This window comes from Bos indicus x Bos taurus, chromosome 2, assembly GCF_003369695.1.
Source record: "Bos indicus x Bos taurus breed Angus x Brahman F1 hybrid chromosome 2, Bos_hybrid_MaternalHap_v2.0, whole genome shotgun sequence".
Classification (NCBI taxonomy): domain Eukaryota; kingdom Metazoa; phylum Chordata; class Mammalia; order Artiodactyla; family Bovidae; genus Bos; species Bos indicus x Bos taurus.
In genome coordinates, this window is record NC_040077.1 from 24,823,086 (window position 1) to 24,967,264 (window position 144,179).

At 38.2% G+C, this 144,179-nt stretch overlaps 2 protein-coding genes across 5 annotated transcripts; one reads left to right on the forward strand and one right to left on the reverse strand.

Moving 5' to 3' along the window:
* Window positions 1-8,278: 8,278 nt before the first annotated feature.
* Window positions 8,279-35,799, reverse strand: DCAF17 (DDB1 and CUL4 associated factor 17). Its single transcript, XM_027557844.1, has 14 exons — window positions 35,325-35,799; window positions 34,521-34,624; window positions 31,711-31,801; window positions 29,024-29,160; window positions 28,200-28,278; window positions 26,869-26,958; window positions 25,345-25,449; window positions 24,936-25,041; window positions 19,299-19,441; window positions 15,617-15,726; window positions 12,944-13,034; window positions 12,161-12,244; window positions 11,318-11,473; window positions 8,279-10,561 (listed from the first exon to the last, which is right to left on the reverse strand). Exons 1-14 carry the CDS (start codon window positions 35,448-35,450, stop codon window positions 10,394-10,396), a joined length of 1,590 nt encoding a protein of 529 aa, XP_027413645.1. The 5' UTR covers window positions 35,451-35,799; the 3' UTR covers window positions 8,279-10,393.
* Window positions 35,800-35,945: 146 nt separating this feature from the next.
* Window positions 35,946-120,863, forward strand: METTL8 (methyltransferase like 8). Of its 4 annotated transcripts, XM_027557867.1 has the most exons (12): window positions 35,946-36,197; window positions 79,318-79,464; window positions 82,629-82,783; window positions 94,729-94,820; window positions 100,388-100,477; window positions 105,489-105,859; window positions 107,118-107,167; window positions 112,736-112,799; window positions 114,637-114,776; window positions 118,476-118,582; window positions 118,717-118,782; window positions 119,540-120,863. In XM_027557867.1, exons 3-12 carry the CDS (start codon window positions 82,641-82,643, stop codon window positions 119,728-119,730), a joined length of 1,314 nt encoding a protein of 437 aa, XP_027413668.1. In that variant the 5' UTR covers window positions 35,946-36,197; window positions 79,318-79,464; window positions 82,629-82,640; the 3' UTR covers window positions 119,731-120,863. The 4 variants fall into 4 exon arrangements, with proteins under 4 accessions (XP_027413668.1, XP_027413658.1, XP_027413679.1 ...); XM_027557857.1 differs by lacking the exon at window positions 79,318-79,464; XM_027557878.1 differs by lacking the exons at window positions 79,318-79,464; window positions 100,388-100,477 and having other exon boundaries at window positions 35,991-36,197; window positions 119,540-120,855.
* Window positions 120,864-144,179: the final 23,316 nt, after the last annotated feature.

Genomic DNA, 144,179 nt, shown 5'->3' on the forward strand with positions numbered 1-144,179 from the left:
TGTGCTGAGTGTGAGCTTTGAAGAATAGCAGATGATAAGAATTGGGAGGATAAATTATTATCCATTTCCCCCCATCTTGTCCCTCACTTACTGCCTCAGGGGTTTCTGTGACTTCTCAGAAGTTGATTCATGAGATTAAGCATTTAGTCACTCTTAGCCAGCTTGATATTAGGTTTCTTTCTGTGTCTCCTTCATTCCTCCTACCCCTCATTCCTGCAGGGATGTCACTCCTTATCACAGAAGCAGCACATAAGCTTTGTTTCAAGTTCTGTTTTTTAAAGCATTTATTTAGTTATTTTTGGCTGAGCTGGGTCTTCGTCACTGTGTCTTTTCTCCAGTTGCGGTGATAGGCTTCTCACTGCAGTGCTTTCCCTGTTGTGGTACATGGGCTCCAGAGCATGGGCTTCAGTAGTTGTGATGCACAGACTTAGTTGTTCTGTGGCGTGTGGGAACTTCCCTGATCAGGGATTGAACCTGTCTCCTGCACTGGCAGGCAAATTTTTATCACTGAGCCACCTGGGAAGCCCCAGGCTCTATTTTTGAGGGAACCCAAGGCTAAGACATCCCTCAATCTTTCACAGCTACGTTACCCACTCCTTATTTGACAGTAATTTTTAGTGACCTGATTATAGCAAGTCTTTTGAAAGTATATAACCTTTTTAATAGTAAAATCGAACTTTCCTTTTTAATTCTGTTTCATGGATTAATTTAATAAATAAATTATGTAATGACAGTAACACACATAGCTGACAAAATGAGGTTTAGAAAGAGCTGGCCCTTGGTAGGTATACCCATGAATATGCTGGAAAGCAGTCATGAGTCTGCAGATTAATTTTTTTCATTTTTGTCTACAGAAATTACATTTTTAAAAACTATAGTTGATTTATAATATTGTGTTAGTTTCAGGTGGTGGTGTTCAGTCACTAAGTTGTGTCTGACTCTTTGTGACCCCCATGGATTGCACATACCAGCTTCCTCTGTCCTTCACTATCTCCCAGAATTTGCTCAAATTCATGTCCATTGAGTCAGTAATGCTATATAACTATCTCATCCTCTGCCACCCCTTTCTCCTTTTGCCTTCAATCTTTTCCAGCATGAGGGCTTTTCCAATGAGTCAGCTCTTCACATCAGGTGGCCAAAATATTGGAGCTTCAGCATCAGCATCAGTCCCTCCAATGAATATTCAGGGTTGATTTCCTTTAGGATTGACTGGTTGGATCTCCTTGCAGTCCAAGGGACTCTCAAGAATCTTCTCCAGCACCACAGTTCAAAAGCATCAATTCTTTAGCACTCAGTCTTTCTTATGGTCCAACTCTCACATCCGTGCATGACTACTGGGAAAAAACCACAGCTTTGACTACACAGATCTTTGTCAGCAAAATGATGTCTCTATTTTCTAATACACTGTCTAGTTTTGTCATAACTTTCCTTCTAAGAAGCAACTGTCTTTTAATGGTTTCAATCAGTGTCAAGCAGTGATTTTGGAACCCAAGAAAATAAAACCTGTCACTGCTTCCACTTTTTCCCTTCTATTTGCCATGAAGTGATGGGACAAGATGCCATGATCTTAGTTTTTTGAATGTTGAGTTTCAAGCCAACATTTTCACTCTCCTCTTTCACTTTCATCAAGAGGCTCTTCAGTTCCTCTTTGCTTTCTTCAATTAGAGTGGTATCATCTGCATATTTGATTTTGTTGATATTTCTTCCAGCAATCTTTATTCTAGCCTGTGATTCATCCAGTCTAGCATTTCACATGATGTGTTCTGCGTATAGGGCTTCCCTAGTGGCTCAGACAGTAAAGAATCTGCCTGCAGTGCAGGAGATCTGAGTTCAATCCCTGGGTCAGGAAGATCCCCTGGAGAAGAGGATGGCAATTCACTCCAGTATTCTTGCCTGGAGAATCCCATGGACAGAGGAGCCTGGCAGGCTACATTCCAGAGGGTCACACCAAGCCAGATGCGACTGAAGCAACTTAGCATGCACATGCATTCTGGATATAAGTTAAATAAGCAAGGTGACAATATATAGCCTCGTCATACTCCTTGCCCAATTTTAAACCAGTCAGTTGTTCCATGTCCGGTTCAGGTGTCTGGTTTCAGGTGTACAACAATGTGATTCAGTTATAGATCTATTTTTTTCAGATTATTTTCCATCATATATTATTCCAAGATTTTGAATATAGTTCCCTGTGTTGTACAATAAATCCTTGTTGTTTATTGATTTTATGTGTAGTAGTTTGTATGTTGGAGAAGGCAACAGCAACCACTCCAGTACTCTTGCCTAGAAAATCCCATGGACAGAGGAGCCTGGTGGGCTGCAGTCCATGGGGTCGCTAAGTCGGACACGACTAAGCGACTTCACTTTCACTTTCATGCATTGGAGAAGGAAATGGCAACCCACTCCAGTGTTCTTGCTTGGAGAATCCCAGGGACGGGGAGCCTGGTGGGCTGCCGTCTATGGGGTTGCACAGAGTCGTACAAGACTGAAGTGACTTAGCAGCAGCAGCAGCAGCAGTTTGTATGTATTAATCCCATACTCCTAATCCTCCTCTTCCTTTTGGTAACCATAAGCTTGTTTGTAAGTCTATGTGTTTTGTTTATAGATTCATTTGTATTTTTTTTAGATTCCACATATAAGGGATATTACATATTTGTCTTTCTCTGTTGGAGCTGTACTTAGTATGATATCCTCTAGGTCTATCCATGTTGCTGCAAAAGGCAGTATTCCATTCTTTTTTATGGCTGAGTACTATCCCATTGTATGTTTCTTATATCTTCTTAAACCAACTGTCTGTTGATGTCTTGTTATTGTAAATAGTGCTGCTATGAACACTGGGATACTCTTCACAAATTAAGAGTTTTCATCTTTTCCAGGTATAAGCCCAGGAGCGAGACTGCTGAATCATATGGTAACTCTATTTTAGTTTTTTAAGGAACCTCTATATTGCTTTCCATAGTGGCTACACCAGTCTACATTCTCACCAACAGTATAGGAGAGCTAACTTTTCTTCACTCTCTCCAGCATTTATTTGTAGGCTTTTTAATAATAGCCATTATGACAAGTGTGAGGTGATACCTCATTGTGGTTTTGATTTGCATTTCTCAAATAACTAGGGATGTTAAGCATCTATTCATGTGCCTATTGGCCATCTGGATGTCTTCTTTGGAGAAATGTCTATTTAGGTCTTCTGCCCATGTTTTGATTGGGTTTTCTGATACAGACTTGTATGAGCTGTGTGTATTTTGAATATTAACCCATCAGTTGCATCATTGCAAATATTTTCTCCATTCCATAGGTTGCCTTTTCATTTTTTTGATGGTTTCCTTCACTGTGCAAAAGCTTTTAAATTGATTAGGTCCCACTTGTTTATTTTTGCATTTATTTCTATTGTCTTAGGACAATATTGCTACGAATTATGTCTGAGAATGTTTTGTCTATGTTTTTCTGAGTTCTATGGTGTCACATCTTATATTTAGGTCTTTAAACCAGGTTGAATTTATTTTTGTAGATGGTGTGAGGAAGTTTTCTAATTTCATTGATTTATGTGTAGCTGTCCAGCTCTGCCAACACCACTTGCTGGAGACCTTTTTCTACCTTGCATTTTCTTGCCTCCTTTGTTGTAGATTAACTGGCCATAGGTGTGTGGGTTTATTTCTGGGTTGTTTATTCTGTTCCATTACTCCCTATATCTAGAATGCTGTTTTGATAACCGTAGCTTTGTAGTATAATGTGAAGTCTGAGAGTTAGTTATGCCTCTAGCTTTCTTCTTTGGGATTACTCTGGCAATTCTGGGTCTTTTGTGGTTCCATATTATTTTAGGATTATTTTCTCTGTGTGAAATATGTCCCAGATATTTTGATAGGGATCACATAAAATCTGTAGAGTGTTTTGGGTAGCATGGTCATTTTACTATATTAATTCTCCCAATCTGAGAGCATGGGATACCTTTCCATTCCTTTGAATCATCTTACATTTCTCTGATCAATGTTTTATAGTTTTCAGTGTACAGGTCTTTCATCGCCTTGGTTTAGTCGCTATGTTCAACTCCTGTGACCCCATGGACTGTAGCCCACCAGGCTCCTGTCTATGGGATTCTCCAGGCAAGAATACTGGAGTGGGTTGCCATTTCCTTCTCCAAGGGATCTTCCCAACCCAGGAATCAAACCCGGGTCTCCTACACTGCAGATTCTTTACCGACTAAGCTACAAGGGAAGCCTGTCATTTCCTTGGATATTCTTTTTTTTTCTTGATGCAATTTTAAACAGAATTTTTTTGAAACTTCCTCTTTCTGATATTTCATTGTTAGTATAAAGAAATATAACAGATTTCTGTATATTATCCTTGTATCCTGCTACTTTTCTGAATTCATTTATTATTTGTAATAGTGTTGTGTGCTGGAGTTTTTAGGGTTCTCTAGATGGCAACGGTACCCCACTCCAGTACTCTTGCCTGGAGAATCCCACGGACGGAGGAGCCTGGTAGGGTACAGTCACGGGGTCGTGAAGAGTCGTGAAACGACTGAGTGACTTCACTTTCACTTTTCACTTTCACGCATTGGATTAGGAAATGGCAACCCATTCCAGTGTTCTTGCCTGGAGAATCCCAGGGACGGAGGAGCCTGGTGGGCTGCTGTCTATGGGGTCGCACAGTTGGACACGACTGAAGCGACTTAGCAGCAGCAGCAACAGATAGAGTATTTATCATATCATGCAGAATAATTTTGTCTGGCCATTTAGGAAAAAGTCTGGAAGCTTCTTAAAAAGTTAAGCATATACCTAATATATGACTCAGCCATTCCTTCCTTAGTATTTAGCAAACAGAAATAACACATATGTCCATACAAATTTGTCTGCAAATGCTCATAGTAGCTTTATTTGTAGTAGCCAAAAAAAGGTAACAACTCAAATGTACATTAGCAGGTAAATATATTAACAAGTTTTGATTATGTAAGTATAATGAAGTGCTACTTAGCAACAAAAAAAAATCAACTATTGCTACATGCAACACAAATGGATATCAAAATAATACTGAGTGAAAGCAGCAGGAAAAAAAAAGTACTTACAATGTAACTTCTAAATAAAATTCTAAAAATTCAAACTAATCTCAAGTGACAGAAATAGATTAGTGGTTGCCTTGGAAGGGAGAGGGGGCCCAGAGAAGCAGGAGGGAAGGATTACAAAGAAGCAAGAGGAGACTTTTTGAGGTGATAGATGTATTCATTATCTTGATTGTGGTGATGGTTTCATATACATTATACCTCAATAAACTTGTTTAGAAAATAAAAAATTTACACATGGGCAAACACATGAAAATGTGCTTACTGCCATTAGTTAATAAGGAAATATGAATTAAACCACACCAAATATAGCTGTTGGGGAAAGCATACAGCTTGTTTAATATGCTTTCATGTTAGCGTCAAAAATTCACCTGACTTAGAAATAACATGAACTGGTAACTGTTACAGGAAAAGCTCATATTCTGTTTTATTACAGTGTTTTGGTGCCATCCTGACCAGTACCAGCAGTCATGTGGAAGTCTAAAACATCTCTTCAACAACTCAGGTTTTTTCTCAGACGTTGGTCTTCATTATAGGAAAAAGAGTTCCTTGGTGAGTGATGTATTCCATGTTTGAGAAAGAATAACTCAAGCTGAGTTTTGGGTTTCTTAACTATTATCACAGAGAAAAAATGTTTTCAGCAGTTCCTAGCAGGAGGTGGTATTAAAAAGGATAAAGGGGTAGATCCGACAAGAGGGCTACTAGGCACAAGTAGAAATAGTCAAAGTATCGACTGGAAATAATACACCCACCACAAATACTAAGATGAAAAAGACTGACAAGCACAAAGGTTGGAGAACATGTGGAGCGATTGGAAATCCCCATGGTTGCAGGTATGTAAATGGTACAATCCTTTGGAAAAAAGGTCTGGCAGTTTTTTATGAAACTATACACCTAATCAAGGACCCAATGATTTCATACTTAGATGTTTACTCAAGATGAATAAAGACATGTATTTACACACACACGTACAATTTGAATAAGAATGTTCATGGTAGCTTTATTCATAATATCAAAAAAAAAAAAATTGTAAACAGCCCAGGTATCCATCAACAGGAAAGTGGAAAAAAAGACAATACTCAGCAATGAAAAGAAATGAACCACTGATACAGGCAACATGAATTAATCTTAAAAACATGCTAAGTGAAAGAAGCATTATACTTTGTATGATTTCATTTATATGAAGTTTTAGAACAGGCAAATTTAATCTGTGAGGCAAAATAATCAGAACAGTAGTTTTATCTGAGAGGTAGGTGGGGACTGCCTCGGTAGGGGCATGAGGAAACTCTCTGGCATGATTGTACTGTTCTAAATTTTGAATAGGGTTTGGGTTACACGAGGTATATGGATTTGTGAAAAAAATCATCAAATTTATATACATTTGTGCGTTATGTTGCATGTAAATATACACTGAAAAAATTAAAAGCTAAACTATAATAAACTATATAATAAATATAAATGAAGTATTAGGGGGATGTATACTGATGTCTGCAATTTATTTTAAAGAAAGTGAAAGTGAAGCCCAGTCATGTCCGACTCTCTGCGACCCCATGGATTGCAGCCTAAGAGGCTCCTCTGTTCATGGGATTTTCCAGGCAAGAATACTGGAGTGGGTTGCCATTTCCTTCTCCAGGAGATCTTCCTGACCCGGAGATCAAACCCGGGTCTCCCGCATTGCAGACAGATGCTTTACCGTCTGAGCCACCAGAGAAGTCACAATTTATTTTAAATGCACCATAAAAATAACATGGATGGATAAATAATAAAACATGTAGAATAAAACGAATAATCCATGTGGTTGGTTATTTGGGTATTTACTATAAAATTTTGTCAATTTTGTTATATGTTTGAACATTTTTATAATAAAATGATGGGGGAAGATTCCCAGGTCTTATCTTCCTATTATATACCCTTGGCCTGGAATAAATTATTCTTTCCATAGGATAGAAACTCTATAGAAACTTAGGGACCAGAAATTAGCCCCTGCATACTTTCTGGGACTCTAAAAGGTAAGTCATACATGTAAACATTTTAAGAAAGGTAAGAAAATATAATAATTATTGAAAAGGAAGGCAAGTTACATTAAGAGTAATTACCAATACTGGTGTTTATTATTACCACAAAATCAGATGAGAGGATTACTTTTTGTACTTTTTAAAAAACTGACTTTTTCAACCATTGCAGAAAGAGCTATCTTTTATGTCAAGTTATATATATGAATTTCCTAAAGGAAATCAACCCTGAATATTCATTGGAAGGACTGATGCTGAAGCTTGGCCACCTGATGCAAAGAGCTGACTCATCAGAAAAGACCCTGATGCTGGGAAAGATTGAAGGCGGGAAGAGAAGGGGAAGACAGAGGACGAGATAGGTGGATGGCATCACTGACTCAATGGACATGAGTTTGAGCAAGCTCTGGAAGATGGTGCAGGACAGGGAAACCTGGCGTGCTGCAATCCATGGGGTCGCAAAGAATAAGACATGACTGAGCATCTGAACAACAATATATGAATAGGCCAATGTGACCAACTTTGCCCAAAATTTGGATATCTAATCATCATTTTCCTGTGGCGGATTCATTTTGATATTTGGCAAAACTAATACAATTATGTAAAGTTTAAAAATAAAATAAAATTAGAAAAAAAAAATAAATAAAAAAATAAAAAAGACTTTTGAGCGTTTTTCTATATACCTAATATTATCATTGTTAACATGCTATATATGGGATAATATTACATCCTTTGCCTTTGGAGAGCTTTAGAGGAAATTTGGCGTAAGGTTGCACCAAACAAATCTGAATGCATTTCCCATCTCTACAGGACCTTGGGCAAATTAACTTCTGTGAGCCTCAGTTTCCTCATTTGTAACATGAGGAAGGATAATACAGGTCATACCTCATATGGTTAATCTGAATCTTAAGCGAGACACTTCATTTTACATGTATCACAGTGACTGACAGAAAGTGAAAGTCCCTCAGTCGTGTCTGACTCTTTGGGACCCCACGGACTGTACAGGTCATGGAACTCTCCAGGCCAGAATATTGGAGTGGGTAGCCTTTCCCTTCTCCAGGGATCTTCCCAACCCAGGGAGAGAATCCAGGTCTCCCGCATTGCAGGTGGATTCTTTACGAGCTGACCCACAAGGGAAGCCCAACTGACAGAAAACACCCAGTAAATATGTCATCATTAAGAATAACGTATCACAAGAAACAAAACATTCAGCTGATGGAAAATGTAGAATACTTTAATTTGTTTAAACACAGCGGTATCATCTTAAGATAGTTCTCAGATGCCTTTGCGAACAGACGAGTTTCTATCACTTCCTCAAAAGAAGGCACTGACTTAAGCAAAGGGGAAACTCAACAAACCTCTTTTTAAAAAAATCTGATAGGACTGAAGTCTTAAGACATCCTTTTCTGAAATACTTCTGGAAATGGAGAGCAGGCTTTCTGCTTTTACATAGCACCGCGCCTGCTTTAAAACCCACACATACTGGTTTTTCTTTTCTCTGATTTTTTTAATCTATTTCCTCTTATCGGACTTGTTTTTGAAGATATACATTCACTGGACAGGACTGTTTAGATATAGCTCATGTTTTAGTTGGAAGGTTGGGGCAATGTTCTAGCACATTATAACTATCCAACTTCTTTGTAATCACAACTGTATCTCCAAAAGACTCTGAAAGCCTCAAATATTAAATAGTACTACTATGTATGCTATTGAGAATGGATTTTTCAACTAGTAGATATAAAATGATCAGAATTTAATAGATGAAGATAGTTTTATTATCTTGCTCATGAGGTAATCACTTCTACTTTCCCAAATGATTATACACAGGAGCAGATTCAGCAAGATTTATTTTTAGCCAACATATAAATACTTACCCCTATTCTAAAATGTTGGCAATCTTCTCTTCTATTGCACAAATGACACTTTTAAGTTTGCTCCCTTTATTTCTTTTAAATTTATGGACTCTTTTACTAATATCTTGACTTTTTGAATAGCTAACACCTTTCTCTCAGCAGCCCTGTTGAGCACAATAAGCTTAAAATTTATCCGCAAACTTCAAGGGCAGGGCAGAATTCATATTATTCTTAACATACCAAGCCAAAACTGAAGGAAGAACTGGATAATTTTAATATAAATCATCCAAGCTAAAATCCCATATTTTAACTTTACATTTGAATCAGCAATGATTTTTACTGCTGTTTTCTCCCCTTCTATTTTTACTTTTTTTTTTTTTTTTGAGTCTGAATCAGAGAATGTGCTAAACATGTGGCTTGCAGGCAGCTGGATTTCTCAAGTAGGAAGCACAAAGAAACATTTTCTCCCTTTACTTACTTGGGTTGCTTTTATTTACCATTCTTAAGAATGATTATCTGAGTTCAAGAATCATATTTCCATTGGTTCTAACAAAGAAGAAAAAAAATACTCATTTCACAATTAAGAGAGAACCAAAAGCTTTTTCTAGCTGTCAGTCAGTTTCCAAACTAATAAAAACTCCTGGGACTTTATCCATTCTTCCTACAGGGAGCAGAGCTGGTATAACCTGGGATACCTTTATCTTACTGCTTAGGTATAAAAATATTGCCTAAGCAGAACTGGCAGATTCACCAAATAAATAGAACGGTGAAATGAGTACAATATTCTTAGATGTATTAACAGCTAAACAGGCTATGTATGAGAAAAAAAAATCACTTAAAGCTTGCTTGAAATCTTTTAGATTAGTCTAACAGAAACACAAAAAACCAATGGGAACATCAAAGAGAAAAAAAACATGGAAAAGTCAACTTCTGCTACTACATATAATATCAAACACGTATACATATATCTATATTTTAAAAACCATGATGACACAGTTTTGTTTCCAAGTATGCTTTCATATTATAGATCTCATCTTCCATCCTTCAAGTCTGGTTGACAGGATACAGGATCTCCTTCTGTACGTTTTGTATCCTTCTGTCTATTCCTCCTAGTTTCACCAGTCAAAATTCCATGCCATCCTTTAATAACCATGCAAAACACCCCCTAATCAATGACCTCCAAATAATTAGAATTAACTTTCCTTCTCTGACCTTTAGTATTTTATATTTGCATCACCACCCACCTAAAAAACTGCAAAATGCTAGGCTTCTTGGGATGTTATTGTAAAAACCTTTATATAAAGTGAAGTCCTCACCACCTTGTATGGCCAGAGTTTAAAAAAGAAGTCACAAATGTCTGAAGTCAACACAAGACCTTTTCTGGAAAACACTGGAGAATATACTATGCAGATGATAAAAAAGAGGACTGGCCATGGCTCCTGGGGTGTTTGGCTAGAAGTCTCATAAGTTACATCTCAAAATGTAAAATTATTGTGATCTGTTTTATTCCTTTTGTCTGTGGTTTCTTCTTCTTCCCCAGGGTCACATACCATTTGGTAAACATAGCAGCTGAAGACCCTGCTGGGCTTCTGCTCTATGTGGAGCACCAAGTCTCTGTCAAAGTAGACTTCATGGCTATATGTCTGCAATGAAAACACAGGCAAATGGGATTTCCTCTTCACATAACCATGTTCAATACTGTTTCATTAAGACGTCACAGCATCTTTAGAGATGCTCAAATATATACTTGAAGGCAAAATAGTTGCCAGAAATAGTTTATTTTTCATTATTTATGGATATGCAGATGATTTATGAGAGAAGCATTACACAAAATATTAAGAATGAAGAGTTCTGGACTTAAGTGTCTGAACACCCAGATTTTACTGTCAACATTGCTACTGTGACTATGGGCAAGTTCATAATCTTTCACATTCTCCACTGACAAAACAATGACTGGATAAAGTAACATCTACTGTTCCTTACAACTTTTATATTCCATATTACTCAAAAGAGACAAATTTTCAAGAGTGCTTGAAAACTCTACATGATCAGAAGTCTCTATTAAGTAACTGTGGGGATTCAATACAGAAAACAGAATTTTTATTTTTCAAAACATTACCAAACTTATAAAATGGGAGAAAATCAGACTGTGGTCAGATAGCATGTCTCAGGAGAAAACATGAAGCTTCATCTTTAAGACCATTGGTAAGCAGGCATCCTCTACTTTCTAGGGGAGAAAGGCTAAAGAACTCATTTTGTCATGCGTGTAGGAAAATCTCTTTCACATGGTCATTGGTATAAGTGAACCTGGACTGATATGAACACAGTGGCATCTGTTCCAATAAAAGTCAGCTATAAAGAAAACTCTTACAACTTTGTATTCTGTGGACTCTACTCACCACATCCCATGACTCCATGAGTGGAATACTTTTAAGTAAAGTTCCATATTCATTACAGTGGAAATCCAGGTGAGCTTTTCCTTCAGCATCTATTTGAGTAACAGCTACCACAGAAAGCAAATCCAACTCATCTTCATAGTCGACAATTTTGAAAGTCTTAGGGAACAGAAGACAAAGTAAAATAAAAGAGGGGCAAAATCCAGTTTTGATTATTTCTACAGTTGTGGCTTAACTATTCTAACATTATAAAACTATGTAGAAAGAAAAAGAATGGGTGGGAGCATAGGCAGAAATGTATCTCCAAAGGCTGAGCTGATTTACCACACCCTCGCACCTTCTTCTTCTGGGCCATGAACACTGACAAACACATCTAAGTCTAGCAAGTGAAACATAAGGCAAAAGTCACAATCATCAGAATATAACTCAATAATTTTCTTAGAAGAGATTTCCCTAGGAAGCGTACACATCAACACAACAAAAAAATAAACTAATAATTGTTTTTTCAAATTATTTTGGTCCTATGAACACTTCTACAAGCAAAATCTCATGAATAATTTCAGCATGAAAGGAGAGGATGATGGGGGTGCCCTGGTTCAAACAGCTTGTACAATTCTACTGACTAAGGTTGCATGGAGCTTCCTGACCTCTATCCCAGGGCAAGTTCATGCTAGTTTGGTTTATTATTTCTGGTTAAAGTCATACCGACTCGATGGACATGGGTTTGGGTGAACTCCGGGAGTTGGTGATGGACAAGGAGGCCCGGTGTGCTGCAATTCAGGGGGTCGCAAAGAGTCAGACATGACTGAGCGACTAAACTGAACTGAACTGAACTGCAAGTCATACCTCTTGTTCTGGGTCATCATCCAGAATGGTAAAACTTCTTTTTACCACCCGTCCAGAAGCTGTAACAGTGGGTAGGTTTTCATTCTATCACATGGAGAGAAATAAAAAGCTATGACAAGTACCGTTATATGTAGTTGATGGCAAGACTAAACAAATTTGTTAAAGCTAACCAATCCTTCTCCAACACCCGTAAGTCTTTCCTCAGTTGAGAAAATTCTGAATCAGGTTCCACATCCTCCAATTAGTAAAAATACTTTATTACAATAAAATCTCTAAAGAATAAAATACCAAAATAGGCAAAAATAAACGCAGAGGTTACAGATTTAGTATGTGACTTGCCCTTCTGATTTCTGCCTTAGTATAGTATACCAAATAAAAGAGTGGATCTGCTTTTTTCTCTGCATGATTTTCTTCATGCTCTTAATTTGTATGCTAAAGAAAAAGAATCATTTGGAATTAAAGAATGGTGTGTGATTTTTTAACCCAATTTACCCTAGGTTTGCATAATTAATTGAACCTAGAGGTCAATAACTTATCCAAAAAATTTAAAGAGAAACCCAGAAAGGAAACAGAAATAAGCAAAAGATAAAGTCAATATAATTGACTCTTTTCAAATCTCATAGGTATGTGGGGCTAAGACTGGCTACTCATATAGACAAAATGAACAGACTTTTACAGGACTGTGTTGTTCTTTTCAGCCACACTAAAAGGCAAACACATTTGCACATTATATTCTCCTATAGACAGTGATATACAAAGGATTTTAAAGTACTGCTGACTTACTTTGTTCCTCTCTCTGTTGGCCAAAATGACAAAATCTTCAGAGATCTGATGCTGGGCACTATTATTTTCTACTTCACTTAGCTTTAAAACTCTGAAAAGGTAAAAAGGATTCTAAGAACCTAAGACATCAACACAGCATCAAAGTGTCAAAGCTGATCTACTGAAAAGAAACTGAACAAATGAAACTTATACTAACAATCCTGAGTCAGTTCTCTTCTCATTACTCCAAAATATTAATATCTGATAACTTAAGTGTCCACAACTTTCTTCAAATTTAGAGATTTTATTAAACCAAAAAAACCACTGGACTTGTGGTGACAGGTGCCACTGAAGCAGCTTGCTGAGGCTTACACTAGCTTCCATGCTGAAAGTCATTCTAAAGAACCTCCTCTCTGCATCCTGCAGTAGGTCTTTAATGTTTCAGCTTTAACAGTGGCATTATAGTAGATACTTCATTTTTATTTCTGAAGATAGAATTAGTTATCAATGAACAACACTAAACGTTAAATATAATATAGACTGCATTAGCAACTTAGTCTAAGTTTTCATGATAGAGTAATATTTTAAAACTGCAAATGACTTAATACTTTTTTTGTCTTAGCATTATATTTAAAGACTTGGGTTTTCTGAGTGTAAATGGCCTCACAGATCAAGCTTGTTAAGCAAGTGAAAATAAAATAATTTTCTCACCACCCACACAAATCTTTTCACAGCATTAACAAGCATCAAAAGCACAATGTCCTCAAATCTTAGTCTCAAGTGCAAGTGAAGAGAGAACAGGGAGGAGCAGCCCCTGTGGCCAAGGAGAGCTGAAGGCCTTTGAGTTTTGCCGGAGACAAAGAAATCAGATTACATTTAAACTTCTTAATTAGTTATCTTAATTAGTGCCGATATTTAAGAGTGCCTATTTTTTAAAACCTGGCAAAAGGACAACACTCTTTGTGAAACTTATTTTCTTAAACTCAAACTAATATCAAAGATGGGTGGTAAAAAACAGGAAGAGTAAGATTTACTAAAGCTGAACTATACTTTTTATGACATTCTGTTAAAAGTCAGTAATTTTTTTTCATTAAGTTCCTTCATCCTCCTATAAACTGACCCAGAGTAGACTAATTATCATGAGGCATACGAAATAAAGAATACAGACATTGCCCTTCTTATTCAATGGATACTCAGTGAGCACCTACTCTGCACTAAGACCTGTGCTCCATGCCAGAGTTACAGGTGTCAGCAAGACAGACCCTTTCCCTGTTACGGAGTTCATGATTCCAAAGTAAGATGTTTAAACAGAAAGCCAAACAAATAATTAGTTTAAATTTCTGTAAGTACTACAGAAGACTACATAGTGGACACAGTGAAAATATGATGGGGGAGCTAATCTAATGAAGGGCACCAGGGAAGGCCTCTTTGAAAAAGGGACATTTAAAGGGCCATAAAAGATGAACAGAAATTAGGCAGATAAGGGAAGCAGACTCCAAGCAGAGTGTACAGGTCCTCAGCTTTCTGAAAAGACTGCACAACTGAAGTAAACTGAGTGGGAGGAATCTTTCAGATTGGCTCACTATGTTGGTCTTTTATCTTAAGTGCAACAGGAAGCCATAAAAAGGTTAAACCAGAATTCACACGGTTAGGTTTCTGTGTTTGTTAATGTTTCTAAAAATCATTCTAGCTGCTAAGAAGAAAACAGACTTAAAGAGTAAAAAGTAGATTCTTGGAGTCTGGTAAAGAAGGCTATTACTAGTCTAGGCTAGGGATGACAGTGGTCTAGCCAAGATGGTGACAGTGGCCAAGGGTAGAAAGAGGCAGATTTAAGAAATGTTAGCATAATAAATGTTAGTAGCAAAATAAACTGGATTGATGGGATACACGGGGTGTGTGTGGTATGTGTGTGTGAGAGAGAAGAGTATACAGGCAAATGCAACTGAGTGTTTAAGTACATGTAAACTGATGAAAAACAATAAGGTAAGAAAGTGTTAAGAATGAGTCCGGACTTATGACATAAGCTCAGATGAGAGGTTTAGGCAAACATAAAAATTTTTTGGAGTTTTGGTGTATACATGATCTTTGAAGCCAAGGGAATAAACAGAAGAATCAAGCAGAAAGGGAACAAAAAAGAGGGGAAAGAGGGTCTAATCTTGAGGACATCTAGCAACTAAAGTCTGGGTTAGAAGAGGAAGAACATGAAAGGATATTAAGAAAGATCAAAGAGGGAGGGAAATATTCAGGAGCACCGTGGTGTCAGGGAAGCTAAATGAAGAGTGTTTTGATTATATGAAAGATGTGCGTAAACTAAATAAAATAAGGTTTACTTCAAACAACCTGCTACTTCTCCAGCAGTAAGACTGTCTTTTAGAACAAAGATAAATCATCTCTCATTAATCTTGGAGAAATGAATTAAGACCTGATGTGAAGGAACCAATCTGTGATCTCCTTTCCTTCATATGTCATCCCTTATCCATCAAAGAACTTACTCAAACGTAGTATTTATAGACAGTAAGGACAAGGTTGAAAGTATAAAGTAACATTTTCTAAATTGCATTCTCTGAGGAAGCACCCTACAAGCAGCTAATAATTCCCACAGTTGGCTCAGTAGTTAGCTGGCAAAAATAAAGTTGCCAATAAATACTACCAAAAGCTACTTTTAACTTTAAAGTAACTAAGGAAAATACTCACTTGACCTGATTTGGGCCAACATGTATTATTCTGCCAGAAGCATCAGGGTGGAAGTAGATCCAATCAGATTCTAAAGAACAACATTCCATTTCTTGGATCCCATTTTTTGCCTGAAGTTGGGACAAAATATTGAAAATAAAAATTAAAGGAAAATAAAATAATTTTCAAAACCAGTATCAGTGATAGTGCAGTAAGTTAAAGGTAAGGGAAGAGAAAATATTAACCAGCTGAACTGGGATGTATATTAGGGATAAATTAGAGGATACTCAAGCTTGAGAAATCCACAACATTTAAATACAGAAATTTCACAGGTGTACCATGCACCATGCCTCACAAATAATAACTTAAGTTACCATATTTCAAGCATCTAATTTGTGTCTGGCACTGGATTACATGTTTTCTACTTGTTATTTCTTTTGATCTCAGCAATTCTTGAAGCATATATTGCTATCCTCATCGTATGCATGAGGAAACCGATGCACAAAGAAGAAAAATCATTTGCATAATGTTCTGCACCTACTATTAATAAACAGCAGATTAGCCTTCAAGGTACATGCATTTTCCCTTGTTTAACTGTCATAATTATGTACTTGCAGTCTCCCTCAACTTTCTCCCTTTCCTATCCTCAACAGATTGTCAATCAGAAGAGTAGACAGCACAAAAATAAACATGCAATGAAACAGGTCGGACAGCCTCCCTGCGAAAGTCAGATATTAAACTAATGCTAAGGAAATGGTCTACTACTACCTAGCACTTAAGGTAAGTAGAGAGACTTATTTCATACTAGTATATTTAAACATTAAAATAAAGAAAACGATACTGCCATATGGATCACATATGTAACAAAAGTTTTACGTTACACGCAGGAGCACTAGGGACTAATACCATCATGGATACATTAACTTTACTGGCTTTATCCAAGTCATTCAATTTCTCCAATGTAAAATGAAACGACACCTTCTTTTTTATTAGATACTCAAAGCTTTCGACATATAAAAGTATTAATTCCACAGCATATACTGACAGGACACCATGTTCAAGGTACAACACTGGCTGTTCATACCTGACACGCACTGAACATAATCTCTATTATCCAGAAGCTCATATTCAAGAATGGAGACTGAAACAGAGTAAGGCCGTGGAGAAAACACAGTAGTCAAGCCATACACAGGTTATTATCAAGCATCCAAACCAGGTAAACAGAATTTCAGGAGCTGAACTCTGCCTTAAAATGAGAAAGTGGCTTGAAAGAAGAGATAGCACAATCAAAAGCACGGATATGTTCGTCCATATAGCATGCATGTGCAAAAACATGAGTAGCAGACAAAATTAAACTGAGAAGCAGAGTGTCCAGTCATGAGACTGGAGAGGCAGGCGAAGGCTACATCGCAAGCGCTTTGTATGCTGTGTTTTTTTAATAATCGGAATTTAGCACATTTTATGTATCAAATTAGCACAGGTATTTTAATTTTTCAAGAACCTAATGATTTCTAAGAGAAATGGTTGTATTATTGCATTTTACATATAAGAACGTCAATGAAATTAAACATCTTGGTCACTTTCACTGCAGGGGGTGTGAGTTTGACCCCTGGTTGTGGAACTAAGATCTTGCCTGTGTTATGCAATGTAGCCAAAAAAAAAAAGTTAATGTGTCCATTTTGGCATTATCTCCAAATGCTCCTTCATGTAACATAAAACTTTTTAATGTTTTTTAAAAATAAAACACACACATAAACATGCACACATAACCCATATCTTTCTTTAGGAGACCATTCTCTTTATTATAATATCTAAACACAACATGTGAAAGAAACATTATCTCTCTTTGTGTTAAATACTAGGCAGCATTATTATCAACTTCTGGAGTTATTATTTGCTCGAATGCTAGTTTAAGGCTCAGTTTAATAGAAAGTTACAGGTCATTTTCTGAATTCTTCAGTTACCCTGCACATATGTTTTTGGGTTGCCAACTTTTCTGCCTGACAGGTGCGGAAGTAACGCACATACACATCATTAAGGTAACGTCACTGCAATGAAGTTGTCCAGCAAAGTACTGAAAACTCCCCTGGATTCAGCAATTATTTATGAACATGCTAAAATACAGATCTGACTAAATGTTACAATTAGTAATTATACAAAGAGAGTACCAGATAGGCATGCCTGATGTAGATATTGAAGGCCATTTTATACACACACATAAGAGAATATATTACCAGTTCTTATTTGGGAAGAATATGAACTATGCAGGGTTTGACTGGATAGAAATTTCAACGAAAAAGCAATGTGACAGAGTCCTTGGTGGCTAAAGCAGTCCACTGCTGGGAGGTGAATAACCAAACCACAAACTCGTGGTAAACAGTCCCCAGAATCCACTGGAAAAGTGGATGTCACTGGGCTGAGCCAAACAGGAGGTGCCACACGTGACAGGCTGATGAGAAAACCAAAGGGAAGAATGCTTCTGCAAAAAAAATCCAAAGATACTACACACGATGTTTCCCGGTGGCCATGATCTATAGGGAAGTAGGTAAACAGACCCAAGACTGTGCCAATCTTTAGGGTGGTGAAAGGTGACCGACTGGTCACTCTCAAAGCCACTGGGTCCAACAGAGACTGACTGAGGAAGATTCTGGAAGAGAAGGGTGTGGAATAAGCTGAGTCTGTCTCACAAAAAGTTAATTTGATGTATCAAGAGGTTCCAGAACTAAAGTAAATCAACAATATAAAACAAGGATATATAAACAATATAAACCCCCCTCCTCTGTGCACTCCTTCTTCTGCACTCATCTCAACCACTGTACTGAATGGACTGCATTTTATTTAATCTACGTATCGGCTTTGTTTTGAACTTGTGAGAAGGGACTGTCTCCAGCCAAGTCTGGCATATAGTAGGTCCTCAATAATGTTTACTAAATGATAAATCAATGCCTAAATCATTTCTAAAAAGAAAATAAAGAAATTAATTCAAAGGGTAAAAATTTCTATTGTCTTGCTATACATCCTTTCTTCCCATTCTGCCATATATAACTTTAAAATATCCTTGAAAACTTGGTGTTTCAATGCTTATACTGTGACCAACAAAATACTACCTAATTCTGCTTGGAAAAACCAAGAGCAACAAACTGTGAAGAAGCAGAACCAACAACACATTCCACCAGTAATTTCAGGGGCAGCCTGAACACAATCCACCAATGATTCCCACTATGGAGCTTCTGAGATGCTTTACATGAGGTCAAGGAGATGGTAAGAAGAAAAACTAATACATCTTTGGTGCCCTGAAAATTTTCGAATGTTAATAATGTTTTAAATTCTGGGTAGTACACACAAGTGTTTGCTATATTCTTTGTGTTCTCCCGTACTTTACACTGTCTACAAATTACTGATACAAATTGAAAAGTAATTCCTGGGAATGTGGACCAATTAGAGAAAGTGAAAAGTGAAGTCACTCAGTCATGTCTGACTCTTTGCAACCCCATAGACTGTAGCCTACAGGCTTCTCCATCCATGGGATTTTCCAGGTAAGAGTACTGGAGTGGGGTGCCATTTCCTTCTCCAGGGGATCTTCCTGGCCCAGGGATCGAACCGGGGTCTTCCGCATTGCAGGCTGATGCTTTACCCTCTGAGCCACAAGAATAAAGAATTTCTGATATTAATTTACTACTAAAGCCTGACCACCATGATTTACCAAGGAATTGTCCTTTAAGGCACAAATATGGAAAACTCCTTTCTGTTTCTTCTTATTAGGTGTAATGATGTAGTGCCAAGGATGGCCTCCAATCTGAAAAGCATTCTCCAGCGAGGACACCTCAAAGAGCAGTGGCGGTGTATCTGCAGAGATGGGCGAGAGGAATTTGTTAGCTTCTTTGTTCTGGTAGCTTTGGAACATTCATTAACTGAATTCAACCTTTCTTTGCATGTATCATCTATTAATTTCTACCAATGAAAAATGACTATGTTCAAGGAAATAAAATACAATCTGGAAAGAGGCTTACTGATAAGAAAAGGCAAGTGGCAAACAGCTGTTACGTTATCAGTCAACTTTCTAGACACCCATTTTCAGGATATGTGTGACATGCAGCTGGAGGGCAATAAAGTGGGCTGAAGGTGCCTATGATGGCAAAAAAATGACAAGGTACACGTAATAAAAGCAGTTGCCATTTAATGAGTACCTTGGTTAGATACTATTTACAACTCTCATAAAAATCCAACCAGGTATTAGGTCTAGTAATTTCTTCAAATGTGAGGAAGAGATCTTTCATATTCTAGACTAACAGGTTATATTTAGCAAACTTTACAAGAGAAGTATTGCTTAAGTTTATGCAGTAGAAGTGATATGAGTCATAATGAAAGTAACCACTTAGGATGGGTCTTGTGCAGTGGAAGTTTCATCAAAGGAGAGCCACTACTACTAGTATTAGACAAGTTAATTTTAAGGTTAAAGTACCTTATATATCTTGTCAGCAACTGTCTTTTGGAGGTTGACACCACAAAAGGACTATCTGTTAGTGCTTCCTAGTCCTCTTCTTTGATGATACTTAATTTTATACGGAGTGTAACAGACTTACTTTTGGAGACAAGCATAAACAGAAGGTGCTGCTGCTTCTGAAGACCAGAATTCTTTGGGGAGAGCCCTTATGAGGATACCGCTTAGCCTGTTTGGGAAGGTGGCTATTCTGAGTCCTTTGTTTCTAACTTAAGAGTCTAATCTTTGGTTTATGAGGCCACCACCATCTGTAAAGGGACTTGTCTTAGGAAGAGCATTCACTACAGAGTCACATGTTACATATAGAAGTGTGTGCCTGGTTAGTCCTCTGCATAAGGGCCACTTACTACTTAAAGCTACATAAAGGAGAAAAACAAATAATGAAATTTGAGTTCACAAACTGCAGTCTTCAGGAGAAAGAACAGACAGATACAAACAAATCAGGTACATTTAAAATACCCTTGAAGAAACCTTTCAAGAAAAGGGTGATATTCTTAATATATAAAAAGGATTTTTTTAAGCAATAAGAAAACTATTGACACCCCAATAAGATGAATGGGCAAAGTACATCAGCCAGTAAATTATGAAAGACATATAAACATCATATGTGATAACATGGTGGCTACCAAATGGTGGTGGATGAGGAAAAGAATTATGAAGAGAAAAAAGTATAATTAGTTTGAATTGGGGGTTAAAAATTTAAATAGGGAAGTTGTAGAGAATATAAAATAGGAACTCATAATGGAAAAAAATTAATGCAAAAAGATGTATTTAGGAAGAAATACTTTTCCCAGAAGTTGCTAAAAATGGCCCCAAAGTAGCATTAAGACTTGGCTTACTACAACTCTGGTGTGTCACCGTTAGCCCCAAGATCCCAAATTTTGATCTCTAATTCTATTCTCAATTGAAAGGGCTAGGAGTTTGCAAAGAATGGCTGATTTCACACCCTGTGATGAGGAAATCTCAGTATTATTAGTAATTACAGGAATATTCTTGTACTTTTTTATAAGCACAGAAAATTTTAAAAACCTAAATGTCCATGCTGCTGCTAAGTCACTTCAGTCATGTCCGACTCTGTGCGACCCAACCAGGGGTCCCAGCGGCAGCCCACCAGGTCCCCCGTCCCTGGGATTCTCCAGGTAAGAACACTGGAGTGGGTTGCCACTTCCTTCTCCAATGCATGAAAGTGAATGTCCATAGTAAACTGGTTAAATAAATTTACAGTTTATGCATATGAAAGTGAAAGTCACTCAGTCGTGTCTGACTCTTTGTGATCCCATGGACTATTCATTCTATAGAATTCTCTAGGCCAGAATACTGGAGTGGGTAGCTTTTCCCTTCTCCAGGGGATCTTCCCAATCCAGGGATCGAACCCAGGTCTCCAGCACTGCAGGCAGATTCTTTACCAGGTGAGCCACAGGGGAAAGTTACACATATAATGGTTCATAAATTAAGTTCTTAAAACCTTGAGGGGCTTAATTAGCATGTGCACACATATACAGACGACTACTCTTTGGCAAAGATAATATGAGCACTGCATTCAAAAAGTATCAGAAAAAAATATAATGAAAACTAAGTTTTCCTTCCATGTGATTCCCTCAGAAGTAACTATCATTTATCATTTTTTCTGTGTGTCCTTCCAGATACTTCAAGCAATCCTCAAAGCATGTGCTCACATCTATATTTTTAACATATGCATATGAATACAACACAGATGAGGCTTTTTACACACATAGTTTTGCACTCCTTTTTTCACTTATTAATATATATTGGAAACTTCTCTATAAAGGAGCAAAAGTAATTCCTATTTCTTTTTAATAATTAAGTTTATGACACAGCCAAACAATGAAAGAATACCAATGTCACCTATCAATATATACAGTGTTTCCAATCTTTTGTTGTTAGAAAAATGTTATAGTTATATGTTTGTCATTTTGTACACATGTGAATATATCTGGGATAAATTTTAAAAAAGGAATTGCTCAAGGAATACATGTATTTAAATTTTTGAAATATATTAACAAATTGTCCTCCACACGGGACTCCAACAATAAACAACCGTGTCTCTTCTATACTTTCACCAATCCTGTTACCTAACTTTTTGATATTTGAGAATCTAAATAGAAGTATCTCATGGTAGTGCTAACTTGCACTTCTCTTATCAGTGACATTGGGCTTTGTGCTCTCCTAATTAAAAGTCACTTATATTCCTCTTCTTCTGCACAATATCCTTTGCTCATTTTGTTGTTGTTGCTACGTTGTCATTTTTTCTTATTGGCCTGCAGAACTCATATACAGTGAGGCAATTACTCCTTTATAGTGTATGTTGCAATATGTCCCCTATTTGTTGTTTGAATTTTGGTTGGTTTGTGTGTGTGCTTTTATTTACTTTTGTTTTTAAACAAAAACATGAAGCACTTTATCTTTATGTAGCCAAATTTAGCAATCTCTTCTTTAATGGCTCTGTGCTTGGGTCAGAAAGGTCTTCTCAACTCTGCGATAAAAGGATTCTCTAAGTTTTCTCACAGAACTTTAAAATCTTTGATCCACCTATTGTTTCTTTAGATGTAAAGAGACAGGAGCCTAATTTTATTGTTTTCATAAGACCATCTATTAAATAATCCCAATGGAAATTAATATTTGTAATATATTAACATTTAAAAGTGGGTTAGGCTACAGATAACTATATGCAATGAATCTAAAAAATTATATGGTGAGTGAAAGATGCCAGACAAAAATTACATATCATATACTTCCACTTATACAAACTCTAGAAATCTAGAGTGAAAGAAAGTACATTCACTGGTTGCTGAAGGCTGGGGATGGAAGGAAATTGACTGGAAAGGGCGCTGGGGAACATTTTGGAGTGATTAAAGTATTCTAAATCTTGATTGTAGGAGTGGTTTCATGGATATAAATATTTGGCAAAACTCAAATTGTACAGTTTAAATGGCTGCATTTAAGTGCATGTAAATTACACTTCAGAAGAGTTGATTTTTGAAAAAGCAAGTTATGAAACAGTGTTCACAGTATGATTCTTTTTGGGTTTTAGGCATATATACATTTTAAGATTATCCAAAAAACACAGAGGTGATAGCAACTAATGCCATGCAGGATGCCTGTGAGTGTTTTAAACTTTCTCTATTTTTTTCATTAATTCCTAATTCTTCTATAATGAAAATGAACTGCTTTGCCTTAAAAAAGTTACTTAAAGTTAAAATAAGTATTTTGTATAGGTTTTACTGATCCTGAAAAACAAATCTAGAGAAATAAACTGGATTTCAGTCAACAGAGTCTGAAAAAATACACAAAGTTTCCAATATAATATGTTACTCCTCTAAGCTAAATGTCTAACAATTACTGTATTGTTTTACAATGGCACATGATTTCACAGATCATATTTTCAAATGTTATTATTTTAAAGCTGATAAAGTGAGGCCCATAGAGGTTCAGTAATTGCTCACTACCATACCACCAATTAGTAGTGGAATTTCATTCTCATAGGAGCAGACCAAGACTATGATCCCAAGTCCAGTCTTCTCTCTGTAAACAGGGACCAAAATCACAGCACAATCAGAGGCTCCATGAGCTTTCTTTATCACCCTGTTCTTTGTTTTACTTGCTTATTATCTGCATTCCAAAGAGAACAATGCTACCATTTAGGGAAACTCTCTTCAAAATAATACATATTAGTTATCACTGGAGTCTGTAGTTTTCAGATTCCTGCCTTCTGTATTTGTATCAAATATAGTAGGAAACGGCAATCCACTCTAGTATTCTTGCCTGGGAAATCCCATGGACAAAGGAACCTGGTGGGCTGCAGTCCATGGGGTCACATGAGAGTCAGACATCACTGAGTGACTGAGCACACACACAGGAGGCATTGCGAAGGCTGAGTTTTTACAAAACTGCCTAATTCAGCTCGCCCAAGATGCCTCAAAATTTGAGTAATTTTTAAAATTTTATTTTGAGCTTCTTGGATAATTGGCTATACTCAACTCTCTCAGTCCTCATACTTTGTTATTTACTAATAAAAAGAACATTTCCTTTCTCACAATTAAGTCTTTCATTTGTTTCTTGATCTGTTGATGATGTAATATTGTATAACAATAGAAGAAAGTTGTATTTTGACCCATATTAGAAAAACCTTTGGAGTTTTACCTAAATATGTTTATTGGTTAGAAGTAAATGTCCGCAATATGATAAAAAATAATTTTTAATGAACTAAGAATAAAGATAAACAAATATTAGGATAACAAAATATATTTTCTTTTTAAATTTACTCATGATTTTTATATCTATCTGCATTAAGTAATCCTTGTATTGATGAGATGAACTCTGGTCAGTTATGGTTTATCTGACATACATTGCTCATTTTATAGCAGTATTCTTTTCAACAAACTGCTGAATTTGATAAGCTAATTAAATACAGAACACATTTTTATATTTATAAAATTGTATATAATTTTCTTTACTGTGCCTTAATGATCTTTAAGTTGGATAAATGTCACTGAATTGTAAAACTTCAAGTTCTAAAGGAGCTAAGGTATTATCATTTGCTGCAACTTATTATTCTGTAGATAAGGAAATCAAGACCAGAAAGGTAAAGTCACTTGCCAAAGGTTACAGATCTCTGGCCAAGCAAGGCCCAGCATCCCCAGGCCTTTATTTCAGTGAATAACAGATTTCTGTGAACACTTAGACAAAAGCAAGGAATACTCTGCATAGGAGCAAAATGAACTGAATTTAGGAAAAAAACATTTGGATGATTACAATTAATCACTATCAATACGACCACTTAATTTTTAAGGTGAAAAAAGTACTATATTGTAGCCATACCTGTGATTTTAATATTACAAGGAATGCCAAAGGGAGCCTCTCCTACAGTTCCAGTAGTCCCACCCCATCTGCATGCACACCCTAAGTCAAGTTTCTGTTGCATGAACTAAAAACAAAACAAAACAAAAACGGTGGCTTTAGCACCTACTTATTTGCTGTCTGGAGAGAGAAAAAAAAAATCAAATTTACATGTATATGACAGAGAAAATGTCTTTATTTATTTAAGGGCTTTTCTATTTATCTTCCCACCCCTCTTTTAAAGGTTACTTTGTCTTTCTGCATTTGTACAGTTTTGTAGAGCTGAAATCTATACTAGAGCCTTATGTTAAAAATATCTCATTAAAAAAAAATCATACCTCCATCCAAATCTCAAGTTAATCTGAATATGGCAAATTTGAGTTTTCTCTACCTGCTTGGTGATGGCTTGGAAGCTATAAAGTCTGACCAGTCCCGAGCTGTACATCACAATCAGTATTCCATGAGACAAGGTGGCATCCGTGACGTTCCCAAAAATCTGAGGGGAAAGGTAGACATCACCTGAGAAAAGACCAGAAGGCCAATCCTCTGAGTTTTCACCGTGGTATGTGTATCTGTTTAATATTCAGTTTACCATTACAATACTGCTGCCTAACATTCCAACTTCATTATAATTTAGGAACTTGCAGCTAATGTATTATTAGGGTGAGTGGTAACCTCCAGGGTCTCAAACTGAAGTACTAATGGGAATTTAATATATATCCTTCAAAATGATGCAGCAGCTTTCATTTACTTCCGTTTTGTAAAATCTTTTAATAACAAATCCCTTTCCTAATGGACATAGGTGTAAACTGAGCCCATTTAATTCTACCATGCAATATTTACATGGCTGAATAAGTACCGGGACCTTTTCTTTATAAAATATCGTTTATAAAGGGACCTTTTTCAGCTAGTGGTGAAAAGATTTGATCTAAGAAAGTAATTCTAATAAAAAACAGCCAACTCGAGAATTTTATCATTACCTTGTTCTTTAAACATCTACTACTATTTGATTTTTTAGTAAAAACCAAACATGTTAGAGACCAGATACACACAGAGACATTTAACCTAGCTGATCTTGATAAGGCTTTGGCTCCTTGTTCCCTGTCTCTGTTCTGTGTACTGGATCCTGTTGTGATGCTCCACAGAGCTCTGATAAAGAACTTGATTCTGTGCCTCTTTTAATATTTAACAAAAGCCAACCAACACAGACAAATACTCATAGCAAGGAAAGAACAAGTAGAAATTAAGTGAAAATCTGTTTCTGTTTCCACTCAAGATAAATCACTTAGTAAAGGTTTACTACCCCGGCAAAGAAAGAGCTTCAAGTACATTCTGAACCTGGCCCCTGGGTAGTCTTATTATGCATGGTAATTGAAAGATGTACTTTAGTTTCAAATAACTACAATCAAAATCAAATCCCTCAGATGATTATCTTGAACATGTAAGAATAAATAGAAACACTTTATGACTACATTCCTGTTGTAGACTGTAATAAGTATATACAATTACTTAATCCACAAGCACAAAGAGAACAATTAAATTCATGAGTTGTGTTTTTTTGTCATCTTTTAAAAGGATAATTATGGTTTGCTTTGTTTTTGACTAGCCCATGACTTTCTATTCCCTGATCCTTGTTCCCCACTTTGAAAAGAAGGATTTGTGTAATTCAAATGTATTTTCAAATAATGAATGCTAAAATAAAGTAGTCACTTTATTTTAAAATTTGGTTTAATCTCTGGAGTCAAATATAAGTTCAAATTCCAGTTTCTCCATTTACTGCCTTTAGATTTGGGCAGCTGCTTTTAACTTCTTAATTAAAAACTTTACCAAATACCTAATGAACAATTAAATAATAATATCACATCTTAATGTCAAAAAAATTAATATTATAATTAAATCAGAAATGAGTTCTTACCTTTTTGTTGATCTCCAGAATCCCTATGAGTGAAAAAGGTAGCACATGGAACACTGCAAGATACAGCAAAACAGGCTGTTGAATGCCTGCCTAAAAGGAAAGACTAAAATCACAGACCGCTCTCAAGAATATATTAACACCACTATTTTCCCAGTGGTTACCAGTGGGTAAAGAGAACAGGCAAGGGATAATACAAGAATTAGGGCATTAAGAAGCACAAACTACTATGTATAAAACAAGCTACAAGGATATACTGTACAACACAGGGAATAACCCAGTATTTTATAATAACTATAGTTGGAGTATGGGCTTCCCAGGTGGCGCTAGGGTAAAGAATCTGCCTGCCTATGCAGGAGACATAAGAGACGCGGATTCAATCCCTGGCGGGGGAAGATCCCCTGCAGGAGGAAATGGCAACCCATTCCAGTATTCTTGCCAGGAGAATCCCATAGACAGAGGCCCCTGCAGGGCTAAACAATCTATGGGATCACAAACAATCGGACACAACTGAGTGTCTGAGCACATAAATGGAGTATAACCTTGAAAAATCATGCATCATTACATTGTACACCTGTAATGTACACAATGCAGTACAACAACTATACTTCTATGAAAAATTTTTATAAAAAACTTTTAATTAAAAAAATAAAAACACTCTATTTTCATGAATTGAAAACCACCCTCTATCAAACTGAAAAGTTACTTAAACAGGAAAGCCTACATGTTCAAAATATGTCCACTAAACCTTTAGCCTTTCAGACACTACAAAATACACACACACACACAAAAATCTATTAAAACAAGCATAACAGTAAGCATTTCTTAACAACACATTTTGTAAAAAACATACTTTATAACAAAATGTATGTATGTACTATGTAATAGATCATGTTATAATATAAATTAATACATTGGATTATAAATATATTATAACACAATTTAATTTATATTATAAATTGGAATTCTAATCATCAAGAGCCTAATCAAAAGACACAGCATTATCATGGTCATATCATTTAGCATTACACTAACATGGCTAAATGAAATAGAAAAAATATCAACAGTTATAACTTGAGTGATTTCTCTGCTTGAAGAAGGTAGCTTCTTTACTTTGAAGAATAAGGTTTAGTAACTATTTTTCTGCTATGGAATGGAAAGTAATCTGTTGTACTTCCCCAGAGTGGCTTGAAGAGAATATTTTAAGTTCGTGGTAAACAATTTTGATAGCATGCTCCAGAAACCAAAGATCATTAGTTCTCTCATAACTAATTTTCAGACAAGTTCCTCTGGAAACAAATTCTTTATTTTACTGAATTTTTAAAGATGTCTACCTGTCGGGCCAATGTTGAACCTTTGTTCTGAGCTGACTTGACAGCAATGACTTCTTGAGGAGTGTCCCAGCTCAAATACCTTTTAAAAGAATAAAGAGAAGTTTACTCGTTTAGGTCAGGTCCTTATACTTCAAATCAAAATATAATAGATATTTTATAAGTGAACAGTTTTCCAGTTACTTAAATTATAAAAGTAACTTATTTTAAAAAATAAACAATTAAAAGAATTCCCTGAAGATCCTCATATGCATTTATTTGTTTATATATATATATAATTTTAATCCTTCTGGAGTCTCAATGAATGAAAATTGTATTTGATCTGTCAATATTCAAAACTTAGAAAACGAAAAACCATTCCTGATGTAAAAAAGAAGTTACAAAAAACATTAAAAATATTACATTCACATTTTGCATGCTTATATTCATTCCAAAAATTTACATCTAATTTATAAAACTCTGAGTTTATAAGTAACAGTTCTTAGATTATACTAGGCAGGTAACTTAACTGCAACAGACTAGCTTTCAGAAAAATCTACCAAAAAAATACATCCCACATAAAAAATACTATTTGTAAAAAGTAAATTTTTTTAAAAAGGGTATCTGACAACTACTAGAGGTTAGTTACTTATGAGGAATACAAAGATAAATGACAAAGGGTCTCCATCCTTAGATCTTCAAAAGCAGTCATGAGGAGAGATAAATAGATTTATAACTGAGATCCACATATACAATGGAAAACTTAAAAAAAAAATCTTGAAATATCCTAGGCCATAAGTCTCAATTTTTCATAATCAAATTTTAAACAACAGAGTCACAGTTAATACCTGAATTTGCAATATGAAGCAAGATATATTTTCTCAAGGACTTTTCCTGTAGTTGCTGATATACGAAGCAGCCAATTATGAGCAGTCAGTGCTATGAGTGAAGATTTATAATCTGATGGACTGGGAAGCATTTCTCCCTTAAAAGAGATAAAACTGAAACTGCTTGATCATGAACAATCTACAGTAATCCATATCCAAAGAAAACAGCTAAACAGTCAAACAAGTAAATTTTAAAAAGAAATATTAGTGAGAAAATAAATAAGATGAGGAAAGATTAAAATTGTGAGAAATGATTTTCATTATTAATTTATTAAGTCAGCTTATTCACACAGAATGCTTAAGCAGTACCTGAAATAATTATTTTTTCATTTAGTCGCCAAAATTGTGCCTCTTTTGTGACCCCATGGACCGTAGCCTGCCAGGCTCCTCTTTCCATGGGATTTTCCTGGCAAGAATACTGGATGGGTCGCCATTTCCTTCTCCAGAAATAATTATTACTTATTAATTATTAATCATTAAGTATTCAACAAATGTTAGCCAATCATCATCATAATAACAACAGTAATACAAGTAATACTAATGATGCTGCTATGATAACAATAACAGTTCTTAAAACCAAGTATAACATTAGATAGCATAAGCAATTAAGAGTCATTTCCTAGAACAGATGTTTCTTTATTCCAAGACTTGTTTTCCTATTGATAGAAGTTAAAATGGGAAAAAAGCAATTTATCCCACTAGTCACTGTGGCTCTACTCTAACTCCAAATGGAAAGCTAACATCCAGAATCAAAGCAGCCAAAGAACAGAGATGGACCTACTTTTAAAGATAATCCTTGACTCCAATGAACTACCCTCCAAAAGGGCACATCTGCCACTTCCACCTCTAGGGCAGGAAGAGAAAGAGAAGCTAAGGGTTCTACTTTGATTTGCAGAATAAAAAGGAAGTTCAAAGATGAAAGTTAAGAATAGAGAAGTTAAAATTAATCTAATATTGCTTCGGCTGAAAAGGGAATAGAAAAGAATGCAGGCACATTTATTTTACTTACGTGCCTTAAGATTTGTCTCCTGTTTCAAATGTTAGGGAAAGAAACTAGGTTTTTGTGTGTGTTTGTTTCTTGGTTGTATGAGTGTGTTTTAACTTATTAGCTACTTAAGTCCTACACTAAAATCACAGGCAATGATGTAATTTTTTTTATTCTTTGATGTCTTACATAAGTATTACCTCAAGGAATTTTTAAAGTTTTAAAAAATGTATCACCTATATCTTGCCTATTAAAAAAAATTAGGTAGCAAACGTAATAGGTTTGAGCTATTTTCCTAAACTAAAAGTTGTATTTCACACACTGTCTCAGAAGAGAAGTTTAAAGAAGAGAAGAGAAGTTTAAATTTAGTTTCACAATGAGTATATTAACAACAATACTATATGCTTTGTTGTTTTTCTCAATGGAAAATCTTGGTTCACTTCAAATAAGACGAGCAAAATGTTCAAAGAGAAGTGAGATTAGGAATTAGGTTACTAGAAACTTTATTTTTATAAAGATTGCTCTAAATTTTTGTTGCTTTGCATTGACATCTTTCAAAATTTTTCTCAATTAAGCAATCTGTCATCCTCTTCCCCTCATCAATGAAAGTGGATTAGAAGGCTTTAGATGTTGGGGGCAAAATAGTTATTTTTAACTTTCAATAAGGAGTTGGGGAAGAAAATGTAGATTTAAAGCTTCTTATTTTTAAAAAGGAAACTTCAATGAAAAGAGAGTAACTGTCCAGGAAAAATTACAATTTTATGTACAAACAAGTCTTTTTTATTCCTTTTAAAGAATTATAATAATAAATGCAAAGCATAGGCTATTAACTTTAAACATTATTTTTGGTGATATATCCTATTTTTCCTAAAAAACAAAACAGCCAGATTAAAAGACTGGATTAACTTGCTGCAGTACTCCTTAAATGTTTCTTACAACACTGATCCCATGGAAAATTAATATTTAGAAATATAACTCAAAATAGGAAGTTCTATGATCAAAAGAGTTAGGAAAATGGTTTGACAATAACCATCCACATTAGTATTATTATAAGTATTAATAGTATTAAAGGCTCTGTGAAGTAATTCTACAAATAAATTTGTTTCCCAACTCCTCTAACAAGGATAAGATGTTAATATCTTATGAAAAAAGTGTTCTGAAAAATACACACAGGGGCAATATGGATCTGATGGAATGAGCTTATCTGTTATTTTATTTTTCATTTTTATCTTATTATTTCCTAAGAAGATTAATAGAGGAAACCCATAAGAATCCACTCTCAGAGTCATGAAACATAACTCCTGCCCTAAATACTTATTGTCTCAATATATTAAGTAGAATAATCTCTTAAACATTGAGAATAACTGCAAACTAGCTTATATTGCTTATGAAACCTTTAATCAGTTCATAACATTTTCTAGTTTTCAAGATTAAAAAATGGTATTAAAAGTATATTCACAGTATTAACATATAATTTTTTAAGACAGAAGTTACTTCATGAGGAAAAATAAAAATAAAAAATATGCTCTCTTTTTGCTTCCTTTCAAGGTTTAAGAATCACTATGATACTTAAACGTTTTATTTCTTTATACAATATATTAACAATAAGCAGTTCTTCTAGACTACAAATGCTTTAGAAACATGCTACGAAAGCAAATCTTACCACTGGGCATTCCCATAATAAAGCATCTTCTATTTTTTCTGATTTGGAACATCTTGGCATTTCATAAAGTTTTCGTGGCTCTGATGCAACACTGGGGGGAAAAAAGATTATTCTTCTTCATAAATAAGATAGTGTTTGCTTGGATTTCAGCGATTTTTTTAATTCAGAGATTTGGAACACCAAAAATACAACCTGCTGCTTTGCTTTCCTCTTCTTAACTAAATGTCAACATTACTTTTTAATCACAAAATTCATAATACACAATCATAGAAAAAATATCAAATATGTAATAAATTATAATAGCACAAAACTATCCAATATTAATATTTTGGTTCAGTTATTAATATTTTGGCTCATTTCACTCTACTTTTTCTTTATACACTTATACCCACCTGCAGATCATTTTCCAAAATTAGAGCATATTGAATTGTTTCTTTTCCTTTTAACATTTACTACCAATATCTCTGTTGAATTTCACCTTCATAATCTGTTATTCCAACATTGTGAAATGAAAATTAAAGAGTTCCTTTCTTTCAACTAGTAGTAGAAAACCAGTAGATGAAAAAGATAAAAAAGGAAACTTCCCAAACCAGAAAGAAAAAAGAATTAAAAAAAAAAAGAACAGAACATCTTAGGACTGTGGGATAATTAGAAAACGTGTAATGTACACATAATGAGAATACCAAAAGAAGAAGAAAGAGAACAAAACAAATGTGGGAGGTATCAAACCAATTATATCAATGATCACTTTAAATGTGAATGGTCTAAAATATACCTGTCAGAAGACAAACTGATAGAGTGAATAAAAAACAAGACTTGAATATGTTATATACAAGTAACCCACTTTAAATATAAAGACACAGATATAAAAGCAAAGGGATGGAGAAAGATATACCATGCAAATACTAACTTAAAAAAAAAAAGCAAGCAAGCTGGAGTAACCATATTAATATCAGACAAAGTAGACTTCCATACTGAAAATTATCAGGGATAAAGAGTAGAATTATATAATGTGAATGCATCTAACAACACAATGTCAAAATACTGAGACAAAAATGGTGGAATACAAGGAGAAACAGACAAATCCACCATTATACTTAGAGACTTCAAAACAATCCATCAGTACCTGACAGATCCAACAAATAGAGTAGGTAAGAATATAGTTGAACTGACCAGTACCGACAATCAGCTGGCTCAAACTGACATCTTTAGACTACTTCAGCAACAATACATTCTCCTCAAGCCCATGTGAAGAGTTCACCATGACAGACTACACTCTGGGTCATAAAATACTAGAATTTAAAAGACTAGAAAAAAATATAAAATATGGTCTCAGACCATAATGGATTTAGGTTAGATACCAATAACAGATAGCTGTAAAATCTCCAAATACTTGGAGCTTAAATGACACATTTCTAATTAACACAGGGGTCTGGCTTAGTGGTAAAGAATCCACCTGCCAGTGAAGGAGACTCAGGTTTGATCCCTGGGTAGGGAAGATCCCCTGGAGTAGGAAATGGCAACCCACTCCAGTATTCTTGCATAGTCGGACATGGCTGAGCAGACTGAGCACAACTGAGGGAATGAGCTCGCACAAAGAAAAAAGTAGAAAAAAGTCCAGAGAACTTTTAAATCGAATATACAATGTTTCAACATTTGTGAGATACAGGAAAAAACCGTGCTTAGAGGAAAATGTATGGCATTTAATATATACTTTAGAAAAGGAGAAATGCTTCTGGGCTGGTGAACACATGAAGATTCAGGAAGAGTGATATGCTCAGAGGGCATAGAATTTCTGTGCTCCTTCCCACATACCTTGCCCTATGCATCTCTTCCATCTGGCTGTTCTTGTGTTATAAAGTTTTATAATAAACTGGTAATCTACTAAGAAGCCAGTCACCAAAAACAAGTCACACACACACAAAAGTCAAGTATTACATGATTCAATTTTTTTGAAATGCCCACAATGGGTGAACCTACGGAAACAAAGTAGTCTAGCAGGTGCATAGGGCTGAGGGTGGAGAAGGTACGCTGGTGACAGCCAAAGGGTAGGGTTTGGGGGTTTTGTGAGGTAAAGAAGTTGTTTTAAAATTAATTGTAGTGATGGTTGCCTATATGAACCATCAATGGTTCATCAAACCATTTTCACTGAATATGAATTTCAAGGATGCAAAAATTGAATTGTATGCTTTAAATGGGTGAATTATTAAGCTGTTAAATAAGAAAATAACCCTATTTTTTAGAGGAGCAAACTTAAGTGTGGCATGTTTGGAATATGTTTTAAAATATTTAGCAAAGGTATAAAGGAAAAGGATATGGGGACAGATAAGCAAATGTGGCAAAAATCTTGATCCTTTCTGAGTCTAGGTAATGAATGTATGGGGGCTCACTATACTATTTATATATATACACTATATAGACTACATTAGCAAGTCTGACATTTTTCTTTTAAAACAAAGGCAAGTACTTTCAAACCAAAATACAGAAATTCTTCCCTAAAACAGCATCTAATTAGTAGGTACTTGGATCTCCTGACATCTGGTATCCCTTAGGCAGAATAAAATACTACACTGTACTCAGCAATCTGTCATTTTGCCTACATTATAAATTCTCTTTAAATTGGTATTTACACAGATGAAACCTCAGCCTTTAGGTTTAACAAGATGTTAAATTACATGCATTTTATACCCTACCCTTATTTTGAACCCATTTTTCCATTGTTACACTAAGCACTAATGTAGACATGTGTTTCTATAAAAATTAAAGGTCAACAGTCAAATGAATTACATCAAAAATTTTCACCAAGATACCTGCTGATACAGCACCGATAATTGTTAAAGTATATTCTTCCTCTCTCATAGGCTATAGGTGATTTGGAATGAGTTGTCCAAACATTCTTAAATTTAGTACTTTCCTGAAAAACACAAGGAATTTCGGTTTAGGAAATAACTCATACGTTTCTACTGTGCACCAATCTTAAATTGGATATTTAAATTTACAGTTTTCAAAATAACTTCAAGTACGTTCTTAAAAAATAGTATGTTCAATTATTCTTCACTCTGCCCTCACATTTCGGCTTAAGTGGGGTAATTAATTTTTAGAAAAATTGTTTGCAAGATATAAGAAAGTTAAAACTAAAAGCATGTGCTGCTGCTAAGTCGCTTCAGTCGTGTCCGACTCTGTACGACCCCACAGACGGCAGCCCACCAGGTTCCTCCGTCCCTGGGATTCTCCAGGCAAGAATACTGGAGTGGGTTGCCGCTTCCTTCTCCAACGCATGCATGCATGCTAAGTCGCTTCAGTCGGGTCCGACTCTATGCGACCCGTTAGACAGCAGCCCACCAGGCTCCTCTGTCCACAAGGCTCTCCAGGCAAGAACACTGGAGTGGGTTGCCATTTCCTTCTCCATAAAGCATGTGACGGTTCTGCTAATGGCTATTTACTAACCCCCAGTTTCAAGGCCGTGATCACCCTGCCCATCACTTGCGATCTTCTTAAAAGGGAATTATACTGCGTAAAAACTGCAGCCCAGCAGCAAGTCTGCCTCTCCCCTACGCCCGCGACCCCCGTCGCCCCGCTGCTCTTCGTTCCCCTCCCGGCCGGCAGGCGGTCACCTGGCACACCAGCGCCCGCAGGATGCCCAGGTTCGTCCTCTGCACCATGCCCGCGTCGCGCGAGAAAAAGCCCAGCGCCCGGCGACTGAGCCGACCGCACACGTTGGGCTTCTGGCTTGGGCCCATGGAGGCGCGGGCCCGGCAGAGCGGAAGAGGGGCGCGCCCCTTACTCCCGCGCCGGGAAGCGGCCACTATCTCCGAACCTCCTGGCCCCAACTCCTCGAGGAGCCCAGAAAAACTGACACCGGGAGCTGGGCCCGGAAGGGCACAGCTGTGGGGCGAGGGACGACAGAGCCGGCGCCGCCTGAGAGCCGAGATTGGGCAAGGGAAAAAACCCCCTTCCGGGCTGGCCCGGCAAACGCTATACAGCTCCGGACCCAGCGGCAGACACTGCAACGTGCTTAACGCGCAGTCAGCCGAAGCCGTTCACTTGCCGGAAAACGTAGTTCCCAGTGTCCGCAGAGGGATCCTGGCTTGTACCCAGAACTACAATCCCCATCAGGCAGCGGGCAATGAGCCCTTGCCCAGGCCCCGCCTCCAACCCGCCTCGGCCCCGCCTCCAACCCACCGCGGCCCCACCTTACCCCCCCTCTTCTGGCCGGCCGGAGGCTGCGCCGTAGGGTTGGCGTGGCTTTCCGGCTCTGTTCGCGACGCCTGGGGAGGATTGTGGGGGCGCTGTGCTGCCGCCTCTTGGTCTGTGTTCCGTGTTCGCTCCGTGCACTCAGGGGTCCGTCCCTTGCCGCCCCTGTGCCCCCACGCTTGTCAGTCCCCGACTTTCGCTCTGGGAGCCCTGGCTGGGTGTCGAGAGGGGGTCTGTGTCGTGTGCGACCGCCCCTCCCCTCCCCACAAGGCAGCGTCTTGTGAAAAAGAAAGGTACGCCCTCGGCTTTCCCCTCAGTCTTAACGTTGGATGTTGTGGATGGTTAAACATTTTGGGTCCTCGAACACTGTGCTTTGTAATTATGAGTTAGTGGTGAAAATACTGACATTACTACCGAAGTAGAGTTGAATTACTCTTCTAGAGGCCCGCCCCTCCGTGGCCCGTGGAGACTCAGGCTGGTTTTGCGATAATTGCTGCATTTTCCTTCCTCTCGCCTTTTTCCCCTCCTCTTTATTGAGGAATGAAATATGAAATATTTACATTGTTTTTAGACTGCCTAAGATGTTCCATGTTGATTCCTCTGAGATAACTGTGAGTGGCCCTCCCGGTCGGGTCAATTTTCCTGTCATATCTTCAGGGGCTGTGTCACTGAGGATATGCCATTCCTACCACACTAAGTTTTCAGTAAGCATGTCCCAGACGAGACCCATTGCTTTGCCTGTAAGTCCCTTGAGCATGGTGCCTTTGCGTCTCCCACGTGGCCTCTTGTTCACACATGGGCTAGGGTGTGATTGCATCGGACTGACAAGGCAAAAAGTACAGTAACTCTGTGAGTGTGCTGTTTTTAAGCGTTTAGGATGAAACTTTTTAACCCTGCTAAATTTCCATCCTGCTAAATTTCCTTTGGGGCCTGGGCTTTTGCTGATTTTTCATGACTTATTTACAGCATACTGTGGAGTGCTTTGTATATTTTTAGAGAGCGCTATAATAGTTAATTTGGTAATTCATGAATGCAGCTGTCACTGAGAAAACAGACCCAGAAAAGATAACTGGATTTTCTTTGGCTGAAATGAAATTCAAATCACTGCTGAATTGAATTCATCTTTTTTTTTCTCCTTTCCCTTCACCCCCATTTGCTTGTCTTTCAGTGGTCTCACAAACAAGTCACCCAAAGGACAGTCGTGCTAGCTGCCCTCTTTTCCATCACCTTCAACCAAGTACTTTTGATTCTGTTATCCATCTCCTCTTCATATCCCCCCTACCCCAAGTAATTTAGGGCCTCACCATTTTTTCACATTATTATGTTATGTAGCCTCCTCTCTGCCTTACTTAAATACTTCCAATTCCAACCCTCCACACTGCTGCCAGAGTGATTTTTCTAAAGCACAAATCTGTCATTTCCCTATTAAGTCTTTCAGTGGCTTCCAGTCACCCGGAGCAGAATTTCTCAAACCTACGTAGATACCTAGGATTTTCTATGGTGAACTTAAAATATGTTCAGTACATTAGATATATGCAAATATAAAACTGTATATAAACTCCTTATTGTTGTATCTTTTGAACAACTATAACGCTCAAACAGTTGTACATTAAATGAACTATGAAACAAACTCTGATGAATGCTTATTCACTGATACCAGTGAGACTGTTTGCCAGACCTGTCATGCTTCACTGTTCTTGGGGGCGTGAATTCCTTACAGAAAGACCTGTCCTTACTGCCCTTGCTGCTGCTACTGCTAAGTCGCTTCAGTTGTGTCTGACTCTGTGCGACCCCATAGATGCAGCCCACCAGGCTCCCCCATCCTTGGGATTCTCTAGACAAGAATACTGGAATGGGTTGCCATTTCCTTCTCCAATGCATGGAAGTGAAAAGTCAAAGTGAAGTCGCTCAGTCGTGTCCGACTCTTAGTGACCCCATGGACTGCAGCCTACCAGGCTCCTCCGTCCATGGGATTTTTCAGGCAAGAGTACTGGAGTGGGGTGCCGTTGCTTTACCCAGTGACTTCACCTCTTTTCTTTATTTAAACCACTGTAAAAACCTTCCTTTGTTCCTTGTGTAAAGATTTCATTTGACCTTCACTTGACAAACACCATTTACATAAAATAGTCTCCATGTCTCTCATTAACCTGTGCCAATGACAAATAGTCCCACTTGTTAGCCAGTGCAGTTCTAAACGCAAACGTGATTTGAAATCAATCAAATTTGATTGTGACAATGATTAATCAAAGGGATGATCCAGAGTATCCTTTTGTTCAAAAAAATTTTGTTTAGATTTTTATCAAATTGAAAATAAAAAGTATCCCTAGGGAAGTCTCATCATCTTGAGACTACATGTACCAATCCCTCATGGTCTGTATAGGTGCTTTATAGGACAAAGTCTGTAAGTCTCAGTGTAGTATACAGGGCACTTGTTATCTGCATCTTGCCCACATTTTCAGCCTCATCTTTGCCCATCCTTCACATTCGCTCCTGTGGTTCTGACACGTTTCCTCCTTGCTCAAGCCAGGGTCCCTTTACATTAAAATTTTTCTTTATCTGGATCTCCCTTCCTCTCCTCTTATCCATTTATCTCAAGACTCATGTCAGGTATCTCAGCTCCTCTCACTTGTCCTGACCCTTTGGTCTTAGTGATAACCTTGCCTCTTCTCTTGTGTTACTCTGCATTCACTGGCTGTAGCACTATATTAGAATTGTTTGTCTTTCCAACGTTTGTTTAGAGAGGTCCATTCATTCATTCAACATCCATATGCATTAGCCACATTTTAGGCACTGTGCTCTGGATGCATATGTATGTTGGATGAATGTTAGTCACTCAGTCATGTCCAACTCTTTGTGACCCCATGGACTGTAGTCCATCAGGCTCTGTCCATGGGATTCTCTAGGCAAGAATACTGGAGTGGGTTGCCATTTCCTTCACCAGGGGACTTTCCCAACCCAGGGATCGAACCCAGATCTTCTACACTGCAGGCAGTTTCTTTACCGTCTGAGCTACCAGGGAAGCCATGTTGAATGAATGGGCTCTTCTAAAAACAATGTATGTATAGATTCTATTATCATTAACTAAATACTTTTAACATAGAACTATATTTAGTCTTTATTCTTTAAATGTAGGAAACCACAGAATTAATAAGAAGAAATGTTGTTTTATTTGCTGAATTGTGTCTGACTTTTGCAACCCCATGGACTGGCCTACCAGGCTCCTTTGTCTATGGGATTTCCCAGGCAAGAATACTGGAGTGGATTGCCATTTCCTTCTCCAAGGGATCTTCCTGACCCAGGGATCGAACCTGTGTCTCCTGCGTTGCAGACAGATTCTTTACACTGAGCCAACAGAGAAACCCAGCCAATAAGAAGAAATAACTTAAAAAAAAACTTTTATCCCTAACAGTTCTCCCTATAAAGTAGATATTTTCTTGTTGAAGGTAAAATGGCATAAACCCCTAGCTTAAGATTTGGAAATGACTTCTCTGGGAGGCCTGGCGTGCTGCAATTCATGGGGTCGCAAAGAGTCAGACACGACTGAGCGACTGATCTGATCTGATCTGATCTCTTAATTTGGGGCATAGAACAAACATTAATTCTTTTTTTTCATTCTGTGTCTATATGATGCTTTGAGAATACTTAACCATCCTTGCCACGATACTTTCAAGATGAAGAAGAGATAAGAGTTCAGAAGTTAATAAAATGCTTTTTGTTCATATATTTTGTTTAAAGAGGGCTAACGAATAAATATATAAAGCACTCTGATTATTAAACCTAAACATTTACTCAGAGACAAAAAAAAATTTGAACCAAGGCCACAAGAGGTCATTCATTCAACATGTAATTATTTTCATCTACAATGTGCTGGGAACTATTTTGGCATAGGGTTTAACTGATCAGGGAACAAGATCCTCACATGTCCAGGGAGATAGACAGTAAATAGATTTTTAAAATATTTTCAGGTAGTGATAAAGTACTGTGAAGAAGATAAAACAGGGGGATGTGCTTGATAGTGAGTGGTTGGGAGCCCTGCTGTACCCAGAATGGTCAAGAAAGGCCTTTCTGAAGAGTGGAGTTTTGAACTGAGCCTTGAATGAGGATGAGCCAATCTACACAGAACTAAAGTTAGAGTAGTTCAGGCAGAGGGATGTTCCAATACAGGGTCCCCAGGGCAATAACAACGTTGGATTATTCTAAAACTATCAGAAGGCTAGTACGCCTTGTCAGGAGTAAGGAATTTTGGATTTTATTCTGTGGTGAAGGGAAGCCATGGGACACTCTGGAGAAGGAAAGTAACATGATCTGATTTGTTTTGATGAGATCATTGTGGCTATAGTGTAGAGAATAAACTGCAGGGGCACGAGAATGGAAACAAGGACATGGTGGCTGTGGTACTGGCCCAGATAAGCGATGGTAAATGAGCTAGAGTGGCAGGGGGAGAGGGAAAGAAGGTAACCGATTCAGGATATATTTATATTAAAAGCAGAATTGACAGGACTTCTGATGATTTGAATATTAAAGGTATTAAAAAATATTAAAGATACTAAATAAAAAGTGTCAGTTCAGTTCAGTCACTCATTCGTGTCCGAGTCTTTGCAACCCCATGGACTGCAGCACACCAGGCTTCCCTGTCCATCACCAACTCCCAGAGCTTGCTCAAACTCATGTCCATTGAGTTGGTGATGCCATCCAACCATCTCATTCTCTGTTGTCCCCTTCTCCTCCTGCCCTCAGTATTTCCCAGCATCAGGGTCTTTTCCAGTGAGTCAGTTCTTCACATCAAGTGGCCAGAGTATTGGAGTTTCAGCTTCAGCAAGCAGAACCACAAATAAACATCCCAAACTCGGCCCCCCCCGCAAAAAAAAAAAAAAAATGGAAAGCAGGGAAATAGTAGATGTGCTGTCAATGAAGGAAACAAAGATTTTATTAAATTAACACATTAACATTGTAGACATTAATGCTGGAGAATGTTAGGATCTGTTCTATGGCTGGGGCATGTGGGAAGAGAGGAGTAAAATCAGGCCAGAAATAGGCAGGGGTCAGAGCTTGTTGGTCCATGGCAGTGTGATGGAAAAAAATTTCTATAGAGTGATGTGACATTCCCTTTAAGAGATAGTTGCATACAGCATCAGGGCAAGAGTGAAGCAGACCAGTTAGCAGGTTAATTGTGTAGTTTGGGTGAGAGTTTTTTTTTGGAAATTTCTTTTGAAATTAATTGAGGCTTTTTTAACTGTAAATTTGGTTCTTTTATTTTTCTCTGTATATTTTAATGATATGTAGTATCATTAAATGTACATTTAATGATGTACTACATTGTAGTACAAATATGTAGTATATTCATTCATATGCAAAATCCAGAAAGATTTAGGTTTAAAGGATTGGTAGTAAAGTTTGCAAGCTATTTATTTTAAAAATTTTACTTATTAAAAAGAATATGTATAGCTAACATGGCATAACATATAAATAATAAATAAAATGAATACCTAGATAGCTATCATTAACCTTAATAAAACAGAACGTTACCTAAAATTTTGACATGTATGTGCCAATCCTGGTTGTTGGATCCCTCTTTTCTCTTAATATAAATAAAACATTAAGGTTTGAATGTTTTTGAGCATCATGTAAATTGAATCATAGTGCATATATGTACTCTTATACAGGTTGTCTTTTTTTTTCTTCAACATTATACTTGACAAAGTACCTGTGGGTTAATTTCATTTATTTTTACTACTATATAGTAGTTAATTGTGTGAATTTTCTACAGTTTATTTATCCATTTTCTACTGACTGGGCTTTTGTTTCTTTTGGGCTTTTTGTTCCAGAAAAGTGCTGCTGTAGACCTTAAACCTGTCTTTTGGTCCACTCATTAAAGGTGTTCATTTTCTATTGCTACGTAGCAAATTACCCCAAACTAAGCACCTTAACTAACACCCATTTATTGTCTGTTTTTTTTTTTAATAACACTGATAACTACTTGTCAGTATCATTTATCGAAGGGGGTCCTCATTTCTTTACAAATCTGTAGTGCTAACTCTGTTTATCAGGTTTACATTCATAGTCAATTTCTAGGCTCTATTTTCTGGTCTGTTTTTCTAACCCCAGGTTAATGAATACCTGACCACTTTTATAATAAGGCTTTCAAGCTAGTAGAGCAAGACCTCTATTGCTTTTCTTTAGGAGGGTGTTACTTTTCTTTCTTTTTTTTTTTTTTAACCATTTGCACTTGCCCTTTCATATACATTTTTAAATCCATTTAAGTTCTACGGAAACCTTATTGAAATTTTGGTTGGGATGATATTAAATCCACCTGTCAATTTGAGGAGAACTGACATCTTTACCATATATCAAATTATCCTATCTCTAAAAACAGTATATCTCTCCATTTATTTGGATCTTTTTTAGTGTCTTAGCTCACTTCGTAAAGAATCCACCTGCAGTGCAGGATACCCCTGTTTGATTCCTGGGTCGGGAGGATCCCCTGGATGAAGGGGTGGGCTACCCACTCCAACATTTTTGGGCTTCCCTTGTGGCTTAGCTGGTAAAGAATCTGCCCACGATGTGGGAGACCTGGGTTTGATCCCTGGGTTGGGAAGATCCCCTGGAGAAGGGAAAGGCTACCTACTCCAGTATTCTGGCCTGGAGAATTGCTTGGACTGTATAGTCCATGGGGTCACAAAGAGTTGGACACCACTGAGTGACTTTCACTAATGAAATTTTATAATATTTTTTTACTGAATTGCATAATTTGCAACTTTCTAAGTACAGTGTATTTTTGGTCAGTGTTATAAATGGTATATTTTTAAGTTTAGATTTTCTAACTAAATTTTTGATAGTATATAAACATGCAGTTGTCTGTATATTGATCTTATATTTAGCAACATTGTTCTTCTATATTGATCTTTTGCTTGCCAATATTTATCTTTAATAGCAATAATTGTCATTTGTAAGGTTTGGGGGATTTTTCTACATAGCCAATCATGTCTTCTGGAAACTGTGACAGTTTTGTTACTTCCTTCTCAAGTCTTTTACCTTCTTTCCTCTTTTTTTTCTTTTTTTTTGCTGTGTTGGCCAGGACCTACAGTGCAGTGTTGAGTAGAACCAGTGATAGTGGACCTCCTTGTCTTATTCATGTTTATAAATGGAATACTTCTAATATTTCACCATTAAGGATGACATCATACGGTTTTGATAGGTGCCTTTTGTTAGGTTAATGAAATTCTCATCCATTCCATATTTGCTAAAAGTCTTGTTCATTTTTTAAAAATATGAATGCGTATTGAATTTTGTCAAAAACTTTCTCTGTAACTGCTGAGGTGATATAGTTTTTTCCTTTAGTCTGATAATGTGATAATTACATGAATATATTTTCTAATGTCAAACCAAACTTGGGTTTAGATAAGTGTTTGTGATGTATTTTGTTTTTTAAAAACTGTGGGAGTTGGGCAACTACTGGCTTCATTACTCGCTCGGCTCCTTGGACCTTTGCTGGCTCTGAGGGTTTCTCTTTCTATCTAGCTGGTTTACTGGTGTATTTAAAGTACTTGTCCAGCCTTTTAGGAATATTTTATAGCAGAAAGATTTTGGAGGTATCAGGTTCACCAAATTACCAGAACTAGAATTCCACTTCCTCATATTTTTAGTGTAAAAAGCTTCCATTAATGTGAAATGTGATCACCTACCACCGTTTCAGTCTTCTCTTCTTGTCTCTGTGCATAATCATGCCCTCCTTGCTGAAAACAAGGACGTAGAGTTGTACGGTAGAAAGCCTCACAGAAGGGTCAGAAGGCACGAGTTGCAGCACCAGCAGCATCAGTTGCTGAAAGCTTGACCAAGCCACTTACTCTCTCTGAATTTCCTTCAATCATCTGCTAAGTGGAAACAGGATTGGAATGAGAATCGCATAAATTTATAAATATGAACACATTGTTATGGAGAGTTTAGGGAGGAGAAAGTTTTGATTAAGTAGCACAGAGGATTTTTTTAGGGTGGAGATTTCGTATGGTACTGTAATGGTGGATACATAACACTATGTATTTCTTTTTTTCCAGTTGTGCTGCACATGGCTGGCAGGATCTTAGTTCCTCGACTAGGAATTGAACCTGTGCCCCCTGCAGTGGGAGTGTGGAGTCTCAACTAGTGGACTGCCGGGAAGTCCCACACTATGCATTTAGTAAAACTCATATAGCTTAACAGTGGGCTTCCCTGGTAGCTCAGCATTACTGAATACACCTGCCACTGCAGGAGATGCAGGTTCGATCCCTGGGTTGGAAAGATCTCTTAGAGAGGGAAATGGCTACCCACTCCAGTGTTCTTGCCTGGAGAATTCCACGGACAGAGGAGCCTGGCAGGCTACAGTCCACAGAATCACAAAAGAGTCAGACATGACTTAGCAATTAAACAGCAACAACAACATAGTTTTACAGCACAAAGAGTAAAGTTTAATGTATGCAAAATTTTAAAAACAAGAGGAAGAGGGGGTTCCAGGATATAATGCAGATTGAGACAAAATAATCTAACTGTATTACAAAAGTATGCAGTGGCCTACTGAAAGGGGTCCGGGAAAGGTGCTGACCTAAGTTAACTTTGATACTGTGAGACTAAAAGCAGTAGGAACTGTCCTCTAGTAGTACTGTCCTCTAGTCGATAAAAGTTTCCCACCGATATGGGTTAATAATTCTGTTCATATGTGTACTGGAATTGAACAATTAATAATTGGTGGATGATGGCTGCCGGATTTCTTACTGTTGGTGTGGGCGATTAGAGACAACCAAGAGTGGAAGGCTAGTATGGTCAGGTGGTAATGGATTAGAGTCGGAGACATAAGTATAAGCTCTAGTTTAGCTTAACTGTAGATACAGATGGATATCTATGGAAACATTTGTAGATAAAGATATTTGCATATGCATGGTGTGGTATACACACATATATTTCCTTGCTTTGTCAGTTGAGAGGGCCCAGAAGTGAGGACAGCTTAAGAGCAAAGGGCACACCCAGCGCCCAGACCATTCTCCGATAAAAGGAACAAACACTCTGTAGAGAAAGGGCTGATTCTAGGCCTGGGTCAAGGAGTATGCAGGAGTCTGCAGCATCTTGTAGTGCCAGAAAGTAAGGAGATGCTCAAAAACACATTGATGAGAATGTGTCAAAAGGATATAGGAGGCGATTGAAAGAGGTTTTTAATGGCCACAGCAGGAAAGTTTGAACAACAAAATTAAATAGTATTGGGTTATAACCCAAAGTTTAAAAGTAAATATCTGTGAGTCCATACTGATATAAACAAGTGGTTGAATTAAATAAATGGGGAAGAAGAAACAAATCTGTGCAAAACATTTCCAAATAACTTATGTAGACACTCCACCCTTAAGAAGGTGGAGCATAACTCTCTCCTCCTTAAAGGTTGGCTGTGCATAGTAACTTCCTGCCTAAGAGTATGGTATGGAAAGTGGGGGAAGTAACTTTACAGTAGAAACCTGCCAGTCACTAACTCACCACTTTATCAAGGTTAACATCAGCAGTGGTAAGTCATGTTCATATCATGCACCCTTGATATGATGTGATAAGAATGACACTTTTTCCTCCCTAAAGCCTGTGCTGCTGCTGCTGTCACTTCAGTCATGTCCGACTCTGTGCGACCCTGTAGACGGCAGCCTACCCGGCTTCTCTGTCCCTGGGATTCTCCAGGCAAGAACAGAGGAGTGGGTTGCCATTTCCTTCTCCAATGCATGAAAGTGAAAGTGAAGTTGCTCAGTAAGTGTCCCGCTCTTCGTGCCCATAACCTCAGTCTAATCATGAGGAAAAATATCTGATGATGTTTTTCTAAAGATAACTGGGAGGCATTCTAAAGATAAATTGATCAATACTTCTCAAAACTGTCAAGGTTTTCAAAAACAAAGAAAGTGTGAGAAACTTTTAGAGCCAAAGAGGGGACTAAGGAGACCAGCTGACAAAGTGTCACGTGGTGTCGTGGATGGTAACCTGGAAGGGAAAAAGGGCTTTAGGGTGAAATGAAGGAAATCTGAATACGTTATGAACTTAAGTTCATAATTATGTATTAATATTGACTTGTTAATGGTAACAAATATACTGTACTAATTTAAGATTTTAATAATAGGGGAAACTATGTCAGCTATATGGGAATTCTTTGTACTATCTGAAACTTTTCTATAAATCGAAAACCGTTCTAAAATTGAAAGTTTACTTTAAAAATGCAACAGGACTATGGTAGATACCACTGAATAGAGGCAGCATTGCTTTAGTGATTAAGAAGATGAGCTCAGGTACCAGTCTGCCTGGGTTCACATCTGAACCTGGTTACCCTAATTAACTAGAATTACTTAATCTCTATGTGCCTCAGTTTACTCATCTGTTAGATTCTTCAGAGGACTAAATGAGTTAATGTATGTAAAGCACTTAGAATAATACCATACACATTCAGCACTATATAATTGTTTGAGTACATTTATTAATATCATTACTTCTTTACTTTCCAGTTTGGGGGATTTCTGATTATAGCTGAATTTCACTGAGTATCCATCAGCATACTGAGTTTTAGCTTGGCATTCTGACAAAACAGTATTCATAGTTTTGTTTGTAAGGGGGAAATCATCAAGATGGTAAGATTCCTTATTAAAATATCCATTTCCCTTGTTAAACTGGTGTTCTTTACAAAGCACTGCCCACAGCACAAACCCCTTAGATTTAGGCTTTGGCACCTAAAATTTTGGTAATATTTGAAACAAAATGGAATGAACGTATTATAGAAACATGTTTTTAGGCCTTTTACTTCTCTGCGTAGAATACATACCAACTCTTTAGAAAACCCCTTGTAGATCAGCAGTTCAGGTAGAATAGAATTTTGAGTAGAACATAGAATTTGGAATCAGGAGACCAACTTGGAGTGTGGGTTCTTGTAGCTGTGTAATCAAGGCAGCTCATTAATCCCTTTGAGCCTCTCGTCCCATCTGTAAAACAGTGATAACAGGAATGCGTCCTGCCTTCCTCCGTAGCTTATAGAATTGTTGTAAGGATTAGGTGTGAAAATGAATGTGAGAGCTTCTGTAAGTTGTAAAACCTGTACAAGTATTATTTGTTATAATAATCTCAGGTTTTCAACCAGAGTTCAACTCTAATGGAGTTTGATAGTCATATTAAGTGTTGGCGGTCATCTATATACCTTTACTTATTATGTAATAAACTGAAATCATTTGATTTTAAAATGCTTTAGATGGTATATTTTCTCACAGGACTTTAGTTTTTATGATGTTTTTCTTTGGTCTAACAAAGGAAGGCATTATTTTAATCTGGAGTTGTCTCTTTAAGGTGGCAGTTTGAGGATATGATTTCCAAACTCTTTGCTGAAATTGGCTATGTAGAGAACACAAAAGTGTGTCCCTGTGATTTAGGAAGTCTTCTCCTACAGACACCTTCTTGTCCTGATGTGGAGCTGACCAGCAGAGGGTGCACAAGCTTTCCCAGAAGCTAGGCTGGGCAGACCTGACTGGAGCCATCTGTGTGATGATTAACAAGCACTACAAATGAAGAGGTTCTAGCACATCAGAAACACAGTTACCGAATGGAAAGAGACAGCCGCCATAATGTCACACAGCAATGTAGGAAGTACCTGCCCTAGTTGGTGAATAGGAAGTTTCTGGATAATTGGAATTTGACATTCTAAGTGGGTTATTTGTTTGATTGGCACCTCCTCCTGCTACTGTTTGTCATTTCAAAACTTCTCTTTCCAGGTTCTTTGCCTCACCTTCTCAGCATCTGTAATTATCTGCCTCACCCTGTCTAACAAGTTGGGGTTTTTAAAAAGTAACCTTTCCCTGGACTCCTTTGACCCTAAGGTATTTGGGTCCTGAATCCAGTCAGCTACAGCATCCTGTCAGGGTCCCTCTAACCAAACTCTTACAGAGTCCGTGGCATCTTTTTTTCCTCCATGGAAATGGGTGACCATCAGAAAATTTGTTAACTTTTTAGTGTTACCTCACTGCCCATATCATCTTTTCTCCTCTTCCTTCCCAAGAGTGGATAGTACATAGAATGTATATACTTGAAAGTGAAAGTTGCTCAGTTGTGTACGACTTTTTGCAACCCCATGGACTGTATAGTCCATGGAATTCTCCAGGCCAGAATAATGGAGTGGGTAGCCTTTCCCTTCTCCTAGGGATCTTCCCAGCCCAGGGATCGAACCCAGGTCTCCCGCATTGCAGGCGATTCTTTACCAGCTGAGCCCAAGAATACTGGAGTGGGTAGCCTATCCCTTCTCCAGGGGATCGTCCCGACCCAGGAAACTTACTGGGGTCTCCTGCATTGCAGGCGGATTCTTTACCAACTGAACTATGAGAGAAACCCATATATATACTTAATGGTTTTAAAAATATTTTTTTATTCTGATTATAAAAGTACTTTGAGTTTTCTTGAAAAGAATATTTAGAGACATTAGGAAAATGTAAGGATATCCTTGAGCCTTTCAATCAGAGGGAACTCCTGTTAACCCTTCCAGACTTTTTCTGTGCATACATATGTGTATGTATTGGGGGGTGTGTGTGTGTATACATATATATACACACACACATTGATTAACATATATATATTAATTTTTAAAGAGATATACCATAGGTACTCTTTTGTACCTTTTTAGCCCTACCTAATAAGTCATGTACTTCTTTCTATATCAACAAATTTAGGTTTTTACCAACATTTTAAGTACATAGGTCAGCCCTCTAAAGATGAGTATTTGGATTGTTTGCAACTTTGCACTATAATGCTGTGATAAATCCTTAATATATTCTTCTGATTATATTCTTAAGAATTATATTAAAAAATATATTTCTAGAAGTAGAGTGTCTATTAGATTTCTTATTTAAAAATGTTCACGTGTTGCCACAGTTCCCTCAGGAAAGGTCTCTTGGTGCAGTCTCCCTGACAGTGTTTGAGGATGCTTTTTACTGCACACTACTTATCACAACATTTCACCTTTTCCAGAATGATAGTGAATAACCCATTGCACCATTTTTAAAAAATTGGTGGACTTAAATTAATCTAAGGCAGTAGTTCTCAAGTTTTTTGGTCACAGGACCCCTTGACACTCTGAAAAATTACAGAGGACCTCCAAGAGCTTTTGTTTATGTGGATCATGGTTATCATTATTTACTGTATTAGAAATTAAACCTAAGAAAAATGTGAACATTTAAGTCATTTTAAAATAGCAATAATAAGCCTGTTACACATTAGCATGAATACCCTTTTTATTAAAAGTACCTATATTTTTCAAAAGAAAAAAATTAGAAGAGTAGCATGGTTTTATATTTTTGCAAATCTTAACGTATGGCTTAAAAGAAGATGATTAGATTCTTATATTTGCTTTTGCATTAAGTCTGTTATGATATGTTGTTCTGGTTGATATATATGAAGAAAATCTGATCTCACACAGATCTATAATTTTCTAGTTAAGAAAGGAGTGCTTGAATAGTCTATTCAGATAAGTGTGAAGAATCTCCCTTGATCCTATACTGATCCCAGTAAGTGGTAGTTTCTTAAATGTTAATTTCAATATAATATTTGAAATCATACCCATGCATTTTTTTAATACTCTGTTACATTAAAATCCATGGTCTACCTTGCACTTTGGATCTGCATGTTTTTGTGACATCATATGTTGGCCATCTGGAAAATACTGGTTCACTGTGTTGTGCAGGTCTTCCAAATGTTGACATGTTTCATTATACAATATCAAAAATACTTTATTCTCATAAGAACAGTGTTTTAAGTGTCAGTAAGCTCTTAAGCTCACAGTGGTGGACATAGGGTTTACAAAATTCTAATTTTTGCTTGGAAGTTTGAATTTTATCAGTGGCAACAAATGCTGTCCATTGTTTTCTTGACAGGTTACTTTGTTTCTGAGAAAATGCCAAAGTAAAAATGGTGTTCCATGAAAACAGTCTTTATTGCTTCATCAAGGATACGCTTAAGTAAAATTGGCCTTTTGGGTTTTTTTCTTCAAATGTATGGTTGGTGAAGAAGGCATGAAAGTGAAAGTGAAGTCGCTCAGTCGTGTCCGACTCTTTTCGACCCCATGAATTGTAGCCCACCAGGCTCCTCCATCCATGGGATTTTCCAGGCAAGAGTACTGGAGTGGGTTGCCATTTCTGTCTCCAGGGGATCTTCCCAACCCAGGGATGCCCTCCCCTAAAGTTTGGTGCTATTCCCTTGACTCTGACCAAGGTACTAGAAGTTTTATCTCATTGCCTATACACCATTAGTGCAAATGTCACCACAGTAAAAAGTGCAAATAACATGTTGATGGTATTATGAAAATATTTCCGACTTTTTGCAGACCCCCTTAAAGTGTCTTGGGAGTCCCTAGGGATCTGAGGACCACATTCTGAGAACCTCTCGTCTAAGATACCAGTCATAGTATCTTACCTGAGACTGGTTTAGAGATAGTCTGTGACCCAGTTCTGGCCAGTGAAATCTGAGAGCAAGTCTGTCTAAGAGCTTGTGAAAAAGTTTCTTCATTGCTAAAAAGAGACATAAGAAAGAGATGGTCCTTTTCTTCCTGTGGATATTGCCATGCCAGTGTGATGCCTGGAACCACTGCAACTATTTTGTAATTGACAAAGCCAACCAGCCTTAGAATGAAGGTGATGCTGTTTAGAGCAAGATGGAGAAATGAGATGAGCCTGGGTCCTTGATGATATTATAGAACTGAAGCCATACCTAGAACTTGCCGAACCTCTGGACTTACAGTTAAGAGAGAGAATATTCTCTTATTATCTGAGCCAGTTTGAATAGTGTCTTCTGTTACTTGCAGTCAAAAGCATCCCCAGAAGGTATTAATATTTATTAGTGATGAACATTTTTAAGTGTCAAAAATTAACATTTTTAGTGGCCATTTGCATTTCTTTTGTGAATACTTATTGATGGTATTAGCACATTTTCTACAGAGGTCATTTTTAATTATTTTCTAAACATTCCTTACATATTAATCATATTAACACATTGTAACATTTTATATTTATATCCACAAATGTCTTGCATAGTATGTTATTCTTATAAGCAATCAATTAGTCTTTTTTCTTTTACACTTTATGTTGGCTTTGGTGTCATGTTTAAAAGAGTCTTTTCTACCCTACTTTTTAGTAAGTATTCACATATATTTTTTCTAGGTCTATTAAAAAGTATTTTTACATTGAACACTCTAATTCATCTGGAATTGATTTTGGTATTGATGGAGTAAGGATATAACTTTATTTTTTCTAAATGTGTGGGTGTGTGTGTTAGTCACTCAGTTGTGTCTGACTTTTTGTGATCCCATGGACTGTAGCCCACCAGTCTCCTCTGTCCATGGGGTTTCCTAGGCAAGGATACTGAAGTAGGTAGCCATTTGCTTCTCCAAAGGATCTTCCTGCTTCAGTCCCTTAGTCTCCTGAATTGCAAGCAGATTCTTTACCATCTGAGTCACCAGGGAAGCCCAGGTAGCCCCTTTTCTTAATGTACTTTTTTGAATAGTCCAACCTTAACCTACTGATTTGAAATACTAGCTTTATTAGAAATGGAATTCTTGTATATAGGGAGAGGGAAGCCTGGCGTTCTGCAGTCCGTGGGGTCTCAAAGAGTCAGATGTGACTTGGCAACTGAACAACAAATTCTGACTAATTTTTGGACTTTCTGTTCTCTTCCAGTGCTTTGACTGTGTATCCTGGCACTATAGACATGGCCAGGACATTTTGCTTTGTAGAGTTTTGTAATGTCTGAAAGGACAAGGACTCCTCCCATCCTCCCTAACCCTACCCCACTACAATCAACAACACTCATTTTCCCTCCAGTATTTTCCTGATTCTTCCTATGTGTCTGTTCTTCGAGATGAAGTTTAAATTGTTTGTTCAGGTTCCCCAAACATTTTTGGAACGTTGATTGGAATTACTTTAATTTTGACCAGAATTTACATTTTTCACAATATTGAGTATTCAGTTCCAAAACCCACTGTCTTCCTTTTAATTATCTTCCATGCCCCTCTGTAGAGTTGTATAACTTTCTTCTTATCAGTCCTGTACATTTCTGGATAAATTTATTCCTAGATATTTCATATTTTTTTGTTACAATCGGAAGAAGGATCTTTTCCCCTGTATATTTTGTTTTGATTATCAATTTTAAAAAACCCTAAATCTAGCTCAACATTTCCAGATAGTTTTGGCTTCTCAAAACAGAATAAACAGAAAGGATACTATCATTTGTGGTAGTATAGTGTGGACTATGTGATTTATGAGGTATGACTGTTGAAGACTGTTTAAGGGAACAGAACTTCCCAGAAACTATATGCTAATGAATATGATCCTTCCAAGCTGGTTATGGTGGAAATCTATACATTTATGACAACAAGAACAATTTACTCTAAAGACAACAAAGGATATATATTCTTTAAAAAAAAATTACCACCACTGAAAAGATGAAAAAGAATTAATTAGCTTGCTATGAGGACGTTATCTGAAAATAATGTTTCAAAGATATTTTACTGTTATTGGAATAAATAGTAATCTCTTAACATGATTTATTTGAAAGGACAACCTTTATTTTGATGTAGAGGTGTAATTTTTAGTTAAGCAACATAACTTTGTAGATATGCCTTATGTTATCAGGTGTCAAAGAGATGGTTGACAGGTTTTATGTGTTTGCTGTTGTCGTTGTTGTAAAAGAATCATTTAATCAGTTTTTCTGTATTAAATAAGATTCCGTTGCCCCAGGCATTATGGATTGGCAATGTTTCAGCTGTTTGGGAAAATGGAATTTGGAATTTGCCAGTTTCCTAAGATCATTTAAAATAAACAAATTTCTTTTCATCTACATTATGGATTTCAGAAGCATGTGTAGTCTAACCTAGTATCTTAATCATCAATTAAAATGCTTCTGTAGAAAATGTGATTCTGAGCTCATAACACCTGACTTGTAGATGGTCTAAGAAATAAGACCTTTTGTATATTGAAGATTACTGAGGTTTCTCTACATGTTGTGGTCCTTGAAAGTTAAGACCATAATTAACATTCTCAATTATTCTTAAGCAACTTGCTGTGGCATTATTATTCATGGGCTATTTGTTTTAATAATTCTTAAGTGTATTGTTTTTTTTGTTTTTTTTGTTTTTGGCTGCACCCTGCTGGCATGTGGGATCTTACTTCCCTGACCAGGGATCAAACCCACACCCCCTGCATTGACAGCATGGAATCTTAATCATTGACCTGCCAGAGAAGTCCCTGTATTGATGTTTTTGTTTATATGTAATTTCTTGGAATAAGTTTATTATATGTTAAGTAAAGAATGCCTGTATTCTTTTTTTTTGCCTTTGGGTGGGTGAGGAGTCTGGCTCTAGGTTGGAATTGGATGTGTGATCTTTCAGACCTGACTGTAAGCAATTATAAGTCTTTTCCTGCAAGGCCTCATTGAAAGAATTGGTACATACCAGTGTGCACACCAGAATCAGTACACAACCAGTGCATTGCCATTTTCTGGAGGGATTTCAGTCAAGACCTCCTTCCCTCTGTCCCGGGACTCACCTCCTGTGTGTGGCCATTGTCTTACGTACATCTGCATTCTGATAAAGTTGATTCATATATGGGGACTCACGAAATGGATGTTGCTTCAGTGGCCTAGTTAAGGTCACGTTTCTAAACCTTAGTCAGCCAGCACTTATAGGAAACACCTGTTGAGGAAACTTAACATACTCCAATCACAATCCTCCAACCTAATTTTAGCTTGCCGACAAAGGTCCCTTGAGTCAAAGCTATGGTTTTTCCAGTAGTCATGTATGGATGTGAGAGCTGGACTATAAAGAAAGCTGAAAGCCAAAGAATTGATGCTTTTGAACTGTAGTGTTGGAGAAGACTCTTGAGAGTCCCTTGGACAGCACGGAGATCAAACCAGTCAATCCTAAAAGAAATCAGTCCTGAATATTGTTTGGAAGGACTAATGCTGAAGCTGAATACTTTGGCCACCTGATTGAAAGAACGGATTCATTGGAAAAGACCCTGATGCTGGGCAAGGTTGAAGGCAGGAGGAGAAGGGGACGACAGAGGATGAGATGGTTGGATGGCATCACCAACTCGCTGGACATGAGTTTGAGCAAGCTCCAGGAGTTGGTGATGGACAGGGAAGCCTGATGTGCTGCAGTCCATGGGGTCGCAAAGAGACAGACACGGCTGAGTGAACTGAACTGAATTGAATTTTAGCTAGCTTGCTGTACACTAGAAAACAGGCCCTGCTAGCCTTATAACAAAATCCCTGACCTCCTGGGCAGTCATGCCCTGTTTCCATATTGCCTCTTCTAATGTACTATAAAACCAGCCCTTCCCCAGAACAACTTGGGAAGAGTGCTCCACTGCTTGTGAGACACCGTACCCCCCAATCCATGTATGATTTTCCCTTGAAAAAAGACATCAATCTCATTACTGAATTGTTTTAGTTTTTTTCATTTGACAATTCCTAGACCAGATGCCTGCATTCAGAGGACTCCTTAGTGGGAGCCTCAGAGGAGACACTTTGGCTCTTTCCCTCTTCCTAACCCACCCCCTCACTGTCCATGGGCCCATAAAAAGGCATTAGTCTGTTTTTCAGGGGTCCTGGGTGGTGAGACAGTTTTTCCCATCGTGTTACATCCACTTGATCCTTCCCTAATGCCATTCCACTAGGAGAATGGAACACTGGGAAGGAAGCTAGGGCCTCTTTTTCCTCTTGCTTGCATTGTTATGGTAAGTAAAAGGCTTGATTGCTACTTTCCGTTGGTCTTTTTGTCCTAATGGATCACCTCAATACCTTGACTGCTTCACAGTGGGAAGTGGGAATGGTGTTCGTAATTCGTTAATTTGTTATTTTTTCTTTCCTTTTCAGGCTTTAAGGGTTGCCCATTAGAAATGTTTCTGGAATTCACTGAATAGTAATTTGACTTTACATTTGTGAAACACATTGTAGTTTTTACTGTTCTTTGTATAAACTTTGTGACTTAGGAATTGTCTCCATCTTACAAATGAGCCTTAGGCAAAGTATGTGACTTTCCCCAAAATCATAATTAATGGATTCACTGGACCATAGTTTAAATTTGAGGCTTATTCTTTTCTCAGTTCAGCACTTTCTACTCTACTACCCCACTTCCCTATGGCTAGCTTCCCTCATAGCTCAGTTGGTAAAGAATCTGCCTGGAATGCAGGAGACCTGGGGGTTCGATTCCTGGGTCGGGAAGCCCCTGGAGAAGGAACTGGCAACCCACTCCAGTATTCTTGCTTAGAGAATCCCAATAGACAGAGGAGGCTGGCAGGCTACAGTCCACGGGGTCGCAAGAGTCGGACACGACTTAGCGACTAAACCACCACCACCACCACCCCACTTCACTGGTAAATTAGTCTTTCACTTTCTTAGGAAGTTGGGAATACTTTAGGGCTGTATAGTAAGCATAGTGGAAGACTTGACCCTCTAGTATTCATAAAGCTGTATGGAGATTGTAAGAAGAGCCAGACTAATGGTAGCAACAGCAATATCAACTATTGAGCACTTACCATGCACCCAGCAGTGTGCTACATAAATGCTAGATACATCACCTCCTATGTTGTTATTTAGTTGCTAAGTCGTGTGCAACTCTTTCCCGACCCCATGGACTGTAGCCTGCCAGGCTCCTCTGTCCATGGGATTTCCCAGGCAAGAATACTGGAATGGGTTGCCATTTACTTTTCCAATTGATTAACCTTCTCGTATTTTGCAGTAAACTTATTAGTCACATGTTACTGAGGAAATTGAGGTTAACAAAATTAAGTATCCTGTCAGAGGTTATGTGGTAGTAAGTGTCAGAGCCTGGATTCAACTTAATCCAAACCCTTTTTCTCATCATCTGAAATTGTTTTCAAAGGAGAATTGAGGTGATTCTGCCCGACTTGGAGCATTTCTGTGGTTAAGGAGAAGTGGGAGAAGAATTTTCTGGAACAGAATCTTCTAATACTATATTACTCCGTGTTGAAAATACATAAACCTCCATTTAAAGGAAAAATATTCTCCCTGAGTTGAGGTCTTGCATAAATCTGGATATAAGTTCCTTGTGCAGAGCTCGTATTCAACTATAAAGTCAAAATAAGCACAGATACAACCACAAAGCCAATAAAATTCAAATTAGCAACATTTTAATGTGACTGCTGATGTTTTACAGAACTAAATTGCAGCTCTCATTATAAACAAGGTACTGACCACCACCACATAGGCTCTCTTGACTTCAGCCTGTCTGTACGGTGTGCGCTCTGTATCTTCTTAATTCCCTTACCACTTGTCTCAATTCTGAATACTGTAGAATCTTTTTACAGTGTGCCGTGTACTCAGATGCATCATTTCCATCTGTGTTGCTTGTTGCAACAAGATCATAAATGCACATATAGGCCCTGAAATCAAGTAGCTTTTACACATTTGCTTGTATTGATTTTATTTTTGGGTTATCATAATACACAATTAAAAAAATTGTCATAGCATCTTAGATGTGTCTAGTGGGGATTGATCTTGAGGAGCAAAGGATGGAGATTTGTTATAATGACCTGCTAAATATTAAAATGAGGTAGTGGATGGGGGTCTGTATTTCAGCTTTTTGTCCATGCTAAAAAGTTTTTTTTTCCCCTAGGTGTTCATGACCTTGTGGTTCTCCCACACTATAAGAATCTCTCATTCAAAGCAATATTTCCATCTCCTCATTACAGTGTTACTGTTTTTGTTACTAGGTGATATCGGTTAACAGACTCAGAAGGCCTAATTACTAACCAGGACCTTCTGTCTGTCTTTGCTTCCCCTTGTTTCCCGTTCAACCCAGACTTAAGCCACATCTAGTCCTTCTTCCTCTCTCCTCTTTATTTTTAAATTTCCAGTCATTTTGGACTTACTTTATGGTCCTCAGTTATAATCTCCCTCAATTCCACATCCTAAATCACCACTGCTTTCTGTACTACCAGCTTAGACAGGCCATAATATAGGTAAAACTGAATATTTTCCCTCAGACCACCTGGTGGTAGAGGAAATCACAACTGCTCTATTATTTCGGTTACTTTTGGTTGGAGATAACAGAAAATTCAGACTGCCCTAAACAATTAAGGGAATATATTGGCTCAATAACTGAAAAAGCCAGATGTGGGACTGGCTTCAAATGAAACTTACTCTAACTAACAGTGGGACCTAACTTTTTTCAATTTTCCCAGTTTTCCTTCTTCAGAGTTGGCTTCATCCTAAATTTGTACCATGCCATCATCGTTAGGCCACATAGCTTCAAGATAGCTTTTGTTATCTACTGAATTGTGTCCCCTCGCCCCAAAATCAGATGTTGAAGATCCACACCCGCCATGTGACTCTATTTGGAGAAAGGGCCTTTACAGAGGAAATAAAAGTTGAGGTCATAAGGGTAGAGCCCTAATCCAATAGAACCCTGTCCTTGTAAGAAGACTCGAGATATCTGAAATCTCTCCACAAGTGTGCAAAATGGAAGGCCATGTAAGGACACGGCAAAAAAACAGCAAGACACAGGATCGCACCAGAAATCAACCCTGATGCCACCTTGATCTTGGACTTCTAGCTTCTAGAACTGTGAGAAAGTGAATTTCTGTTGTTTAAACCAATCAGTCTGGTATTTTTTTAAGGCAGCCTGAGCTGACTAATACAGCTTTCAAGAGCTCCAGGGCTTCATGCTTCCTCTTTTATGTGTAATAGGTATGAGAAATCATCTTTGTCCCAAAAGCTCTAGAACTAGACCTAAAAGATGCACTCTGTTGGCCAGACTTAGTCTACATCTGAACCAGCCTCAATGCCCCCAAATTTGGAATGTACTGATTGGCTTAGTGTAGGTTGTGCAGTGCATCTCTGGCTTTGATAGGTCCACTGTGGCTTCTCTGCAAACTCATAGATCCAGGTCCGTGAGCTCTTGCCAAGTCCATGAGCTCTTGGAATTGGGGAGTGAGTACTCAGGAGGCAGACAATAAATCATCATAATTTGAGTGGAGACTTCATATGGCCCAGTTATGTTGCTGACATCCTTTACTCGAGTGTTGTTAGTTTCCTTTCTCTCTTTTTTTTTTTTCCTGTTCCTTCTTTTCTCAAGTCCCATACCTTGTAGCCTCTTACTTCACAGAGAAGAGAGCTTTGGGAAAGGGCACTCTTAACAATCTGCCTTTCCACTACAAACACCTGTTCTCACTCATCAGAAGATGAGAATGTGCTTGACACCTTACATGGGTAGCTTGTTTTCTGTGTACTTCCCCTCCCTGCCTCCCGCTTCTAGAAACTTGTTTGTTAGCAATTCATCTCTTTCCAGTATCTTCCAGTCTGTTTTATTTCAAACATTGGATAATTTTTCTCTCATCCTACTAAGATACTTGGGATTCTTTGTGTCTTAACAGATATTCTTCTATCTGCTTCCATTGTTTATTCAGGTTTTTAAAAACTTTTTACCTAATATCCTTCTTTGTCATAGGATCCCATTGAAGATACATTACATTTAGTCATCATGTCTCTTCAGACACCTTGTGGCTCTGGCAGTTTCTCAGATTCAACTTGTTTTCGATGACCGTGACAGCTTGGGGGAATATGGTCAGGTATTTGGTACAGTGTTCCTCAATTGAGCTTTGTCTGATGTTTTTCTCAGATTAGATTGGAGGCAAAGTGCTGTTCTCATCATATAATGTGAAGAATGTGTGTGTGCTAAGTCACTTCAATCACGTCTGACTCTTTGAGACGCTATGGCCTGTAGCCTGCCAGGCTCCTTCCTCTGCCCATGGCATTCTCCAGGCAAGAATACTGAAGTGGGTTGCCATGCCCTTTCCCAGGGGATCTTCCCAACCCAGAGATCAAACTTCTGCATTGGCAGGCGGGTTCTTTCCCACTAGCGCCACCGGGGAAGCCCCATATGAAGAATATGTGTGTATATATATATATATATACACACACACACACACACTATCAACCTGACTTATTGTTGATGTTAACTTTGATCACCTGACTGAGGTCGTGGTTGTCAAGTTTCTCCACTGCAGAGTTATTCCCCCACATCCCACACTGTGCTTTTTAGAGGAGGTAACTATGCATAGCCCACATTTAAGGAATGAGGAGTTACGTTCCACCTCCTTGAGAGTGGAATGTCTACATCAATTATTTTGAAAGTCTTGGAAGGTTTTTCTCTTCTTCCCCATTTACTTATTTATTCAACCATTTCTATCAATATGAACACATGGGTATTTATTTTAAACCTTGGGTTATAAGCCAAAATTATTTCATTGCTCAAAAATATTTCAGCTTTGGCCGTTGGGAGCACCTTCAGGTGGCTTGTGTGTCCCTTTGACACATCCTTTTTGTTGTGGGTTGTTTTTTTGTTTGTGTTTGAGCACTTCATTACTTTCTGGCACCATGCTACAGGCTCATTTTATATATTCCCTGCCCCAATCCCAGCATCAGCTATTTTCTCCAAGGAGCTCTGATTCCTTTTATTAGAGAATGGTATTAGAAACCAAGATCTGGGTCCCTGGTGTGCTTGTTGCTTCAGAACTAGCAGAATAAGGAAATATATGTGCTAACCCATGTTTATACACAAATCTCCAAATAGTTCTGTATGTAACATCTGTATTTAGATTAACCTAAATATGAATTCATACTGATGACTCCCAATTCTAATTCATCTCCATGTGAATTATTCTAGTTTTTTCCCCTCACTTATCTGTAACCTTTCACTCCTGGTGAGAAACCTGGTTCCTACCATCTATTTCTTAATAGTTCAGTTCCAGTATATTTGTATTGTAGCTTCTTCATACTGCCCTTAGTGTAACAGGTTCAACTCATTTCCAGACTGACTTAGCATCTTTTTTCAAATTATTTTGATTCCCTAAATATGTAATACTGTTGCAGGAAGGGGGACCCCTTCCAGGGCCCGAAACTGGGCTCTTGTCTAACACTCGGAAGTGAATTGTCTGAGGAGACACATGTGCTGACAAAGCAAGAGATTTTACCGGGAAAGGGCACCCGGGTGGAGAACAGTAGAGTCAGGGAACCCAGGAGAACTGCTCTGCCGCGTGGCTCGCAGTCTCGGGTTTTTTGGTGATGGGATTAGTTTCTGGGTGGTCTTTGGTCAATCATTCTAATTCAGAGTCTTTCCTGGTGGTGCACGCATCACTCAGCCAAGAGGATGCTAGCGAGAGGGATTCTGGGAAGTGGACAGACACACGGTGTCTCCTTTTGACCTTTCCCGAACTCTTCCGGTTGGTGGTGGCTTATTAGTTCCGTATTCCTGATCAGGCTCTCCTGTCATAAAACAACTCATGCAAATGGATACTATGGTGCCTGGCCAGGGTGGGCGGTTTCAGTCAGTGTGCTTCCCCTAACAACTCCCCCCTGAGAGGCTTTATATTTAAGATATTTTTTGGGAATTGGGGCGGAAGTCTCTTTTTCCTGTAACTTTTTTCTGCTGTGTATGGGCGTAGGCCTGTCTAGCAGAGCAGAAGTCTTTCTCTACCTGATCTAAGTTGGGGTGTTCTACATTTGAAACCAGCTTTTACCCTTGTAGTAAGAGCAATTTAGTTTGAAGCTGTTGGCTCTTCTCAGAGATGAAATAGAAAGGGGCCAAACAGGAAACCTAACAGGATGCTCATCACTGGTCCCCAGAAAGAGGAGGCAACATTTGGGGTGAGGGCTGCAGGGTTTGTGATTTTTTTTTTTTTTTTTTTGATTGGTTGGTGGTGAAGCAACAGAGCTATGTTCTAGGAATCTTGTGTTCAGTCTGAGGTTACCATCTTTCACGTGGGTGGGGGCTCTAGTTTTGTAGAACTCAAAGACATTGTTATGTATATTTTTTTGTGTAGGAACCAGGACCCTGTCTCAAGGCTGTACCACCATTTGATTGTTTTTCTTCTGTTTTTGTATCCCCTCTCTTCTCTGATTAGCAATTGTTTGAATCCACCCTTTGGAACTCAGGGAAGGTGAAGGAGGCTGAATGTAGTCTATATCTTATAGATAAGAAATGGAGAACACAGAACAGATCTCTACTCCAGAGCCCCACAGAGTCTTGTTCAGTTTTAATTTAGGGAACTAGGCAACTATGACTGTGATAACTTCCTGTCAAAATGGGGCATAGGACTGCCTCAGCTTGGAGAATAGACACTGAATTGGAAGTGTTTTTGAGTTCCAAGTCGTAGATCTGAGCCTTGTATGATTAAAATCTCAATCTCTTGGTCTGCCATTTTGTTGTAACAGACCCAATTAGAAGTAGCTGGAGGAGGGATAACTGGAATTTTAATAGACAAAATAAATTTAATTTTTTTTTAGAAGAATAGGCCTGAAACCCAGTCTGGACCTGGCACTTCGGGGAGACTTGTAGCCAGGTAGCCAGTTACCTAGTTTTATAAAAAGGTTGTTCAAAAAAAAAAAAAAGGTTCAGTTCAGTTCAGTCGCTCAGTTGTGTCTGACTCTTTGCAACCCCATGAATCGCAGCATGCCAGGCCTCCCTGTCCATCACCAACTCCCGGAGTTCACTCAGACTCACGTCCATCGAGTCAGTGATGCCATCCAGCCATCTCATCCTCTGTCATCCCCTTCTCCTCCTGCCCCCAATCCCTCCCAGCATCAGAGTCTTTTCCAGTGAGTCAACTCTTCGCATGAGGTGGCCAAAGTACTGGAGTTTCAGCTTTAGAATCACTGCTTCCAAAGAACACCCAGGACTGATCTCCTTTAGAATAGGAAAAGGTTGTAGTTACTAGCTTTTAGCAGACATTGTTTTGAGAATGGTGGCATCTAAGCCTGACAAAACTCAGAAAACTCAAGTGTTTAGCAATATAACGTCTAATCTGAAATTACACCCATAGTGTCACCTAGTTATTTCTCAGGATGTCTGAACCATAGCTATTTTATTTTGACTTTTAATTAAAAAAATTTTTTAATAGCCAAAGCAGATGTCACCATTAATGACGTCAGTGTTTTTTTAGGTATGAGAAGATATAAGAATTGGAACTCGTAAAATCTTTTCCTGAAAAGATCTAACTATCTGAAGGCCTATTGTGCCAGTTTTTTCCAGAGCACAGAGTGCCTCATTTTTTATTTTTACCCTGAACTCTTTTTAGGGGCATTGAAAGTCACCAGTTGTAGTGGCCATGATTTAATCTTTGTAGATGTAGATGGAAAGTGTCAGTCTTTAGTTGGCAGAGCCCCCTTTTGTTCATAAACTTGACCATGATTTTGAGGGGGGCATTTTATGACCATTTTATCTCATGGTGTTGAGAATGTCCATCCTCAGGTTTGGCAGAGATTTTGTTGACAGGCCACTCAGTGTGTTACTAGACTAGGCCATACAACAGTATCCAAAATTTTATGGACTACCTGTCTTATTAGCCTCTTGGTCCAGGAAAATATTCCTGCTTGTTGTTTTTTTTTCATATCTAGAGTTACACTGTTACCATTATCGATCTCATATGGGACTATATATTATTTTATTAGAGGCCTCAGACACACATTTGGCAGTGTAAGAAACAGCAATTTTGTAAAACAGGTGAAATATAAATAACATAGCCAGCAGTATTAGTAAAGTCACAAGTAAGACTTAAGAACTTTTATTAGATGTAGCCCAGTATATCTCAGCTCATCTGACTTAGTCTACTCTGTAGCATCTTTATCTTTCAGGGAAATTATATATTGGCACCACCATCTATAAGGCACATAGACCAGTTTTTTAGTGTTACTAGCTGGTAGGCTGCAGTCCATGGGGTCGCTGTGGGTTGGACACGTCTGAGCGACTTCACTTTCACTTTTCACTTTCCTGCATTGGAGAAGGAAATGGCAACCCACTCCAGTATTCTTTCCTGGAGAATCCCAGGGACGGGGGAGCCTGGTAGGCTGCCGTCTATGGGGTCGCACAGAGTTGGACACGACTGAAGTGACTTAGCAGCAGCAGCAGCAGCAGACTGATTATCTTTAGTATGATTTAATTGTTTTTAACACAGAGGAGATTTTAAACCTAAATTACCATAGCTTGGTGTTATCTATATAAATCCATCTCATAATTGTGGGAGATTTTTTTTCTTTTGTTGAAACTTTTTTTTGTTGTTTTCGTTGAGTTTGAGTAATAGATAAAAGCTCAAATTTATGGCCAGAGTCAGAGCAGGCATTATTAATTGGCCTGGTGAGGGGATCTCATCTAGTAATATCACAGTGACCTGAATATGACTATAATTGTTTTTTAAGTAAATTTTTTCAGGGCTAACCAGTTAGAGTCTTGTAGTAGAGAAATTTACCAAGGTAACCCAGAACTAGACACAGGTAATTGGCCACAAACCCAACAATTGGATTGATTTTTAAAACTAGCACAGGATCAGGCCTATGATAGAAAAGTATTTGATTTATACGTAAAGGTCTAAGCAGTCAAGAAAACATTATAAATGATCATATGAATCAGGTCCAGCATCTTGGGCAAGTTGTCTACCTCTGATGTTGTCGTCCTCTCATCCTGGTGTAGTGTAGTTTTTTCTGATAAAAAAGTCTTTCTATCCAGGTTGGAGATAGTCCCTTAAATTATGTCTTTTTTTAGTCCTGGTTGCAGGTCATGAGGCATCTGATCTTTATCCAAAGATAGATTACTGAGATAAGCTTTAGAAATAAACTTAGGGTGTTCTTTAAGAATTTAATTAAATTTTACATTAATATTACATAACAGCAAAGAACTATCTAAGAAATGATTCTTATTACATACAGACCTCTATTAACAAACTGGGATTTAACATTTATTGAAACTTTTTTTTCTCTAAAATTATTTTTATTTTTATTAAATATAACCAAATTAAGGCTAGTTTGTTTGCAAAATAGGTCTGTTCTCACTAATTTTGATCTGATGGTTTATATAACCATAACTGATCATAGACTTTTTATTTTGTTGAAACATTTATAGAGTCTCAGACTGAACTTTTAAAATAAAACAGGGCTGGGAAACTCACACCAAAGGCTTATCAAAGATTTTGCCTAACAAATCTAAGTGAATTTTTTTTTTTTTTAAGGTCTTAAAAATTTCTTGAGATTTTTGTATCTGTTAGTGAGATAACCTTTTTAATTTATTTGATAAACTTACTGGAAACCTAAGAGTTTTTAATTTCTGGAGGAGTAAGAGAGAAAATATAATTGTTTTGTTTGTAATGTATAATTTTACCAAAGTATTGTCATAATTAGTTTGAGAGGAAGGTTTTCCCCACTCCTGGAAAACAGAAGATTTAAACCCGTAATTTTTTTAGACAGAAACCATAAAAGTTATAAATATATTTGCTGGTTCATTCAGTCCTTTTGTTAACTTTTGTGAAGTCATCAGGTTTTTCGTTAGAATATCAGGACATATCAGAATGTTAAGAACTCCATATAATTTTTAGGATATCTGTATTAGTAATTTTACTATATATTATGAGAGGATTTATTACTCATTTGATAATCTTTTTTATGTAATTTAACCAACCAAATAAACACAGTTTAATATCTCTCTTTGGGATGTTTTAGGGGCCCTCTGAAGCACCCCAAAGTTAGCTAGAGGTCAAAGGAACTTCAAAAGAATTCGATTCGAAGTTTTATCGAAAAGATCAATTAAAAGCATTTAGAACATTTGGTCAGATTTAGTCAGTGTTGATGGGTATATCATTTAGCTTGTTGATATGTCACAATGGGCGTAAATACTAGGCTCAAGGTCTAGTGAAAGTCAGCTCCGCCATCTTGGACCTAGTTGGCTCTAACCAGTTTTTTTATGGCTGTGTCATTTCTAATAAAAATTAGATCTGATCTGATCTAATTACTCTAAGACATGTCTATATTAGATAGACATGTCTATCTAATATTCAGTATCAGGTATTTAATACTGAATATTTTTTAGTTTACATAACCTGGAATTTATTGTTTAACTGTTTAATTTAGAATTATTTGATTTGTAAGCGCTTACCTTTTTTTTAAGCCAATTAAATAGAGCTCCTTTACAAATTAACCTCAAAAATATTAACCAGAGATGAAGACATGCCAAGACATACTTAGACAGACACAGTGCAAGATCTAGCTTCATTTTTTTAAGTTTCAGATCAGATCAGATCAGTTGCTCAGTTGTGTCCGACTCTTTGCGACCCCATGAATCCCAGCACGCCAGGCCTCCCTGTCCATCACCAACTCCCAGAGTTCACTGAGACTCACGTCCATCCAGTCAGTGATGCCATCCAGCCATCTCATCCTCTGTCGTCCCCTTCTCCTCCTGCCCCCAATCCCTCCCAGCATCAGAGTCTTTTCCAATGAGTCAACACTTCGCATGAGGTGGCCAAAGTACTGGAGTTTCAGCTTTAGCATCATTCCTTCCAAAGAAATCCCAGGGCTGATCTCCTTCAGAATGGACTGGTTGGATCTCCTTGCAGTCCAAGGGACTCTCAAGAGTCTTCTCCAACACCACAGTTCAAAAGCATCAATTCTTCAGTGCTCAGCCTTCTTCACAGTCCAACTCTCACATCCATACATGACCACAGGAAAAACCATACCCTTGACTAGATGGACCTCTGTTGGCAAAGTAATGTCTCTGCTTTTCAATATGCTATCTAGGTTGGTCATAACTTTCCTCCCAAGGAGTAAGTGTCTTAATTTCATGGCTGCAGTCACCATCTGCAGTGATTTTGGAGCCCCCCAAAATAAAGTCTGACACTGTTTCCACTGTTTCCCAATCTATTTCCCATGAAGTGGTGGGACCGGATGCCATGATCTTAGTTTTCTGAATGTTGAGCTTTAAGCCAACTTTTTCACTCTCCTCTTTCACTTTCATCAAGAGGCTTTTGAGTTCCTCTTCACTTTCTGCCATAAGGGTGGTGTCATCTGCATATCTGAGGTTATTCGTATTTCTCCCGGCAGTCTTAATTCCAGCTTGTGTTTCTTCCAGTCCAGCATTTCTCATGATGTACTCTGCATATAAGTTAAATAAACAGGGTGACAATATACAGCCTTGACGAACTCCTTTTCCTATTTGGAACCAGTCTGTTGTTCCACGTCCAGTTCTAATTGTTGCTTCCTAACCTGCATACAAATTTCTCAAGAGGCAGATCAGGTGGTCTGGTATTCCCATCTCTTTCAGAATTTCCCACAGTTGATTGTGATCCACACAGTCAAAGGCTTTGGCATAGTCAATAAAGCAGAAATAGATGTTTTTCTGGAACTCTCTTGCTTTTTCGATGACCCAGTGGATGTTGGCAATTTGATCTCTGGTTCCTCTGCCTTTTCTAAAACCAGCTTCAACATCAGGAAGTTCCCGGTTTACATATTGCTGAAGCCTGGCTTGGAGAATTTTGAGCATTACTTTACTAGCGTGTGAGATGAGTGCAATTGTGCGGTAGTTTGAGCATTCTTTGGCATTGCCTTTCTTTGGGATTGGAATGAAAACTGACCTTTTCCAGTCCTGTGGCCACTGCTGAGTTTTCCAAATTTGCTGGCATATTGAGTGCAGCACTTTCACAGCATCATCTTTCAGGATTTGGAATAGCTCAACTGGAATTCCATCACTTCCACTAGCTTTGTTCGTAGTGATGCTTTCTAAGGCCCACTTGACTTCACATTCCAGGATGTCTGGCTCTCGGTCAGTGATCACACCATCGTGATTATCTGGGTCGTGAATATCTTTTTTGTACAGTTCTTCTGTGTATTCTTGCCATCTCTTCTTAATATCTTCTGCTTCTGTTAGGTCCATACCATTTCTGTCCTTTATCAAGCTCATCTTTGCATGAAATGTTCCTTTGGTATCTCTGATTTTTTTGAAGAGATCCCTAGTCTTTCCCATTCTGTTGTTTTCCTCTATTTCTTTGCATTGATCGCTGAAGAAGCCGTTCTTATCTCTTCTAGCTATTCTTTGGAACTCTGCATTCAGATGTTTATATCTTTCCTTTTCTCCTTTGCTTTTCGCTTCGCTTCTTTTCACAGCTATTTGTAAGGCCTCCCCAGACAGCCATTTTGCTTATTTGCATTTCTTTTCCATGGGGATGGTCTTGATCCCTGTCTCCTGTACAATGTCACGAACCTCATTCCATAGTTCATCAGGCACTCTATCTATCAGATCTAGGCCCTTAAATCTATTTCTCACTTCCACTGTATAATCATAAGGAATTTGATTTAGGTCATACCTGAATGGTCTAGTGGTTTTCCCTACTTTCTTCAATTTAAGTCTGAATTTGGCAATAAGGAGTCATGGTCTGAGCCACAGTCAGCTCCCAGTCTTGTTTTTGCTGACTGTATAGAGCTTCTCCATCTTTGGCTGCAAAGAATATAATCAATCTGATTTTGGTGTTGACCATCTGGTGATGTCCATGTGTAGAGTCTTCTCTTGTGTTGTTGGAAGAGGGTGTTTGCTATGACCAGTGGATTTTCTTGGCAAACTCTATTAGTCTTTGCCCTGCTTCATTCTGTATTCCAAGGCCAAATTTGCCTGTTACTCCAGGTGTTTCTTGACTTCCTACTTTTGCATTCCAGTCCCCTATAATGAAAAGGACATCTTCTTTGGGTGTTAGTTCTAAAAGGTCTTGTAGGTCTTCATAGAACCGTTCAACTTCAGCTTCTTCAGCATTACTGGTTGGGGCATAGACTTGGATTACTGTGATATTGAATGGTTTGCCTTGGAAACGAACAGAGATCATTCTGTCGTTTTTGAGACTGCATCCAAGTACTGCATTTTGGACTCTTTTGTTGACCGTGATGGCCACTCCATTTCTTCTGAGGATTCCTGACCACAGTAGTAGATATAATGGTCATCTGAGTTAAATTCACCCATTCCAATCCATTTCAGTTCGCTGATTTCTAGAATGTCAACATTCACTCTTGCCGTCTCTTGTTTGACCACTTCCAATTTGCCTTGATTCATGGACCTGACATTCCAGGTTCCTATGCAATATTGCTCTTTACAGCATCGGACCTTGCTTCTATCACCAGTGACATCCACAGCTGGGTATTGTTTTTGCTTTGGCTCCATCCCTTCATTCTTTCTGGAGTTATTTCTCCACTGATCTCCAGTAGCATATTGGGCACCTGCTGACCTGGGGAGTTTCTCTTTCAGTATCCTATCATTTTGCCTTTTCATACTGTTCATGGGGTTCTCAACGCAAGAGTACTGAAGTGGTTTGCCATTCCCTTCTCCAGTGGACCACATTCTGTCAGATCTCTCCACCATGACCCGCCCGTCTTGGGTTGCCCCACAGGCATGGCTTAGTTTCATTGAGTTAGACAAGGCTGTGGTCCTAGTGTGATTAGATTGACTAGTTTTCTGTGAGTATGGTTTCAGTGTGTTTGCCCTCTGATGCCCTCTTGCAACACCTACCCTCTTACTTGGGTTTCTCTTACCTTGGGTGTGGGGTATCTCTTCACGGCTGCTCCAGCAAAGCTCAGCCATTGATCCTTACCTTGGATGAGGGGGTATCTCCTCACCGCCGCCCTTCCTGACCTTCAACGTGGGATAGCTCCTCTAGGCCCTCCTGCGCCCGCGCAGCCACGGCTCCTTGGATGTGGAGTTGGTCCTCCCGGCCACCACCCCTGGCCTCAGTCGTGGGGTTGCTCCTCCCCACTGCCGCCCTTGGCCTTGGGCTTAGGGGCGTGGGGTAGCTCCTCCCGCCTGCTGCCTCTGGCCTCAGGCTTAGGGGCGTGGGGTAGCTCCTCCCAGCCACGGCTCCTGACCTCCGACGCGGGGTAACTCCTCTCGTCGCCACCCCTGACCTCGGACGCAGGTAACTCCTCTTGTTGCCACCCCTGACCTCGGACGCTGGGTATCTCCTTTCAGACGCCCCCCCCGACCTCGGACGCGGGGTAGTTCCTCTCGGCCGTTTCTGCGCCGTCACAGTCTGGTAGTCTCGGCCGCTGCCCCTGACCTTGGACGTGGGGTAACTCCTCTTGGCCGCTGCCCTTCGGGCATGGGGTCCTCCTGGCCCTTTTAAGTTTAGTCATGAATTAGTTATTACAATATAAAATTTACTAGTTTATTAAAAAAACAGTTGAAATAAATTTTTTAAAGTCTTTTTTTCCTTTTTCCTCAGTCTCAGGAGTTAAGAGATGGTCTAGATAAATGTTTCTGAGAGCCCTGGTCTCAAGGCACAGGGAAAGAAAATCAAGTTTTAACAAAATGGCGGCAGGTCTAAACCAAATGGTGACCAGACAAAGCAAAATGGCCATCAAAAATCACAACACAGAACACAGAGATAAAACACACACATACAAACCTGGCAGTCCTCATCAGACACTCCCTTAAATACAAGAATACAGTCTCTCAGAAAACCTCCTATAGAGACACAGAACTTCAGATCCAAGTACTAACAGAGTAAAGGAAAATATCTCGGGTCTTCAAAGATTTCAAAGGGAGGAAAGGAAGCCAGGTTGAAAGAAGAAGGGGGAGGAGGTGGGAGAGGGGGCCAAAGGGGTGGCCTTACAGACGTCTCCTGCCACCTGCAGATACCCAGGCATTATGGGACTTTACCCTGGGCCTCCAGAGAAGGGAGGACTGGAACTCGGCCCTACCAGAAATCAGACCAGACCAGAACCAGAATTTGAGTTATCTGCCAAAAGGAGGTGATCAGTCTCCAATCCTCAGCTCAGGTTGAGGCCCTTTGACCAGATTCCTGCATCTAGGACCGAGGGACTAGAAAAACAGGGAAGGATAGGAAGGGTTAAGGAGAGGAAAGAGAGAGGTCAATAAAGTCTCTTGTTCCTTACTGGTCGGGGTACTCTGGCCAGTTGTCCACGTCAGGAGGAGACCACGGACAAAAGGGTCCCAGTTGCGGCCGCTGAGTCTGGTCCATTGGCAGGCAAGCTGGCCCCTGAGTACCCTGAGTGGTCAGGATGTCAGTCTCAGTGAAGACGAGTCCCCACCAGAGTCGCCATTTGTTGCAGGAAGGGGGACCCCTTCCAGGGCCCGAAACTGGGCTCTTGTCTAACACTCAGAAATGAATTGTCCAAGGAGACACATGTGCTGACAAAGCAAGAGATTTTATTAGGAAAGGGCACCCAGGTAGAGAGCAGTAGGGTCAGGGAACCCAGGAGAACTGCTGTGCCGCGTGGCTCACAGTCTCGGGTTATATGGTGATGGGATTAGTTTCCTGGTGGTCTTTGGCCAGTCATTCTAATTCATAGTCTTTTCCTGGTGGTGCACGCGTCGCTCAGCCAAGATGGATGCTAGCGAGAGGGATTCTGGGAAGTGGACAGACACGCGGTGTCTCCTTTTGACCTTTCCCAAACTCTTCCGGTTGGTGGTGGGTTATTAGTTCCGTATTCCTGATCAGGATCTCCTGTCGTAAAACAACTCAGGCACATGGATACTATGGTGCCTGGCCAGGGTGGGCGGTTTCAATCAGTGTGCTTCCCCTAACAATACCACACATTTTCACACTTCTTTGTCTTTATTTCTGCTAGTTCCTCTGTCTGAGGTGCCGTGGCTTTTATCCTTATCTCCTTGGAATGTTGCCACTCACTCTCCTAGACCCAGTACAGATGTTGACTCCACCAAGAAGCGTTCCCTAACCGCAAGCAAGAGACTTAATCACTCATTCCTCTGTACTCTAATAGCACTTTATGCTCACCTCTGTTACACATGTAACAGGACTCCGTTTGCATCTTTCTTCTTCACATGTTAGTAGGATTCTTGAAGGCAGGAACCTAGTAGACTTGTCCCTGGATTTCTAATGGATCCAGTAATGGAGATTATGTTTAGCTCCTCTTGGGTGATAATTACAGAAAACCTAATAGTGGCTAAAATATGTAAGGATTTATTTTTCTCATCTAGTAGGAAATCCAGAGGAAAGTCATAACTATCATTGGTTTCCCTGTTCAGTGATACCATCAAGAACCAGGCCCTTTCTCTCTCCTATACACAGCATCACTTTCTTTTCAGGAAAAAGGCAGAGTTGAGGGTGCCAGCAAGCTGTCCTTCAACTCCTTTCTCTTCTGTATGGAAGCAAAGACTTTTGCCATTTAACAGATTTCTGTCATCTAGAACAAAACTGCAAGAGAAGATGAGACAGTGAATTTTTAGAAAGGCTAATCTTTCCAGTAAGAAGAAGATGTAGGAATTAAGCTCCAGGTAATCACACGGATTTCCCTGGTGGCTTAGACGGTAAAGCGTCTGTCTACGATGTGGGAGACCCGGGTTCGATCCCTGGGTTGGGAAGATCCTTTGGAGAAGGAAATGGCACTCCAGTACTATTGCCTGGAAAATCCCATGGACAGAGGAGCCTGGTAGGCTACAGTCCATGGGGTCGCAAAGAGTCGGACACGACTGAGCGACTTCACGTACGTACGTAATCACAAGGCTACAAGGAAATCAGAGATCTGTTTCCTGTTGGATAAAAGGCCTGAGGGTGGAAGAAGACCAGGCTGAGAAAACTCTTGAAAACAAAAGGAGAAAAGGGGGTGATGCCAGTGGGAGCAACATCTAACTTTAATTGGTGGCAAGTGCAAGCATGCCTAATAAGGAATCTAACGTACTTTGTCCACCCACTCTATATCTATAGCATTCTGTATTGCTCCCTGGAAACTTGCAGCTTTTCTGTTTTCATGTAGAAGTTGTATCATTCTTGTGAATTTTACTTTCCATTCTCTGGCACCTTTTCTGACTGTGTCATGCCTCCTATGATGTGACAGTCAAAATTTTACCTGATAGATCATGGTGTATTTTGCCTTGATTTTTTGCAAGTTATAACTAATTATAGTTCTTTAAAGTAGAATTTACATAATGCTATAATCTCTGCCTACCTAAACCCCACATTCCTTTGAAATTATGGAAATACATTCATTTGGGTGCTTTTTATTCACTATTACGTTTCAGATTTTTTTTATGGATAACATTCACTTACAACTTGAATTCTTTATAATACTCCATTTTGTGCCAGGACAGCCTTATTGATACATTAGTCCAAACATGACTGGATAAATCTTGCCTACAGGTATAAGCATCTCCTGCTATCTAGTGTACTTAGGGTTAGAGACATTTGCAATGAATCAGAAAGGAGAAGCTTCATTAAGAGTAGAATTCCATTAACTTCATCCATGTGAGTTTTTTACTAGAAATTATAAGGACTCGTAACACATAAAGTATGCATGTAACTTAACACCTTTTCTCAGTCCACCAAGTCTGATTACTACTTCCAGAAGTTACTGTAGTGCACAGAAATGTGAAATGCCAGGCGGGTAAGTTAAAACAGATTTCATTCTGGTCTCCAATTTTGGGAGACAAATTCCAGAGCAATTAGAACAGTATATCCTTCAGATATTGAGTATAAGGGCAGCTTTGAGATGGGTTTACGTGAAGTTCCTCATATAATGTGCGAGTCCCATAACCTCTTTGGGTGTGAGTGCGTGCATAGTGACACCTTCAAGGGTGGTCGTGCAGAGCAAACACAGCATGAGATTCCCATTTTGAAGCTGCAGCGTGACTGACGTCATAGTGTGATCAAAGTGCTCTGCAAATACTTACTGTAATTATTCTGTTCTTGCTAATACCCTTATTTATACTTTGAAATTATAATCATCCAAAGAAAGATTAAAACAAGATGTATGTGTTGCCTGAGCTCCTTGCCTTACAGATGGTCACACTCAGAGTTCCCTGAAATTGCTGGGGTTAATTGAAGCTTCAGTTTTCACTCAGGTGTAGTTGATACTTAAATGTTTCTTACTTGTCAGCTTTCACTATTTAAAACAGTACAACAATAGCGCTTTAATTTGCTTTCATTAATGGTAGCCTCTCAGGTAATGTTAGTGCAGGTTTGTCTAGATGATGTTTGTTCCTCTGAATGAAACCTTTGGACCAGCTTCCCAGCTGAGAAGAAAAGCTAAATAGTTACAGAGGTAAAAGCATGAATGTCTCACTAATTTATTCATTTAAAGGATGCTCAGAACCCAGGACACATCCAGGGGAAGTTAACTTTTAAACAAAGGGCAAGCATTTAGTGTATGATTAACGGCAGTTTCTTTCCTTGAGATTTCAGTGAGCTGAGACCGCAGGGAATCATTCTTAGGGAGGCAGCTCAGAGTCAGCCAAGTGCTCCAGGGATAATCATTACAGAGTCACACAAACAGCAGTACTATTTGCTCTAGTTCTTTGGTGCTCTTCCAGTAGTATTGAGATGTGAGAAAGCCGTATTAGGCTCAAGCCTAATAGCAAGGGAAATAAGCCCTTCTTTGCTTCTATTCCTCAGCTGTGTAAAAGTAGAGGGCCAGTGAAAAGAGCTGGGTGTTACAATCTTACGTTATTTAGGTGATATAAGCGTTCTTTGCCTGTGTATTGAGATTTGAGTACTGAAAAGACAATGACTTTGCTTTCCTACATCAGAGGACTGGTGTTTGCCAGTGGCATTGCTTGCTATTTGATTAAGGCCCAAGAGAAAAAGCACCCCACCCCAGTACTCTTGCCTGGAAAATCCCATGGATGGAGGAGCCTGGTAGGTTGCAGTCCATGGGGTTGCGAAGAGTTGGACACGACTGAGTGACTTCACTTTCACTTTTCACTTTCATGCATTGGAGAAGGAAATGGCAACCCACTGCAGTGTTCTTGCCTGGAGAATCCCAGGGACGGCGGAGCCTGGTGGGCTGCCGTCTATGGGGTCGCACAGAGTCAGACATGACTGAAGCGACTTAGCAGTAGTAGTAGCAAGAGAAAAAACAGAAGTGAGAAAGATGGAGGGAAGATAGTCTGGGCTTCCTTATGTCGAGTATAAGTTAGCAACCCCAATAAAGACTGGGGAATAAGTACTGTGATGCTTCTTGCATGTGTAGTACATAAAACTAGGACGCATATTGTATGTATATGCATAATAAAGATTAAAAATAAATAAAAGGTAAGTGTAGGTTCTCTCATTCATCTACTTGGGTTCAAGTTGAAGCCTTGTTAGTTTTTGATGGGGTAACTTTAAGCATTTTGATGGGGTAACTTTAAGCATGTTGCTTTATTTCATTCTGTGTGAGGTTTTCCTCTGCAATACAAATATAAAAATAGAACTCCTTTGATAGGGAAATAGAGATTAAGTAAGATAATACTAAATGCTTAGAACAGGGCCTCAAGCATGGTGAATGCTTAACTTTTTTATATTTATATTTAAATAAAAGATAAATGGGGATTGCTGGTTTACTTCCTCAAATATTTGTTCAAATTGCAAAGTATGCTATGGAGTATTTCCCTTTACTAAAATAATCTTTTTTATTTAAAAGTACTTAAAACAATTACTCTACAAAAATAATATTTTCAAGTACTTAGACACTTTTTCATGTTTGTAACATGAAATATCCTGTGTACCTCTTACCTAACTGGAAGAATACGATATAGTTTGTTGGTACGGTAAGAGCTGTCAGTCTTTGTGAAAAGGACTCCATTTTAGTGGCAAGCAAAAGCATTTAGCCAAAATTTGGAGGTAGGGCAGAGATCTCTTCTCAGCTGCAAGTGTAATATGGTATTAATGGTGAACTCAGAAAACGTATATTAAAACCACCTTCTCCTTGGCATGTCATATGATATATATATGGAATTCAAGTCATTTTATATGTTTGGTCATTTCCTTGCATTCTAAAATGGATGCACCCTTACCTACATCTAATAGCTGGCAGGAAGTCTGTCAACTCTTCATGGCATTCCAGTGTAGTTATAGCATAATAGCTGCTGTTGATAATGAAATTCTGCCACTCTGACACCCATATGAGCTTCAGTTCCTTTCTGGATCTGTTCCTTAGTAATCGCTTTAGCCACTTGACTATTCATGCTCAAGTCGTGGTCTTGAGATCTCAGAGGACCGTGGCCCTAAAGCCGTATTCTTTCTTGGTTGTGTTTCGTTGTGACCTTGGCAGGACTTGAGAGGAAGAACTGTCACAGGATGGTAAGCTGCACGTGAGCACCCACAGGCAGGGGGGTCAAAACACGCCACGATTATATGTGGCCAAGAATTTAACATGGCAGAATTAGTTTGAGCAAAGTGAAGTGAAAGGTCAGGACCCCAAACCTTTTCAGGGGCTTCCAAGAATAAAGAAAAACACTCTCAAATACCTGACAAGGATTTGTGGAGATTCTTGTTGCCTTTGTATTTCTCTGCTCTGGACTTTTGTATCTCAAACTAAATATAAGCCTTAGCAATTAAAATTGCATACCAAGACATGCCTAGAAAACTCTTACCAGGCTTCCCTGTTTTGAATATCTGCAAGTTTTATTCCTGACAAACACTAGATCAGTTCAGTCACTCAGTCGTGTCTGACTCTTTGCGACCCCATGAATTGCAGCACGCCAGGCCTCCCTGTCGATCACCAACTCCCAGAGTTCACCCAAACCCATGTCCATCGAGTCAGTGATGCCATCCAACCGTCTCATCCTCTGTCGTCCCCTTCTCCTCCTGCCCTCAATCTTTCCCAGCATCAGGGTCTTTTCAAATGAGTCAGCTCTTTGCATCAGGTGGCCAAAATATTGGAGTTTCAGCTTCAACATCAGTCCTTCCAGTGAACACCCAGGACTGATCTCCTTTAGGATGGACTGGTTGGATCTCCAAACTATAAGTTCAGTTCAGTCACTCAGTCATGTCCGACTCTGCAACCCCATGAATCGCAGCACGCCAGGCCTCCCTGTCCATCACCAACTCCCAGAGTTCACTCAGACTCATGTCCATCAAGTCAGTGATGCCATCCAGCCATCTCATCCTCTGTCGTCCCCTTCTCCTCCTGCCCCCATTCCCTCCCAGCGTCAGAGTCTTTTCCAATGAGTCAACTCTTTGCATGAGGTGGCCAAAGTACTGGAGTTTCAGCTTCAGCATCATTCCTTCCAAAGAAATCCCAGGGCTGATCTCCTTCAGAATGGACTGGTTGGATCTCCTTGCAGTCCAAGGGACTCTCAAGAGTCTTCTCCAACACCACAGTTCAAAAGCATCAATTCTTCGGCGCTCAGCCTTCTTCACAGTCCAACTCTGACATCCATACATGACCACAGGAAAAACCATAGCCTTAACTAGACGAACCTTTGTTGGCAAAATAATGTCTCTGCTTTTGAATATGCTATCTAGGTTGGTCATAACTTTCCTTCCAAGGAGTAAGTGTCTTTTAATTTCATGGCTGCAGTCACCATCTGCAGTGATTTTGGAGCCCCAAAAAACAAAGTCTGCCACTGTTTCCACTGTTTCCCCATCTATTTCCCATGAAGTGATGGGACCAGATGCCATGATCTTCGTTTTCTGAATGTTGAGTTTTAAGCCAACTTTTTCACTCTCCACTTTCACTTCATCAAGAGGCTCTTTAGTTCCTCTTCACTTTCTGCCATAAGGGTGGTGTCATCTGCATATCTGAGGTTATTGATATTTCTCCTGACAATCTTGATTCCAAACTATAAGGAGAAGTCCTAAGTCTGTGGGGAAACAGACTTAGGAAACATTGCAACAATGTTGCTAGTATTCAAAACCTTATTTCATACAAGTATACTGCTTTTCCACCGCACTATGCTGGTCTCATAAACAAATTGCGAAGTGTTTTCTCTAGTTTTTGAAAGAGTCTGTGTAAGATTGGTGTTATTTCTTCCTTAAACATTTGGTATTCATTAGTGAAGCCATCAGAGCTTCCAGTTTTCTTTGTAGGAAGGTTTTTTGGTTTGTTTATATTGTGGTAAAATATATATAAATTTACCATTTTAGCTATTTTTAGGTGTACAGCTCAGTGGCATTCAGCTTAGTCACACTGTTGTACAAACACCACAACCAGTCATCTCCAGAACTTTTTCATCTTCCCCAAACTAAAGCTTTATATCCATTAAATACTGAACTCCTCTTCCCAGTGCCTGACAATACCATTCTACTTTATGTCTCTATGAACTTTTGATCATTCTAGGAACTTCATATGAGGAATGATAAAACATTTGCCTTTTTGCAGTTGGCTTACTTCACTTGTCATAATGCCTTCAAGACTTATCCATGTTGCAGCATGTTCCAAATTCCCTTCTTTTTAAAGCCTGAGTAATGTTCTATTTTATATGTATATCATAAAAGGATGTCCATTCATCTTTGATGGACATTTGGATCGTTTGCACCTTTTGTCTATTGTCAATAATGTTGCTATAAACATGATGTACAGTTATCTCTTTGAGTCCCCACTTTCACTTTGTTTAGGTATATATCCAGAAGTAAAATTGGTAGATTGTATGGTAAGTCCATGTTTAATATTTTGAGGAATTGTTGTACTGTTTTTCACAGCAATTGTACCATTTTACATTCCCACCAGCAACTCACAGGGACTCCAGTTTCTCCTTGTCCTTACCAACACTTGTTAATTTCTGAGCTTTTTAAAATGTGTTTTTGTTTAGTCACTAAGTCGGGTCCTACTCTTTTGGAACCCCATGGGTTGCAGCCCATGGGGCCTGATGTTTGTTTGCTTTTAACTATAAATTTAATTTACTTAATAAATTTAGGGCTATTTCTATTTTTTCTTGTACTATGTAAGTTATTGGTAAACTGTATTTTTCAAGGCATTAATCCCATTTAATAAAGAAAATAAAATTGTTCACCATATCTCCCTGTTACCTTTTTCCAGGCCTATAAGGTCTATGGTGATGTCTCCTCTTTCCTTCCTGTTATTAGAAATTTATATTTTCTGAAACACAAATGTTTAGTATCAGTCTTTCCAGAGGTTTATCAGTTTTATTCATATTTTCAAAGAATCAAATTTTGGCCTTGATCTTCCCTGTTTTGTCCATTTTCTATTTCATTGATTTCTGCTTTTATTTTTGATTATTTCCTTCATTCTACTTACTTTTCATCAGATTTACTGTTTTTCTAGTTTCTTGAAATTGAAGGCAAGATCACTGATTTGAGATCTTTCTTCCTTTCTAATAAAAGCATATAAAACTATAAAATTTTCTCTAAACATTGCTTTAGATACATCTCACAAAATTTGATATTTTAAGATTTGATAATTATTCAGTTCAATATACTTTCTGATTTGCCTTAAGATTTACTAACTCATGTAAATCTTAGACTCATAGGTTGTATAGAAGTACGTTGCTTAACTTCAAAACATTTGAGAATTTTTCTAGATATCTTGTGTTTGGATAAAAAAAGCAAGAATCAATAATCTGCTCATTCTTTTAAATGTAAACACAGAATATTTTTTAAAAGACATACCCTACACAACACTACACAAGACAGCTGGTGGGGTTATATTAATATGAGACAAAATAGACTTCAATAAAATGACCGTTAATCAAAATAAGGAGGGATATTTATTAATGAGTATTAATGAGTCAGTTCATCAAAAATATTAATATTTTATATTGCTATTGTGGTCAGAAAGCATAGTTTGTATCATTTTAATACATTGGGATTTATTAGGACTTTTTTTTAAACACCAGCATATGTGGTCTGCCTTTGCAAATGTTCCATGTTCACTTGAAAGAATGTGTTTTCTGCTGTTATTAGTTATATTGCTCTTTCTGTAAATGTCATTCAGGTCAAGTTGATAATGTTCAAATTTTCTGTGTCCTTATTGATTTTTTGATAATTTGTTTCTGAGTGCTGTTCTGTTTATTACCGAGAGAGCGCTATTAACCTAACCTAGAGTCTGTCATACAGATTGAAGTATGTCAGAAAGAGAAAAACAAATGTTGTATTTTAACACATACATGTGGAATCTCAAAAAATGTACTTATGAGCCTATTTGCAGGGCAGGAATAGAGACACAGATGTAAAGAACGAACTTGTGAACACAGTGGAGGAAGAAGCAGAGTGGGGATGAAAGAGTAGTGTTGGCGTATATACACTAGCATGTGTAAAGTAGATAGCTAGTGGGAAGCCACTGTGTAGCACAGGGAGCTCAGCTCCCTACTCTGTGATGACCTAGAAGGGTGGGACGGAGGTGGGTGTGGGAAGGAGGCTCCAGAGCAGGGGCTATATGTATACTTAACAGCTGATTCACATTGTTGTAGAGCAGAAGTTAACACAATATTGTAAAGCAATTATACTCAAATTTTTAAAAGTCTCAAGTATTGCTGTGAAATTAATTTTTTTTAAAATTTCTATTTTTGCTTCATGTATTCTGAAGCTCTGTTATCAGGTACATGCACATTTAGGATTGTTATATCTTGATGAATTGGCTCATCATTATTAAGTGTACTAGTCTTTTTTTAAGTCTACTTTGTCTGTTATTATACCTCCACTGGTATTTTTCATGCAGTGTTTGGATGGTATCTCTTTTTTAATTGTAATATATTTGTATCTTTAAAGTGCTTCTCTTATAGACAGTACAGGTATGCCCTGCTTTTTGAAAGTTTGCTTTACCTACTTCACTTTGATGAAAGACCTATATTGGTACCTGTTTTCACTAAATGAAAGAAATCTGAAGAGGATTTTCACTTTTACAAAAAGAAGTGAAAAGTGGAAATAGCTTTCAGTGTTTGTTTTGCAGTGAGCTGTTATAGAGAGGCAGTGCAAACTCTAACCATCGAGAGTGGCATCTCTGAGCTCCTTCCCTGGGAACTACACTCAGCATCAAGCCACCATAACTTTGAGCACCTGTCTTTACCTTGATTTATTTTGTGCATCTGTTAGCAAGGTGTGTGCTACTTGCTTTTTTGCTTTACACCATTTTGGCTTACAAAAGGTTTCACAGGAATGCTCCACTTTCAGATAGTGGAGGAAACCTGTATATGGTTGCTGCTACTGCTAAGTCGCTTCAGTCGTGTCCGACTCTGTGTGACCCCATAGACGGCAGCCCACCAGGCTTCCCTGTCCCTGGGATTCTCCAGGCAAGAACACTGGAGTGGGTTGCCATTTCCTTCTCCATGTATATGGTTGAGTCTTGCTTTTTTATACAAGTGAACAACCTTTGTCTTTTAACTGGAGTCCATTTACACTTAATATAATTACAGATATGGTTGGATTTAAATATGGCATCTTGCTATTTGTTTTTTCAATTGTTCCATCTTTAGTTTAGATCTCTAGTTTCTCCTTCCTTTCCTGACTTCTTTTGCATGATTAGAATATTTTTAGCTGTGCTTCTTTGTGCTACTTCAAATAAAACACCACTTATCCATATAATTTCATTATGCATATAATATCTTAGTTAAACTTGTATTCAGTTTAGGGTATGCCAAAAGAGAGTTAATAGAGGGTACACAATGAGAGGGGACTCTCTGGTGGCAGAAACCAACATTCTCTACCATAATTCTTTTGGAAACTGACCCTGCCCTTCTTTTCCATCACAAAATGGAACCATGATCCAGTAAATGTTAAGCTAACACAATAGTCAAGACATTAAGTACATATTTATTTATCATTGCAGTGACTCTAACTGGAGTGTAGCCCGTGTACTGTGCACACAGTGTGCACTTAAAGTACACACTGTCACTTCCTTCTTCTTCTCTATTAGGATATAAGGAGCCCCCTTGAGAAATACGAAGTAACTTTCTTCCAATTAAATTTGTGTCAGACAAGCATCAATTTTGTGTAATCAAACAAGTAATTTGTGAGCAGCTTGATACCACCCTTAGATGTTTACAATTTAGTTGAGAAAGCATTTATGTAATTTTATTACATTTTTATGTTTATTATATAAATTTACTATATATTTAGGGCTTCCTAGGTGGCTCTAGTGGTAAAGAACCTGGCTCCCAGTGCAGGAGAAGTAAGAGACACAGGTTTGATCACTGGGTTGAAAAGATCCCCTGGAGGAGGGTATGACAATACACTCCAGTATCCCAAGGAGATACAAGAATCCCCTGGACAGAGGAACTTGGTGGGCTGTGGCCCATCAGGTCACAAGGAGTCAGACACGAGTGAAGTGACAGCATTCACATGCATGCACTGTATATTTATATAATAAAGATAAAGAGCAATGCAAGCTTGTTGCAGATGATACATAAATGAAATAGATGTTTATGTGGTTAATTAGAGAAGCAGCTGCCTAAGCAGGACAAATTGCCACATGTTTAGGCGCTGGCCACATCATGTTTTTTCTATGGACTAGCCGTCTGCAAGGCACATGCTTCTCTGACATTTTCCTGAATTGCCTAATACCCAATCTGGTTATGGCTTTTTGTCTCCAGCTGTCTATAGAGGTTCCTGGTAATTTATAGTGAGAGAAACTCATATCTTTTTTCCCCCCTCTCTCCCTTTTCTATATATAGTAGATACAGATAAGTATCACATGATTATTTGAAGGATTGAAATTTCATTTTGATTTTTGCTTTCCTGGGCAGAAAACATTTATATCATTTTATACTTTTGAACATGAATTGCCTCTTTTTCTAGGTGTAATCCATTTCTACTCTTCAGCATATGGAAGATTTTATGAATAATATTCAGTGCAGAAAGAGAGCTCTAAAAATAATTGTGCTGGTAGGGTTTTGTTAGTCTTCTGTAGAGCAGTGGCAGGAGAAAAGAACAAAGGCACAGCAGAGGAAAGGTAGTGGTGGGCGGGGCATTGATTTCATTTGCCTCCACCAACGAGCTTGTATTTAGAGAAGGAAAAACAAATAAATAGAAAATCTGCACTAGCTATTGAATGTTTCATTTCTCATCACTGTTAGTCACATTTAAATGGAATCATTGCAGTCTTTTTGGTGTGTATAACTAAGCCTTTTTTCTCTGGAAAGAATATCTTGAATTTTATGTTTAAAAGCACTCTGAGATGTTTTTGACATTCTGCAGTTTGTTTTGAAATTCACAGTCTTAAAACCTTTTGACTTTCACAAGGTGGTAAAGGGTGTACAATACATGTCATTTTTATGCCTAATAGCACTTTGGATAGTGTCTAATGCATATTATATATACATACTTTTTAGCATCTGTTTCTACCTGACCGCTTACAGCATTAGGCTGAATATTGTAATGAACAACTGAATGAGGGTGAAATGCCAAGCAGTATTACAGTGGATTCGTACTAGACAAAATAAGCTCTCTAGAGTCGGACACAACTGAAGCGACTTAGCAGCAGCAGCAGCAGCAGAGCTTATTTTAATACTTTTCCATAAAGATTTTAAGCTGACATATATGCTGGTACATAATTAAAGTAACATACTTTTTAAATGTTTAAGTTATTCTCCAGAAATGGAGATAGATTTGGCTAATCAAATGATTATTCTCCTTTTGACCTGGGATTTAAGCATGCTTTTTGTACAGGGAAATCTGTTTTGCAGATGGATTGATTATTCTTTAAAAATGTATGTATGTGTTATGACTGTTAGAATTAACTGATGGGATCTTAATATGGTATTCACTTGTTTATTTTACCAGTATTTATATTATTCAGCTCAACCCAGAGAATGAGATTAATAAGTTTGTTTTCTTATTTTGCTCCTCTACTTGGGTTTTTGGTCTAGTGGTCATCAAATATTTCCCAGAAATACATTTGCATAGAATTCCCAAAGCAAAATAATAACTTTAAAAAACTTTTTAATATACAAAATCCAGATTCTGGGCTTTCATGCTTTGGCCATGTGCTAAGAATTATATAAGCAAATACCAAGCAAAGCGAAGTTTGTCAAGGCTGTGACTTGTAAAGAATGCCAGACAGTGTTGCACACTCCAGATACTCTTTCCCTTTCTCTTAAGTCTAAATACTTCAGGAGAGAAGCTACCATGCCCATCTTTCATTTAAAAGTGGTTAGTTTTCATGTCCTTTCTCAGTTTGTCATTCTTTTATACCAGTTTTTGGCTTTAGGTAAATAATACATTGTTTAATCCATATTGACTAATTAATTGTTTGAAACTTTCCAGGTACCTATTAGGATGAATGTGATTTGGAGAAATTATATTTCCTGTCCAAGGATGAGAAAAGTACCTCACAGATACCAAAGTGGTTGTCACCCAGTGGCCCCTCTGGGATCAAGGATTTTAACTGATCCAACAAAAGTTTTTGAACATAACATGTGGTGAGTTATCTTTTTAGGTGTGATATAATGTATGTACATTAAGTGTCAGCAGTGTTATTATTTTCATTTAGTGCCAGAAAAAGATTTTTAAAACTCAGCCCTATGTTGTTGAAGTCTAAAAGCCAGGGTAATTCATCCTTACTTGTATGCATGCCAAGTCACTTCAGTTGTATCAGACTCTTTGTGACGCTATGGATAGTAGCCTGCCAGGCTCCTCTGTCTGTGGGATTTTCCAGGCAAGAATACTGGAGTGGGTTGCCAGGTCCTCCTCCAGGGGTTCTTCCCTACACAGGGATTGAACCTGCATCTCCTGCATTGTCAGTTGGGTTCTTTTACCACCAGTGCAAGTAAGGATCTGGAGTGGCTCCTAACCCTACCTCTATCCCTCAGAAGCAATACTACAGAAAGATCAGCTGACGAATCACTACTAAACTCACTAGGCAACTCACTAGGCAAAAGTTGAGAACAAATCCTTGAAAATACATATTCTTACCTATTAGAGAAGAATTTTAGGTCTTAGCAGAGCAGGGGAAATCGTGGGGCTCACCATTTTCCAGAGTTCCATGCTGAATTGAGGGAACTGTCCAAAGCCCAGGGGAATCCCCCACTTAGGAATAGGGCACATCCTAACTAGGTAAAGTGAAACCTAGCATAGGACTTAATCTCAAAAAAGAAAAACGCAGACCCAGACCCTCATAAAGTCTGCCCACTACTCAGTAGAGTTTTCCCTTCTCCCCTACCTCTGACACCCTCAGATTACCAGAAAAGTGCAGAAAATACATAATACCCAGCCTTCAAACAGAAGCTTACTGAGAAAGATAAAAGAGAATTTATCTGCCAACAAAACATAAAGGAAAGAAGGAATGAAGGAGAAAGAACATAGCATGCATTATGGATTAGTTTGCATTTTCCAGTATTTTATGTAGAGGGAATCACAATATATGCTCTGTTTTTTGTCTGGCCTCTTTTACTAGGGATAATGTTTGTAGATTTATACATGTTGTTGCATATATCAATAGTTTGTTCATTTTATGACTAATAGAATATATAAAAAGCCCTCAAAATTCAGTAAACAAACAACCTTATAAAAATGGGCAAAATATTGAACAGACACTATACCTAAGAACATACACAGGTAACAAGCATATGAAAAGATACTCAAACACCATTAGTCATTGCTACTGCTGCTACGTCACTTCAGTCGTGTCCGACTTTGTGTGACCCCATAGACGGCAGCCCACCAGGCTCCCCCGTCCCTGGGATTCTCCAGGCAAGAACACTGGAGTGGGTTGCCATTTCCTTCTCCAGTGCATGAAAGTGAAAAGTGAAAGTGAAGTCGCTCAGTCGTGTCTGACTCTAGCGACGCCATGGACTGCAGCCCACCAGGCTCCTCCATCCATGGGATTTTCCAGGCAAGAGTACTGGAGTGGGGTGCCATTGCCTTCTCCGCCATTAGTCATTAGGGAAGTGCAAATTAAAATCACAGTGAAATACCACTACATTTTCATTAGAAAAACTAAAATTCAAAATACTGTACCAATACTGTTGGTGAAGATGTGGAGGAACTGGAATTTTCATACACTGCTGTGGGAACATAATACAATCACTTTGGAAAACAGCTTCGCGGCTTCTTTAAAAATTAAACAGGTACCCTGTATATGATTTAGCCATTCCATTCCTAGATATTTATCCAAGAGAAAAGAAAGCATATATCCATACAGATACTTTTACATGATTGTTCATAGCAGCTTTATTTGTAATAATCAAATTTGGAAACAATGCAAATAAATATCCATCAATAGGTAAATGGATAAACAAATTGTAATAGACAGTAAAGAATCGCCTGCAATGTGGGAGACCTGGGTTCGATCTCTGGGTTGGGCAGATCCCCTGGAGGAGGGCATTGAATGGAAGAAGCTAGAAATAAAGAATGTGTACTTTACTTTTACTAGACTAGAAAATGCAAACTAATCTGTAGAGGCAGACGACAGATCAGTGGTTGATGGTGAAGCAGTAGATGGGTGTAACGAGAAGGAGAAGGGTGGAAGGGAGGAGATACAAAAGGGCACAAGGAAACTTTTGAGGGTGATGGATAATAGTCATTATCTAGGTTGTGGTGATGGTTTCATGAAGATTACATTTGTCAAACTTATCAAATCGTACACTTTAAATATATGCTGTATGTCAATTGTATCTCAAAAAGGCCTTTAAAAATATGGTTTATATCCATACATTGGAAAATAATGTAGCAGTTAATAAAAATAAGAAAGATCCATGTGTATTGATATCAAGAGTTGGCTATGATATGTCATTAAACAGGAACAAATTGCAGAAAGGTATCTCTAGTATGGCCTCATTTTTATTAAGAAATTTCTATATGTCTACTATATGTATATTCATATCTTTGTTTTTAAATACTCAGAGAAATGTCTGAAAAGGTCCCCATCATACTGATAATGGTGTTTATCTCAGGGATGGGCATGGGGATAAGAGATAAGGTAGAGATAAAACTTTATAAGCATTAGTATTATTTGCATTTTGATTTTTTAAAAAGAATGCCCCCATATACCTATTCCCATCTTACTGTCTATCTTATAATCTTTGTTTTTTAATAATCTGTTACAGCTCCTCATCGTTAACAATTCTGAGTTACACCAAATCTTCATCTTCAAATCCCCAGTTCACAGGCTAATAGATACAGGTTGTTAGTAAATGTTTAATGAGAGGAGTGAATTTTTTTTTCCAGCAACTGTGGACTCTATTACATTTTATGCAGAAGTGAGAAGGCATTGGTTCTTTTGTGTATCTTTTGTAAATCATACCTTCCTAAGTGAGAAACTGAACTGTTAATAAAAACAATCAATTTAAATGTTTATTACAGCCAAAAAGATAAGTGGAAATCCAGGAGTCAGAATTATAAATTAGTGTCAATAGTAGAAAAGATTTAATTGAAGTTAATTCAGTTATTGTCTGATATATCTATAACAGCTATCTTTTATCCACCCAAGATATTTTTTCACCAATTATCTCTAAAATCAGGATATTTCTTAAAATTGATAGCATCTTACTGTTGTAATTGGAAGTGTTTTTTCTTTCGTACTGGTACAGAAAATAATGGTATCTTAGATTTGATGAAATAGGATAATTATAATTTCAAAGTACATAATCTTAGTTGTATGCTGTTTTGAGAACTATTACACTTATTTTACTAATACTAAAACTGAGAGACACAGAAAATCTAAATTACTTTCCACTGCCATATATCAAGATTAACATTTGAGTATTTGTTATATTGTTAGAAAAGCATGAAAACCTTTTGTTATGTGGATAAATTGGCAACAGAAATAGAAAGTTGACCCAGAAAGAAGTACATGTGAACACATGGGAAAATATACAACAGTAAAAGAAATACAAATCAAAACAATTTGGTACCTTTTTAGATCTACTAAACTAACGCCAAGAAAAAAAAAAGAGCGAGAAATTTAAGGTAACACCCAATCCTGGTAGCTTTGTAAGTTAATACAATCTGGTTATATTTCTGTTTATTTTTTGACTCATCTGTTCTTTTATTTTCCTCTACTAACTTTTTGACTATACATCTTAAAGTTATTTTTTAGATGTTATTTTAGAGCAACAGTTTCAAACATTGTGGTCTTAGGACCCCTGTACACTGTAAATCATTGAGGACACCAAAACTTTTTTTTATGTGGACTGTATATATTGATATGTTCCATATTAGAGATTGAAACTGAACATTTAAAGTATTAATTCATTTTAAAACAATAATAAATTCATTATATGTTCATATAAATTACATATTTTAATGAAAATATTTGTGTGTTCCCAAAAAATGTAGTTCAAGGAATGGCATTGTTTTAAATATTTGAGAGTCTCTTTAATATCTGACAATGGAAAAAGCTGGATTCTTATATCTGCTTCTTCATTCAATCTGTTATATCATGCTGTTTAGGTTGAATTATATAAAGAAAATTTGGCCTCACACAAATATGTACTTGTAAAGGAGAAGAGTTTTATAATAGACTTTTATGATGAGTTTATAAGCACAATAAGTTTATAAGTTTAGTAGCAGTTTCTTAGTTGCAAATATGGAATATGAAACCATATCAGTGAACTTCTGATATTCTGCTATATTATAAACCATTGTTGCACCATATACTTTGTTTTTTTTTTTTTTGTGTGTGTGTAGTAAAGTTTTATTAAAGTATAAAGGAGATAGAGAAAGCTTCTGACATAGGCATCAGAAGGGGGCAGAAAGAGTACCCGCTTGCTAGTGTTAATAATGAGGTTATATAATCCAAAGAATGTCTGGAGGTTGTAAAGACCTCCTCCGACCTACTCCCATAATTTACATTTTAAGATAACACTGTCCTCAGGCAAGATACATCCTTGTAAAGACCAGGTATACTCCCATAATTAACTTTTTAAAATAACAGAAGGTTGAATCCAAAGACTGTCCTTAGGCAGGATACATTATTGGTATATAATCCTAAGGAATGTGGAGAAAGAAAAAAAGTTTGTCCTTTTTTTCCTCCTTGAGAATTCCAGACCCCTCTCTCTTTGGGGACCCCTAGACTCCCTAGGAGTCCCTGCCTAGGAAATGACTCTCTCATTCCCCCCTTTTCTTTTAGCACCATATACTTTGAATGAATCTTTTTTTAAACCTAGGTATCATTTTATAATATCACACATGGATAATTTGGAAAGTTTGGTTCCCTGTTTTATGTAGATCCATATGACACATTTCACTAATAATCAGAAATCACATTTATTAATACACTATTATTCCCATCAGGAAAAATCTTTTTAAGTATTGAAAGCTATCAAACTCATGGCGGTGGACACAGTTTATCCAAGATTCAAATTTTTGTTTGAAAGCACAAAATTTATCTTTGACAGCAAATACTGTCCTTAAAGCTCATTTCATTTACTTTTAAGATGCCAAATACTCAAGTCTGAATAGCTGTAGTTTGTCTACGGTTGCTTTTTCAAGTAAAAATAGCATTCCATGAAAAAAGCACCTAATTCACTTCACAATGCAAACAATCGTACAAGTGCTTTTCTACAAGTCAGTCATCTGTCTTCAGTGTGCAGCTTTTTGCATGCTTCCCAACACATTCTCCAGTGAATTGAATTTTTTAAAACAAAAACTAGTACATTCTTTATCATCCCCTGACTGGTGGTATAGAATTGATGACTGCTAGTACAGATCTTCCTTGACTTACAATGGGGTTATGTACAAATAAGTTGAAAATATTGTAAGTCAAAAATCCAATTAATATATCTAACCTACCAAACAGAATTTAGCCTGTCCTACCTTAAACATGCTCAGCACATTTACATTAGCCTACAATTGGGCAATATCATCTAATACCACACATATTTTTTAATAAATTGTTGAGTATCTTGTGTAATATATTGAAGGCTGTACTGAAAGTGAAAAACAGAAGGTTGTATTTGTACAGAATGGTTCTAAGTGTATTGATTGTTCATCTTTGTGATCACATGGCTGACTGGGAGCTGCAGGTCACTGCCAGTGCCTAGCATCATGAGACAGTATTATACCACCATGATTAGCCCAGAAAAAGACCACGATTCCAAGTACGATGTCTACTAAATGCATATCACTTTTGCACCATCATAAAGTCGAAAAATCACAAACTGAACCATCATAAATCAGAGATCATCTATACACTTTGGTGCTACTGCCTCGTTTCATACTTGGGCAGTTGCAGTTTTACCCATCGTTGCTTTTATACCATCAGTGCAAATGTTGCACAGTGAAAAATGCAAGTGACAGTATTATTATGAAAATAGTTTTGACTTAATGAACTACCTGAAAATGGGTCACACTTGGAGAACCACAATTCTAGACATTGCAGTGTGCTTCCTCAACTTCATACAAGTCCACTTAGAATTAATGTTTTACAACATTGTATGTCAGTAAAATGTAAAAACCTTACAACAGTGTGTTTCTACTTATTCATTCAGAGTTTGCTTTATTGTGGTTATATAGTTTACTGCTATAGCCCTCTAGTGGCTCAGACAGTAAAGAATCTGCCTGCCATGCAAGAGATGTGGGTTCAATCCCTGGGTCAGGAAGATCCCCTAGAGAAGGGAATGGAAACCCACTCCAGAATTCTTGCCTGGGGAAGGAATCTCATGGACAGAGGAGCCTGGGAGGCTACAGTGCATGGGGTTGCAAAGAATCAGACACAGCTGAGCAACTAACACATACTTTTACTTCTATACATGTCATAAACTTTGTAATTCCTTATTTTTGCTGTATATAGTTAGTAATTTTTAAGAGGAATTAAGAAAGAATTTTTAAAATATTGTCTTTTATACTTCGTCACATATTCATCGCTTGTGGTCTCTTGAGTCTACCTCAGTGTCTATGTGGTACCATTCTCCTTTAGTCTGAAAAAATTTCTTGTCATGTAGATTCTGCTGGTAACAAATTCTCTCAAGTTTTATATACCTGAAGATATCTCTGTTTTTAAATTTTGAAAGATATCCTCACTGCATATATAAATCAAGGTTGACAGATGTTTTTCTTTTTTAAATTTTTATTGGAGTATAATTGATTTACAGTTTTGTGCTAGTTTCAGGTATACAGCCAAGTGAATCAGTTATACATATGCATATATCCACTCTCTTTTAGGTTCTTTTCCCATGTAGGTCGTTACAGAGTATTGAATAGAGTTCTCTGTAATGTATAGTCGGTCCTTATTAGGTATCTATTTTATATACAGTGGCATGTACGTGTCAGTGTCCCAGTTTATCCCTTCTCCGATCCCCCCACCCCCTCCCCCGGTAACCATAAAAGTTTGTTTTCTAAATCTGTTCTGAATCTAATGTGGTTCTTATTTCTATAGCGTGGCATTTTGGGGGTCTTAACTGAATACCCAAGGTGTTCAGAATGGTCTCTGGCTTAGCCAGAGCTCTAGCATCTCCAAGCACCGCACTGCACAATCTATGCAGACTTCAGTGGCCCTCCTCTTTGTCCAGCCCTCTCTTCTTCAGTATTCCGCCACACAAAGCCTCACCATCTCAGTGGCTCTGAACCCTGATTTCTGCCTTCTTAACTCACAAAGCTGTCACTCAGTGAGACAGCCAGGCTCTTCTTGGAGTCCCCTCTGTACCACAGTCTAGAACATGTCCTAGACAGAAAGCCAGAGAATTGGGGAATGACCTTTTGTCTTTCTCTTCTTTTAAGGATCACAGTCCTGTGCTGTCTGAAGTGTAGTCCAGTGCCTAAAAAGAGTTGCTTCATATACTATTTTATCCAGATGTATTATAGTTTATGCAGAAAGATAAGCCTATTTCTAGGTACTCTGTCATGGTCCAAATCACAGATCCTATACAACAGTTTTAAGTCCTGTTAATAATTATGAAGATTTTATAGCTCTATAGAAAAGTGTTTGTGTGTATCCAAACATATAGGAAGGGAACTTGAAAAATTAAGAATTGTTAATTGATTAGGATATTTAAACAAAAGGTCAGACTTCAGATTTTTCTGTTACTATAATTGTGACTACGTAATAAAAATGACTTTGTTATGAAATTAAAGATTATTGAAATAGTTTTAGGCTGAAACTATTTAACTTTATTTCTTCCTTTTACTTTAGAATATTTTATTTTTAATTTCACTAGGCACCTAATACATTCCTTAAATTTATCTTTAAATTATATTCTGTAATAACACTTTTACATACACAGTAAATGACAAAGACAAAACATTTTATATGCATAGCTTACACTGGGTACTTTGTTTTATATCTAACTGATTGTTAAAAATTATAATAGGAAGTGGCACCACGTTCAGCAGAGTTTTCTATAAGTAGGATCCTCAGAAACATTAGTACCCAAGCTAAGTGACTGTGGAGAGCATGTGTGTGTGTTTTAACTTTTTGAAACCAAACCAAATGCACGATTATTTAGATTGTTATTGTCATCAACTTAAAGCTAAGCAAGGAACCATCACTTGTACTATGTATCAGTTCAGTTCAGCCGCTCAGTCGTGTCCAGCTCTTTGCGACCCGATGGATTGCAGCACACCAGTCTTCCCTGTCCATCACCAACTTAGGGAGCCTACTCAGACTCATGGCCATTGAGTCAGTCCAACCATCCAACCATCTCATTCTCTGTCATCCCCTTCTCTTCCCACCTTCAATCTTTTCCAGCATCAGGGTCTTTTCCAGTGAGTCGGTTCTTCACATCAGGTGGCCAGAGTATTGGAGTTTCTGCTTCAGCATCAGTCCTTCCAATGAATATTCGAGGTTGATTTCCTTTAGGATTGACTGGTTTAATCTCCTTGCAGGCCAAAGGACTCTCAAGAGTCTTCTCCAACACCACAGTTCAAAAGCATCAATTCTTCAGCGCTCAGCTTTCTTTATAGTCCAACTCTCACATCCATACATGACTACTGGAAAAACCATAGCTTTGAAGAGATGGACTTTTGTTGGCAAAGTAATGTCTCCGCTTTTTAATATGCTCTCTAGGTTAGTTATTGCTTTTCTTCCAAGGAGCAAGCATCTTTTAATTTCATGGCTGCAGTTACCATCTGCAGTGATTTTAGAGCCCAAGAAAGTAAAGTCTGTCACTGTTTCCATTGTTTCTCCATCTATCTGCCATGAAGTGATGGGACCAGATGCCATGATCTTAGTTTTCTGAATGTTGAGTTTTAAGCCAACTTTTTCACTCTCCTTTTTCACTTTCATCAAGAGGCTCTTTAGTTCTTCTTCACTTTCTGCCATAAGGGTGGTGTCATCTGTGTATCTGAGATTATTGATATTTCTCCCAGCAATCTTGATTCCAGCTTGTGCTTCATCCAGCCCATCATTTCACGTGATTCATTCTGCATATAAGTTAAATAAGCAGGGTGACAATATACAGGCTTGACATACTCCTTTCCCGATTTGGAACCAATCCATTGTTCCATGTCCAGTTCTAACTGTTTCTTCTTGACCTGCATATAGATTTCCCAGGAGGCAGGTCAGGTGGTCTGGTATTCCCATCTCTTTAAGAATTTTCCGCAGTTTGTTGTGATCCACATAGTCAAAGCCTTTGTACTATGTACTATGTATATAGAAGGAATATAAAATTGCACACACACGGACACATATGAACTGAACTCATAGGACTTATGACTACTCCAAAATTATGATTTTATTCTACTAGCCATGTTGTGAAAATTTTCTTTTTAAAAATCCTGTCTTTTTAAGATTTTTTTTTCTCAAATTCAAGTTTTCAGGAGAAATACTCAATATATTTTATATTTTCTTCTCAATTCTCTTATTTAGGAAAACATATTCTTTTTTATTATAAAGATTGCTGGGTTTTCTCCCAAAGGATAATGTAAAGTTTTAATGGCCATTGTTATATATCTTAAACATACAGTATAGTTTTTTATAAATATTTTTTAAATTATCTCTAATTGAAGCAGTTTTAAAATATTAAGGAAATTTTAAGGCAGTTACTCTTTTTTTTAACTTTTTATTTTGTATTGGGATGTAACCAATTAACAATGTTGTGATAGTTTCAGGTGAACAGTGAAGAAACTCAGCCATACGTGTACATATATCCATTCTCCCCCAAACTCTCCTCCCATCTAGGCTGTAAGGCAGTTACTCTTAATTCCATAATTCTACTATAATTGTTTTTATTTTACCCAGTGTGTGTGTGTGTGTGTGTGTGTGTGTGTAGTTGTGATTATAATACATTTACAGTTTGGGGACCTGCATTTTAACCTCATGCTATTTCATATACACTTTTCCATATTTTTAAATAATCTTCATATGTATCATTTTAAATGTCTACATAATATTCCTTTGAGTTACAATAATTTTTCCATTATCCTATCACTGAGGTTGTTTACAATTTTTTGCTATTATATTTGGTATTCCAGTGAATACTGTTGTACAGGTACTTTCCTGTTTTATTGGCTTCATTACAATAAATTCCCAGAAGTATAATTTGCAAGTCAAACAGTATAAACCATTTTATTCCTTTAGTTGTGGTGGTGGTGGTTGTTAAATACCTGATTATTTTCAGTTTGTTTGTTAGTTAGCTGTCTCTATGCTTAAATTGTATTATAGTTGTATTTATTATAAACCTGAATGATTCTTATTGCTGTCTGTTGGGCTTGGGTATACATGAATCAGAGTCTTCTAATATAAGAACAGCCATAAAGCAGCAGGTCTGGAGGAAGTCCCCATAAATACAGTAGAAACATTTTATAGGTTTCTGAGGGGATTCTGTAACTATATAGTGGAAAATCTGTTCTGTTGGGGCTTAGGGTATAATATTCTCCTCACTTAGCAGTTAAGAAAATGAAGCAACATAAAAAACAGTGTAAGGAAGTTAGAGAAGTTTAAGAAATAACTGAATCTATTAAATACTCAGGAAGAAGCAAGTTTTACAATTTAAAACAAATGTGTAAAGCTAAAAACCACATATACTCTCTTTGTCTCAGAGCTTGATTTTTTTAACAGGAAAATGGACTGTTCTATTTGCCTTCTTATATATTTTTAGAAATTTACAGATGAGAAACTTATCCCCAGCTTTAATAATACTATTTTTTTCAACAAATGATTTCTTGCCTTTAATGTCATAACTGTCATCTAATAATATTCTCTGTAATTTTTATGTACAGAATATAAAATGTATTTATCAAGTCCAAGTTATATATGTGATTGCTCACACATATTAAAATAAGTCAAAGGAAAAATTTGTTTCAATCTCATTCATTAAAGCAAGTGATAAAGCTGTTTAGTGATTATTTGGTTTGTAAGTAATTGGGTTTTTTAAATAACATCTGTGAAACTCTGATTTTTACATTATCATATACTTTTCCTAGGAACTTCAGTATATTGGTTCTGATTCGTCTAATAAGTAATTTCTCACCTTTCACTGGTGTATTTATAACCAGGTCACTAGAATATACCCTGTCATATCTGATTGCATAAGCATGACTTAAAATAGTACCAAGCTTGTCATCATTCCACCCAAAGCAACCCCTTATTCTGTCATTGGTGCCCCCACTTTCCTCAGTACTCAGTTTTAATACCTTAGAATCATTCCTGACTCTCAGTCTTCTCTCCCCTCAATATCTAGTTAATCTCCAGGTCAACTCCCTCTACTCTTCCTTTCTGTTTTCCATTGCCACCACCTTAGTCCTGAGACTCATTACTCCTATACCACTGCAACAGACTTGAATTTTGCATATGTAATTTTATTGTTTAGAAAAGTGGTTTATTCCAGGAAATTGTATCACTTACTACTTATAGTCTTACCTATTGCAAAAAAAAAGAAATGCAGATTTTGAAAAACAAAACAAAAAATCACCTTTTTTGTATAAAGTTACTTATATTTCAAGAAAAGTATTTTGGTAGCAGAAAATAATATTCTCTCATATAGAGTAAATTATGAACCTGAAAATACTTATTTCTAGAAAGTGCCAGATCTTAGAAGGATGACCTTTTAATATGCTGTGTCAAGTAGTCTATCATTTAAACATAAGTAAATCCATACACAGAAATTAAGGCAGCTAATAAGAAAAGTGTAAAAGGACTATTAAAAAACTTTTAAAGAATGCTAATACATAGATTAACAAAAAGATTAAGCTTTAGAATAAAACACAGGAAACCATCATAGTGCTCCTGGGACATTACTTCAGCAATCAGTTCCAAAAGGTGGCTGGGGCTTGCAACACAACCAAATTTAAACAGAAGAACTGTAGGAGTTACAGGATTATACCAGCACTGTCAGAAGGAACATCTGACACAAAATACATTCATTTGGTATGGGATTTGTTTGTATCCTCTGTCTTTGACTAATCTAGAACGAAAGATGTATCCCTTGGCACTCTTTTTCTGCCTTCTTCAATTATAAAACACGTTTTATAATCTTTATTTTTTTGAAAGGGATCACATGCAATGGTCAAAAGAAGAAGAAGCAGCAGCCAGAAAAAAAGTAGAGGAAAACTCAGCTGTGCGAGTCCTTTTGGAAGAGCAAGGTAAGCAGCTATATGTAGCTCCTGGAGCCTGGCTTTTCTGTTTGACCTCCCACTGATTCAGTTCACACCTTAGTCTCTCTTCCTCCTGATTGCGTCACCATTTGTTCTTAGCTTCTGCCTATGCTAATTTACTTGTTCCTTTAGGATAATTCCCAGTCATTCCAGTGTGGTGAAACCAAAGTTAATGAAATAAATTACGTACTCACCCTATATGTACTTGCTCTTTTGGTAGTCATATTATTGCTTTCTCTGGGAGATAGGTAAAGGTGGCATTTCAAGCAAGATAGGAAAACACAATTTTAAAAATTTCCTTGTTGTTATGTATCTTTTAGTATGCTATTGTGCATTCAACTGCTGGGAATATTCAATGAATTCAAAAACTTTGAGCAAAGAAGGTAAAGTCATATCAAAATGTTGCTGGTCTTTTAAGATGAACACAAAGTTTCAATAATGATTTAAGTTATTTTTCTTGGAGGCCTTTGATATTTAGAGTTTAATTTAGGTAGGCCTTTCCAACCTTAAAAAATGGTCTCTAAAATATTGCCCTATTGTGTAATCACCAAGCCAGAAAATAATAAGTATGGGTGAAGATGTGGAGAAAGGAAACCCTTGTGCACTATTGGTGTAATTATAAAATGGTACAACCTCTACTGAAAACAATATTTAAGTTCCTCCAAAAATTAAAAATGGAACTACCATATGATCTGGCAGCCCCACCTCTGGATATATAGTCAAAAGAATTGAAAGAGATACCCAAAAGGTCTTGAAGGAATATTTGCATACCTTTGTTCATAGCAACACTATTCACAGTAGGCAAAAGGTAGAAATAGCCCAAAATTCCAGCAGATAAATTGATAAACAAAATGTGGTCTATTCATATGGAATATTATTCAGCCATAAAAAGAAATGGAATCCCACATGCCATATAATCTGGATGAACTTTGAGGACACTATGTTAGGTGAAATAAGCCAGTCACAAAAAAGGCAAATACTATATGAGTCCACTAATATGAGGTATATCAATAACCTCAGATATGCAGATGACACCACCCTTATGGCAGAAAGTGAAGAACTAAAAAGCCTCTTGATGAAAGTGAAAGTGGAGAGTGAAAAAGCTGGCTTAAAGCTCAACATTCAGAAAACAAAGATCATGGCATCCGGTCCCATCACTTCATGGCAAATAGATGGGGAAACAGTGTCAGACTTTATTTTTCTGGGCTCCAAAATCACTGCAGATGGTGACTGCAGCCATGAAATTAAAAGACGCTTACTCCTTGGAAGGAAAGTTATGACCAACCTAGATAGCATATTCAAAAGCAGAGACATTACTTTGCCAACAAAGGTCTGTCTAGTCAAGGCTATGCTTTTTCCTGTGGTCATGTATGGATGTGAGAGTTGGACTGTGAAGAAGGCTGAGCACCGAAGAATTGATGCTTTTGAACTGTGGTGTTGAAGAAGACTCTTGAGAGTCCCTTGGAGAGTCCCCGCAAGGAGGTCCAGCCAGTCCATTTTGAAGGAGATCAGCCCTGGGATTTCTTTGGAAGGAATGATGCTAAAGCTGAAACTCGAGTACTTTGGCCACCTCATGTGAAGAGTTGGCTCATTGGAAAAGACTCTGATGCTGGGAGGGATTGGGGGCAGGAGAAGAAGGGGACGACAGAGGATGAGATGGCTGGATGGCATCATTGACTCGATGGACGTGAGTCTGAGTGAACTCCGGGAGTTGGTGATGGACAGGGAGGCGTGGCGTGCTGCAATTCATGGGGTCGCAAAGAGTTGGACACGACTGAGCGACTGATCTGATCTGATCTGATCTGATAAATGAGTTTTCACAAAAATCAGTGAATTTTCCCAATACCCTTATTAAGAAACAGAAAATTATCAGTAATCCAGAAACTTCCTCATGCTGTGTCCCAAATTACTTTCCTAAACCCCTAAGACTCCACATAGAGCACCCACTATTCTGGCTACTAATACCATAAATTATTTTCTCCAGAACAACTTGGTTCTGGTCACCATCATTTCTCAATCACTTATGTAGCAATATCAGTGTACCTGTTAGCTAGAACAAGAGGCAGCAAACTGTGGCCATGGGCCAAATTCAGCCCACTGTCTGTTTTTATAAATAAAGTTTTATTGGAGCACATACTCATTTGTTAACATTGCCCATGGCTGCTTTAGAGGTATATCTAAACAGCTGAATAGTTGAAAAGACTCTATATAGCCCACACAGACTACTTATTATCTGGCCCTTTACAGAAAAAGTTTGCCAACCCCTGAGATAGAATTTTGTTTCCACATTCATCAGCGGTCTTGAAATTCCCCAGGGAGAAATGTTTGCATTCCTCCTCTGTTCAAGCCAAGTATAGTAAAAATCACTAACCCCACTGGTAGTTAACTATTGTTCTGGTGACTTTAGTCTACACTTGAGGCTAAAGTTTGAAGCAAAGGGTGCTGTTGAAACTGAGCTAGTGAAACAGCCCTCATTAACTGTCCTTTACCAGTGAAGGGGGCAGTGTGGCCCTATCTTATCCTCTGCTATCATTTGCTGTCCCTCAGAGCTAGTTTTCCTTCCTTACCGTAAGCATGAATGTGTCCTGAAGGATGAACAGGAAAGGAGAGCACCTGATCCACAGTGGAACCATTCTATTTTTATGAGCTCCAGCCATGCAGTCCCAGAATGGGATGTGGCCAGGGAGTGTTGGGGTTGGATTTGAGAGTGCATACCAGTGGCAATTCTGCTTACAAATCAGCCAACATTGCATTCCTTTGCAGGAACTCTGTCACACTGTTTCTGAGGAAGTATAATTTTGCTTCTTTGCCAGCAGCTGCACAGACATATTTTCCACATTACTCAAGCTTCTGCTAGTGGCCACCTGGATATGACAGAGAGAATCAAGCCTAAACAGAATTAAAAGATATCAGTCATCTTAATTCTTTTCCAGGAAGTTAAAAATTATCCATAGTTTATTTCCTGAGAATATGAAAAACCAAGGATTTTTTTTCATGCTCTTTTGAATATTTCTGTTTAGAACATAAATAGATGAGCAGTGCTGATAAGGTTCCCTTAAAGTGCTCTATATGTGGCTGCCTATTTTGGCCTATTTATGTTAACAATGAACTTGAGTGAAGCTAATGAGGAGGTTATTTTCAGGCCTTGGAAACCGCAGTAAAGGAAAATGACAGTTCCCACAGAACCATAATGTGACTGAAATAGAAAGGTGGTGACTGGCCCTTCTCTATAGAAGCAGGAAAAGCAAGCTGGAGAGGACTGATGATACTCCTTTGAAGCGTTTGGTTTGCGTATTAGCATGTCCAGTCTCTTTCTGAGCAAGTTTTCTGGCTGCTGTGGAGACACAGAACAAAAGAATTCATTTAAAAATGCCTCCCAGTGATCGAGGCTTCTGTTGGGTCCCTACCCCCATAACACTCCTCAGTGCAGTGGACTTTATACATGTCAGAGAACCGCTACAAGGAGAGGAACCCACAATGAGGGTGACCATTACATCACACTTAAGCAAGGTTGCACAGAGCAGCAACCAAGGCAACTGCTGCGCGTGGCGAAGAAAGAAAGAAAACTTCTGTCCTGAGGAACCATGTTGAGTGACAGGACGTTACAGTGAGACCAGATACATACCAGCCCCCCACTCCAGTCTCCACCAGGGATCATCAACCTGCAGGTCTGCAGAAGCCCTTGGTGAGGCTCCTAATTGGATATTTAATGTCTCTGATGTATATAGGTCAAGGTGAAGAGATCCATTTAAAAGCTCTATTCCCAAATGTTGTGAAAACCCAAAGGAAGCTATGACCCGGTTCTTCTCCCACTGCCCCTGTTAACCACTGTCTCTCTCTTTTTTGTATATATTTATTTTTATTTGTTTGGCTGCACGGGTTCGTAGTTGTGGCATGTGGGATCTTATTCCCCAACCAGAGATCAAACCCAGGCCCCCTGCATTGGGAGCACAAAGTCTTAGCCACTGGACCACCAGGGAAGTCCCTACCATCTCTTCTTATCCAGGAGGGTCCTAAATCTTTGAAAAAGCCAATTTTATCTCATCGCAAAGTATTCCACTTACAGAATAGTATATAGCATGAGCCTTGTGTATTGATTTTGTCTTACTTATTTTAATGCCACTAGGAGGAGGTGCTGATTGTTCTCCCATGCTGACCAGCTCTCTGGCACCTTCCTTTTGGTCTCTGTGTGTCAGTCTCTCCTGTCACTCCCATTTCCCATTTCTCGTCTATTGTCTCAGCTGTTGGTGAGAACTGAAGTCCGGAAACACCCTCACAATTCTGAAAGTAAGAACTTATCTGTCACGAGTGAGACAGTATTTTGCTGTACAGTGGCGGACATTTTCATTCCTGTGATTAAAACGTAAAGCATCTAGGCTATCATTAGCAATATTTCTTTCAATTAGATGCTCAGATTAATGATTTGTGATTCCACATTTCCTTTTGGTAATTTATTTTAAATTTTATAATAGTTCAGATTTCTTTTTAAAGCAGATTAATTCAGAGAAATGAGAAAGATACATTTGGCAGTTTTTGAGTTAATATGATTATGTTTTTAATTTCCTAAAAACATTTCCAGTGTGTTATATCTCAGCTGGTAATTTAGCAAGTGTAATGGGTTTTTTAAACTTAATAACAAATGCAGCTGCCATTTTTACTTTAAAATACCCTTGTAAATAACTACGTACCTAGGGTGAGTTACCTATGTCAAGAAAATTAGTAAAAGAATCCCACTATACCTTCCTTTGTGAATACCTTGCCACTTGAGAGTGTCCTGTGTGAGAAAAAATAAAGTAGCTTAAAGTTTTGTGTGCTGATAAATTTAGAGTACTTGTTTTTAGGTCAGCTTTGGTTGTTAATTTCATACTGTGCTCAGACTTTAAATTTCATAACTTAAGAGTTTTATTTTATTAGACAATTAACTTTATCAATGACATGTGGAAATTTCCAACTTTGACAGCTTAGGTGTTTGTGTAATTGCTGTACAAAAACAGCTTTAAAATGACTTTTGTTACATTGCAACTTAGAATAAATTTTCATAATTTGTACTAATATGTCAGATACATAGGTGGTTTAATTCACTTTTTTTAGTTGTGATATTCAGTGTGATTCAGAGTGAATTCTGAATATTTAAGTATGGTTAGTGTGTCATAGGCTTTCTTCCCCTCAGCAGTATTGAATTGAATAAATGAATAATTGAGAAGTTGTTTCATCTGACTGTGGTTAAACAGATCACTACACCCCTTTTATCGCCGTTGGCATAGAGCAATTAACTCTGAGTTGGTAACCTAAGAAAGTAAAGGGAAATTTTTCTCCTCCAGGAAAAATTGATATCCCTGTTTAAAAAGTCAGCTGGACAAGATATAGACAGGGCTGATTTCTCCACATTGTATTCTTTTATCATTATTGGATTTACCATGAGTGAAACAGAGGTTTAAACTAAACTTTTCTCTCATGGTCAGAAAAGTCGCTCATCCAGTTCCCCTGATACCACAGATACTCTTGCAGTTCACAAAATTAAATTAAACGTTGGATGTGTTTACCTTGTCTCACAGCCATAATTATGAGTTTGATTGAGCTTCCTTGGGGTCTCAGAAGCTGTTATACTTTGCTGGGAACTGTGGAATTGTCAGCATTGATTGAAGGTACTGCTGAAAGCACAACTTGAAAACACACACAAAAAAAGAAACCCCCAAAACCCAGTTCCAGTCCAGTAGCCTTTATCCAAGCCCATTCTGTTTTGTTTCTGTTTTGTTGCTGTCCCACAAACCCATCTATTCTCATAGAACATTTTATGTTCCCATTGCTCATCATAATTTCATTATGCAGCCTTGCATAGTTTATTGTTTATATAATTCAAATGGAGTTTAATTAATTCTGTATTTCTGATCTGCCTTTATGTAGGTTCACTCCAATCAGCATTATTTTTACTGTTCTGTTATACTGATTATAAGTCATACTGAGGTTTTAATTTCAACTTGATGCTTCATAATATGAGGAAGTACAAAATCAGGAAAACATTATTTTCAGAGGTATTTTGGAGGAGGTTAATCTTGATTTTGTGTTAGAAGGCAATATAATGGTTAACAGCATAAAGTCTGATAGACTTAGTTCAGGTCCTAGCTCTGGTGGATGACCTTGGGCAAATTTTTTATCCCCTCTAACCTTGAACTTCTTTGTCTATAATAATATGTATGTCTGAGAGGTATTGTTAGGATTAAATGGGGAAAAAAATCCAAGTAAGGCATTTGACATAGTGCCTGGCACAAAATAAACACTCAGTATATACTATTGTTGCTATTTTTAATGCTGCTGTTATTGGTACAATGATTTATGTGATTGTTTGTTTGTTTTCTCCTAATTCCTAAGTGGGAAATACTTGAAAAAGCTTGAAAGTATATATATTGGCAGACTGTGACCACCATCTTTTAGTAGTAATCAGATCCTTTTTAAAGATTGGATAAGCTCGGGTTGAATTTAGGTGCTTGATATATTTAGTATCTGAACCAGATTCTAGTCACCTCACTGCAGGTTTATTTTCATGATAAACTGTAGAAATTAAACAGTAGGACAAGCTCATATTTATGACAGCAGTCTGATTCAAGATTTTGCAGTTTGTAGAACTATAATGTTTGTTGTTTAGTCGCTAAGTCATGTCCAACTCTGTGTGACCCCACGGCCTGTAGCCCCCTCAGGCTCCTCTGTCCATGGGATTCTCCAGGTAAGAATACTGGAGTGGGGTGCCATTTGTTAATGTTCTCCATAAATTCATGGGATTTAATAGGAAAGTACATAGACTTTTTAGAACTTGAACATAGAGATATCTTTTAGGAAAGTAGAATGAAGACTTCAACCAAGATTCTTATCTTTGTATAAGATGCAGATAAAACTTTGCAGATATTACTGAGCCATAAAAAGGAATGAAATTGTGTCATATGTAGAGACATGGATATACCTAGAGACTGACATACACAGTGAAGTAAGTCAGAAAGAGAAAAATATCATATATTAATGCATATATGTGAAATCTAGAAAATGGTATACATAATTTTACTTGCAAAGCAGAAATGGAGACACAGACATAGGGAACAGACATATGGGTACCACGCAGGAAAGGGCGGGGGGCGTGGGATGAACTGAGAGGTTGGGATTGACGTATATATACCATTATGCATAAAATAGATAACGAATGAGAACCTACTGTATAGCACAGGGAACTCTACTCGGGGTTCTGTAGTGACCTAAATGGAAAGGAAATCCAAAAGAGAGGGCATATATGTATACATATGGCTGATTGACTTTGCTGTACAACGGAAACTGACACAGCAGTAAAGCAACTGTACTCCAATTTAAAAAGCAAAAAAAAAAAAAAAAAAAAAACCTTTGCCAAAGAAGAACTACCTAATAATTGTTAAATTATTTTAACAATTTAACACTCCAGATTTCCATCTGATGGTTATAAATGAATATAAATTTTAAAATTGTAGTCAGTGCAATTTTAAAGATGCAGACCATTCTGTGTGAAGTTTTTCTCTTAATATTATTATCCTTTAAATTTCAGTTGCTGCATAAGATTACTCTGTTTTGCCATGCATGGTTTGCTTGATCATTCCAAAGTTGAGGCTGTTTGAGTTATTTCCCATTTTTTCTTATAATAAGTAATACTGCTAGGAACATCTTTTCTTTCAAGTTACTCCCCTGCTGTCTATCTCTTCCTCTGCCAGTTAATTCTAAGGGGGATAGTGCCACAAATTAATCACTTGTAGTGTTAACATTCTAGTTACTAATAGGTTCAAACTCACTTCAAAAGTAGCTCGGTATTGGAAACTCAGATACTAGAGATTTGACTAAATATAGATCTTCTTAAGTGGGTTGCTTTTTATTAAACAGAAGAATCTTTTACCAGCACAGAGTGAGTTACAAAGAGAGTTTTTAAGATAAAAGGAAGAAGAGAAGGTATGAGAAGACTGGGGAAATTTGACAGTTTCCTAATTCCTCCTGAGTCTGATTTTCAGAATGTTGTTTTGTTTTCTTACACAGTATATCAGGCACACTCCCAATTTTTTTGAGTTGAGATAGAACTATTTTTAAAATATACAACAATTTTAGATTAACCATAAATAGCCTTCCTCCCATTATTTGGACACGGCTTAGCAACTAAACCACCACCACCACCCATTAGTACAGATGTGAGCGAGCATGTTTTGGACTTCAACATCACATAATTCTTTTGTTACAGAGATCTACTTTCATTTCTCAGACCTTAAATAAAGATAGGAGTTTCTGTCTTTCAAGCAGTCCTGCTGCCAGATACAATTCAGCCTTGATGGGAAGGAAGTCTTGTGGCTAAATGGGTGGAGATCCATGGTACAAGGCCATAAAGATAAAAGTGGAAAGAAAAGGAAAACTATAAGGGTTTCAGGACAGGGTTCTGTAACAAAGACAAAACTGACTGTAGGCAACTGCTTGTTCTCAGCATAGGAGCTTCTTTAAAATTATGAAAGAAAAGAGTCTGTTGTTTTTAGTTTTAGTTTAATTTTTTTGGGGGTGTTGAGAATAGATAATCAAAATTTACATGGATCAAAATTCAAATGAAAATTCTCTCTGAAACCCTGGTCCCCAACCACTCAGTTCTACTCTTGAGAGGCAACCAGTATGACTAATTATGTGATTATCCTGCCCAAAGACTTCTGTTCATGTAACACATGTGTTTTTCCTCCTTTTTTTCCCTAAAAAATAGTTTTTTTTCCCCTAAAAAATAGCATCATATACATACTGTTCTACATTTTGCTTTCTCGCATAACATTAAGTCTTGGAAATTATTCTACAACAACGGAACATTTTTAAAAATTTTTGAAAGCACTTTAAAAATGTCATGTGTCTCAGTTCAGTTCAGTTGCTCAGTCGTGTCCAACTCTGCAACCCCGTGGACTGCAGCATGCCAGGCTTCCCTGACCATCACCAACTCCCGGAGCTTGCTCAAACTCATGTCCATTGAGTCGGTGATGCCATCCAACCATCTCATCCTCTGTCATCCCCTTCTCCTCCTGCCTTCAATCTTTCCCAGCGTCAGGGTCTTTTCCAATGAGTCAGTTCTTTGTATCAAGTGGCCAAAGGATTGGAGTTTCCGCTTTAGCATCAGTCCTTCCAGTGAATATTCAGGACTGATTCCCTTTAGAATTGACTGGTTTGATCTCCTTGCAGTCCAGGGGACTCTCAAGAGTCTTCTCCAATACCACAGTTCAAAAGCATCAATTCTTCAGTGCTCACCTTTTTTTATGGTCCAACTCTCACATCCATACGTGACTACTAGAAAAACCATAGCTTGACTAGACAGACCTTTGTTGGCAAAGTAATGTCTCTGCTTTTTAATATACTGTCTAGGTTGGTCATAGCTTTTCTTCCAAGGAGCAAGCGTCTTTTAATTTCACGGCTGCTGCACTGATTGAAAGTAATTCTTAAGCCAGGGTTTATGTCTGGTACATCATAGTATCCAAGAAATGTTTCTTGAATGAGTGTGTGAGAAAGTAAGCAAATTAGTGATTATGTTAATTTAACATACAGATAGAAAAAGGCAGAAAGCTAAGAATTTCTGGAAGGTCTGAGAATGTTGACCTGACCCTGATGCTGGGACCCAGGGTTAACATCTAAAGAATGACATCACAAAATGCATATCTGCTTTTAAATTGCATCAGAAATACTCTTTAAGGCTTCATATTAGGAGATATCAATATGAAGAGATGCTCTGGAGGTGGCTGAAGAATGGAGTTGTGGGGTGGACGTGTGGTCCTGGTTCTACTATGACAGGGCTCCAGCACCCAGACAAGTGGGTTCATCTCTCTGTGTGTCCTTACTTCAAATGCAAAACAAGGAGGTTGGAGTAGATTATTTCAGTGCACCATTCTAGCTTAAGATTACATCATTTATTATTCCACAGTTTCCTGTTTGATTACCAGTTTGCACAGACATTTGTTACGTTGAAACTACATTTATAGCGACATAAAAAGTAAGGTTATCATTTCTCCAAGAAAATAAAGATACTTACAGGGTTATTGGTAAAAATGTGATTTTTTTTAATGTGATTATTAAGATTTCAAGATTACTCTAGAAAGTAGTTTGCAATTATTATATTCCTCACAAAAATTTATCAGCTGAACAATTGAGACAGAAGCAAATTTACCAGGAAAAGCCCAAGTACCCCACACATTGACACATTTTGAGAGGATTAATACTCTGTAGTTTTAACCTTTAAGAGGTTTTAAAAAAAATCAGATAAGTAAAAATTACTGTAATATTATTCAATAGTAAATATAATTGTTATAAATGAATAGTATATGTAATATATTCAATAGTATTTAATTATTAAATGCTTCCCAGGTGGCGCTAGTGGTAAAGAATCCACCTGCCAGTGCAGGAGATGCAAGAGACACAGGTTCGATCCCTGGGTCAGGAAGATCCCTTGGGGAAATGGCAACCCACTTCACTGTTCTTGCCTGGAAAATTCCATAGACAAAGGAGCCTGGTGGGTCACAGTCCATGGGGCCACCAAGAGTCAGTCACGACTGAGCGACTTTAATATATTTAGTTATTAAAATAATAACTAATGTTACATATAATTCATAATAAAATAAATCTTTTTTTTCCTCTTTATTTTAGTTAAGTATGAGAGTGAAGCCAGTAAATATTGGGACACGTTTTACAAGATTCATAAGAATAAGTTTTTCAAAGATCGTAATTGGCTATTGAGGGAATTTCCTGAAATTCTTCCAGTTGGTCAGAAAACTGAAGAGAAGGTGAAAGAATTATCATGGAATCATGTAAAAATTAATGCTGAAAGTTTTTTCTCAAAAATGCACTGCCCTACTATGCCTGAAGAAAAAAATCATTATAAAGAAAGTTCTGGCTCATCAGATGGTCAAAGCAAAGCAGGATCTGACTTTTCTAAACTGGATTCTGAAGAATACAGAGAAAGACCTCTGAAGACTGAATTGTTTCCTGGTAGCAATGCTGCTTTCAGAATCCTTGAGGTATGGTACTACAGGGGAAAAATTTTTTAATGTACATCACATATTACTTTATTAATGATCCAGATTCTTTAGAGGGAAAATGATCAAAGAACTGTGTACTTTTGTGCATAAAAATTACGTAAGGGATTCATATCTTTAATCAGTCAGGTTTTAAGTTTGTGATTTATTCTTAAGTTTTTCTGCTTTAATTTCTAACTTGAAGGCAGTTTCTGTTATTACCCACTTGTAGATGAAATAGAAATAAGTGAAGTATGTAATTTGCTATAATCTGGTGTAGACCTTGATTTTCCATTTTAGAAAAAGAAAACTTTTCCTTCTGATTATAAACATAATAGATGCTGATTACAGAGAATTTGGTACAGAGAAAGAATAAACAATCCCATAAAGAAAGGATTTAACCACTGTTAACATTTAACTTTTTTCTCCCTTTGTTTATACTGTTTTATATAGTTGAGCTATACTATATCTGCATTTTAGGGTTTTTATTTGTATTTAACATAACATAAGCAGTTTTCCCTATCTTTAAAAATTCTCTATAAGCATTTTCATGGCTGAAAAATACTAAGTGAAATACTATGATTCTACTTATCTGTTTTCACTTGACTGGGCATTTAAATTGTTTTCAGGTTTTGTACAGCAAGTATCTTCAGGTGTAGACTTTTCTGTATTTTCTTTTATTATTTGGGTTCAATTGACTTGTTCATAACTTATTAAAATTTTTAATATTGTTAAAATATATTGCCATATTGCTTTCTAAGAAATTGTACTAATACCAATTTACAGCAGTGTAGGTCTGTCTCGTCACACCCTCATTGATTAGAACAATCTTATTTTTAAGATTATTGTTAGACAAAAGCTATATTTTAATTTGCATTCCTTTGATTGTTAAATAGGTCATATAGTTCTTCAGATGTTTAGAAACCATTTGTTCTTCTGTCATCTACTTATTTCCTTTATTTATTAGGTTGTGTGTTTTTAATGAGCTCTGCCCTTTATCATATTTAATTCAAATATTTTTTTCACAGTGTGTTTGTCACCTTTTAGTTTGGTTCATTTGGGGGTTTGGTATGTAAAAATTTTAAATAGTCACATTTCTCAGTACATATTATTTTTGTGATTTATTCCATTTTGAGCTTAGACAACTCTCCTATAGACAAAGATTCAGAACATTTCTTTTAGTTTTTTTAAGTAAAAATCTGACATTGGTGAGGAAAATTTAACTTTATTTTCATGATACTTGTTTATTCTTTGATTTTAGGTTGGCTGTGGTGCTGGGAATAGTGTTTTTCCAATTCTGAACACTTTGCAGTGAGTTTTAGAATTTTCTCCTACAAAATTCTGCATATGTATGGGATATTGAGAAATTCTTGGAAAATGTTGTCATATATATACCAATAGTGTCCTTGTTCCCATATAAACAATGACTAAACCAAATTTCAAAAGAAGTGGCTTGGTCTTAGTATCTAATTTCATGTGAACTGAGAATTACTCTGGAAATAATATTTCACAGACATAGGTTGTCCACCATGAGTTGAAGTAATTTTTTAAGCTTGTGCTTATGTAGATGAGAGAGTAAGAAATGAGCAAGAGATTTGATCCTTCTGCTAAGCTGGGAGTTGCTGAACTTAGAGATTTATTTACTCCTCCAGGTTACTTAGGTGTCATTTTACACATAGAGAATTGAGTTTAAAGCTTACACTTTATTTTATGTAAGGTTCAGACTCATTTTATTTTGTCATCACTTCTGGAGTCACACCAAGGATAAAACCTTCCTATAGAGTTGAAATGACTCTCTAGAGCTGAAATTTTTGGAGTTATAACACCTAACCCCAAGATTCATAAAGGGAGAAGTCCGTGATAGGAGCAGAGATGTTCTCTTGACCTGACCTTCCTGTTCACCACCTCACCAATGTGTTTTAGTAGGTGATGAAGAAGACACATCTTACAAAACTTTTACTCCTTTTACCTATGGCTGGTCTGTCAAGTGCCTATTTTTTTTAAGTTTACACACTAGCTTTCTGATTATCATTTTTCCATTATAAAATTAACATAAGCACATTGTAGAACTTTCCCATTAGAGGAAAAGTAGGTGGGAAGGAATCACCCATTATTCCCACCATCAAAACATCAAAACATAGCTGCTGATAGAATTTACTATGCATATTTTAAAATTTATTAAAGTCTTTTTTTAACTTTCCATTGTGAACATGTATTTCAGAAAAACTGAGTAATACAGTATATTCTCCTATAGCTACCACCTTGTTTCAGCAGTTACTTACGTAAGGCCAACATCATGACACATTATTTTTATGAACTTATGATGGATCTCCAAAAAACAAGACATTCCTAATTGTTATTATAAACCTAACATAATAAAAAATAATTCCATAATATCATCAAATTACCAGTTAAAGTGTCTGGCCAGAAGTGATACTGGCCAATTTGCAGTTCTGAATGGCCTTTTGCTTTCAAGATTTATTTTCTTTGTTTTCCTTTTCCCATTTCTAGGCCAAAATTTCCTGTTCTTATACCACATAGCCAGATTCCTTCACCCTAGTGTTCTCTGAACTTGTAATACACGTAGATCTACTACATTGGTAGTTGATTATGTGTTACTCTGTGAAAAGCAAAGCAAAGTCGCTCAGTCGTGTCCAACTCTTTGTGACCCCATGGACTGTAGCCTTCCACGCTCCTCTGTCCATGGGATTTTCCAGGCAAGAGTAATGGAGTGGGTTGCTATTTCCTTCTCCAGAGGATCTTCCCAACCCAGGGATCAAACCTGGGTCTCCTGCATTGTAGGCAGACGCTTTACCATTTGAGCCACCAGGGAAGATATTACTCTATGACTCATCTCAAATTATTATTTAGCATATCATTTCCTTATATCTTCTTTATTCAGCTACTATTTATATATTTCTTGAGGTAAAGAGCATAACGTATTCTAATTTGGTTTTCCAGGTAGCCTAACAATGTAATATAGATAGATAGACAGAGCTCGGTACATACTGACTGGTTGATATCTCTGATTCCCCACTTGTTAGTTGTATTTTTTCCCCCTTCTGCTTCTCCATCTGACTAATAATTGCAGGCTCTTGCCTCCTCACCCCCTGACTCTTTCTTTTTGGCTGGGTCTTTTTTTGGCCTCATATTCGTATTTTAGAAATCACTGTAACTCAATAACCTGAGATAATTGATTCATCTTTAAAAGGCAACTAGTGATTAGCCTTCCAAAGGGAGGATTAAACTTTTTTCCCCACCGAAGAAATTATGTTTTATTACTTTTGGAGATCATAGAATTAATATTTTACATTTTCAGAATATTTTACCATAATTAGATCTCCGGAATTGAGAGGTCATATCATTCTCCAAGGATCATTTAATTCTTAAACCTCCTGCCAAGAGAGTGCTTGATGGTGTGGTAGTAGTAGTGATATTTACACCTGTTTCCTGGGAGAAGGGCCAAGACAGTCAGCTGATTTTAAAGAAAAGCCCTGGAAAATCATTGAGTGGTCACAAGACCAACTTGGGCTGCTGATGCAGTGGGAATTCAGTCTCAGAGGTCATGTTGCTGTCTGGTAGGACACATGGCAAATGGCACAAGCTTTCCTTTAGCTACTAAACTGTTCTGTATCTTGTGGTTGTTTAATAATTTCTGCACAAGGGTAGATTGCATGCCTTTCATAATGAGCTAGATGTGCCAATGTCCAGAGAAGCATTTTGAGCTTTATGGAAGTTTTTACAAAAGCATATTAAGTTCTTACATTTTTAAGTTCCTGGAAGGCAGAGGCAGATATTCCTTTGATAATAATGATGGTGATGATGATAGCAAGAATAATAAAAATGACATTTTTTTTAACGTTTATTAGGTGCTTACTCTGAGTCAGGCATTTTTCTATAAACTTTACCTATCTGAGTCCATTCTATCCTCACAACCAACTTAGATGCCATATTTTATCTCTATTAGGAGTTTGGGACTGACATATGTACTACTACTATATTTAAAATAGCTAACAAGGACTTACTGTTTAGCACAAGGAACTCTGCTCAATATTCTGTAACAACCTAAAAGGGGAAAGAATTTGAAAAAGAATATATACATGTATGTGTATAGCTGAATCACCTTGCTGTACACCTGAAACTAACACAACATTGTTAATCAACTATACTCAAATATACAATAATTTAAAAAATAAAGATGAGGACACAAATTACAGAGAGCTTACGTAACTCATCCATGGTTACCCAACTAAGTGGTAGAGCTGGGATTCAACCCTAGGCAGTCTGGTTTCAGAGCCCTTGCCCTTAGCCAGCATATCATGTAGTACTAATAATATATGTATCTAAGTATTTACTGAGACATTTCAAACATGTGTGACCACCCAAGAAATTATGAGTCACAAATATATGGGTTTCCTAGGAAACAATAAGGATGCATGCTGCAATAAAGCACTATTTTTATATGTGAAGTCACTCAGTCACGTTTGACTCTTTGTAACCCCATAGACTGTAGCCTGCCAGGCTCCTTCGTCCCTGGAATTTTCCAGGCAAGGATACTGGAGGGGGTTGCCATTTCCTTCTCCAGGGGATCTTCCTGACCCAGGAATCAAACTCTGGTCTCCTGCACTGCTGGCAGAGTCTACTGTCTGAGCCACCAGGGAGGCATTTTTAAATGGGTTGAATGAAAAAGAAAAGCAGCACAAGTTTTAACTTTGATTCAGTATTGGTTAACTTTTCATAACCAAATCCTATTCATCATATGTTCATTTATTTGGACAGATCTTAATTTGAATTAAAATTCCTAGTGCCACAGAGTGGCACTGTATGTGAATACTATACTGTATATGAGAATTCTATATGTTAATGTAGTATTCATCATTGAGTAGCCTTTAAGAGAGTAATGTCAGTCTGGGTGAGCTTTTGCTAAATGCATGTTTGGGCTTGTATTCCATATTTATTTAGAAATCCTCCTTGCCTAATATGCCTCCTGAATCAGATTAGAAGTTCTAATTATGTCCTTCAAAGCCCATATATCCTTCCTCATATTCTAAATCACCTCTGCTTCTCATCCCTGGTATGTGATTCCCACCTGTAAACCCTTCCCCTCTTCCCACTTAGCAATTCCATCCTCCCCCTTCAAAATTCTTAAACTTTGGCCTGACAGTGCCTGCCTTATCCACACTTCTATGGAAATTATGTCCCCAGCTAGGCTATAAAATCCACAAAAACCAATACCATACCTGTAATTACTGTTTAAGGACATACTAATCACTTGTCATTCAGACACAGTGTGAAGCAAGATGATTCAAGAATTCTTTTGATAGTAGCGTGTAAGATATGATCAGGAAGAGTACTGACGCACAAAATTCAAAGTCCAGTTGACTATTGAACACTGCAGGTGATTAATCCACAAAAATTTATACTCAACCCTTTGTATTTGTGGTTCCTCCATATCTGCAGATTCAGCCAACCACAGATCATATAGTACTTAGTATTTACTGTTATCCACGTGTAATTGACCTAGAAGTTCAAACTTGCATTGTTTAAGGGCCAGCTATATGTGCCGCCCGTTAGTAACCATGGCTCAGCCATCGTTAGTGAATTTCAGGCAAAACACTTACCTAAGTTCAGTGGAGGCCATTTAAAATTAGTCAAGATTTTTATATGGATAAATATCCCCCCTCAAAAAAAAAAACAACCCCTTAATTTACTTCATTTGCATATTCTAAATAAAGCACTGAGTCTTGGAGACGTTAAGTCTAATTCCGTGTTAATAAGTGGCAAATCCGGGATTTAAAAAGATGTACAATTGGCTGCCAAATCCCACACTCTTACTATTTTATTAGACAGTTTCATTTACTACTTTGTATTTTAATGCTTGGTCCATATATGGGGCTCAGTAGAAGTTTGAAAATCATTTGAAAAGATAACAAAAATTAATATACAAATGTTTTATTATTTTTAGAAGTTGTATGTACATGGTATTAATATAAACATATTTAATAGCATGTAACTACAACTGCTAAAATATATATATATATTTTTTCATATGTATATACATCATCTTCGGAGCATCAGAGCCTCTGTGAGAGACCCAGGAACAAATAAGTGTACACACAGGAAAAGGAATGAGGCGCCAACAGACATGGGGTTGAGGGTCCTTGGAGAGAAAAGAACTTGGCTAAGCTGAGAGGCGGAGAAGGCAATGGCACCCCACTCCAGTACTTTTGCCTAGAAAATCCCATGGACAGAGGAGCCAGGTAGGCTGCAGTCCATGGGTTTGCTAGAGTCGGACACGACTAAGTGACTTCACTTTCACTTTTCACTTTCATGCATTGGAGAAGGAAATGGCAACCCACTCCAGTGTTCTTGCCTGGAGAATCCCAGGGACAGGGAAGCCTGGTGGGCTGCCGTCTATGGGGTTGCACAGAGTCGGACACGACTGAAGTGACTTAGGAGTAACAAGCTGAGAGGAATTACAGGCCATGCCAGCTGGAGGCAGACAAGAAAGGGTGCCTGGAAGGGGTAGGAGCAAGATTGAGCACTGCTGATGGATGGCTTTAGAGGTTTCTCATGTGAGAGTATGCTGGAATATAGGGCAAGTAGGCCCAAGAAAGGGAGGGCTTTACAACCAGATCAGGAACTTGAAAGTTACCCTGTAATTGGTAAGTGTTTTGAGACAGTGTTGGTTCAGAAACAACATGAAGGCACTCACATGCCACTCTAGAGAACAGTACCTTAACAAAAGAAACAGCAAGCCAAGGTCATCCAAAATTCTGGTAAAGAGGTACTTATTAACAAGTTTCAACTACAGTTTCTTTCTTGTGTTGCTTCAGCTTATCTGAACTCTAGATTTAAATATTTCTTCCTTTTTCATAGGAATGTGCCGGAGTTCTTTCTTTATTGTTGTGATTTTGCTTCTGGAGCTGTGGAGCTAGTAAAGGTATGCCTTGTATTTTCTTTAAAGAGAGCTGTATTTTAAAAGAATCTTAATTTATTTACTTGAAGTGATTTTTTTTAATGTAACTGCATCAAGTGTTATCTGTGACCATTTTTTTTTATTTTTGAGATGTGTCATTTTATTTTTTTATATTTTTTTGTTTATTTTTTGGCTGCACGGGGCCTTTGTTGCTGTGCACATGGGCTTTCTCTAGTTGTGGAGAGCGGGGGATACTCTCTAGCTGCAGCACGTGGGCTTCTTATTGTGGTAGTTTCTCTTGTTACAGAGCACAGGCTCTAGGCCACGCAGGCTTCAGTAGTTGCGGCTCCCAGGCTGTAGAGCACAGGTTCAGTAATTGTGGTGCACGAGCTTAGTTGCCCCATGGCATGTGGGATCTTCCACGACCAGGGATTGAACCCGTATTGTAAGGCAGACTCTTAACCACTGGACGACCAGGGAAGCACATCTGTGACCGTTTTTAACTGAGCTTTTACTATTTTGCAAATCATATCATCAAAACAATTGAAGTTGTTTGGGACTTAGAATTCAGGGGAGTGGCTCCTACAGGGTGGTATTTATATTTATACTGGAGAAGGCAATGGCAACCCACTCCAGTACTCGTGCTTGGAAAATCCCATGGACGGAGGAGCCTGGAAGGCTGCAGTCCATGGGGTCGCTAAGAGTCGGACACGACTGAGCAACTTCACTTTCACTTTTCACTTTCATGCATTGGAGAAGGAAATGGCAACCCACTCCAGTGTTCTTGCCTAGAGAATCCCAGGGATGGCAGAGCCTGGTGGGCTGCCGTCTATGGGGTCACACAGAGTCGGACACGACTGAAGTGACTTAGCATAGCATAGCATAGCATAGAGCTTTATACGTAGCCTGGCACATGGTAGGCACTCATTAAATTAAAAATTCTGCAAAAACAAAAAAAAAGGTCTGAAAAGGCATTATCACAAATCTAAAATGTCCTTGACTATAAGGAAAACAGTTGGCACTTGGTCTTATTTGACCAATTCCCAAATTCTAGTAAGCATTATCATAGCAAAAAGAGGTAATTTTAGAAAATTGAAAAGGAATGGAAATTCTGCTAACAAAAATGTTTGGTAAACATGGAACATAATTTCTGGTAATAAGGGTTACTAGTTTTTCATTGTAGACATTTTCTAAAATACTGAAAAGCCTAAAGGGAAAGATAAAATTTACCTATAGTCATGCTTTCTGGAGTCCTAGAGTGACTCAGAATTTTGGCATATATTCTTTTAGTATTGTTTTTATAGGCAAATAGTATGTGTGTACTCTAATGCATTTTTTTTCTAATGCATTTTTAAAATAGCATCTTTAGTGAGATATAGTTCGTATATTATAATATTCACCATTTATAAGTATACAATCCAGTGATTTTTTTTCAGTATATTTACAGAGTTGTACAGTCATCACCATTGCCTAATGTTGATTACATACTATAGGATATTTACTGATTAAGCCAAAGGAGGCATGGAACAAGCAGTGAGAGAGAGTGCAGAGGACCATCTCAGTGCCTGCGAAGTAACATAGGGTGAGCTTCCAGCACTGCTGCCTGCTGACCCAGAAAGACTGCCCTACTCCACTTTTAAAGCTAAAGAAGGGTTGCAAAAGAATATTTTTTACCAAGTCCAAGTGCTAGACTTAATTTTTTATGACAGTTTGATATAAGCTAACAGAACACCTAATCAGAAAATCAAATTCATAGAAGAAAGGCTTTTGGGAGAAGTTAAATTAACCTTTTTGATTTGAAAAAAAAAAAATACTAGAAGTCTGCTAAAGACTTTGTCTTTTCATTCCTTTATCATGACAGTCTCATGCATCATACAGAGCAGCCCAGTGCTGTGCCTTTGTTCATGACGTTTGTGACCATGGCTTACCCTACCCTTTTCCGGATGGGACCCTGGATGTCATTCTCCTAGTCTTTGTTCTGTCTTCTATTCATCCTGACAGGTAAATGATGACGAAAGGGCAGAGCAAATATGTACAGCCCCTTTATCAGGAGTGGCTTTCAGATCTATCAAAGCAAAAATGACAATTCTTGAATTTATTATTTAGTGAACTACATTATGTGTAATATGCAGCCTTTTAAATGCAGTTTTTCCTTTCTTCAGACTTTTAGAAAGAAACTGGCCAAACTGTTTCATTAGTGAGCTTTCTGTCACTGTCAGAAAGAAGTGAGCATCTTCTGGCAAGACACATACCTATTAAAAGTGACAGTGCTTCAAGAAAATTACAAATTCAGAACAGCCTAATAGACTCCCAAGAGGGAAACTGTACTTGGTGATCAGAAACAAACATCTTTGATTTAGCTTCTTGCTGAATGTTCGTAATGAGGTGGGCTGTGAATCTGGCTTCACATAGGTCTTTAAAATATTTGTTTTAAGGAAGCCCACTAGGGAATTAGGATTTATCAAGATTTTCCAGATTAACCTTGGACCTTTATAATCTAAGGTTGGTCTAGTGCCATCATTTAAGTATTTATGACTTAAATATTTTTGTTCACATAGTGTTCTGAAATAGTAAATATAGCTTTTCTCCAAAGAGGAAGCACAAAGAGATATTACAGCAATTAAAATGATCACTTTTCTTAAAATTTTTCCACTCTGTATGTATTAAGACACAAGTGTGCTAAACATCTGGGGTTGTCCCTTCAGAATGTGTCTTAAAATTGGGTTTTTGTGATCTTCTGGTTAGTAGGTGCAGACTTGGCATCGACCACTTTGGTGAGTGTTACTCTTTCCCAAAGAAATCAAGCACTGTGTACTTCTTTCTTTGCTATAAGATCACTAGGATCCTTTACAGGCCTTTTACTTCTCATTCAGAGATGTTCACTTTGATGACTTGTAGGAAAAAAAATTAGGTTTCCAAATAATGAATGAAATATGTAATTGCACCTAATGAGATCTATCAAGTTCCATGAAGTTACTTCCTCCCAGTTTCTGTAACCTATTTCTGCTAACCTGTTTAGGCTATTGGCATTATTTAGGTACTAGCATAAAGATGTCATCTATATTTTGTTTCACAGCTAAAAGGATAGAGGAGGTGGATAATGAACAAGATTTTCTATCTAACACATATAACAGGAAATGTTTCAATTCAAAATAAACCTTCAAAAAAGCTATTTATATTAGTTTAGATTATATGTTTTTTCATGATTTGAATTGAATGGAAAGGAGAAGGGGAAGCAGATATCTTGAAAAGATTGTTTTTATAGTACATATATTCATTCTGTTTATTATAAAATAGATTCAGATGTATCATGTCAGTACATTACATAGCTACTTTCTTACCTACATGGAAATGATCTAAAAATGAGGTAAGTGAGTAAGTTGGATAATAGTAAGTGAAAAGTGAGGCAGTATGTTTCAGGTCATCTAGCACTGTGATAGTAAATTTAGCCCCAGGAAAATTCTAGAAAAGTGGCTTCTTGCCAGCTTGGAAAAGCAATTCAGCAAGCCGTTGAGTCTAGGGGGTCCCAGCTTAAATGGGAGTAAACCATAGAAGGCTACAAAACAAGAAGTAACTGTCCTTCTTATCATTGAAATAAAAATATAATATATTTTCTAAAGATCTACACAGAGATTGTATAGATAAACAACTTTTTAAAAAATCTCTTCTTTCTCATCTTAAGAGAAAAGGGGCTTTCCCCATTCTTGTCTTGTCCCTGTCATCCCCAACCCACTCCCACCTGCATTTCTTAGGAACTGGCTCTGGAATTGCACTATGAGCCAAGATGTACTGATAAGAGAAGCAGTTCCCCACCCCTTGCCTTGACCCACATTGCAGACTTTAAAGGACAGTTGGGAGCAAAGGGTTTGCAAAAGGAGGCTATATTTTGAAGTATTTGACTCTTTGCTTTTCTGTGTTTTCATTTCATGCTTGTCTTGCTAATAATTGCAGAAAGAGATTTTTCTCTGTACATAAACCATTTATCCTAAAAGTGAATATTTTAAGCTTTAGATATGGTTTTAATTGCCAGATCCTAAGGATATAAGCACAGTGTGAAAATAACCTGTAATAAAATAAACAAGGAAAAATAGTTTTATTTTTCATGCACTTATGTTCGTTTGTTTAAATGAGATCTTCTCCTAGTCATGCCACTTTTTTTTTGTCTCTTATTTTCATGGTTACTTTCAGTTTCTCATTACCTACTTCATTACCTGACATACTCTTTCACCCCATTATTCCACTGAACAATGTTTTAATTGGAAGGAACTTAAAGATTATGTGATCCAAACCTTTCATTTTTAAAATAAGAAATGCTCAGAAGCTTTAAGTAGTTTGTATAAAGCAGAGACAGAAAGGACTTACTACACAGGCTGCCATTTACCATTCTCTGCCCAGGGCCGACATTGATAACTGATTTTGTAGATTGTCATTCCCAGCAAGTCTTGAGTCCTTAATAGAGCTCTGTTGGCAGCCAGTGTCAGTCACTTGGCTTGTTATGAGATCTGAAATCTTTGCCATCTCTGTACCATAATCACACGTAAGGCTTTGAACACTTAACCAAAAAACATTAAATCAAGAGCAGTCACAAGAGGTCATGTCTGATTGGGAGCCAGATGGGTAGAATAAACAGTAAAAGAAAGAAAGGCTTCCCAGTATTGAGCTGGGGCTTAGAGTGTGAACAGAATTTAAATAGGCAGAGAGTAAGGAGGAGAGAATTTTTTCAGGGGAAGCCACGTGAGCACAGTCATGGGCGGCTCAGAATGAAGCATGTAACAGTTTGGCTAGCGATGCTTCAGATTAAGAAGCAGTGGGAAAGATGTTGGAAAGATTAATTGAGGCCAGTTGTAGGTGATCTTAAGGATTCAACTAAGAAACGAAGAGAACTAAGATTTTTATCCTACGGATTAATATCATGAAAATTTGCACAAAGGGATGATTTGAGAAAACCATCTTTTTAAGCAGAATAACTCATCAATAATGTACAGGAAGGATTGGCAGGGAAAATAATACAGCTAGTTAGGAAGAAATTTTCTTTCCAGCCAGAGAACGATGGAGTTTGTACTAAGGGAGTACTAATGGAAACAAAAGAGAGAAAATACCAAATATGTAATAACGATAATAAAAAGACATACAATTTGATGATTGAATAGTTGTGAAGAGTATAATGGAAAAAGAGAAAAGTAAAAGAGGTCAAAGATTTTTCTGAGGTGTTACACTTCAGTGAATGATGGTACCTTTGAACTAAATAAAGAAGTCAGGAGGGAAAGCAGCTAGTTTTGGAGAAAAAGATGTCCCTGCTTAGGTATATCTGATTTGGGACAGCTCTGGCATATTTTTTGTCATGCAAGGAAAATGAAACGACTTCGGTTTTTTCTGCCTTGTAACTACCTGAATTTGCTGTAAATATCAGGAATGTCTGTGTGGTTTTGCTGTTCAGTTTTGACATCATACATCAAGCTACGTGAAGTTACCACTCTAGTCATCTGGGTGATTTCTTGATATTCTAGACTCTTTGAATCTGGTTATTGAGCAAATTGCCATCCTTTTTTCTTTCTATACAAAATACTTTTGTTTTTGGTGCCCTTATGTTTGTGGCTTAGATTTCTTTGGCCTTCTCAAGCTATGCTTATTTTATCATGAAGAATGTTAAATGTGGCATAGAAAACAAGACTTCCACAGTCTCCTGCTTTGTCTTCAAAGGATGCAAGGTGTTATAAACCGACTGTCCAAGTTACTGAAACCTGGGGGAATGCTGTTATTTCGGGACTATGGAAGATATGATAAGACTCAGCTTCGTTTTAAAAGAGGTAATGATATATTCAGTTTGGAATTATTTTCATGTGTTTTAAATAATGCTGTGTTTACATTTCATGTCAGTTTTGTTGTAGGTGGTGGTTTTTTTTAAGGAATACTAAGTTTCTCTTGTCACAATTTTTTTTAGGACATTGTTTATCTGAAAATTTTTATGTTCGAGGAGATGGCACCAGAGCATATTTCTTTACAAAAGGTATGCATATCTATAAGAGGAAATAATTAGCTGTAGAAACTTTTCTTGGGTATAATTTGCAGGGAGAAACTCAAAAGCTCTAAAATGAGGCTTCAGGAGCTGATTAAACATTAGATGTCTTTACACTTTAGTGATTATAACTGTTGTGTGTAAAAGCTTGAAAATGGCCTTTTGCCTTTTAATCTCTTTCCAATTGAAACTGCTTTAAAGAATCACTTGTTTCATTCTCATGCCCAAATGAAGTTTCCGTTTTGGAGGTACCATTAGCCCAGACATAAAAAAATTGATGACATGCCACAGTCAAAAGAGGAAGTTTGATTTTAAGAGTCCATAGAAAATTACTTATCGCTTGTTAATTTCTCATTTTAAAAAAAGCATTTAAAATGAATTCTGCATTCAAGTACTTTCCCCAAACTTACATGAGTACTTTTATAATGTGCCATTTGGGATCTCTGCAGACCAGCAAGAATTCAGACCTAGGGCATGTCTCAAAATATTGAAAGCTGCAACCAGTACTGTTGTGTATCTATTAATACCTGCTGTGTTCAGCTGTTTATACTTGGTGTGTTTGTGTGAAGTAGAGGAAGCCTACTTGGTGTCATAGGTTTCCTTCATCAATTTGTACTAGAAAATGTTTCTTGGTATAAGTGAAATTCATATGGTCAGTCATTCCATTAATGTTCCATTGTTCTTGACTGCCCCTCCCCCCGCCCCCAAGTCACATGTCATATATTTGATTGCCATTTTTGTCTCACAGGGGAAGTGCACAATATGTTCTGTAAGGCTGGGTTAGATGAGAAGCAAAATCTGGTTGATCGTCGCTTACAAGTTAATAGGAAAAAAAAAGTGAAAATGCACCGAGTGTGGGTTCAAGGCAAATTCCAGAAGCCATTACACTTGACTCAAAAAAGCTCCAACTTGGTATTTTCAGTCCTTTCACATGAATGAACTATGTATCATGTTAAGGTAAAACCAGAGGATTACACTATTCAGAGTCTTCAGTAAATCTTTCATTTTTGAAAAGACAGTCAGAAGAAGAGAATTTATGTATCCTGCTGTTTATCGTGGATGGACTGTTTTATGCATTTTAAGCACACAGAAGTGACTTGGAAGAGAGCACAACATTCTGTGTTTTCAAAACTTAATATGCTCAAGCTTGTTTGGATTTATTATGTCTTAACCATTTTGTTTGTTCTCTGAGTTTTAAAAGCATTTAGGTAAATTACTGATATAAGTCAGATGATTCTGAGAAACCAAAGCCTGCCATTTTTTAGAAGTGAAAAAAACCATCTCCTTTATTTATACATTAGTTGAACACAGCTGAACTCTCCTCCATTGTTAACTGATAGCAGAGTCAGCTTGCCTTGTTTCCAAGGAAAGTCACAAGACCAAGGCAAAGGCCTATTTTTTTGTTTTGTTATTGTCTGTTGTCCATCCCCAAACCTTTTTTTTTAATTTAGAGACTAATGTCTGAAACAGAATTTTAATTTATCTTTCCTTTCCTAAAATAGGGGAAGTATGACTAATGCTAACATTATTTTCAGGCTGTTCTTTGGTGTACAAGTTGAAAGCCTTCTTTAAGAAGACTATTTACCCAGGAAAATTCTTAAATTGTAGCAATTAAAAATTTTTTACTATTTGCTGGTGGTCCAGTAGTTAAGAATCTGCCTGCCAATGCAGGGGACGTGAGTTCAATCCCTGATCCAGGACTTAAGATCCCATATGACATGGGGCAACTAGACCTGCACACCCTCGTGCTCCACAAGAAGAAGAAGCCACTGCAATGAGAAGCTCGGGCACCAGAACTAGAGAGCAGCCCCAGCTCAGTGCAACTAGAGAAGGCCTTCGCACAGCAATGAAGTGCCCGTGTGCTGCATCAAAGACCCAGTGCGTCCAAAAAAATAAAAATGGTATTTACCACTTTGCCTCAAAAAAGATATAAATTGGCTTGCAAATTGCATTTAGTAAAAATGGAGTTTCTAAGACTGGGCTTTCATTTGTTACACAATGTATACTGAGTACTTACTTTGTGCTGAATTATATGGAATAATACAATAAATAAATAAAGTCCCAGCCCTGTGTTTTGAGAGCGTAAGTAGGTTCTAGCTGGCAAAGCAAAATGTGTGTATCCCAAGCCTCTAAATCATGACCAAGATAATATATGAGCAAGTACTCCTGGTAGCTCAGTGGTTAAAGCGTCTGCCTGCAGTGCTGGAGACCTGGGGGGTTTGATCCCTGGGTTGGGAAGATCCGCTGGAGAAGGAAATGGCAACCCACTCCAGTATTCTTGCCTGGAGAATCCCGTGGACAGAGCAGCCTGGTGGGCTACAGTCCACAAGGTTGCAAAGAGTCAGACATGACTGAGCGACTTCACTTTCTTTCTTTTCTACTCAAATAGGGAGCTTTTCAGCTAACAGACTTTGATTATGAGCCACAGAAATCTGAAAGACATGGACAATCTCTTGAAAGGACCTAGAATGATCATTCCAACTAGTTTTCCTTTTTGAACTCACTTAAAATTCAGCTTCCTGGCAGGATGTGATTAATCCAAGCTGGGTCATGGATTCTTTTATTGACAGACTGAGTCAGGGCAGGTTATTTGATGGTTCCACCAGACCATAGTGAATGGAGGAAAGTTCCTCAAAGGAAAATGAGGACACTGATCAAAAAAAGAGGGGAGGGATGCTGCCCAGTCAGACATTGCGTGGTATAGTAATAATGTTCTGAAGAGAGAGAAAGATTAGCTGTGGGATGGAAGGAAAGAATTAGAGCTGTGGGAGGAGGTGGTCTCAGACTAGTTCTAGAACGTACGCTCTCAGAAGATGGTGAGAAGACGAGTATGTTTGATAGGGCTGTTCATGGTTCAGAATAGTGGAGAAAAGATGGGGAGGGCATCAGCTTGTAGACAGCCTTAAATAAGAGGGTGCGTTGGGTTCTCACCTCTGGACTGGAGCCATTCAAGATTGGTTTGTTTCTGTTTTATCCTAGCCACAGCGTGCTTTAAATATATTTATAGAGAGATTGATCAAGGAGTCGACAATAGAATGGAATGCAGTGAGGTCAGAGATGGGGGCAAGGAAAATCCCGAAAGGTATCTGCATACATTTGCCTTGGTAGCAAATCCTCAGAAGTACAATATCAAGGTTTCCATTTAAACATGCAGTAAATGTAAAAGTCAAAATTTGCCTGAGACTCTTAACTCAGTTGTTTTTCCTAATTAAAGTGTGTATTTTAAAGCCAAACTAGTATTGAAAGTATTACATACAAGGGCACTTAGATAAGTTAATGTTGCTATGGGAACCCCCCCCTCCCCCCCCCCGCAAATCTTCTTGTGTCTCAATTTAAAAATCATGGCCCAAGGTGGTTTTAAAAACAACAGAAGGTAAAATTATTCCCACATTCTCACACATGTAAATTGTACTGTCTCTCTCAGTCCTAAATAGCAGATTCAAGCCAGCTTCTTGACTGGCACAGTAAAATTCTGCTTCGTGTCTTTCTATAATGTATTACAGCATGTAGTTAACCTTTAGAAACTTCAAAAATACATCAAACCAAATTTGGACTGTGAGACACAAACTGGGCTCTTTTGGGCTCTGTCTAGCATAGACCTCCTATTCCACATGGCTGCTCATTGGGCCATTTCTATCAGTGTCTTCTGCTTTCTCTCCTTTAGCCTACCTGAATCAACCCCCTATCTAGAATTTGCTACCAGACAAAATATAGATTTTTGGCAGAGGAAAAAAAAAAAAAGAGAAAGACCTGATTTGGGATATTGCCTATAGATATTAAGAAATCATGAAATGTTACAAATGTATCTGCTTGGGTATTAGTTTAAAAATAATTGATAGCTGCATGAAATTCTCATTTTTCCTCATCTATAGCGGTAGGACTAGTTAGGCAGAGTTTGATATTTAAAAATTCATCTGCTGAGGGAGCTGAATTTCAAAAGGACCATTTTCTTTCTAACAAAAAGATGTATTCATTCATTTTATAATACAGAAATAATGAAATATGCTATATTAAAAATGCACCCTCCATTTTCCTCCGTTTCTAAAAATTCACTTTTGAGCATTTTCCAAATGTAAAAATTCTCACGCACATGAAGTACTGTTTCAGAAGGTTGTGAGAAAGCCAAGGTAACAGTTTCTATTATTAAAACTTTTGCATTTCAGTATGACACATTTGTAGTATTGAAACACCCATTTAACGCTGACTTCTGAGAACTTATTTGTTTTGCTTGTCTCAGTTCCATATGCTTTGTCTCTAAATTATGAACACATCGAGGTTTCTACCATCGTGCAGTCTATATCATTGCTATACTCATTTGTACGTGAAAATTATTCACCCATGTGTGAAGAGCTGCCCTCCTGGACATCCGAAGCATTTAGACCATTAAATTTCAGGTAACTTAAATTCTTGCCCCCAAACTCCTATGCTGTGTTCTTCTGGTTTTCTAACTCATCAAAGCCAAGTTCTGAAGCCAGAATATATCATGCACTGTTACTTCCAGTTGGTGTTAATGCTTATTATGCTTCTCACAAGTGCAGATAACTTCACATTTGCATCATTAATAGACTTCTTTCAGAGCCTCTGTTCCTTCTGCTTCCTGCCTCTATTAGTCATCAGTAGACATGTTGGCGTGGTTATTCACCTCCCCGCTTGTGAAAGTGCACTGTAAAATGTAAAGTACTGAATATGTGTGAGATGTTGTTACTAATAACAGCATCTACAGTCTACAAGGCAGCATACAGAGTACTCCAGCAACAGAAACGTTTTCATTGGGTTTATGAGACCTTGTGAGAAAGACGGTAAAATATGTGGAAAAGTATTGCCTGTCAGACAGGAAACATGGGTCATGGTTCCTATTGAACCATTTAGCTGCTCTTAATTTAGTTCTGAGTGCTAAGTCTTTTATATACTACACTTTTATATACCACATTATTCCTTCATTTAAACCTCAAACTCCTACAAATTAGTTTTTATTGTAACCATTTAACAGATAAGACTAGAACTCTGAGGTATTGGGTAGTTTGCCTAGGATATCACCACGAGTCAGTGGCAGAAACACAGTGTGGACACAGAACAGTCTTGATTCTAAAAACTCTGCCTCTCACCAGTCCACTTTTAATTGATAGGCTACAATGCTGCTCGGGAAAGCTGCTGGAGAAGAAAAAGAGCTCCTGAATCAAGCGAAGAATTACTGCAGTGGGTGGGAGTGTGGATCAGACGATCTTCAAGGAGACAGCTCCTTCTAGATCCAGTGATTCTATGAAATAAGTAGGCAGCACTTATCCACATTACACACTGGGAAGGAAGGGGAGGAAAGGAAGGGAGAGGAATGACAAAGCAGAAGCTTGCAGTCAGCTCTTTTCAGCATTCTGCATATGTTTACTTCTGCTCTGGCCCCACCCCCTTGGGGCTTCAGACTTCTATTTGGCTCCCCTCCAAACAAGCAGAGCACCCATCACTTGCATACTCCTCACTTAAAAAAAAAAATCAGTCTGTACTGCAAGTGGAAAGAAAAACTCTTAAAGTGTCCTCAAGGGCTCAGCTCCAGCATAATCTAAAATATGTGATCAGAGAGTGTCAATAATAAAATATGAGTGAAAACATCTTTATTTAAAACATTGTATGTACATGAATGCCACATTAATGCCAATTCAAGCATGAAATGTTGAGCATTTCTTGGAATATGGTTTGAGATTTGAGAGGCACAAAGGTACCTGCAAGATGGCTTTGGTGTAGTTATAAATATAAATAGAAATAAAATAACAGTTGCATCTTCATTTATAATGAATATATACTGTGGCCTCAAAGCTGCAGAGGAGAGTGGATGCCAAAATCTGTCTTTCATTAACATATGCCTTAAATGACAGGGAAGAGGTGTTAAGACAAAATTACATTTTCCTCTGCGTATGAATCAGCAACATGCAGTAACAAGCAAGTAATAATAGTTCTGCTTGTGAGTGCCTGCAGAGGGTAAGAAAAACAGCATCAAATTGAAAGTGCAAGTTCATTTGCGAGAGGGCCCAGGTGGCGGCAGAGCATGGCTCCCTTGAGCACCATTCTGAAGTGTCTCAGGGCACAGTGACCCTGACTCTGGCAAGCCAGGTTGGCATGAGCTGCATGGGGCACATTAAAACCTCCAGATGGCTCAAAGCAGCCCACCCTCAGCTGCTCCCAGAGCTCGTCAAAAGCACACTACAAGGCACCACCACTAGCCAAGGGTTTAAAACAGGTGCTTTGGATTCTACAGTGCATGTGGTTTCACAACCACTTAACCTTCAGTCAGGAAGAGCTAGAGGCAGGTGAAGAGATAAATAATGTTAACATTACATAGGGAGCAAAAAAGGATATTTAAGAGCACACAGATATCAAATCGGAGAAGGCAATGGCAACCCACTCCAATACTCTTGCCTGGAAAATCCCATGGACTGAGGAGCCTAGTAGGCTGCAGTCCATGGGGTCACTAAGAGTCGGACACGACTGAGCGACTTCACTTTCGCTTTTCACTTTCATGCATTGGAGGAGGAAATGGCAACCCACTCCAGTGTTCTTGCCTGGAGAATCCCAGGGACAGGGGGGCCTGGTGGGCTGCCATCTATGGGGTCACACAGAGTCGGACATGACTGAAGCGACTTAACAGCAGCAGCAGCAGATGTCAAATAGTCACACATAGTGTTTGGTTAGCAGTGTCCTTGGCGTCCCTGTAATTTATGTCCTTATCTTTGATTTTCTTTCAGCAGATAGGCACTAAGTAGAGCCTGGACTCCAGAAAATACATGCTTTTCTATCAGGTGTTACCTGCCAAATTAGGTGAGCTATTGATTGCCTCCTACAAAAGGCCCAAACATCTCTCCTACTTGGGCCTACTCAAGAAAACTATTATCCTTAACACAGATTCTTTGGCAGTGTTTTCAACCCATTGCTCCTTTACATGAGACTTCTAGTTCTTTGCAGGAAAAGCAGAAGTTAATTTTTTTTTTCTTACGTAATCTTTAGATATCAATTGTTGGTTGGTTCAGAACATTTTGGGGAAGGACAATCACCCCTTTCAAGTCTTTTAAGACTTTATCATTGGTAAAAAGCTCTAAAACTGTGTAACTTCCTGACATTAATGAGATGTTGTTGAGTCTCTTGCATTAGTTTGTTGCTCAGTCGCTCAGCCGTGTTTTGTTTTGTTTTGTTTTGTTTTGTTTTAATGCTGTGTACTTAACAAAAGCAGCTATGGTTGCTGCCCCATTTCTCTCACCTCCAGCCTCTTGAGAGAAACTTGTCTTTCTCCTGAGTCTATCCTGCTGAACAGAACGTAATAGCTCTCCATACATCTTTAGTTATGCCCCCCTCCTTTAGGTGAGCTGAGACAGCGTCCCAGTAAGCAGCATTGGAACTTGCACTGAAAATTGCCTGAAAGAGAATGGCTGAAATTGCCAGCGTCACATGCCGCATTGAAGCAAGGAAATTTCTGCCTCCGAGGATAATAGCTTTTCTCCTTGCTCATACATCTTCCTTCACAGCCCTCGTTTATTTTAATGTATATATTCCACTTTGACTCTCTGGAAGATATTCTTTAAAGGTTTTTAAAAAATCCAAATGAAAGATGAAATTCAGGATCCAGAAAGGCATCTATTCTATTTATCCTGTCTTGAATGTATTCTTAATCAACCAGTCTTTCTGAGCGTCTCTTCATTTGCTGCTTTGTTTCGTAATAGAACACTCGGGCTCTGGAGATTAGTGAGACAAAGCTTCATTATAACCATCCTTGTTTTACTCCCATGTCTTACAGGCTTTCTCTTCCTCACTCACTCTCCAGGTGCTTCTTTCTCTTGCCAAATAGTGCAAGGAAATACTTATGCAGATCTTTTGTTTACTTTAGAAAAAAAACACTGATCCAGGCTTTCCCATTTGGGGGAGTGCTGCTCATTTCCTGACTGGCCTTTAAAGTTTGGCTCAGTAGCAACCTGGGGATTTGTTTTCTACCCAGAGTGAAAGGAGCTTGGTGCCCAATGGCCCCATGCTGGAATGAGAATTAAAATTCTACTCATTCCCTGGATAAGCAAGCTGATGCTTTCCTCATAGATTTTTTTCCCCCCATTCCTCAAAGTTTTGATGTTTAGTCATTTAGCTTTGGCTTTTGAGAGACATTTTAATAGGATTGTTTCTCCTCCAAGTGCGTTCAGAAGCTGATCATGGGTACAAGGAAACTCTCAAGAAGAATTCCCTGTTTGCTGTTTTTTACCTACAATGAAAATGATACACAACACGTGCAGTGTTCACCCCTACTGCATGCAGCTCCATACCCAACTGCCTGGCCTGGGAAAGAAGAAGCTGTGACACCCAAAGAATCGCTTGAGCCACCTCCCTTTCTAAGTCCGCAAGACTGCCGAGTCAACAAAGCTTTGGTTATCACCCAGTTGCATTTTCTTATTTCATGTAAGCTTTGTAAATCTTGTGCTTTCTTCTCCTGGCACATTTACATTAAGTTTGATTCTAGTTGTCCATCTTTATCTATACTAGAGTTACGGTTATATATAAGTTACTCTTCATTCATTCTACCATGGGGAATTTATCCATAGTTTGTTATGAGGTGTCAGTAACTTTCTAAACCTGGAGACTATACTTTAAATATACTGATGGATTTTTAAATTAAAAGATGTTTAAACTAGAATAGTTGAATGATAAAAATAGAAAACCTTGACTGATAAAGGTCTTCACTACATTGGGGGGGTGTTGTCTTTAAGGACTTAATCTATAATAGAAAATAATATGGCAAATAAAATACCATATGGGGAGGGAGTTACAGACAAAGTTATTGGCATAGACAAGGTCCAGTTAAGGAAGCATACCATGTCAGTATGGTGACAAGGAATCCAGGGTCAGGCACATAGAGACAGTCACCACCATGGAAGGCTACCAGTGGAAGCAGCGGCACTCTGGCCTAGAGAAAGTAGGCAGTGTTCACAGGCAGAGTGGCCAAATACTGTTCCAGTGACCCAAAGAAAAATGCAAGGTCAGGGAAGATTGTGGCAAGAGTGACTTGTAATTGAAATTCAGAGAACTAGACTGCAAGCTTAAATGCCTCCTAACCTGGCCCAGGAAGAACCAAAGGCTTCAGAGGCCATGAGCTGTTTTTTTGTTTACCTGAATCATATCACAGAAATGGCCATTAAGATATTTTGTTCTTAATACGTTTTAGAAGAGCAAAGACCTGCTTTTATCTAATTCTTACTTTTGATTTCAGAGCCTTGTGTTTGTTTTCACAAAGTATGAGTTTATTGATATCCATAAATCTGGAAAGATGGGGTGCAGCTTTAGGATAAACACACCCAGAAAGGTGCAGGCAGAGGGGGACGTTGGCCAAGCCAGCAGATTGTCCTCATTTACCAGTGTGACAGAGGAAAGTCTAGCTCCTACTTGGCAGAAGGGAACATATTAGGTATCAGTATAATAGAGTCACCAAATGATTAAGATGTGCTGGCCTTCTACAAGGAAATGAGGGCAAGTAAATACAGGCCAGAAGAGCCTGTGATACAATACCACAATATGTAGTCACCCCCATCTGGTGAAGTTCAAGAGGCCCCCAGAGTATCCCTGTGTTGCTTGCCCACATTTTAAACCAACTGAGAAAGACCAAGGTGCCAAAAGATGAAAATTAAAACGTGAAGCTGATATTGGAGAGAATGGCTCAGGGTGCGTGGAAACAGTTGTCCCCTTAGTACTGAACCCCAGAATCAAAACCTGCAGCTGGACAGCTGGGCCAGGAGAATCTACCCATGAGTGAATGCCCCCAACCTTTTACAGAGTACCTGGCTTCCAAGAGACAGTGAAAAAGGACTAGGTTAAACATGCCTAATTCACTTCCCAGATTCACTTTTCATCTAAGTCACTTCACCTCTCCCAGGAATGAGGAAGACAGGACTCAAGAGACCATTTGCTGTCCCTCCACATGGCAAGAAACAACAGGAGTGGAAATTACCCCAACGTCTTATAAGTACTGGGTTAAAACATACCCCACATCTGCTGAGACTAGAACAGTGTGGAATGGACTCTACTTTGCCATTTTGTCACTTGCTGAATCATCTGCTCAGCATTTACCTGTAAGCCTGCGGCAGCTTACCTGGTCTGTAAGCATCTGCCTTAGTGATGGGTAGAATCTGCACAGTATGCTTTGAACTGCAAACAAAATGAATTTCCAAAGTTAAAACCAGTGACTTATTCTGGGAACCCCACTACACTTAAATCTTTACTAGACATCACTAAATAAATGGCCAGGAGGTCTTGCAACTCTGCCAAGCAGCACTTCTACACTGACTCACTGTCCACCAGCACTTCTCAAACTATTCGAAGTGAAGAACCGCTGGTTGCTTTTTTTTTTTATCAATTTCCACATGTCCCAGATCAATAGTTTCATAAAACACAATAATGGTAAATTAATAGGAAAAAAAAAAAATTACTCCAGTTCCTGGCATTGTTTCCCGGTTCCTGCCCTCTCCCCACAATCTCCTTGTTACTGCCCATTCAGTCAGTGTGTGGGGCTTCCCTGCTTAGTGGTGAAGAATCCACCTGCCAATGTAGGAAAGGCGAGTTCAATCTCTGGGTCAGGAAGATCCCCTGGAGAAGGAAGTAGCCGCCCACTCCAGTATTTTTGCCTGGGAAGTCCCATGGACAGAGGAGCCTGGCGGGCTGCACTCCATAGGCTCTCAAAGAGCTGGACATGACTCAGCGACTGAACAGCCAAGAACAACTACAGCCGATGTGTACCAGTTACATGTCAGGCATTCCCCTTGGTATGGGGAACGAAGGGGTGAATGGGAAAAGGTAAAGTTAGGAAAGCCCAAGATTTTCATTAGACACCATATACAAATTTACTCAGTCTCTCTGCCGACCCCATCAGGAACCGGGAATGAAACACCAGCACCCGGACACGACCTTCCCCGCCCTTGACCTGCCCTGCTGTAAACCATAGGAAGAGGACTTCCCTGGAGGCCCAGCGGTTAAGACTCCACGCTTCCTCTGCAGGGGGCGCAGGTTCAGTCCCTAGTCAGGGAACTAAGATCCCACAAGCCGTGTGGCACGGCCAAAAAAATAAATAATAAGCCACAGGGGGACTAAAAACCTATGTCTGACTTTGCCTCCTGAGCCCTGTAGTCTCTCTTTACCTCAGAGTGTGCTGTGCCAGGACCTAGGCTCCTGCCCCTAGAAATGTTTGGTCCAATGCTCAGTGATTTTTGCTGCTATCCTCATCAAGTTGTCTGTGTGAAGTAAACAAAACCACCCCTCACCACCCTGCTGTCACCAGGGTTTTTTTTTGTTTTTTATTTATTTATTTATTTATTCTTTATTGAAGGATAATTGCTTTACAGAATTTTGCTGTTTTCTGTCAAACCTCAACATGAAACAGCCTTAGCTATACATATATCTCCTCCCTTTTGAACCTCCCTCCCATCTCCCTCCTCATCCCACCCCTCTAGGTTGATACAGAGCCCCTGTTTGAGTTTCCTGAGCCATACAGCAAATTCCTATTGACTATCTATTTTACATATGGTTTTTACTGGTTCACTTTTTAAATTTTTGACTTTTTTGTGAATATGTGAATCGGTGCAAAGTAGTCTCTATGCTGATGTAAAATGGAAAGAGAGATGATTCAGTTCTTTTGTTGAAATCAAAACCTGTGATATTTCCCCCCCACTCAATAGTATTTAAATGCTGGGTTGATGCCAAACTCAAAGAACATGGAGAACTTGGGGGAAGGCCAGTGACAGATAAAATATTATTAATAGTTTTTTAATAGGAGCCATGATTAGAGAGGCTGAAGAAAATGTGTTTATTAACCCTGGAAGAATATCACATTAGAAGATGAGAATGCTAGCTCCCAGGTAGAAACAGAAAGAGAGTCCTCAGAGAAGAAATATGGGACCTGTTTAGATATAAATCCTAGCTGTGCTCCTGCTGGTTGTGTAACCTTAAACAAGATACTTAACAACTCTGAGCCTCAGTAATTGGAGATCATATTGCATACCCTAAGATTGTTGCAAGGACTAAATATAATGCACATCAAGTCAAAGGTATGAGGCCTGGAGATAATTGGTCCTTCAGTTCAGTCGCTCAGTCATGTCTGACTCTGCGACCCCATGAATTGTAGCATGCCAGGCCTCCCTGTCCATCACCAACTCCCGGAGTTCACTCAAACTCATGTCCATTGAGTCAGTGATGCCATCCAGCCATCTCATCCTCTGTCGTCCCCTTGTCCTCCTGCCCCCAATCCCTCCCAGCATCAGAGTCTTTTCCAATGAGTCAGCTCTTCGTATGAGGTGGCCAAAGTATTGGAGTTTCAGCTTCAACATCAGTCCTTCCAGTGAACACCCAGGACTGATCTCCTTTAGGATGGACTGGTTGGATCTCCTTGCAGTCCAAGGGACTCTCAAGAGTCTTCTCCAACACCACAGTTCAAAAGCATCAATTCTTCAGCACTCAACTTTCTTCTCAGTCCAACTCTCACATCCATACGTGACCACTGGAAAAACCATAGCCTTGACTAGACAAACCTTTGTTGGCAAAGTAATATCTCTGCTTTTGAATATGCTATCTAGGTTGGACATAACTTTCCTTCCAAGGAGTAAGCGTCTTTTAATTTCATGGCTGCAGTCACCATCTGCAGTGATTTTGGAGCCCAAAAATATAAAGTCTGACACTGTTTCCCCATCTATTTCCCATGAAGTGATGGAACTAGATGCCATGATCTTCATTTTCTGAATGTTGAGCTTTAAGCCAACTTTTTCACTCTCCTCTTTCACTTTCATCAAGAGGCTTTTTAGTTCCTCTTCACTTTCTGCCATAAGGATGGTGTCATCTGCATATCTGAGGTTATTGATATTTCTCCCGGCAGTCTTGATTCCAGCTTGTGCTTCTTCCAGCCCAGTGTTTCTCATGATGTACTCTGCAAGTTAAATAAGCAGGGTGACCATATACAGCCTTGACATACTCCTTTTCCTATTTGGAACCAGTCTATTGTTCCATGTCCAATTCTAACTGTTGCTTCCTGACCTGCATATAGGTTATCAAGAGGCAGTTCAGGTTGGTTCTTAATAAGTGGTATTAATAGATTTTTTAAAAACAAAGGATGGTGATCAAATCTTTATCTTTTTGAAAGGAGGAGAAATGTACTCTTCCTGTAGTATAAGTATTGTAAATTAGGCATAAGAAACTTTTCCTAACTATAAAGAGTTGAGTTTTCTTACTTCAAATTATTGCTGTCTCCTTGGCTTACATTCAGTTCATTTCAAGCTTGTATTAAGCATCTGTCCACCATGTGCCAGAAACTGCTGGACACAGCATACTGGAATGAATAAGACTTGGCCCTTGCTCTTTAGATGCCCACAAATTAGGATGGGTGCCCATCTGTTTGAGATGTGGTATCTCCTACTTAAAGTCTCTTGGCTTTAGCTGGCCACTACCATTTGACCACCATAGTCTACCCAACCCAAAAAAGATCAATTAGCATCCTAATTTTTCAGATGCTTTTCAAAGCCCTCCATGAATAAATCTAGTCATGTGCTACCCAGCAAAAACCAAACAGCATGTAAACCAAGTCCTCAAGATGTAGCCCCTGTGTCACATACCCTCTGGTGTCCAAGTCCTTTAAAACAAACATTTTTAAAATATTTATTTATTTATTTGGCTGAGTCAGGTCTCCCATTGCAGCTCGTGGGATTTTCGATCTTCATTGCAGCATACAGGATCTTTTAACTGCAGCATGTGGGATCTAGTTCCCTGACCATGGATTGAACCCAGGCCCCCTGCATTGGGAGAGTGGAGTCTTAGCAACTGGATCTCTAGAGAAGTTCCAAGCCACTTTTAATAATGCTACCTATGAAAGCCTTCCTCAGCGATCAATGCAAAGAAATAGAGGAAAACAACAGAATGGGGAAGACTAGAGATCTCGTCAAGAAAATTAGAGATACCAAGGGAATATTTCATGCAAAGATGGGCTCGATAAAGGACAGAAATGGTATGGACCTAACAGAAGCAGAGATATCAAGAAGAGGTGGCAAGAATACACAGAAGAACTGTACAAAAAAATTCTTCACATCCCAGATAATCACGATGGTGTAATCACTGACCTAGAGCCAGACATCCTGGAATGTGAAGTCAAGTGAGCCTTAGAAAGCATCACTATGAACAAAGCTAGTGGAGGTGATGGAATTCCAGTTGAGCTATTTCAAATCCTGAAAGATGATGCTCTGAAAGTGCTGCACTCAATATGCCAGCAAATTTGGAAAACTCAGCAGTGGCCACAGGACTGGAAAAGGTCAGTTTTCATTCCAATCCCAAAGAAAGGCAATGCCAAAGAATGCTCAAACTACGGCACAATTGCACTCATCTCACATGCTAGTAAAGTAATGCTCAAAATTCTCCAAGCCAGGCTTCAGCAATATGTGAACCATGAACTTCCTGAAAAGGCAAGTTTTAGAAAAGGCAGAGGAACCAGAGATCAAATTGCCAACATCCACTAGATCATGGAAAAAGCAAGAGAGTTTCAGAAAAACATCTATTTCTGCTTTATTGACTATGCCAAAGCTTTTGACTGTGTGGATCACAATCAACTGTGGGAAATTCTGAAAGAGATGGGAATACCAGACCACCTGACCTGCCTCTTGAGAAATCTGTATGCAGGTCAGGAAGCAACAGTTAGAACTGGACATGGAACAACAGACTGGTTCCAAATAGGAAAAGGAGTACGTCAAGGCTGTATATGGTCCCCATGCTTATTTAACTTATATGCAGAGGACATCATGAGAAATGCTGGACTGGAAGAAACACAAGCTGGAATCAAGATTGCCAAGAAAAATATCAATAACCTCAGATATGCAGATGACACCACCCTTATGGCAGAAAGTGAAGAGGAACTAAAAAGCCTCTTGATGAAATTGAAAGAGGAGAGTGAAAAAGTTGGCTTAAAGCTCAACATTCAGAAAACGAAGATCATGGCATCCGGTCCCATCACTTCATGGGAAATAGATGGGGAAACAGTGGAAACAGTGTCAGACTTTATATTTTTGGGCTCCAAAATCACTGCAGATGGTGACTGCAGCCATGAAATTAAAAGACGCTTACTCCTTGGAAGGAAAGTTATGTCCATCCTAGATAGCATATTCAAAAGCAGAGATATTACTTTGCCAACAAAGGTCCGTCTAGTCAAGGCTATGGTTTTTCCTGTGGTCATGTATGGATGTGAGAGTTGGACTGTGAAGAAAGCTGAGCACTGAAGAATTGATGCTTTTGAACTTTGGTGTTGGAGAAGACTCTTGAGAGTCCCTTGGACTGCAAGGAGATCCAACCAGTCCATTCTGAAGGAGATCAGCCCTGGGATTTCTTTGGAAGGAATGATGCTAAAGCTGAAACTCCAGTACTTTGGCCACCTAATGCAAAGAGTTGACTCATTGTAAAAGACTCTGGTGCTAGGAGGGATTGGGGGCAGGAGGAGAAGGGGACAACAGAGGATGAGATGGCTGGATGGCATCACTGACTCCATGGATGTGAGTCTGAGTGAACTCCGGGAGTTGGTGATGGACAGGGAGGCCTGGTGTGCTGTGATTCATGGGGTCGCGAAGAGTCGGACATGACTGAGTGACTGAACTGAACTGAACTGATAACCTCTACACAGATCTCCTCATGCCACAGCATTTAGGGCTTCCACTTAAATACCTCTCAGTACCATTCCTTCATTACCTGAGTCCATCCAACCTGTCACTATTGGATGAGGTCTAGGCTGCCTTCAAGAGAACTGTATTCCTCTATTAGTGCTACAAAACACCACTGTATAAAAAATGATTCATCTGAGCTGGTCATCCAACCAAAGAACCTGATTTGGCTCATCTCTTGCTATAATCATCACCTTATCACATTAAAAAAAAAAAAAAAAAAAACTAGTCTCTGTGGAGGCCAGAAATAAACCCTTGCATACATGGTTGTGATTTTTCCAAAGGGTGCCATGACCCTTCAGTGGGGAAAGGACAGTCTTTCCAATAAATTATGTTGGAAAACTGGATTTCCACACTCAAAAGAATTAAGTTAGACCCTAACTTTAGATCACATAGAAAAATTAATTCAAGATGAATTTTTTAAAAAACCCTAATGTAAAACCTAAAACTATAAAACTCTTAGAAGAAAACATATGGGAAAAGCTTCAAGATGTTGGATATAGTAATAATTTCTTGGAATATGACACCAAAAGCATAGGCAACAATAATAGAAAAATGCTCACCTGGAACACATCAAAATTTAAGACTTTTGTACATCAAAAGACACAACAGAGTGAAAAGGCAACCCACAGAACAGGAGAAAGTATCTGCAAACCTCATATTTGACAAGGGGTTAATATCCAGAATATAGAAAGAACTCCTACAACTCAACAACAACAAATCAATTTAAAAAATGAACAAAGGAATTAAATAGACATTTCTCCAAAGAAGCTAGGAAAAATGGCCAGTTAGCATATGAAAAGATGTTCAGCATCACTAATCAAAACCACAGTGGCACAGTACCTGACACCCATTAGGATGGCACTATTAAAAACAGAAGATGACAAGTGTTGGCAAGAATGTGGAGAAATTGGAACACTTGTGCCCTGTTAGTAGGAATGAAAAACAGTGCAGCCACCTATGGAAAACAGTATGGTGGTTCCTCAAAAAGTTAAAGGTAGAATTACCATGTAAGCCAGCAGCCCCACTTCTGGATATATATCCAAAGGAATTAGAAGTGGGGACCCGAAGTGGTATATATTCATAGAAGCAATATTCATAATAACCAAAAGGTGGAAGCTACCCAAGCATTTATCAGCAATGAGTGGGTAAACAAAACATGGTATATACATACAAAGGGATGTTATTCAGTCTTCAAAAGGAAGAAAATTCTGACACATGCTACAACATAGATAAACCTTGAGGACATTATGCTAGCTGAAATAAGCCAGTCATGAAAGGACGAGGTATGATTCCACTTACAGATACATGTAATTCATAGAGACAGAAAAGCTTCATGACTGGATACAGCAATGATTTCTTAGAGTATGATACCATATTCAAATTTACAGAGACAGTAGGTAGGCTAGAGTTGCCAAGGTTTTAGTTTTGCAAGATGCAAAGTGTTGTGTAGATGGATGGTGGTGATGGTAATACAGTGTGAGTGTACGTAATGCTACTGAGCTGTACAGTAAAAATGGTTGATGGTAAATTTTATGTGTATTTTTAGCACAGTTAAAAACAAAAACCAGCCTTTGTGTTGAGCCTGGTCTTCCCAAATCATGAATTTGCGGTCTTCTGTCACTAGCTCTGTTCTTCCCGCCCACTTTCCATACAGATTACCCTACCACTGTTGTTCACTATTCCCAGCCCACTTGGATTCAGCCTGGCACTTTGCACACACTCTCATCATCCACTCCATAGAGAGAAGAGTTAAGTACAAGAGATCCTGGGCTCCCACCACCACAGTACCTTCTCATAATGCCCACCACTAAGAATACTCTAGAATTATCAAACCCACCAAGCAGACCTGGGAAAATCTCAGACCTTCCACCAACCCTTGTGGCTGGAAGTGATGGGTAAACAGAGAGTGTTTAGAGCAAAGGTGTTACATTGACTTTCCCCACACAGTGTGCTGGCACAACAGGAAGAAGCCGCCCTGGCATTTAGGGTCTTAATGAGAATTCCAGGCACTGCCTCTACTCCCGCTCTCCATCGCCTGCCTTCAGACAAAAATGTTCATTTCCCTTTTCCTGATCTTACATCTCCCTTCAGAGTTCATGTTCATCTTCTTACCTGCTACCTTGGCTTCCCTGCTATTTCGGTCCAAAGATCCCTTTCAACCGTGCTCCCTAAGGCTTGGTCCTAATGAGTGTCTGGCACACCTGGGAGGTAGGAAGCAATATTGGATGTACATGCTATCAAATTCAGTATCTTCTTGACTTTAAAGAATATTTAGGTGACCAAGTTAAAAGTTTTGGTCATATAAAATGAAGCCATATACACTTTCTGTTTTGCCCTTTTTTATTGAAAATGTGTATTATTTTGTTACTATCTCTGCCCACCAGAGGAGTCTGTTGGAAATACAGAATCTGTCCCCACCCCAGATGCTTTGAATCAGGATCTGTATTTTAATAAGATCTCTAGGTAATTCATATGGATATTAGAACAAAAACTGTTCTAGAAAGCCTCTAGCTGCTCCTATTAGAGCAATGGATCTCCACATTGGCTGTGCCTTAGAAACACCTGGGAAGCTCTTAAAACATTGATCGTTGGGTCCTACAATGTTATTATGATTTTATCTATACATGGGGACCATGAGCGTTGGTGTTTATTTTCGATTCTCAGAGATTTTGATACCTAGGCAGTGTGGAGAACCATTAAGAGTATGATTTAAAATATCACAGAGAATTCCATGACTTTTGAACTGATTTGGAGCTGCAAAACAGTAGATTCAGACTGTAAAGTGTAAATAGGTTTTGAATCTAAATATATGAATATTAACCTGAAACTAGAGATTGTATTTATAAATGACTTTTAAAGTCTTCCTCTCTTATTCTTGAGCTTCGCAAGTGGCACTAGTGGTAAAGAATCCACTTGCCAATGCAGGAGACACAAGAGACATGGGCTCGATTCCTGGGTCGGGAAGATCCCCTGGAGTAGGAAATGGCTCCTACTCCAGTATGCTCCTATTCCTACTCCTACTCCAATGGCTCCTACTGGCTCACTCCAGTATTCTTGCCTGGAAAATTCCAGGGACAGAGGAGACTGGCGGGTCACAGGCCACTGGGCTGTGGAGAGTTGAGCATGACTGAACAATTAAGCACACACACACTCTTATTCCTTATTTGTGTCTCATTGTCTTCTCATTAGAGTGTCTCAAGGGCTTTCTTCCATTAAATGGCATCCAGGGCTTTTCACCAAGCCCATGCTCCTGTCCCAGGGACCGAAGCTGGTGCTGCTGTCAAGGGCTCAGGTACAAAGTACTGGTGGGAGCAGCCAGCACTAGCAGTTTGGCTGCTGGTACTATTTATTTGAATACTCCAGAAACTCACTGTACTGATGCACACTGCTCAGGCATGCTAGAATCCCAGCAGTGAAGACCTTGTGGCCTCAAATGTCCTCATATACACTTCTTGCACATCAGCTGTGGGGGCTCAACATAACCATTCAACACAAACACACAAACAACTTTAGTATCACCACACCAACCTACAGCTTCCAAAGTTTCTTTAGCCTCTTCCCATGTGTTTTGATTTTTATTTGTCCTTTCAGAGACCCCAGTCCAAATTGATAATCATCTAAATGGGTTTAAGAGCAGAGAACTTCACCTGCCAAGTGGGTCTACTTTTCCTCAAGATATGCTTTTCTTTTGTGGTCATGGGTAAGAAATGGGGGCCTCTTTGCAAGGCCTGAGTAAATATATATTCACTTACACTCTTCATTCCTATCCCAGGAATTAGTTTTAAGATATTTAAATAGATTTTTTAAAATCAGTGTTAGAAAACATATTTTAAATGCTTTAAAGTGAAATTCAATTTAATTGATTTATCAAATCTTAATTGAATCCCTGCTGTTACCATCAGGGGAAAATGACTAGCAGCTTCTCCATTGTTACTGAAATACTCATCTTCTTGATAAATATTTTGACATGCTTTGAAATGCCAAAAATATGCATGATGTGTACCATACAGTTGAGAATTAGAGCTCTTGCTTTGGCATAAAGCTTATTTCAGGTGGGGAAAGAGGGCAGTTGATAATGCAGATAAGAAAGTAGAATTACTAAAATAGTAATTTTTTATGGATATGATATATTTCAAGATATGGTCCTAACAACTTAATTTCTCTGCAACAAATGTACCCTAAATGACAGTGAGTCATTATGAGGTTGTAATTTCTAACTCCTAATTAAATATGAGCAATTGAGCAAGTCAATCTTTTTCTGCCTCAGAGTATTTATTTGTAAAATCAGGAAGTTGAACCAAGAATCCAATAAGGTCCCTTTCAGCTCTTCATGTCAGTGATTCTATAAATTCTCAGTTAAAGTATATATTATCAAAAGGCAAAGACAACATCTTCTATCTTTCCCAGCTCCTGGTTTTGCCATCATGTAGAAAATAACAGACAGTACTCTTGCCTGGAAAATCCCATGGGTGGAGGAGCCTGGTAGGCTGCAGTCCATGGGGTCACTAAGAGTCGGACGTGACTGAGCGACTTCACTTTCACTTTTCACTTTCATGCATTGGAGAAGGAAATGGCAACCCACCCCAGTGTTCTTGCCTGGAGAATCCCAGGGACGGGGGAGCCTGATGGGCTGCCGTCTATGGGGTCGCACAGAGTTGGACACGACTGAAGCGACTTAGCAGCAGCAGCAGCAGAAAATAACAGAAATAAAAACAATTAAAAATCTGAGAAAAAATTCTGTTATCCCAACATTTGAAAGTATTTTCATTTTATGTTCCATTCTTGTCCTTGAATATATGGATACATAATTTTATATAATTGCAAATAGGTAAAATTTTATATTTGACTTACCTTACTCAACATTATCTAACATTATTATATTATCATTATCACTCACAATTATAGTTTAAGTGGCCACGTAATATTCCATTTCATTAATGTACCATAGTGTAAGTATTTCTATATTTGTAAATTTAGATTGCTTTTAATGTTTGATAAATGCTGCAGAAAACTTTGTATTCATATGAGTCTTCTTTTGAATAATTTTCTAAGAATAAATTCTAGAGATGTGATTACTGAGTTCAAGAGAGTCTCTTTACAATTGCTTATAAGCAATGACAAGTGGCTTTCCTAAAAGCTTAATGTTTACATTATTTCCACCATATCTGAGAGTGACAGTTTAACCAAAGTCTCACCAAAGGTGTGGTATGAAATGACACTTAATGTCAATGTACATTTCTTTGACTACAGGCAATCTTGAACATTTTTCCATTTGTGATTGCATTTTAGCTTCTGTGAAGTGTCTCAGTTTACTTCAGTTCAATCTCTCAGTCATGTCCGACTCTTTGTGACCCCATGAACCGCATCACACGAGGCCTCCCTGTCTATCACCAACTCCTGGAGTCCACCCAAACCCATGTCCATTGAGTCGGTGATACCATCCAACCATCTCATCCTCTGTCGTCCCCTTCTCCTCCTGCCCTCAATCTTTCCCAGCATCAGGGTTTTTTCAAATGAGTCAGCTTTTCGCATCAGGTGGCCTAAGGATTGGAGTTTCAGCTTCAACATCAGTCCTTCCAATGAACACCCAGGACTGATCTCCTTTAGGATGGATTGGTTGGATCTCCTTGCAGTCCAAAGGACTCTCAAGAGTTTTCTCCAACACCACAATTCAAAAGCATCAATTCTTTGGTGCTCAGCTTTCTTTATAGTCCAACTCTCACATCCATACATGACCATTGGAAAAACCAGAGCCTTGACTAGACGGACTTTTGTTGGCAAAGTAATGTGTCTGCTTTTTAATATGCTGTCTAGGTTGGTCATAACTTTCCTTCCAAGGAGTAAGTGTCTTAATTTCATGGCTGCAGTCACCATCTGCAGTGATTTTGGAGCCCCAAAAAATAAAGTCAGCCACTGTTCCCACTGTTTCCCCATCTATTTCCCATGAACTGATGGGACCAGATGCCATGATCTTAGTTTTCTAAATGTTGAGTTTTAAGCCAACTTTTTCACTCTCCTCTTTCAATTTCATCAAGAGGCCCTTTAGTTCTTCACTTTCCACCATAAGGGTGGTATCATCTGCATATCTGAGGTTATTGATATTTCTCCTGGCAATCTTGATTCCAGCTTGTGCTTCTGCCAGCCCAGTGTTTCTCATGATGTACTCTGCATATAAGTTAATTAAGCAGGGTGACAATATACAGCCTTGATATACTCCTTTTCCTATTTGGAACCAGTCTGTTGTTCCATGTCCAGTTCTAACTGTTGCTTCCTGACCTGCATACAGATTTCTCAAGAGGCAGGTCAGGTGGTCTGGTATTCCCATCTCTTTCAGAATTTCCCACAGTTTATTGTGATCCATACAGTCAAAGGCTTTGGCATAGTCAATAAAGCAGAAATAGATATTTTTCCAGAACTCTTGCTTTTTTGATGATCCAGTGGATGTTGGCAATTTGATCTCTGGTTCCTCTGCCTTTTCTAAAACCAGCTTGAACATCAGGAAGTTCACGGTTCACATATTGCTGAAGCCTGGCTTGGAGAATTTTGACCATTACTTTACTAGTGTATGAGGTGAGTGCAACTGTGCAGTAGTTTGAGCATTCTTTGGCATTGCCTTTCTTTGGGATTAGAATGAAAACTGACCTTTTCCAGTCCTGTGGCCATTGCTAAGTTTTCCAAATTTGCTGACATATTGAGTGCAGCACTTTCACAGCATCATCATTCAGGGTTTGAAATAGCTCAACTGGAATTCCATCACCTCCACTAGCTTTGTTCGTTGTGATGCTTCCTAAGGCCCACTTGACTTCACATTCCAGGATGTCTGACTCTAGGTGAGTGTGAGTGATCACACCATCGTGATTATCTGGGTCATGAAGATCTTTTTTTGTACAGTTCTTCTGTGTATTCTTGCCACCTCTTCTTAACATCTTCTGCTTCTGTTAGGTCCATACCATTTGTGTCCTTTATTGTGCTCATCTTTGCATTAAATGTTCCCTTGGTATCTCTAATTTTCTTGAAGAGATCGCTAGTCTTTCCGATTCTATTGTTTTCCTCTATTTATCTGCATTGACCCCTGAGGAAGGCTTTCTTATCTCTCCTTTGGAACTCAGCATTCAAATGGGTATATCTTTCCTTTTCCTTTGCTTTTCGCTTCTCTTCTCTTCACAGCTATTTGTAAGGCCTCTTCAGACAGCCATTTTGCTTTTTTGAATTTCTTTTCCATGGGGATGGTCTTGATTTGTGTCTCCTGAACAATGTCATAAACCTCTGTCCATAGTTCATCAGGCACTCTGTCTATCAGATCTAGTCCCTTAAATCTATTTCTCACTTCCACTGTATAATCATAAGGGATTTTATTTAGACCATACATGAATGGTCTAGTGGTTTTCCCTACTTTCTTCAATTTAAGTCTGAATTTGGCAATAAGGAGTTCATGATCTGAGCCACAGTCAGCTTCTGGTCTTGTTTTTGCTGACCGTATAGAGCTTCTCCATCTTTGGCTGCAAAGAATATAATCAATCTGATTTCGGTGTTGACCATCTGGTGATGTCCATGTGTAGAGTCTTCTCTTGTGTTGTTGGAAGAGAATGTTTGCTATGACCAGTGTGTTCTCTTGGTAGAACTCTATTAGCCTTTGTCCTGCTTCATTCTGTACTCCAATTTGCCTGTTACTCCAGGTGTTTCTTGACTTCCTACTTTTGCATTCCAGTCCCCTATAATGAAAAGGACATCTTTTTGGGTTGTTAGTTCTAGAAAGTCTTGTAGGTCTTCATAGGACTGTTCAACTTCAACTTCTTCAGTGTTACTGGTCTATTGTGAAGTGTCTAATTGTACCTTTTTCCATTTCTCTGGCTGTGCAACTGTGGATAAGTCACTTAACCTCTCTGTTGCTCTGTTTTTTTATTTGTAAACAGACTAATAATTAATAGTACCTTTCTATAGAGTTGATGTTGGATTAAATGGGTTTCTAATTGTAAAGCATATAGAATAGTACCTGATATGGAGGACCTTCAAAAAAATGTTAGAATTAGAGCTAGTAGTAGCATTGGTATTAGTTATCTCATAGATACTAGTGATTTTCTTTATAATTCATATCAAAAATTAAAATATTTTTCTAGTCCTTGTATAAATGCATACTTTGATAAATTAATGGGCAACCTATTTATCTAATATAGATGTACCTTTTTTTGGCCTACTGGGTTTGGTAGTTTCCTGTTTCTTGTTTTAATTTCTATTTTAGTTTTACATGTGTATGTGTACACATACAGGTGTATGAGTATGTACTTTTTCACAAATCCAGACACAGTGTCTGTGTAAAAGGGACAGCTCATAAAAATGTTGATTGCAGACAGTGCTTAGAATGGCACACCCAGCTCAGTTGAAGAACTGTTCAACCAAGTCATTTAGAAAAATAACAGATAAACAAAACCAGAAGTGAAATCAAACTGCATACATACACTCACTTATAAAACCGAAATCAAAAACAAGCCATGTAAATACATGCACATTACAAATAAAACTGTGAAGGTTTTACGCCAGAGAAAATAGCCAGATGTAAGCCATGGAAATTTCTCTTTAAGAGTAATTGATTCTCCGTGTGCAATCATTGCCTGATTCCTGGCACACTGAGATCTGAAATAGACCACTCAGAGGAAGAACAAAAAGGCAGCATCAATAAATCGCCTTTGGGAGTATGAGAACTCAGTCTACAACAGCATGGATGGAAGAAATCCTTAGGGTAGGAATTCAGAAGGGATACAGGGAGCTCAGAAGAGCAAAGTTAGCCATGTTCAAGACCCAAGTTAATCATCTACACAGTGAATGAATTGAAAGAAAAGGATAGAGAGAAATTTAAAAACCGTAATATGAGTAGTGGGAGGAACTGAAGAAGCCCACTGCACAAATGAGGATTGGAAACTATTTAAACTGGATAATACAGTATGTGTTTTGGCTCTGAGAAGACAGAAGTTGAACTTTTGAGTAGTAATCAAGGACTTGGTCTCAAAGTATTTGCAAATAGCGCCAGTATGGAGAACAGATGCTGACATTATTGCCAATGGAAATCGCAACATGATAGTTGGAGTGTGAGACCGAAAGAAACCACAGGGAATTTTTGTGGAAAGCTTGGTATTGAAAATGATTTATGGTTGACTTAAGGAGGAGACGAGGAAAATAAGGCTACAGTATATATACCTTCTGACTGCTGCAGACAAAGGATGTATAAACAGCCATAGCTCTCCAACCTCTTGGACATCAGAGCTCTGCTCACACAGAAAGGCGCCAGAATGTTTGTCTGAGTTAAGTGGATACTTCTTTTTCAGTATCTAAGAATAGTTATCGTCCTTTCCTCTCTCATTACTGTTTGGGTATCCTTAAGAATCCTCACCAGCTATTAGGCATTGTGGAATCACCCAGAGATCTGTGGGATGCTTATTACCAAACAGGATCAGCATTGCACGAGGCCCTAGGCTTGAAAGGTGAGCAGCTCTATTTTGTTATTGTTACATGTGTAAGATACTTTTTTATTTATTTGGTTGCACTAGGTCTTACTTGTGGCATGTGGGATCTAGTTCCCTGACCAGGACTCAAACCCAGGCCCCCGGTATTGGGAGCATGGAGCCTTAGCCATTGGACCACCAAGGAAGTCCCTGAGGTATTTTTATGCTAGAAAACAAGTTGGTGAATTCAGGAGAG

Bases quoted from the DNA above. Each gene is read 5' to 3' on its own strand.
- DCAF17 (XM_027557844.1), bottom strand. From the start codon at position 35,450: ATGGGCCCAAGCCAGAAGCCCAACGTGTGCGGTCGGCTCAGTCGCCGG. The intron at 34,625-35,324 runs GTGACCGCCTGC...TGTGTTTTTCAG, and splicing joins TGCGGGCGCTGGTGTGCCAG to GAAAGTACTAAATTTAAGAA. The intron at 11,474-12,160 runs GTATGACTTGCA...CTGTTCCCTAAG, and splicing joins ATGATGACCCAGAACAAGAG to ACTTTCAAAATTGTCGACTA.
- METTL8 (XM_027557867.1), top strand. From the start codon at position 82,641: ATGAATGTGATTTGGAGAAATTATATTTCCTGTCCAAGGATGAGAAAA. The intron at 107,168-112,735 runs GTGAGTTTTAGA...CCTTTTTCATAG, and splicing joins CCAATTCTGAACACTTTGCA to GAATGTGCCGGAGTTCTTTC. The intron at 118,783-119,539 runs GTATGCATATCT...TTTGTCTCACAG, and splicing joins AGCATATTTCTTTACAAAAG to GGGAAGTGCACAATATGTTC.